The sequence below is a fragment of the Aythya ferina genome, assembly GCF_964211825.1.
Source record: "Aythya ferina genome assembly, chromosome: 1".
Classification (NCBI taxonomy): domain Eukaryota; kingdom Metazoa; phylum Chordata; class Aves; order Anseriformes; family Anatidae; genus Aythya; species Aythya ferina.
This window is the reverse complement of record NC_140296.1, coordinates 115182989-115303243: the sequence shown is the minus strand read 5'-3', so window position 1 is coordinate 115303243 and position 120255 is coordinate 115182989. Positions and strand designations below refer to the sequence as shown.

Below are 120255 nucleotides of genomic sequence, written 5' to 3'. Positions count from 1 at the left end.
GAGCTGGTGAATAAAGAAATACTCACCGATTTTAAATATATAGTATTGAAGCACCATCAATATCACAGCAGGCAGTACAACAAAACCAAGACCAACTTTATTGATAGTAATATTGCCACCTGCAAACAGTTGTATGAAAATTAGTAAAACAGAAATCTTTGGTTCGAAGAAAGCACAAAGCAATAAAAGTAAAACATAGGCATAATCAAATTTTCAGGGTCCCCCAAAACCCACTGAAGTTAAGCACCAGAATTCCTTCCCTAGCCTTTAGCAATCATGCAAGGCAGCAGTCTGTATCTCTCTATGACCATCTGAGAGCTACGAAGATCACTAGGGCACTGAAACACCTCTCTTATGGCTGAGAGAGCTGGGCCTGTTTAGCCTGGAGAAAAGAAGGCTGAGATGGGATCTATACTGGGTTTACGTGGCAAGGTTTTGGTAGCAGGGGGGCCGCAGAGGTGGCCTCTATGAGAAGAATTCAAAAGCTTCTCCACATCAGATCAGAGCCAGCTGCACAGAGCTGCAGCCCGTGGAGAGGAGCCCACGCAGGAGCAGGGGTCTTGGGCGAGCTGCCGCCCGTGGGAGACCCGTCCTGGAGCAGTTTGCTCCTGGGGAATGGATGAACCCTGTGGTACAGAGCTGTGTGGGAGCAGTGCTTGAAGAGCTGATGCCTGCAGACAGCCGCCGTAGGCTCGGTTCGGGAAAGACAGCAGCACATGGGAGGGACCCCATGTAGAGCAGGGGCAGGGAGGGACCGTGAAGGAGCAGCAGAGACAAAACAACAGGGACTGACCACATCGGCCATACCCCCATTCCCCTGTGTTTCTCAAGGAGAGGAGGTATAAGAGGGTAGAAGGGGGAACATATTTTTTGTTTCTCCCTGCTTTAGCTTGTTAGTAATAGGTAATAAATTTCATTAATCTCCCTATGCTGAGTCTGTTTTGCCCATGACAGTAACTGTTGAGTCATCTCCCTGTCCTTATCTCAATCCTTGAGCCCTTTCCATCATATTTTCTCCCCATTTCCCTTTGAGGAAGGGGAGCGAGAGAGCAGCTGTGGTAGAGTTCAGCTGCCTAGCAGGGTAAAACCAACATAAGATCTTATCAAGGTATATCAATATCCTAAGAGATGGCATCAAGATGATGGGGCCAGACTCTTTTTAGTGGTGTCCACTGACAGAACAAGCAGAAGTTCCATCTGAATATGAAGAAAAACTTCTTTACTGTGAGGTTGACAGAGCACTGGAACAGGTTGACCAGAGAGGCTTTGGAGTCTCCTTCTACAGAGGAATTCAAAACCCACCTTGACATGACGCTTTGCAGTGTGCTATAGGTGACCTTGCTTGAGCAGGGGGTCAGACTAGATGATCTCCAGGGGTCCCTTCCAACCTCAACCACTCCGTGATTCTGTGACATTCACAGAGCCACATCTGTTTTACTCTATAGTTTTATTCATTTTGAAATTAGTAGGTGGCAATTAACAGGTGGCACTAACTTCATATGACAATATCAAAGAGATTAACCTGTGCTCTCATTCCCTTAAACTAGGAAGGCAATTTTATTTCACTTACCTTGGACAAAAAGAACAACAGCTATAACAGCAAGCACTGTGAAGATGGCACATCCTACAGCAACGTACGTCTTATTCTTATGTACAGTTTCACATTTTAATGCTTAAAAATGAAACCAAGAGAAACAGAGAGGAAACCGATCAGACACACAGATTCTCTCACAAAAAAATCAACAGATACTATAACTAGGACTACTGTCCTAAACAAAAAATTGTAAATCTTAGGAGTTTGTTTCTAAGTACCAAGAGTTCATTTGCTTTCATTATTTGATATGGTCAATATGGCTTACTCATTTAAGTGAAACCTGCCATTGGTCTTCTAGTTAAACTCTTAATTCCACCTTCTATACTATTCAGGTTCAATGCTGTCAAAATAACTTGGGGACACGGTACAGGTTAATTCAAGGAGATTCATTACTGATATTTAAATTATACCACAGCAATTTTGTTACTAATTTGAATGTCAGACATGGATTTAAAAACCCTCTTCCTAATGACGCTGTTAGATGTACAACAGGGTGATTCTCCTGTCTCACTGGAATGCTTTGAGGTTAAGTAGATAGGAATGATCTGCATATGCTTAGATGCCATAAGACAAGACTAATTTTCAGAAAACTGCACTGTTAAAATAGCTGCTGTCTCAGCAACAGTTAATTCCACTGGAGGGTTTCAAACGAGCAGCACTTGAAGGATCTTGTAAAAGATGGAACAGTGCAAATATATCATCACAATAAACATCCATGTTTGTTTTGTTTCTGCTTTATGCACTGCTAAAATGAAGACACAAAAAAGGCAATGCTAGCTCCAAGCTTGAAAATCCATATACCAACAACCTTGGTATATGTCAAAGTTGGTAATCACTAGCAGAGAACAAATACAGTAAATAACTTCAAAAGGAATAACAAGGAGCACGTACAGAAATAACATCCTGCTTACAGGCATTGCATTAGCACAAAATGCCCCAACGTTACTAGGATACAATAAATACTTTAGAGGGCACACATGACTAAATCTTTCATAGTATTTTATCTATGGAAAGGTTACAGAATGCTCTCTCTTGTAATTAAAACTCTACCTTTAATTACGTTCACGTGGCTTAACAGCACAAGATCTACACTATATCCAATTCCTATAAGTTAATCCTGGTGAAAAACCAAACCAACCAACCCCCCCCCCCCCCCCCATATATTCCCAAGTGTCACACAGAAAAATCAAGCCATTTAAAAAATACATGTGTGTTACAAATGACTCTACAGGTATACCCTATCATCACTGGATTCACAGGTTTATTAAAATAGTGTAAACTAAAGGACAAAAAAGTAAGTACACCCACATTCAATGACTTAGAAGTAGCAGGATTACTTTTCCCCAGAGAAGTTATAGAGCTCATAATAATGTACAGAGATGCAATAAAATCCAAGTAGGCTCAACTTACTTCTGTAAAATGATAGTGCTTCTCCATGGATGTATTCATGGATATCCCAAGGCAATTATTACTTCGCTATCAAAATACTAAAAATATGCAAGTTCTGGTACAAATGCAAGGCAATGGCAGTTCCAGAACATTTCAGAACAAATTAGAGAGCCTTCAACCACTACAAATAATAATGAAAAAATCAGGAATCTAACACTATGGAAATAAAACCATAAAACAATATATGTATTAGTTTTCAACCTCTGACCACACGTGAGCCTTTCCTGATTCATAAAAAGGTTAAGAAAGCAAGTTATAACCATAGATAACTGAATACATATGTGATTACTATAAATCACCCTGAGTGTGATTTCCTTCCATTTTTTATGGACTTGACTCTAAGCAGAATTTATATCAAAGTCCAAAAATTAAAAAATGCTGAAAAATCTCAAAGATTGATATAACAAATTGCACCACATAGAACTATCGGAAAGACTAGGACACAAAGCACTCTCTATGCTGGATACATGTTGGACACCATTGTATGAAGAATGCCTGAAGAGGATGTCTGACACTGGTGAATGTATTGTCTCTGAAAACATTTAACAAAATCATTGATGCCAGTGTTGAATTACAATTCAGCCAGACTCAAGAAACTAATGTAGAATTTTACATGAAAAAGATAGCATGATCTTTCTCTAATGTTGATTTTGTGGCCAAAATGAAAAACGTTTTACTTTTCATCACCCACTAATGCCATGGTGAACCAACAGTGAACAAACGCTTCTTGATTTTAATCAAGGATAGTAGACGTTATCAATTATACCCTGCAAAACTTCCACACATGCAAAAAAGCTCATCATTTGCAACAAAACTGGGAGCAGAACCATTACCATACAGCAGACTAGCTCTGAACACAGGCCTTTTAGGCAACACATCATACCTTCTGTGATCTTACAGCTAAGTATGTTAACCTCAGAAAGCAACCCCTGGCCTCCACGCAAAGTAGAGCAGACTGGCCCAGATCCCAGTGCTTAGGGCTAGAACCCCACAACGAAGTGCCTCTATCCACATTACATGTTTTGCCAACAAGTGGCATGCTGAAGCCCCAAAACACAGATCTTACTGATCAGGTCTTGTGCTCAATGCCAAAAATGTGCGTTACATGCCCTTGAAAGAACATAAGACCCGCTGAAAAGCAAAATTGAAAATTACGCAGGGCAAAAGTTTAACTTGGTGTGCTTTTACTGACAATGCCTGCAAGTAAGAGAGCTTAGGAACTTTTCTGAGAACTGCAACCAAGTTAAATCTCTAATGGTGTTAGTTCATTTCAAAAGCAATCCCAGAAATGAACATAAATAATACATCGTGGATGATCAGGACAGAGTTCTAGAGAAACCCAAATGCTAAGTTGCTAGATAAAGCAGACATGCTGCCCTGCTGTATGTTATCTGAATCAGTTCTACCACACATCCTTTCATACATAAATACTGCCTTTCATCCTGCACAGATACTTTTACATAAGCAATTTTAGCACAAGTCAATAGTTGCAAAGAATTAGAGTCAATACTTACCAATAACACCTAACTGAGCCCAATAAAAAACAACAATTAAGAACAGCAACACTGAGACGACAACACTTTCCACAAAGTCAAACTGTCGCCCTACAGAATAAACAAAGAAAAATCATAGGAAGAAAAACGTGAGATTACTGGCATTTATTGCTCCTTTTAGGCTATCCCCTAGATTGGTCATTTAGCATTTAATAGCTAGCCTGTTATACATCTGAATTCTAGGAAAGCCATGACTTCTACCTATGTAATTTTCACTCCAATCTTGTGTGACAACCTGTTTTTTTTTCAGGTATTTCTACTTACTGTAACATTTTCAAACCGCAGGTCTTGATCTCCAGTACAGCAGATGTTGTGTTTATGCTGCTGTCTAGCAGCACAAGTTGTGGAATTCCAAACAGCACATTAGATCAGAAAAATGGTGAATTTAGGCTAATCAAGAAAGTAAGGCAAGATCTGATGCTTCCCCAGCTGTCCTACTCTATTCCCAACGGCTTTAATTCCCAAAGAAATACAGATACATGATAAGAAATTGAGGATCTAGCCCAAGTTTGACAGAAGCACCACTTTGTTAATTTTAGAAATCACACATTTTCCTTTGTCTTCCCACCATCATCCATTTATCTTATTTCCCTTGCAGTTTGGATGCCTTAGGCTGTTCAGTCACTTGTGCTGTAAGATCATACAAGCCACCTTCCAATGTACAATTCTGAAAACCTCTCCACTGAACTGGAAAATGGAGTTGTTTCTAGCATCTCTGCTCATAACATCATTTAGGCTCACACAGCAGAATCCACAGTCACATTTTCTTATACTTGCTTCCAAAGAAATTTCTGATCTTCATTTAGATGCATACTCCTTGCACTTGCCATATTTCAAAACTCTACCTGTGGCTCCAGAAACATGGAATTAAGTAGCAATGCCTCACAATTTCCAGTGCCAAGTAATACCTTGAGGACAGTCTGAAATTTGTGAATTCCACAGAGAGCACGTTTAAGAAAAGTGGAAATTAAAGACTTCCACTGTAGTTGATTGTTTTGGCTCAATTGTTCTATTATTAAAGACTGTCAATGAAGATTCATGTTTTTAAAGCGAAACGAATACCTAAGAGGAAGAAAAGCATTATTTTATGGTAAGAAAACACTTCTCCACATCAAATCCTTGCTTTCAGCTCTTCTCACAGTGCACAGTTGCCACTCTTTGGATAAACCAGCTCCTGCAGGCAAATCCCAGTGCCAGTGCTTGATGTAAAGAAATTAGCAATGACTCGAAAGCAGCTGCAAACAGAGACTGACAAGTAGCATAACTTTCTCCACAGCACTTCCAGGTGGTATTACCACATATTCTGCACACAAAGAAGCAGCCACAAGGCTTCGCATCTGCTAGGATTTCAGCAAGCAACTATGGTTGAGTCTCAGAGTCTAAAAGCACTTTGTGCGTGGAGAGGCTTGCAATATTGTTGGTATGCACAAGTACAAGAAGCAGCTGAACACATTTTCTTGCTAATACATTTCCCTTAATGCAGTGCTTCATAGAAATAAAGTAAACTCCTGGCTAGAAACATCAGTTTGAAAGCAAATATAGGGAAGCCAGCTCCAAATTAATAACAGACACTTCCAGATACTTTCCATAGGGGAAAAAATAAAATCTACACATCAAAAAAAACCACACTGTTATGGTTGCTTGCCTGTGAAGATACCGGGAAAAGGTGTGGCCAAAGACAAGAGCACAGGCATGAAAATCTTCTTCACTATACTACCTGCTTTCTAAAGAGAAAGCATGCATTGGCCAAGGGAAAATGGAGAACATTTGGCTTTTATAATACAGCCACTAGAAACAATTGCAACATACTAGGAGTGGCAGCATAAGTTCACCGCTCAGAAATGAGAGTGAAGACTTCAACAAGATTTCCGTTATTAACCAACCTTTTTCAAAACTCCTTTGCTACACTTCCTTCTCAAGAGTATCTAAAATGTTGAAGAACAAACACCAGAGGATTAAGCCAAAGCTCTTAAAACGAGAGCAAGCAACTGTTTTACCTTCAGATAAAACCTCAAGCACAAGACTAGATTTTGCATTTTTCAGCATATGCTCTGAAACGGAAGAGCAAGCTTGTAACAGCAATTTCTTTACCAACCACTTTTATTGTCTGGTGTTGGAGCTTTTTCCTCACCACAATTGACAACTAGAAAACAGAATTAGAAAATTTACATTAGTTTCCTGCTTTGTAGGTCTTTACAACTCTTTCAGAGTTCTAAGCAAATAGAAATGATTAAAAAAGGCAAAAAGAAAATAAAAATAAACAAATAAAGTTGCATCACAGGCAGTGTTTTAATACAAGATTACTGACCTTTCCTAAAAGGACAAAAACCTTCGTTTTTAAAGTCTTCTAAACAGAAGACCCAGTCTTCAATAAACCTTAACGCTGGCCCAGCTTATGTGCAAATGGGACTTGGTGTTCTCAGGTCCTAAAGCTTTACTTTCTCTTCTACTGCTCAACACTGAATAACAAAAGCAGCCCAAAAAGGCTAAGTGAGGGGAAGGCAATAACAGAGAATGAAAAAAAAAAAAAAAAAAAAAAAAAAAAGTTGCCTATTCTTCATCCTCTGTTTTTGCAGTGTTTTAAGAACTGAATGATTTTGTAGCATCCTCACTCTTTCAGTGGCTGTACCCCCCCTCTCTCAGCCTATTTCAGGAGTGCATTTGTTTTGCAGTGGATACAATTAACTCTATAATTAGACTGCGAATTACCAAGATGTTTGCATCAGGACACAAAGTAACATCTGCTTGGTATCCAGAAACAGCTTAATGACAAATGCAAAAACCGATAGCAAAATATGTCTTAGGACAATTCTCCAGCAGACCCGTGAGACTCCACGCGCAATGTATATGCAACGTGTTCAGCTCTGAGAAACCTTCCAGAAGCAAGGATCAAGTCTCCTGTGCCAAACAGATAAACAACAAATACACACACATTCAGTGAAACTGCAGCTTCTGCAGCACACTAGGCAGACTGCCCATGCATAGCACATACCATTATTCAACAGCTAAGGCACTACAGCACGTGAGCTGTGTCTGACAAGATAAGGTAAAATGTTTTGCTAGACATGAAATTCATCACTTAGTCCCCATTACTTCAGTCTAACATCGTCTGTCCAAAGATGCCATTTAATGCTGCACAACTGGAAGAAGTTATCACCTAGTAATAGCATTCTTAACCTCACAGAAAAACAGCATTTTAGATCAAGTTTTAGAGCTCTTATACAACATTTCTATTAGTTCCATCTGTAATTTTTTCAGTGCAGCTAAAGATTGGAAGACACAATTTGTCAAACAAAACATCTCTGCTGCCCTGTGATGCCTATATATGTCTCAGTAGTACAAACATATTAAGAATATGCATCAGTATGTAACACAATAACATAAAGGTGCTGAAAATAACACCAACTACATAACCTAAAAGATGTAAGAAAAAACAGACTTTATTTTATCAGACAAAGCCCCTTCAGCAATTGGTACAGAATAAAAAAATGTGTTCAGATCCTTCCCACAAAAACACGCCCTTCAACACAAAGTAACACAGAGCAACATTCAAGTTAGAAGGCCTGGATGCTACACGATGCTTGGCACGTTCCATTTCCTGTAGCAATACTGTCATATTCATCATTTTATTCTTTCCTGTAAGATCTCGCTTCCCTCTCCCAACAGGTTCTAAGACAAGCAGACAACTCACCTGTGACGGTTCTAAGATCAACTTTTGTTTCTCCTTCTCTGTTTAATTCTGTTACTTCACAGCTGTAATTTCCATCTTCTGCTTCCGAACTTTTGAGTTTTAGAGAGGCAGTGCCCTTAGATAAATCCTGCTGAGACAGCAAGTTAGCTGATGGAACCGTCTCATGCCTGTAAATACGCTGTTGTGCTCCATCAAAAGAAAAAAGTACTCTTCCTTGTTTTTTCCATGCAACAAACATGTTACTGTCATTGTGCTCCTTTAGATTAACCACGTGGCAAGGTAAAACGACAGTAGTATTACAGGCATCTCTTTCAACAAAATCTACTGGACTAAACACCAGCTGGGCAGAACCTAGAAAGAAAAAAATGAAAATTGATAAATTCAGAATTATTTCTTAATAATAAAAAAAAAAAAAAAAAAAAAAAAAAAAACAGAAGAAAAAAATAATTATAACACACAACTTAAGAAAACAAAAACTCTCCCTCAAAATCATAAGAAAGCATCCTGCTCCCAAGGGAGGAGCAAAAGAAGAAAAACATCCTTATTGTAATTCCATCATAGCCCTAGTATTCAGGCTTAGCCACTCCCACATGCATGTAACATAACACATACCACAAACAGTCATAAATAAAAAAAAATAGTAATAAGGCTTTGGGTTGCCATTTGGACACTTCCCCTGACAGGCCACACACAGAAAAACTGCCTTAAGGCTTGGCTTCTGCAAAGCATGTGCATAACATTGACCAGAAGCAGTGCCACTGATCAAGTTTTTCCTGCAGATCACCCAGTTGTCTAGGAGTAGAAGCACAGTGCCACCAGCTCCACACCAGCATCCATCACAGCTCGTTAAGGTCAGAGGGAAAAATTTCTACCTCTACTGAGAGAACAGAGGCAGAGCAGCTTAGTAAAATAAATAAATAAATAAATAAAAATAAAATAAAAAACAAGCTTATTACTTATTCCTTCTCATCTCTGAAGGTGGAGCCAAATGCCTGTAGATTTAGAACACTTTCATTTTCGTCTTCCTCCCCAATGAAGGAAGTGCACACAAAATTAACATATTCAAACAATCTTTTCTACAAAGCGTTTGAGTATGTAAAACAACGGGATTGAAAACGGAGAATTTGTAACAATGAACTCACTTCCTGTACTGTAAAGCACGGTGCTTAACGCATGAACGGTATTCAACGCGAGTAACGAAAAATCATCGCATGTTATGTTACTGCTGCTGCTTTTAAGCTCTTTTCCAACACCGCAGCACCGTTCCTACAGTGTACTCCTGACCACTGCTTAAGGAAGACATAAAGATTTTATCCGAAACAAAAACCCATTCTCCAGTTCCTGAGCACACCGACGCTCAGTAGCATCGGTGTGATGCTAAAATCACACCCAGAACCGGAAGAAAGAAGTCAATTCAACTAGCTCGACTGCAAAGTACAAAAAGGCTTTTATTTCCTCTGTTTTTCATCGTTTGTACAAAACGCTGGCCAGCAATCCTAGCAGCGGTGGCTCCCCACAGCCTCAGCGGGGACTTATTTGTGTGAGATACAGCCGGCAGGCGAGCAAAGGCCGGCGCTGCGTGCCGAGCCCACGCCACAGCCGCCGGGCAGCCCCGGGGACTTCCGAGCAACTGCTGGCAGCCGCGCCTGCAGCGGGCCGGCAGCGGGGCACGGCTCTGGCGATTAAGGCAGGACGGGGAAGGGAAAGCAAGCCGAGAGGAGAGCTGCGTCACCGGGACAGCCCTGGCGTGCGGGAGCAGCGGCCTTGGACCGAGTTTCAGTAGCCTCCTCCCGTGAAGCGGAGCTGTTTTATTTTCGAACACCGAGGCGTATAATTCACTCATTGACCAGGCGCCCCGCAGGAGGGCACTCTGCGGCAGGGGGAAGGTTTATTTTCAGTTTATTTGCCCGCCCCCGCCCAGCCCCGGCAGCACCCTCACCCCAGAGCACGGGAGCCCCGCAGGGCTCTCACAGGCGCACAACTCAAACCTGCGGCGCTTCCCCAGCCCCTCGGGACTCACCGTGGCGCAGGGCGCCGAGCAGCAGCAGCAGCAGGAGGAGGAGGAGCGGCGGGCAGGCGGCCGGCAGGCTCATGGCGGCGGGGAGCGGAGCGGAGCGGAGCCGAGCGGGGCTGCGCCTTCCTCCGCCGCTGGCCGCCGCAGCCGCCCGGGGGGGGGCGGGGCCGAGCCGCGCGGCGGGGGCAGCCTCTGCCGCCGCTGATTGGCCGCCCCGCCGCGGGGGGGGGCGCTCCGCCGCCGCTGATTGGCCTCCGGAGCGCGGGGGCGGGCGTTGCGCCGCCGCCGCGCGCCCCTAACGGTCGCCAACGGCCGGTTCCCCGCCCCCCTGTGGGGACGGGCAGAGCCCCGTGGGCGGGGGTGCGGGCGGCCGCCCCCGCGCTGCTCTCCCTCAGCGGCCGGGGCTCCTCTGCCAGCCCCCCGTGCAGTGCACGAAGCGGGGGGGCGGCTCCACACGCACAGATGTACACGCGTACACCGCTGTATGGTATCAGAGTCCCACAGCACAGCAGGGGCTGGGGCGGTGGGAGCCAGGGCAGAAACGAAATCCTCTGAGGAACGGGCGGTCCGTTAACGCCTCACGCGCCCTTACAACGTCTCCTTATCCCCAACAGCAGCGCTGAGCTGGGAGGTTCCTCCCTGCCCCTGCTGAGAGAAGATGCCCCCTTCCCCTTGCTGATCCTCGACGTGTCCCCCCATCCCCGTGAAGTGATGACCCGTGCCCTGCCCGCTGTGTGTTTTCTCCCCAGATCCCATGAAGCGCTCAGACAGCCTCCGGCACCCGGCTTGAGTAAAAAGCCCAGAGCCCCCGGAGCCATCAGACTGCAGGATGGCGAGAAGCAGCTGATCCCGCTCCTGCCGGAGGGACTCGGGTGATGTTCTCTGGAGCCAGAAGAAGCTGGCTCGAGTGGGAGCCAGGCACGGCTGTTAGAGCTCCTGCATCTGTGCCCGGACCAAGTGCCAGCATGCTGCGGGCCGCGGGCAGGTGCTGGGGCCAGAGAGGGCTCTGTGGTGAGCCACACAGCATGTCGCCTGTCAGAAAGCTGTGGGGAGGCTCTGCTCCTGCTGCAGAGAGCAGGAGGCTGCAGCTGCAGCACGCCTCTGTTGCTAAGGTAGCGCGTAAGGCACCCACGCTCGCCTCCGAGCTGAACAGCGCTCACTGGAAAGCTCATGCAGCCAGGAGTCTTGCGCGAGAGGGTGCTGCTTTGAGGCAGGTGCTGCCTCCTGTACTTCTGAGCGGGGTTTCACAAATCCCCCCAAAATAACTCTCCGTGCATGCAGTTTCCCTGGTTTTCTGGAGGGAGCTGTGCTCTGCCTGCTGCTGCTGAGAAAGGTCAGCGATGCCTCCCTGTGATGTGAATTTCAGGAAACTGGATTAGGCAGCATGAGGCGGTTCAGAGGCTCTGGATTCCCACTGAGAGAAATGTTAGGCAGTTCTGCTCTCCTTTCCAAGCTAGGTGTGCAAAGCAAACCCCACACACTCTAACAGCTTGCCACAGGAACATCTCGAAAGCTATGAAAAGCCAGCCCCACATCTGACTTGCAGAGTGGGCCCAAGTGCTCCTACAGCAATGGTTTATGCATTTTCAAAACTGTGCATGAGTCCCTCATTTACGACTTGCGAGGCACAGTTTTTCTCTTTAAATTAGGCAGCTATTTCAGTGCCATTACTAGGCACCGATCTGCCATTTTATACTGGTTTACAGCTCTTCGGAGTGCCATTGATCATCTGTTATCTGTGTGCAGCAAGTGAAGCTGCTACAGGCATGCAGCGCACACACAAACCAGAGCACAGGAGGCAGCGACGGGCCTAGCTGGCAGGGAAATTCTGAAGAGTGACATAAAAGCCTGTGTGCCTAAGGCAAAGGGTATCTGTGGATAGATTTGTCAAACTGGCTGTGAGAGCTGTCTCCCTCAGCAGTGGCCTGACCTCTGTGTTCATGGGCTCGCTCGACGTACGTGCTGCCCTGTGTCACAATGCTCACAGAAACCATCTGCATCTGGAAATCACAGCACTATAGTAACACTATAGGTAATACTTTGTTCTCCCAGCACCGCAAAGCAGTCACAAAGGAGGATGTTACCCCCTTTTTTTTTTTGATCTGGAAACCAAAGCATGCTGAGGTTAAATGAACTGACTAAAGTCGCATAATCAGCCAGTGGCAGGGCTGAGAATAGGCTCCGTATCATTTCCTCCAGGCCTAAGATCTAACTCAGAACCATCTTGGGGGCAGAGGCAGGCTACCAAAGGCTATACATCACAGCTCTACAGAACATGACATTTTTAGAACAAGCTTAGCCCTGAACTTATCATAGTTTGTCGACAAAAAAAAAAAAAGCAAAAAAAAAAAAGCAAAATTTTCTTATGAGATCCTGCCTGGGCAAGAGGGCAAAAAATGAATTAGAGCAACGTTTATAAATATTAATGGGCTTCTAAGCATTACAAGAGACCAAAGCCTGAATTAACTTTCAGGAACAGTTGCTGCACACCTAGTCAAAAATAAAGGAATGCTGTGAATAAGCACAAACCTTTCACAGTTGTTTGATATGCAGTCATTTTTCATCCATTTCAAAACAATTTTAGGGAAGCGGTGCTTCTTTCACGCCCCTCTTCCCTGGCTCTTACCCATACTTCTTACTGCATGCCCAAGGTGCGTGCGGTTCCCTTTGCAGAGCAGCGGCTTCACCTGTGGCAGACTGATGGCAACAGAGCAACTGTCTGCGGTGCTATCTGCAGCTGCCCTCTGCTGAAACAAGGCTCCCGGAGATGTGGGTCAGATTATGAGCGAGCTGATAGAAATTATATGTTATGGTATCTCGGTGGTGAACACGGTCTTCCACCCTAGGCGTTGTGACACATCCAAGAAAATTATGTAATGGCGAAACAACGTGTTGGATTCCAGGGAATGGTTACGTTGTGCCAAAACTGTAATTTTCTACTCTGTCCTCAAAGGCAGTTCCAGAAACCTTTCATTTCAGTCAGGATTTGCTCAGAGAGAGGGTCAGTTGTTCTAAGGTATTAGAGAAGGAAGGCTGACAGCTTTAAAGGTGTTTAAAGACCTAACTTCTGATGCAGTGTAAGTCGTAGTCCCTTCTGATTTCAGAGAGGATTAGGCTCTGAGGATCTTTAAATACCACGGCTCCATCACCTAAATATTCAAACCTGGCCTTAGCGGCTGTCATGAGTGTATGAGCAGGTCTCTGAGCACAGAACACGCATTGCCCACCACATTTTATTAGCAATGCTGTCGCTAAGCATGTTCAGCTAGTTGCAGCACAGAGCATATTCCACCCATACCGAGCACACCAGTCCCCCCCGGGGGGCAGTGGCCAGCCCACCCCATCTGCCATACAAGTTCTGCCACCTGCAAGTACAACTCGAGGGCACAAATAGTGCCGCTGCCTGCTCCTCTGTGGGACGTTCAGAGGGACGCTTGTGTCGCCCAACACTGCAGTGCCTGCAGGCTCTGCAGGCTGAGGGGACAGCTGAGATCTCCCAGATTCCCTTTGCAGGACACTGTGGTCTTGTGCTCTGTCCTCTCCCTCCTCCTCCCCATCCCCATCCCCGACCCAGTCTGCTGCCTTCTTTCAGAAAACCCATAGAAATATAATTATCATGGAGATGTCTGCCTCTGGCGATGTTTTTCTTTGGAAATAATTATAATTGGCTGTGGCAGTTAAAAACTTATCGGCGTAGACAGATGACAGACAGCGCAATCACATAAGCTTCCCTCTGAGAAAATGAAGCTAAAACCCATTTATCCTCCTAGCTGGGAACAAAGGGCTTTACTTTGAAGAGCCGGGCTGTGAAAACACGGTGAGAAGCGTGTTATGCTCACAGATTAAATTTGCGGTAGGTAACCGAGCACAAGGAATCCACCGGCAGCAGAACGGCACTGTAGTAATTCTAACAACACCACTCCTCTTATCTGAGGAATACCTAGCTAGGGACACTTCACTCTCTCCAGAGGCAGTGACGGGGGTCTCGAGAGGTTGAGTGGCTGGATGCCTTGCAGGCCTCAAGTGACTGCACAGCGGACAACATGAGAATGTAAGCACATCTCCACAGCATCTGCTGGGGCGGCGTGCACTGGGAGCCAAAGCCAGATGGAGTCACTTCTTCCTGAAGAGAGCCATTAACTGCACTCTCCTGGAGAGGAAAAATGCCGAATCCTAGCTGCATCTGAGTCACATCTTTTGTCTGACAGCTGACGTGGCGCCCCTCAAGGAGCCTGCGCCTGGCCCACTCTGCTTTGTGACCCTGCTGCCGAGGGAGAACTGGTGACTCGGTCAGAGTCACCCAGCCACCCTGCCCACCATCCAAATCCATTTTTTTTCCAAATGGTTTCAGTATCTGGCCTCTCTTATGGCTGAAGGGGCTTCTCATGGAGACCGGTTGGGAGAAGGGCAGGAGGGCTTCGCTCAGTGCCAATTTAAAACATTTAAACAACTCATGCCATTTCTGAGATATCCTTAAGAGAATGGAAGCTAAGTGAGAGCTGTTGTCCTGTAGAAGTTGTTGATTACTCAGTACGCGCAAGCAGATGATATCCTCAAATTCATCGAGACGTGCTTGGATCGAATGGTCTCTGCAGAGAGACAAAGGAAAGTATCGCCAGCTGGCAGGCAGTTGTTGTGTGGGGGAGGGCTGAGAAAGGGACAGAGCTGGGGGAAAGATAGAAAAGGACAGAGGAATACCAGAAACAGAAGTGCTTGAAATGATTTCTATAGCTCTAATTCCCAGGGTTACAAATAACACTCCAACAAACCCATAGTTGACATGCCTCACATGCAACCACACTGTTTTGCTTAGCCCAGTGCATGCACTGCTCTGACAAACTCTTCTGCCTTTGGATGAAATTCTGAATTGTTTCTACCTTTTTTTTTCTTTTTCTTTTTTTTTTTTTTTTTTAATAGCCTTCTTGGCTCTCACCAGCTTTGCCTGGTTAGATTTCCCCTTCAAGCTAAAAAAAGAAATTAGACTGATCTCTTTTGGCAGCTGTGAAATGGTTGCATATTGTGTATGTTTTCTTGATGAGCTTGCATGAAATGGATTTTGGTTTCCTTTTGATGGATATACCGCTTTTAGCACAATGTCCACACAAGATTAGCAAGTGCTTCATTTTTAGAGCAATTTTTATGTGCGTATAATGTCATGTATGCTATTTCTATACAGCGTTATGTACCATGAGCAAAGTTGCTTGAACAGGGAAATGGAACCGGTTGAGGAACATTTCCCCAGTGAATGCTCAATATGATTAGTGACGGTCTGGTTTTTGTCAAGGCTTCGGTTGATGACGAAAATTACGTGAGATTCAGGTTTTAATTCTCACCACTTCCCAGAGCCAGACTCAGGTGCTGCATGAAACCAGCTGTACTGGGTCTATTCTAAGAGCGATTTAGCCTGGTGTCCTAGTGCCTGCTCAGATATGGATGGCAGGGAAGAAGGTAAACATGTGTGGTAGTTCTCAGTTTCTCACTTCCTCTGCCTCCTGCCCCGTTTAGCTCAGACTCCCCGAGCTCATGGTTTCTGCTTATTTTAGAGCCCACAACAGAGAGAGAGAGAGGAGGTGCAGCTTTCGGTGAACACGACAGATATTACACTGAACAGCACCGTGGGTGAGTGTGATTGCTCTGTCTTCTTGGGTGGTTATGTGCATCAGCCTCAGTCTAGCCTGTGTTTCAGGGTAATGCTATTACACGAATAAAATCAATGAATGACAAAGGAGATGTTCTGTGGAAAAAGGGAAAAGGCCAAAATGAGTATAAAACAGGGTAATAATATCAGATGAGATCATTATTATTACAGTATCACAAAATAAAGAGGGCTGGCATTCTGCTATTCTCTTGTCCAATATTTCATTTAGCCATGAAGGGTTCATGCATGGGAGCAGGGGGAATCTATCCCTCATTAAATGAAAAGCTTTTGTGAGATTTATTTAAATTCATTTAATTGTTTCTCTGACAGGGCTTCTCAAAAGCAAATGCAAATGCAAGAAGCACCAAGTACTGAAATAAATAGCAGCATATTTTGTTTTTAGTTTAGATACTATGTGCTGTGGACCTGCCTGCTTGGTGAAACTCTTTAGTATTGGTAGGAGCCACTAAACTAATGGACAGCCACAGGCTGGCCATGCAGCCTGCAGCTGGACCACGAGCTGAAGCAGGTCTAACTGTGGTCTGCCAGCCAAAACATCCTACCTTTTGCTTTCTCTTTCTTTGAAGGGAACTGCTGAGCCAACTACATGCTTGTGCATCTGGGGGCAGGGCAGAGGGGGTCCAACAGGGTTAGTTTTCAGCCTGCCCTGCAAACTGCACATCCCCAGCTGTGCGTGGAGGCAGCGGCAGAAAGGTGCCGCTGAGGAAACAAACCTGGCAACCCAATCTATCCACAGCTTCCAGTTCCAGCAGCTTCAGCCAGCAGCAAAGCTGAACTCCCAGGACCGCAGGCAGAGTCAGTGCTGGCAGCTGACGATGAGACGCTGCCACCCCCAGCTTGGTGGGTCCGCCTCAGAGCCGTGGAGCCAGAGGCAGTCTGGGCAGCCTGGCCCAGGCCCAAGGCATGCAGGCGTATGGTTGGTCTGTGGTTCTGGGGCACGGTGCCAGGGAGGCAGGCAGGGCTCCAGCTGAAACCCAGCTCAAAGTCTACGATTGATAGCTTCAAAAGAAGCATTTCAGTCACAGCACGTGGGTGTTGTTCAAATTGCTCTCGGTTCCACGGGAGTATTTCCAACCAGCTCCTCATTACAGGGCTTCAGTTTGGAGGAGGGACAGTACGGAAACAAGGACAAAGTTACTTCCCGAATTTTGTGCAGCAACTTTAAACACAGGTTATGCCTCTCGTCAAGGAGCAGGTAGAGGATTCTCCAGCTAAATTTGATTTAAATATAACTGCCTTTAAACCTGGCATACCTGAAGAGGTAATTGTGAGTTTTTCCCTTTGACACCAAATATGAACTTGCAGACTGAAAAAATTGAAGTATCCAACAGAAATTCCACTAGAGTTATCATCAGTGAATTGCGAAACCTGTAACACAGCTTTTTTTAATTTCACTATTTCCTGAAAAAATGCTGAACATACAGCACTGAAAAATGAACTCCTCTTTATCTATTGAGTAACTGCAGATCAATGCAGTTAATGTCCAACGACGAGAGAAAAACAAACAAAAAAAACCCACAAGACAACAGAGAAAAATAGTGCCCTGAAAAGGGTTACAGTATGATTTTTTTCCCTTTCCCCTCAATCAGTAGCCAAACAAGGACAATTTTATCTGTTTGTAACTGTCACAAGCAAACTCTTGCTTGTACTCTTGCAACAGTTTACACTGCTCTTAACTGTTTCTTTGTGGCTGCAGCAGATACTGTAATAACTCCCTGCAACACAACTGGAACAGCTCCAGCCATTCAGAGACCACAACCTGAAAGAGCTCCTCTCAAATGAGGTCTATTAGAAAAACAGCATTATTCCAGCATATTCGGCTCACCAGACTTTGCCTTCCTCCTCCACCCTCCTCTTCCGTTCATAATTTCCTTTACTAGTGTATCTGTTTCTTGTCCTCCAGCTTTTTCTCTTATTTCCTTTGATGTCCTTCTTCTGGCCTTGGGGCACTGAAAGTAGCTGTAGTAAACTGAGCAGTGTTTGGGGTGGGTGTGTGGTGACAGGAGCACACACGAATGCTGGGGGGAACGTACAACTTCAGCTAACTTATGTTAACACTGTAACAAACTGTAATTTCACTGCAATCTGTTCTCCCCATCCCTTCCTTTAAGCACACAATTCCTTTTTCTTAAAAACCGTGCTTCCTTCTTGCTCTTTACTCTCATGGCAAATATACTTGCTCCAGTGCTTTTGCTTCCTTGCTGACTTCCTCCTCCACAATTCCAGCTCCTTTTTGCCCCTTTGCATCACAAAAGCAGCCTCATCCAGCTACTGCCGACTTCTCCCATGCTGCAGCTTTCTCGTTTCTTTTCTGAGATTGCTTTCTCCCTGTGTGCGAGTCCAACTGTTCCTCCTGACCACCTCCTGTCCTCCAAGCCCATCCTCCATGGGAGTGACTACGACCAGCACGTCCTTAACCCTGCCTTTCTTCCCTGCACACACTTGGCACAGTTTCAGGTGCCTTTGCTTTCCCTGTCCCATTTCCAGCTCCTTCCGAGGCAGAGGCACTGGATGTCCAGGCTGCTTCGAAGGGCTGGCCAAGGAGAGCGATGACATCCTTTGCCTGAGGCAACGTTTCACAGACACCCAAAGCCACTTCCTCCCAACCTGGTGCTGTGTACGCCCAGAAACACCATCTGGGGAAGAGGAAGGTGCCGCACCCATTCAGTGACACGAGTAATACAGCTGCCCTGCCTGGTCGCGCGGTGGGAATGGAGATCAGCAGGGAAGTTTACACACCACGGGTTCCTGAGTGTCCTGGTAAGCGTAATGTAAGCTCATCACTCAAAATAGCAATCACCACTTGAAAGATATGACTCATTTTGACAAGTTTGTCTGTTTTAACTGGATTTGTAGGGCTCTAATGACTCACTGTGAAAAGCTCCCTGGAACATCATCACTGCACAGTTTGTGAAAGGAAGGGAGGTCAGTGCCAGAATTAGCCCCAACTGGACCCTACCAGGACGCCACTTCCAGGAAGGCAGTGCTGAATGAAAGAGGACCCTGAGCGCTGGCAGCTGTCCTCTAGCACAGGGTGAAAAGCACCAAGAAGTGACTTCCAGTACTATCCTGACCAGCCACTGAAAACAGAAGCCTTCTTGTCTGCCTTTTGTTTTCCAATGGCCAATACGAACTGATAAGCACTGGCACCATTGTCTGGAATAAATGTGTTTGCAACCAGTAGAAGACTGATGTGTTGTAAACAACTATTGCATGGAGTAAAGCATACTCAATCACAGAAGTACAAGAAAGGACACTTTTGGAGCTAGCACACTTAACAACAGTGAAAAGGAAGTATCATCATTCTCTGGGATGAGATATGAAACAGAGTGTTGTAAAATTACTTGATACACCTTTATGATTGTTGCATTTTTGCTGTCATAGCAAAGTTCCATCTTCTGCTTGTCAGAGGGTCCCCACACTCTTACACACTAACATTTTGAATTTCAAGGAACTAAAACACAAATGCCACACTTCTTTTCAGATGCAGACCTATTCTGCTGGTGCAGAGCAAGTATGCTATTCTGTATGCTGTGGGTCCTCTTCATTGCTGCGGTCTTGAAGCTCTAGGTTGGGGTCACTCTGACAAAATCAGGAATGGCAAAATTGGATGTTCAGAGAGACTCCACTACTGCAAGGCCATAGGATAAAGGTCTAGGGTTTAAGGGAAATACTACATTGTTCTAAAGGCTTCGTAATACGGCTTTATCTTCTCCCATTTCTCTTATTCTTGCACGCTGGGACAACACATTGTTTTTTCACAAACAGAATGTTCCCTCCTCCTAGCCAAACCTCATGCTTATAAAGGTCAAGTTAACCTGCTTTGAAGCTCTGTGAATCATTACAGCTCTTCATGATGCAGGTAAGAATGAAGTTTCTCCACAGAAACAGGTGGTTCAAACACGAGGGGTTTTGAAAGTGGCAACACAGCAATGTCGCCTGCAGAGAAAGAAATAAGTAGGTCCATCCAGAGTTCTGAGGGCTTCGGGTATAAAGATTATTAAAAGAGACACAGTAAAGATGTTAAAAAGAAAAATAGTGACATAGGAAAAGTAATCCTTACTCAGATTGGGTAGCCTGCCCTCAGGAACAATTCAAGAGATGAAGCCTACCAGATGCCTTGAATTTGTAAGCAGCTTGTGTGGTTTTCATTTTCATCATTTTGTTTGATTCATTCTGGGCACAGAAGCTACTGCCTGGCTTTAGCACCACTTCCTCCTTTCCCCTTGTTACAATGGTCAACGAGACACTGAATTCTGATGAGCTGCTTTCAGCAGAATGGTGCCAAGCACCATGGTGTTCACCTCCCTGCTGTCTGTAGCTGTAGTATCACACCGGGTTTGTCCTGCAGTCTGTGAGAGCAGTCGGGTTTTCTTCATGCTCTGTAGAGAAGCTAAGGTATACGGCGGGATAGGTGGGTCCAGCTTCCTGCTTCTCATCTCCTCGTGTCACCCACAGGAAATGATGCCAGCAGGCCTCCCCTCCCAGCAGTGGCCACTTGCATGTGACACTTACAGAGGTGCACCAGGTACTTTCCACCCAGGTTAGCAGAAGCTCAGACAGATTAACTGCAGTTACATTCAGGTCATGCTGTCAAACTTTCCTTTGCAACTGTGTAAGCTGTGGCTGTCAGAATTTGAGACAAACTGCCAACATCGCAGAAGAATTTGAGAGTTAAACTGGAAGCAGTTCTCAGGAAAGACTTGCAAGCACAACTGTGCAAAAACAGCGTTCAAACCCACTCCTCTCTGTAACACTGCTATGTCAGCACAACTTTTAAATGTAGAACAAACACTAAAAGCATACATTTTCAGTGAAACTAGAAAAGTGTGATGGAAGTACACAATCCTTTGTTGATGGGCACAGGACAGAATCTGGTCCTGCCTTGCTCTTTTATGCTGTTTGAGGTTAATGAGAATTTGTTTTACCTCTGTTGTGTTTTTGGCCCTTGCCTATATGAGCAGTCACTAAAGGACTGCAGGAGACATTCTAGCTACAAAATACAGAATTTTCATCGTTAGGTGCTCGAAAGGAATCATGATCATTAGAAGAAAAAGCAGTGCACCTAAGAGAGGTAAGAGGCCAAGGACTAAGTAGAAGCAATAAAGGGAATGTGGCTAAGAGGAGGCATATCTTTTATACTTAAGCTAAGGTAATACAGAAGAGCTTTTCAAGTGAAGTTTTTTTCATTCTACTAGTTTAAATTTGTTACCTGCACGTCAATCCTACACACAACCAGAGAAAATCTAATTGTATACCTACAATTGTATATTCAATTGTCTATCTGTTCTAACACAGTTACTTGCAATCCTGTCTTCAATCAAGTTCTCACAAACTCACACGTAGTGTTAAGTACATTCTTATTAAAACAGAAATGTCACGGTACCGAAGTACTTCTTGCAATAAAACTCTCCAAACCTACTACACCTTTCTGCCACGCAGTGTTCTCAGAACAATAGGTTTTATTCTTTATTGCCAATATTAAACAGCTGAAGATGATGAAAAACCCTAAATATGTTTTACTAGAGCACATAATAAGGGCATTCTACAGAAAGCTGAAATGAAACGGCTGCTACACAAACTAATGCAAAATTAGTGACACTCTTAAAACCACAGAGTTTTCATTGTTTTTACCATTGTCTGATAGCATTTGTCAGACTCGGCAGAAATCCCTCTTGCCATCATGCTGAGAACTTGTGCACTTCCTATCACAAAGGAAATAATGACCAACAGATGCTGTAAAACCTCTTGGAACCTTCTCAACCATTCTTTGGCACTAGTTTCCTGCAAAATTCCACAATCGTCCTGTCCTTTCTGACTAATGGCTTGTTATCTTGCCCAAATGGATTTTTTAAAAGGAGATAAAATGCTCAAGGGCCAGCAATGCTGACAGAAGGATAGAGAAAACTCTCAAAAACCAGACCCGCCCTTCCCAAGATAGAGTGAGAAACTTCAGGCCAACAGCTAAAGCAAGAATAAGAAATTTTTGATGCAGGGGATGCCTACAATCTGCAACTTAATTCTTCGCGTTGCTGCTGAGTAATGCTAAGATATTGTTTGAAGTATTATCATCTTTTGAAAGCTACAGAAGCAAGAAAATATTTTGAATGAACAACCACAATTACTGAGTCATAAGAGAAATACTGCTAAAAATAATTATTCTGTACTTTTGACCTCAAAACATTCACCTTTGACAATTTTTACAACAGGCACCTAAGACACCAGTGACTAGTATGTCTCAGCTGCTTCCGGGATGGAGTACTGAAGTACAACCACTCTTAACTACTTAAGACCAGGAATGAAAAAGAACAGAGCAAAACTGTAGCCAATTTTCTAAGTGAAAGATTTGCATTACTCACACTGTTATTTGCTCTCAATGAAAAGCTATCAAACCCTGCTCCTGTCAGCCTTGCCTGGGAACAATTGTTTCCAGAGGGGCAGGGCTGTTACTAAGCATCCAAAAGTCAGACATTTCCAGCAACACCAAGCTCTTGAGTTAAATATCGGCCCGTATCTAGAAAATAACCATGGTAATGGTGTTTGCTGAAAGGAGGAAGTAGCACTCGAAAATATCTTGTGCAACCTCAAAGCCTGCTGTGGAAATTCCCCACCTATGAGTGGTATTCACCTAGAAAAGCTGGCACTGGTATCCTCTGTTTACTTAAGTTCACAGGCACTGAAGTCATAGGGCAGGCTTTTTTATATTGTTTTATTTCAAGCCATTGTCAGAAAACATCCATCCGCCTGAAAAAAACTAAATACATCAACGTTTAAGTGGAAAGCAGTGATGCTGCAGGAACAGGGATGGGGTATTCACAGTCATGTTTTTATGCTGCCAAAATCTACTGCTACTTTCCCAAAATGACAGGCAGGAGAACGTGCACCGCATGTGCGCATGCACGTGCAGCTGCACTGTGGAGGCACACTGCAGCACTGACATTCAGGGAGTGGGATGAGAGCCAGCATGAAAAGAAACAGCATCACGCTAATTTCTTCTTTTTAATTAACATTTGTCAAGTCTGGAGAGAAGCCCAGGCTGCAAAATTTGGATGCAAAATTCAAAGAGCTCTGAAACTGGAAATGTTCGCATACAGGCTCTCGATTTTGCCTAGTCCTCTTTATAGGTCACGCAGAGATCACTTATTTGCTCTTACTGTAACTCACAATTAGTAATACGCTTCGTGCTTTTTTTTCCATATGTCATAGCATACAGCAGACCTACATGCCAAAACAAAAGTGTTAATGTTTAATAGTAGGTGGACATTCATTTTCAAGAAAGAATTTTCCCTGAAGTTCGTCTACTTCATACAGGAAAAGAGGGGAAGTCTTCGGAGATACCAGATCTGGGTGTTGTTTGTACCAGGCAGTGGTTTCTCAAATTCATGTGAACTTCTGATTCACCTTCCTGCACAGCACTCACTGATGCAAGTTCAAGTGACTAATTGTGTCATTACTGAACTACTGAATGTTTAGCATGTAGTTGAAGAGCCTCTATTACACTCTTGCAACATCAATATTAAGTCATTAACGCCACGGAAGCTTCATTCTCTATGTGAGAATCAGATTAAGAGGTAAAAATCCAGCCCTTACTTTGCATTCTTTACCAGCACAGCACATATTATTCAGCACATCATGCTGTTCGCTGACATTAGAAGATAAGGGGATTGGAATATGAAATGCATGACCTTCCTACTTTAATACATATGACATTACTTTCAAACATCCCTAACAGCCTGCAAACAGCACCTTTAATATGGCCACAAGCACTATCCCAGTTCCTAAAGGGGTACTTGCATAAATTGCATTCTAGCCTAGAGATAAGAGAGCCCAGGAGATGGTGCACGCAGAGGAGTAAGACACCAAACCATACTATGAGGTTCAGAGGGATTTCAGAGCCACAGAAAGCCTAAGAAGCAAAACATGGCTGATGTTCCTTCTGGAGCTTTAGGGAGTACATGCAGGAGCATGTGAGCTGGCTCCAGATGAGCCTTCCTCAGCCACACGTTTCTGAGAGCCAAATCTCAGCTCTTGCTAGGGCCACATGCAAGACTGAACCCCTGCAGTTCTAGTGGCAAGGATAAAAAACCTGGTTTCTCAGACCAGATACAGGAAATGAAGCTCCTGTTCCTCCTCCATCTGCACTACGTACAGATCGATCTGCAGTTAGCTTCTGTCTGCCTTCTAGATGACATCTCACAGTGACGTGGTACTTTCATGCTGGTGTATTTGGAGGAATGCAGGCAGTAAAGGACCATGGAAGAAGAGAGCTCTACGTAAGAATTAACTCTTACGAGTAGTGCTTCTGCCCCCCAGATTCTTCAGATGAAGGACACTTTTATAGCTTCACAGAGCTTCACATGTATCCTTCTATCTTAAGGACACCTTCATTTAGTTGGTCTCCAGTTCTGACATTGCATTAGATACGAGCAGCGTATGAAATAATGTGAATCCAAGTGATTCAGTTTTAATGTGATTTCTGCTTCCTGCATTGATCCAGCAGTGGAATGATTATACATAGCTGCTTTTTGGGAACAGCCTTTCAGGCTGCCTACGATAGAGCCCATAGCTCTCATGCTTTTAAGGAAGGTGGTGCGGCTACTTGCTGGATCAGTCAAGTGCTTTCAAAGCAAGGTCAAGTGGTTTTTCTCTCTAAATGGGCAAATGCCATTCTCTGCCAGACAACAATCAAGGGCCTCCTATGACTCCTGAGACAACAACAGAAGTGGCCTGCTTAGATTAATGCAGTTTCAGACAGTACCATGAAAAATAATGTAGATTAATTGCACGCAATTAGCATATTATTTTAGAATTACTTTGGCATAAAGGAAGCTAGCTTTTCTTCTGGAGATTTTTCTACCACATTATGTTTTTTCTGGCCCTGCTTGTCTGATTCATCCCTCAATAGATTCACTTCTAATACTGGAAGAGGCTCAATTCACATAAGGGAAGGGCTTCTTCTATTAATTTTGTTTGTTGTATTACCATGAAGGAGGAGTTTCCGGGAAAAGTATTTACATAAACAGCATTTAAACAGAACAACGTTTGCAATCCAAAAACATCAGTATGCTTTGCAGGCGATGCAGAAGGGGATGGCTTTATCTTAAGCTGAAGTAAAAACACTGTTAAAGTAAATATTCAGTAGCAACACCACCTAACAAAGGGAACATGAATAATAACTTTTCTAATTTAAGCTGAATGTGGGAGGATATAGGTAGGCAGCAAGAGAAGTTGAAAACCGATTTCCAGTGTGATTCATAGAGATTTTCAACAGTTGCCTGCACAGGTAAATTATAATATTTGGCATTTACTTTTTACTTATTAAAATCTGATGGCTTTAGAGCTTTTTGTTTTTGCCAAATGAACTACTGAAGTACAAAAAAGTTAAGAAAATGGCTTAGGATGTTGCCTGAGTGAAGTGTCTTGACTTTCAGGCACAATACAGATCCACTGTTTCTGCAAAATAAAGCTCACCTGATAAATTTCCTTTAAGTGAGAGAACTGGATGTCAAATGAATGGAATTACCTATAGAAGTTAGGAGAGGAATTTAACAAAATTGGAATTGTGCTGACTTTGTCCCTGTCTTATGAACAATGGTAATTGGAAGGATGGACAAGTACTATAATAAGGTTCTCTCTCTACTTCGCATGCCTTCATTACTTATAACCTCTAGAATCACTCCCTACCTACACATTTGCTAAGACAAAGGAAACTCACTGTTGCCAGTACCTTTCAAATCCCTTCCTTGTACATTTTTCTTCTCATTACATATTACGCAACCAGATTTGGCAACATTTTTCCTTAACAGAGATCAAAATTGGATGCTCTGACACAAGAACAGTAATAAAAAACAATCCAAATGATGCCCATGGAGTTCTGCTACATACTGTAAATGAAAGTAGCGTTTCAGTCAATGTTAATAAATGTAAAAAAAAGAAGTGACTATGAAAAACAGCGATGACATATAAAAGAAAATTAGGAAGTCAACAATAATTTCTTAGTCTACAAAAACCATCCTTATCAGTCTGCTTAGAGGATCCATCCATCCTCACCCCCCAGAAAAGTTAAGAATAGGGTGGTTGTCCATTCACAAAGTTGTGTAGGGCTGTCCTAGGAGCATGCCAAAACCATTGCAACGTTAGCCTGGTGCTGCTGCCCTCCCTCCCACCTTTACTATTGACTAAATCCTGCTTTGCAGTTCTGTCAATCACGGCTGTATCAGTGAATTTACAGAAACAGAACATAAAGTCGCTTACATTATCCTAACATCAGGGTCACAGAATAAATTCAAATCTTTACTGTGAATCTAGTAAAAATGAATGTTGGCTCATTCAACTCAAAACAACCTGGGAACATGTATCCAACTAGTCACCTATGCAGAAACCATCCTGATTTGTTCTAATTGCAAATAATTACAAATACTCAGAATTTCAGAGAAATCTCACCAGAGCAACTCTTGAATGAAATACTACGTATCCACCCACCACAGAGCTAAGGAACAAAGCAACTCCATGAGCAGACCAAACTCGTGCAGGGCTGGGAACAGAATCCACGCTTCATGTGAATGTCAGATGCAGGAGACGCTGCTTCACACTAATTTTCACTCCAGTGCCAACAATTAAATACTTTCTACTAAGTGTAAGTAAATGGCAAGAACAGACATTTTAATTCTTTTCAAATCCCTTACAAGCAGTTTTCTTTCAGCACTGCAGAATATCAAGATTACAGGCTGTCAGTAACATTCTATAGATATTCACACTACATAACATTCTCCAATGAAGCAGAGAGACACGTGCGTTAATAAGAACTAATTAGTGTATTTGGAAGGGATCTGCAGTAAATCTTTACAGCACAAAACGAAACACGACTCCATGTTGAGTCCAAAGTGTTTATAACGTTACTTTTAAAAAGTGTGTGACAAACAGCTTGTTAAAAAGAAAGAAAAAAAAAAGAGAAAAGAAAAAGAAAGCCCCTCTTTCCCCCAAACTAAAGGAAAGCCACCAAAATCACCAAAAAGTAAATGGCAGAAAACTGTATTTTGGGCAAACCAACTGAACTCCAAACAACTTTAATAGGCACCTACTGTGGGTTCTGGAATCACTGTCGCATGCATATCTCTAGTCATATTGGATTTCTCTTTCAGCTTTGACTGGAGTAATGTGTGCTCCATTACACCAATTTGAATGTCCATCTGAATGGTTTCTTGCTTCAGTTTTGTTAAGGCCTGTTTAATCTTCACTAGAGGAGCTGTCCAAGAAAAGATAAATAGTGCAACTTTATGTCAGATGACTTAGCACAAAAGCATTATTTTCTATAATTCACTCCTTAAAATTGAAGAGTTGAATGAACAAAAGGGTGTTCTACTCTAAAGACTTGATTGTACTGATACATCATTTTTAACATGCAAGACACTTAAAAAAGGTAGAAATGACTGTAACGATTTTGCTGTCTTCTTGACAACTAAGATCTGTAAAAAGATGTGCATAAACATTAAGATAGGCTTGTCAGTGATGTGTTTTGCTCAGCTGAAAGCCTCATCCCTACAGCTGACTTGGGGTTTGGTAGAGAACTGAAGACACTTTTCGTAGGAGGTCGTTTTACCTTGGAAAAGCTATTAAAATGTTTTGTGCCCCATACATTACTTCTAACCCCTCACTTCCCACTAACATCACCCTATAGGTGCTGCTGCTGCATCTTACAGCTCCTTATAATTCTGGGCTCCGGAATTTATCCTGATCCTTGGCTATGCCATAATGCTGTTAAGGTGTTGAGAGGCAGCTGAGTAGCTCTTTTAGTGAAGCTCTTTGCAGTGAAGCAAGGGAGCACAAAATTTCCTTATACAGTAACACTTGCATCTACTTAAGTAAATTAGCTGTAGGGTTTACAGTCAAATACGGATTCAGCTTGCATATTTAGCACTACCAGAGTGTGCATCAATTTATTTTTGCATTCGTACCTGTTATATATTTGCAACAGAATGTATTTATCAGGAAAAATCACAAACCACCAAATTCCCAGATTGAGGCATACTAATTCACATAGGTACATTGCTTTAAATATTAAAAAAATCCAAACATCAAAGCACCGAAATGAACTTTCTCACTGATTCCAGCCAGCCTGAGCCAGAGAATCCAACAGCTACTGCCAGTAATGATTTGAGAGTAAAAGGGCTTTTACCTTCTATAGACTTATGCAACCTTTTCAAGGAGGGCTAGATGCCTAGGTTTTCTTCAACACCTTTCAAAATTTTAATATCAATATTTCAGACTAGTCAGTCATTTTGGTTACAGTGGTGTTTTTTTTTTTTTAATGGAAGACCAACCATGTATCTGTCACTGAGGAAATAGGTGGATGGTTTGAGATGGAAGCATACTTACCACCATCAGTCATACTGCTTCCTTTCTCTTCCGTTTCCTGCTTTACTTTCTCTAATACTTCTGTAATCTTAAATTAGAGATTTTTTCTTAATTAAACAAATTGATTTAAAAGTTAAAAGAGAAAACAAAAAAACTCTCTCCTGAATGTGTCAGTTACAAAAACAAAACTAATCTCTTAATTGTTGTATACAGAGGAACTTTTTTTTTCATTATTAAAATTTCAAGTAGCCTTTAAAAAAAAGTTGTAAATATTATTGCAGAAAGCAACAAGTTGACCAAGCTCTCAATAACATGGTGTTATTGAGTAGTGTTGCAGCATGATGGACGGACAATAAGAACTGTTATCCCCACAGAGCATGATTCACCAAATGACCACAAGAAATGCTCTTCTAAAAGTGACAGGACTTGGCAAGTGACAGCAGAAATCTGAGAAACATCTCTGCAGCAAAAGACGGTGCAGCAATCAAACCTGCTGGCACTGGCAATAGGTAGGTAAAATCCACGTATGAGGAATAAAATTACATTTCAGCACAGACTGTCAACCAGTTTGCCTTTGTAGATGACAAAAAAAAAAAAGCAACTACATGATTCAAAGTAGAGTCTAGGTAACAACCTACTATTTTTGCCTTTAATATAAAAATGGCCTTTCATTAATGTTTCAGTAAGCCTTTACATTAAGAAAAAGAAACATTGCTGCAATTTCATTGCATAGCTCCAATGGTACTGGTATTGCCAAGCGGGATGAGATTTGGTTGCATGCTTGAAAGCAGATCAGTTGTGCTATCTAATGTGTCTAGCTTAGCTCAGATATACATCACTGCATCTACATAGTTTAAAGGCTACCAATAGCATACTTTTCTTTAATAATCAGCTAGTATTTTTCAAAGCAGAAAAACATTACAAATCTGAAGTCAAGTTCCTTGAGAATCAAATAGAAAAAAGTTCTAATTCTGCAGATGCTGTGCACTAAGGATTTTTTGTTAGAAAACCCTCGTTAAATGCTGTGGTTACTTAAAAAAATCTCAACTCTATTTTACAATTTCCATCATATTCCTATGATGTGATCTACTTTATGTGACTATTACAGACACTTTAGTTATTTTAAAACAATAGAATCGTTTAAAAATCTGAATTGGACAGAGTGGAAATATTTTGAAGTCAGACAGTAAATCTAAATGGAAACTAGGAAACACTCAATGTGTTGAGGCAATTAGGAGTCTGGGGACTTTTTCTTTAAATTTGTAAGACTACTGATTAAAAGAAAAAGAGAAAATACAGTTTCAGGTATTAATATAATTTGATTGGTATTGAAAAGCTACTTTTTAGTCAAATATTGCATTTAGATGCTTGCTAGATGAAAATTTCAAATTGCTTTTGTCTATTTTTACTAAAAATTAGAGTTAAATTTTCCTTCTTTCAAAGACTTTATGGACATGACTTGATTAATCCTCACTATTTCTAGGAGACAGGTTATAAAATACACAATATTTCCTCTCTTTTACTATCTGGCAAAATAAAGAAAGCTCAGAACAGTTTGCCCAAATTCTCAAGTTAAAAATCAATGGCAGCAATCGTTTAAAATTTAGGGACTGAGCTAGACTGCTTTCACTAAAAACAGATTAACACAAGAACGTATCAGAAAGAACTCACTTCATAAAGCTGCAAACACTGAACGCCAACTCTCTGAATATTTTTTAAAACAAGCAAAAGAAACAATGTGAAGATATGTTTTACCTCAGAAAGTACTCTACTCCTTTCAGTTACTCCTCCACTTCCCTCCTGGTACTTCTCTCTAGCCTGGAAAGAAACATGTTTTTTGCTGCGATGACAAAGCTGAAGAAACACATGCATTCTAGATACTTTAGCTTCCAATAAATAAACTGGGTTTTTCAAACCTAAACAACAGAATCGTTAAAAAAAAAATCTGAACTTTATAGAGAGAGTGTCAAAACTTGCTTATGTGTGTCCCAATTCCTGATCTTATCCCACAGAGTTCCAATGACGTTTACAGCACTATGCATGCAAGGAAAGGTTTGAAACATCAGCCTATGTAATGACCAACATTCAAAAATACAAAGCTGCTTTTCATGTTTTAAGTAACAGCCCTGATACACACAGTAAGAAGTAGGTTTTCTGATCATTTACATGAGGAAACAAACAAAGGAAATTTGCCAGAACGCAGGCCAAACTGAGTCCTGAAATCCAGAACAGTTCTTTCTTAGCAATAAATTAGTCTTGAAGTTTCTTAAAGTTCAACAATGAGATAAACAGAAAGCACAGAGGTCATATCTTGTTAGTCTTATTTTAATGTTGTAACCACAAACAGAAGGGCTAGCCAAATGGCAGCTTATACAGGCTTCCTAACCAAAGAATCAAATATCTTCACAAACAGTAGACTATTGGCATAAGAACTAAATGAAGTAAACAAGTAATCAGAGTGCTTTATGTAAGTTAGCATGAGTAATCAATGTAAGAGATGAATGCTGAACCGAAACTGCAGTTTTTCCACTCATCACAGATGTCTGAACTTCACAGGGAAAGCAGAACTAGCAATTTACTAGCTGCTCAAAATTGGCAACAAATTTACATAATGTTCAGGCAAGAAAACATTTACTTTCCCTTGCAGAATACTTGAATAAAAATTGCTAATTTAGTTTAAAAAAATATATAATTTGACAGCCAATCAGCATCTCCCGTGCTTTATATCCAAAAGCAGAATTCACAGATAACTCCTCCAATTCTTTGCCTTCTCCCTCACTTAATAGCAAGTTAATACTAGAGAAGGCAACAACAATAGATCAGTGCGTTACCTCACTCAGCAAGGCTTGCGCTGAACGGTATTCTTGGACCAAATGCTCCAACTGATTGTTGATGTACTTTTCCCTGCTATTGATCTTTTCCAACGTTCTGCTGATTTCATTATGGAGTTTGTCCAGGTAGCCCTAGAAAATCATATTCTGTGGGTTGACGGTATACAGAAAATACCCAAGAAGTATTAAAACGGTGCTGTAATTAAGAAAGGATATGGAAGTCTATGAGTGAGAGATAAAAATAGTACAGAAATACTGTGTCTGGCCAATGAAGAAATATTCCTAATGTGTTTTTCTTTTTATTTTTTTTCCCCAGCTCTACAACACATATTTCAAGCTTTACTGCTTCCTTTAATCTTTTCCTACATTAATTACAAATATCAATGTTGGTAAGTTACTCTAGCAACAGTATTTAAAAGTGTTTTGTTTTTCATTAGCTGTTATTTTCAGATGGTATTATTCCATTCTTCCCTCTGTACTGAGGACATACTTATGCTAATGCATACATTAATGAAATCTCATATCCCTGTTAATCCTTATATATACAAATCTATTTCCCACAAGATCTTTTTCCCGTGCCTCTATTTCTAATCACCATTCTCATGTTTCCCTTTTCTGTTTCACAACTTTATCGCAATTAAAATGAAGAAATAAAAAACATGTATATAAAATGATAAAGAAAACAGCAGCGCAGACAGATTGGTGAAATGTTCTGCATATAAAAGACATACCCTAGTTTCTTTCAAAGAAGATTCAATTCCATCCTTATGCTGATGCATTTGATCTACATGGATCCTCCAATCCTAAAAAAAAGATGCCATAAAGTAAACCATAGATAAATACAGCTTTTACGTACTTCTGCTTACTGAACAAATGCTGGTATGCAAGGAAGGGTGAGTTCTCACATATACTACAACCGTGTATCCTTCTACCACTGCCACATTCATATCCAGATGCATTAGCTTAATGTGATGCAACGTATCAATCTCCTAAATATCCCAACATGACACTCAGATCCATAAATACTGACACCCTCAACGATACCACAGCAGCTATATTTTTAGAGTCTGTTTGATCTTCAGTGAGCTGTTTCTCCTAGAAACCACTATGGGCACAAGTGTTGAAAATATTGATTACAGATGTACTAGCTCAGCTTAGAGAACATGAATGCTTCAAATGTCCAACAATTACCAGTTCCAGACTATCTTCTACTCCTACTTAACCCTTACCGCTTTCATAAGAACAGAAAGAAATGAAGGAGGCAGAAATACCTGAACTTGGTTTTGATAGTGGGACAAAATTGGAATGGGGAAAATTATTTACAGCTGGTAGCTCAAAGGAAATGTACATGGACTTAGGTACGGAGAATGAGAGACGGTGCTATGTTAACTTGACAGATGGGAATCTTTTACTTAGAAATCAATTCCATTCCCCACCATTTATCACACATCTATGCTTATCAATGCAGAATTTTTATGCCTCCCAGACCCAGAGCACAGCTGCAGACTATGGATTGAAAATAAAGCAGAGTAGTAGCACTGCTGAATTATTGCTACTGCAGTATTGTATTTCCGAAGTCGGTTTAAAAAAAAAAAAAAAGATTTTCAAGCTTTTAAAGCTTTTTGGCACTGTACTGGTCTAGGTGTTAAGAAAACTGATGTTAACAAATTATGTTAACAAATCTTTATCACTTGAAATCAAACCCAAGGAGACTTTCTTGGAAAGTAGGTACTGTTAAGGGTATGCAAAAAAATGACCGCTTCAGTAAGATTATCTGATGAAGGACCTTGTCAAATAGGATGATAAGGAAAAATGGGAAGCAAACCAAAGAGACACAAGCCTGACTGACAAACAATAACAGAGACAATAACAAGAAACACACATCTTGCCAGTTACACTAATAGGTAAGGGCATAAGGAATGTGAGAATGCTGATTTCAGTAAGATCATCCAATCAAAGACCTTGTCAAAAGGGGATGATAAGGAAAAAGGGGAGGGAATAAAAAGCATACAGAGACACAGACCTTTCAGAGAAACAGTAAGGGAGACTGACAAGAAACAGACCTCATCTGTCACCGTAACCAATGAGCTATCAAGAAACTGCAGGCATCACTTCAAAGAAGGCACAACTGCACTTTGTAACTGAAAAGAATGCAAACCTAGGGATCCTGGGTATTAGGGGCAAGGGTCAGTGCAACTATGCAAACTGGTGAATGCAGTTTGTAGGGGAAGGGGATTGAGGAGGAACGCAGCAGAGAAGAGACAGAGATGCTGGCCATGTGTAAACCACTGCCTGTCAGTACACTTGTCTGACTGAGCCCTGTGCTCGATCACTGCAGCAAGTCCTACATTCTTATTAAACTCTTTTTTCATGGCCTTTCTGTGTAAAGTCACTCTCTGTTCCACGTGGGTTTGAGGGCTGCAAGGACTAAGTGCCAGCTGCTAGTGAGTGTGGATACAATGACAGCAACTGGAGTCAGACTGGGGGGGCGTGGGCACCCCATGGGCCCCTGGTGCTGGCAAGTGGTGTGAGTGGGGCTCTCGGTGCCAAGAGCTGGAGTGCCACAGCTCTCGGGGGCACATCTGTCTGGGCCCTGTGGCCTGTGTTCAGGCTGCCAGTTACTGGGGTGACCAGCAGGAGTACCTAGAGGGCCAGCAACTGGAGTCAGGCCAGGGCTGTAGGTGTCCCCTGGGCCTGCAGCTGGCGCAAGTTGGGTCTTGGTGCCAGCAACTGGAGCAGGTGAGGGTCTCCGCCACTGGGGCTGTTGGCCAGCAAGCATCAGGAGGCACTAGTGAGCAAGGAGAAGGGCAGTGAAACAGACAAGGTGGCCCAGGATCCAGGCAAGGGTATTAGTGAGAAGGACCATGCTGATAGGTGAGGGATTCATGGATGTCCAGAGAGCAGGGGGTATGTACTTCCGCTAGTAAACTTCAACCTTTATTAGCTGAAGAGAAGGAAGTGGGCTTGGCTGCCTATACTTAATGTTTTATGGGAGTCCTAGAGGTGCTGCTAAAGATAGCGCCTTCTTTATGGTAGTGTGTAGGTGGCCACGTCAACATCTTCTGTGTGTGTGTGTGTGTGTGTGCTTAACTTCACTGCTGGCTGAACCTGCAAGCAGGAAAACAGCAGCAGCCAGTCTGGATGGGAATGCCAAGGTCCCCCAGGCACACAGGGCTGGGCTGCAGGACATGAGCAAGAGGAATTCCCAGGCCTGGAGCTGCTGGAGGGTGTGACCACTTATGTCTCATAACAGGAACAAAAGAAATCATGGATTAAAACAGCTGCACACTTAAACATGTGCCATCCTTCAATCACAGGCAGTTCTGCCGACTTGAAATGGGGCTGTTCCCCTTGCACGTAATGACCAAAGGACTGGCGCTTCTGTCTCACCATCTCGGATGAGCACAGCTGAGCATCTGCAACAGCTGCTCAGCCCATGAGGTTCACTTGCTGGCTACAGTTGTGCTGCTGCCCACTATTCTCTTCAGGAACAAAACAAAGGTTACTAGAGAAAACGTGCTTACACTGGGTGTTGATGTTTAAGTTTGCAGCAGACTCAAGATTTTTTTTCTGCTCTGGTGACAACTGTTAGCTATTTGCCAAACTTTGCAGTATTAAAATAAAAACAACAGCAAATATACAACTGCCTACCTTCCACACCTTACAAGAATTCAAAATTAAGTTGTAGTTTCTGTTGCTGTCCAGTTAAACCATTAACCTCTCCTGGTACTATGGATATATGCACAGCTTACAAAACATAACGTGATGCTTTTCTTACAGAATGAAAAAAAGGCCAGATACTTCTTGTATTTCCGAAAGCATGAAAGTACAGAAGTTAGAAAAAGATAAATCCTGTTTTCATACTCATTTTGGTGTATTCCTTAAAGCCAAGGAATAGCGCGTTAAACTGGAAGCTAGCAAACCTCTTTTCCTATGTAAATGGCTTTTTTTTTTCCTAAGTAAATGGCTTTACTTTTCAATGTATAACTTTATTAAGCTTTAATTTCTTACTGTGAGACTCAAGAGTGTTGCTCTCTGTAACAGATGGGCTTGCCAAGGACTAGGGGAAGGTGGCTCAAACCAGGAAATTCTTCTAATTGAAGAATGCAGGGTAGCATAACACAGTGAGGCAATTTAACAGAGCGTTGAGAGCTTACTCTATTTTTGGCAAGACAGTTATCCTTCATTGAATTCTGAATCACTGCAGACTGCTCCCAACAATTCAACTAGTTGGGCCACTACAAATGAGCAATTTCAATACCGCACTGATCTATGCATGCTATATGAGCTCTTAGAAAGAATATTTGAGGCAATGCCAGGAATAAGTCCGAGGCTTGGATGTTTATGTGCCAAAGACAGATGTCTGCTTCTTAGATGCTCATCCCAGACTCCTTGGAATAGATTATGGAGAGAAATACACATTTTTCTCCATAGAGAGAAGAAATGATGAATTTCATCTCGAGGTAGCTATCTGGATAGGTAAGTAAAATCAACTGAAAAAGTACTCAATTTGTTTTGTTAAACATAAGGAAAGCTCTCGATCAGAGGTACAGACCTACTTGACCATAATTTAAAGTTCAGCAAGAGGAATTCCATGAAATCAACTTTTTAAGTGGTTGAAAAATTGAACAGTTGTAAAATAAGAAGCTTCTCAGCTGTCTTCCAGGGAGATGTTTTAAGAGCTGCTAGACTGAAGGTATAATTTTTCAGAAGTATTTAACCATTTCAGAAGTTTCCACTAAATAAATATACAGAAATAACATTGGAGAGTCCATTACTCCCAATTCTTGGCATGACAAAAGAAGAAAAAAAAAACACAACATAAATGGTAAGTCAACAATAGTGCTGATTCAAAGCACACTTTAATCCCCATGTGTACACACAAAACTCCCCTCTCACATACCTTATTGTCAGTCCTGACCGTAACTTTCAGCTGTGGAAGTACACGTTCCACTTCCAGATTCCATTCTGCTGCATCTGTCGTGGACTGTAAGATTTCTTCTTGTTTTGTAGAGTCATTAATGTCCTGCATAAAAATCACAAAGTTTATATACAAAACATAATCCTTATACACAGTGCCAACTGTTAAGAAATCATGTTACTATGGCTTACAGTTACAGAAAAACACACATATCCACTAGAACTAAAGATACAATTGAATTTTTAATGCCCTTCTTTGAACTCTTAAATATTAGGAATTAAAATAAATATACACTCTCATCATTTTTAGAATTCAAAAGAATAAACATTATAATGAATTCTAGAAAAAAGGAGAAAAATAACTACAATATATTTTAAAAACTAATGCCATCCTTTTTAAAAGTCTCTGAAAAAAATCTTGCAAATGTTTCTATCAACCTTGTAGTGATAACTGTTTAGAAATTGGATGCAGTTTTCTTTTAAAATAAGACAATTTATTTCGGTTGGAATGTTTTTTCAAGTTTGGACTAGGTATGTATTTTCGGACTTCAACCAAAATAAGTTGCTGCTAAAGCTGTGCAAATGTCCCAAAAGAGGAGTGACAAGTAACAACTTACTGATCTGTATGTTTGTGCCTTCAGAACATTCAGATCAATGAAATTTTCTTCATTGTCTGACTCTTCTTCCTTAAGAGAAGTTGCAAAGAGACATCAGTAAATAGTGTACAATCTTTCTTCAAAACTTTTTTTCGCAGGAGCACAGGCCAAGGAGTATTAAATTCAAAATTTCTGAACAAAACAAGACATGGAAAGTTTTTGATAACAGAGTTTGCATTTACTTAAAATCTTACAAGTACACAACATTTGGAACAAGCTAAAAGACAAAAGCTACCCCACATTTCTCTGGAGGTGCTACAGTATTTAAAAAATAAACCAACTAGCCAAAAAAAACGCTCAGCTCTGTTACAAGAAGCGGGCCATTATCAAGAACTTACAGTCACCTTAAAACCATTACGCTCTGTATAAAATTTTGCAGTAAAAAAATAAACCAACCCCCTCCCCCCAAAAAAAACAAAGCAGAACTAGACCGTTAGTACAGATTAGTTGCATAATGAAGCCATATTTTAAGTATGCAGAATACTGCATTTCATACTGAGACAATCAATTTGTTTCATTGCACATTACACCACACACTGAGCTGATAGTTTTAGAGAATTAAGTATTAAAGGCTCAAATTGCATTCATCAGTGACAATAATCAGCTTAAAGCCCATCATTGCACAAGGATGTTTTTCCTGTTTGTTATCCTCCACTCATATATACTGAACTTCACCTGCCATTTTATCATCCATGCATTTCACCCTCGTACAGTTCATCCTCCTACAGTTCTTCTCAGTCTGCTGTTGTCTTTTCCACCAAAGTTATATGTAATCATTCAACTTCCTTCTAGACAAATCTTGAGCACTGCAATAACACTGGTCTTAGTGTAGAACCTTTCATGACTCAAATAGTGAAAACCCGGGAGCTTATTCCTGTACCTTATATAGTCTTTGTCTACCAGTGACCACTTCCCCTATGTTAGTTTATTTTGGCACATTTGGCCCCTAGCCCCCTGAACACTTGCAAAGAATTAGTGGTGACTAGATTAGGAGTATCATTTGCTAAATGAACAATATGCATCTGTGCAATGTTTAGAATAACGTATTACAACACTACCAAAACAACAACAATAAAAAACCACTAATCATCAGAACTGAGGAACTAAATTGTAAAGATTGCCTTGGGCTAGCTACTACTTCTTTATCTAATTTCCCAAGATTTTCAGAACTAGGCTTGCCTCTGTCAGCCTTACCAATTTTATTCAGGAGAATCTAATCCAGAAGAACAACCAAGCAAACTCATCATTAGCATTTAACTACTGGAAATGCTGCTAAATTAAATTTTGGATACAAGTAATGCAACCAGGACATATCAACATATCGGCAGCAAAAACGGACTGGGAAAATGTTTACATCTTTATATAACTAATCCCTGTAGAACCATGAGGGGCTCCAAAAAGGAGCTACTTGCTTGGTATAAAACTAGCTCAGTGGTTTCACTAAAACAAAAACGATGAAGGGCTAATAGACCATGTTATATGTCAAAATTATGGACTAGAATACTACCTGCAAGTAAATCCAGAGGTTCTTTGAAGGGTTTAAGCTGTGCTTTGGTTAACTGTTTCCTCCCCACTTCCCCATATAAACAGCTTAGACCTTAACAAGACACAGGAACGAGTAGGCAGCTGACTGTTTTCATACTGAAAGCTCTTAGCCACCAGCTGACATTTCTGAGGCTTGTCAAATATGCAACATACAATGTCTCTGATTGTTCTTAGAATTATTCAAGAATTTTTTTTGGTCGGCTCCAAAGCTGACAAAAATGCAACCAGACAGCGATACCCACACCCTAATACTTGCATATTGTATGAAATTCAAGAAGGATGGAATTTTTGTCAACTAATAAAAATGATAAAAATAGCATAGTACTTAAGAAAACTGTAAGAAGAGAAGAAAAGCAAACTCTTCAACCGTTACAATCTTGTGGTCTATTGCGGTATATAAACTGGGACTGCAGTCAGAGCCATATGGTAACATTACTGACACTAACTTTAATGACCTTTAGTTTTTCCCAAGCACTTAAAAAATGTGGAAACAAAAATGGGACAGCTGTGGCATTTTTATCCAGTATTTCTGGACCTTATAACTCCATAAAATTGTCTTCCCTGCAGGTAACTCACTAACCAAGCAAGTGAGCATTTCTGGGATCACAGCTTTCAATATTTTGGTTCTGATCTAAATTAACTTTGTACAGAAACATCAGATATTGGAGAAATCAGATGTGAAATGAACTCCTTTTTTGTAATTTTCACTTTGAGCATCTTTATATAACTTCCCTCTCCTGAAAAGTCTTAAGTCAGCAGTAAAAAGACTCACTTTGAGAAGACTGACAGAGGCCTGTGAAAACGATGAAATCTTGTGATCACATTATACCAGTTTACAGACAGTGAGGCTCCAGCTCTCACAAGAATAATCCTCTGAGAAAGTCTATCAACAGGAAACAACTTCTGTTCAACATCCATCCAGCAGTAAGCACAAGAAACATATTTGAATTTACAGGCTTATTTTGTGGATTGTTTCATAAACGTGATGACATAGCTGCAATTATTATAGTTAAAAAGCAGGAATAAATAAAAACGTTGATTCTCAAGCATAGCCATCTTGCTGAAAAAAGGTACAGAGGCTTATTCTGCTGTCAAAAGTGATGAGGGGATATTAATATTTCATATATGGAATATATAGCGATGCCATGACCTTTCTTTTCAGAAACAATTCTGCAACCTTTATCTGCGTCTTCAACACTGTTTTTAAACAAATACTCAGTTTCCAGACGTTCTCTTCCATCTACCTTGTTCCCAAATCTTAAGATTAACTAAGTGCCAAAGATACTGTTTCCCATTTGCACTGAAATCTGAGTAACAATAGTGAGCACTTTATTAAGTACTGGGCAAATTTAAACCAAATATTAGCCAATTCTGTAGATGTGGATTGATTCAAGTTTCATTTAACATCAGCAGCAGCTTGTTTCAGTAGAAACCAAACAATTCTCAATCTATGTAATTCAATGGATTGTTAGATTCAACTTCAATTTATAATGATTTCAACGTACACAATAACAAATGCTCTGTCCTGAAGAGTAAACCACCTTACCTGAAAAGAAACAACCCTACAGAGAAGGTGATGATGCAGAACAGAAGACGAAGGAAAGAAGACACAGGAAAGAAAGGTGATGTAGAAAAGACTTCTTAAGGCCAAACAAAATGAACAGCAAGTAAAGATTTCCTCATGGTTGGCCAATACTTATATAACAAAAACCAAACAGGTAAACCTACCACGACATCCTCTTCCAGTTTATTAAGTGTTAATTCTGCATCATCTTCTGTTATTTCTTCTTCTTCTAGCTCTTCTGTTGGATATACTGGTCTGAAATAAGTTCAAAGAAGAGATGACCTTTTAAACACAATAAATTGGAAATACTTCTGTAAATTGCTCCCAAGCAAACAAAAAATTTCATGAGAAGTAAGGATTATGTGGAATATGACTAGACAGCGATTGTCTCACACATATAAACAAATGAAATTAATGCTCGCCCTTAAAAGTAATTTACCTTGGGCTGTCTTAACAGCGAGGGTTAGTTGTTATGCCAAGCAGTACAGTATATTCACAATGCCAAGATATCTGGGGGATTAAGCTGTCATTCATTTCCTCCTTTGGTCTAACTCCTTAAAATTCTAGTGCAAGTCCCCACAAACTCAATTCTGGCTTAAAGTGGAACTTGTGTACTAAATAACAGTAAAGTTTTTGGAGGTAGAAATTACTTTGCTATACCATTTCAAAACCCACCAGAGAGAGGGGATGAAATCAAGAGCATTTTTAAACAAGTTTTCATACACTTGAAATGATTTGTCATTTGAATTCCCTGAAGATTTCCTTTGGATTAAATACTCAAAATTACTGTAGTCTATTTTGTAAGCTGATTGCATTCTGTGTGTACCTCCAGCTGAAGAGATCAATAATCTATCTATTGATTGATAGGACCTAAACAGATGGATACTATTCAACCCAGCTGTCAGATTAACAAGCCATTACACACAGGACAGAGACAAAAAAGAGGAAATTAGTCAAATCTTTATTAATTAGCTAAGTCTACTAATGGCCCAAACTCACCCTTGCTGGTAAGAGACTAAATTGTATGAAACTGCATTAGGAACTACTTTGTCCAACTTCTGAATTCTGCGTCTCATAAAATATCAAGTAGAAGATTTCTGGTCAATATTCCATTTTCTGTGCCACCCTTTACAACTATTTACATTTGTTCCCTGAAAAATAATGCATAAGGGAGGATTCTTAAAATTACTGTACCTTTTCCAGCTAAAGCCACTGTATTTCAAGGCTTCGTCAGCTAAACAATCAAGAACATAACATACTTGCTCTCCATAACCTGCTTTTAATTTTGAGGGAGGAAAATCCACAGGCCTTCCCTAAAACAAAGAAACATGACATTTACTAATGGCTACCAAACCGGCAGAGTTTCCTCCCACAGAGGTTACTAGATTTTTACACTAAAACCAAGTGTCCATTGTGATCAGAATTTTACCAACGTTAATTCATATCCTTTCCCCATGGAGCCCCAGTCAGGCAACAGAAGGGAAAACAGAACAATTCAAGGGACAGATGCAGTGCAGAAGTCTTAAAGCACCTGGTAAGAAGATCCTCAATTGAGCAGAAGAGTCAGAAGCTGCATGGGAGTTAGACAATCAAGCACAAAAGTGACACCCTGGCAAGGTAACAACAGGTACGGAGGAACTCAGGTACCGAGACTTAACCAATGGCTTTTCAACTCTGCCTTGTTTACTCCAGAATTATTTAAAAATACTTTATTATTATTTACTGCTGTTTAACTCCTTAAGAGAATGGTGTTTTTAACATCATTCACAGCTGCACCACAGTAGAATCTTCCGTGAGATCATTCACTTTCCAACCAAAAAAAAAAACATAAACATGAGTGCAATTTAAACCATTTCCTTTAGCATGAATTATACCTTTGACTTAGGCAGCAGCAGGATCATAAGCACTGTGTAAGTTTTCAAGATAAAATCTTTGTAAATTATACTACTATAAACAAGCAGCATATGAGGCTTAACAAGAAATAATCCTGACTTAATACCCTGCACAGATTGCAGAACAAAACTAATTAGAACAACATATATAATAATGTAAGGCCACTTCTCATAGTGCCAAAGTATTAGCAAGCATATACAGACAGTATAAGCTTCTAATTAATATTGAACAAACACGCAGAAAGGGAAAATCTGTCCAGTCCTTGGGAACATAATCAGACAGGAGAGGAAATGTGTTATTACTGATATTTCTGAAAGTGATGCCTATGCTTGAAATGCACTTAGAAAAACAGCTTGTTCAACACTTACAAACGAACGTAGCTCTGAGAGTATGTTTGATATTACTGCGTTGGGGTCATCGTATTCTTGTGGCTGCTCGAAGGGATGTCCTGCTTTAGTGATCAGCCAAGCGGCAAGTGTGCAAAACATAAAGAACTGCTCACCAGGATTAGTGGGCAGTGCAAAGTAGTGCCTGTTTAAAAGGGAGGAAAACAGTAAATAAATATACTGCAAACTCCTGCAGCAACTATAGCATTCTAGGTCAGCACAGGCTAGGAAAACAGGTTCTTTAACTGACATCCTCAGAGAGTGAACGATTTGAACTACATTCAGGATCTCTAGTTTCACATATAACTGCAGTAGACTACATCTTCCACACGCAGCTTATCTGTTTCCCACTTCGAGCAAGTCTTAACCAATATTAGACTTCTAGGGAACCAAACTAAACCTGGGTACTCCTCTCCCCTGCTAGGATGCTTATGCAGCTTCAGTTAGACGCCAGCAAACGAGCATTTCCACATAAAGCCAAGTTACTTCTCTGATTTACCTGAACAGTCCAAAATTATGTTGAGCTCAATTCTGTTCCTATGGAATTTTAGGGAAGCAGAATCCATCCCACTGCCCCATAATATAATATAATAACACTGACAATTAAGAGTCAATAAACATATCCATTTAAATGTGATTTACATAATATAAACTACTGAAAAGCTCAAAAGAATCTAAAGTCAAAGATCTGACATTGCCAATAACTTGTAGGCTGTGAATAAGATAAAGTTTGTTCAGTCTCAGGCATTTCTCACAAGGCAAGTGATTTCGAGTGAAAGACAAAATATGAATTTCAAAAACAACCCCTGAATGTATCAGCAGAAGGGCACATGTCAGCAAAACAGCACACTTCAACAATTAAATTTAAATGATCTATTACTCAAGTTTTAGACCTGTGCCAATGACAAGGGAAGCCAGGGTGAATTCGTCTAATTTTTTATCTACTTTAGACCACACTGAAAAATGATTTAAAAGCGCATACTTCTTTCTGTCCGTTAAATGGAGTCTAGACCTATACTTAAAGAAAAGTGACCATACCTGAGACATGAATATGCCTCATTAAAAAGAGTTTTGTTTTGTTTTGTTTTCCACCAACTGACCACATGAAAACTTGAATGGCACTTCTGTGAGGATGGGAAAGCAACTTTACTGGAGCACCATTGCTTGATGTCCTGCTGAGTTGTGTCCTCATCTGCAACGCTGTACCAGAATAACCCCGCCGCCTGGGCCTTCCTTAACATCTCTTCCTGGCACTGGGAATACATCCAGTTCCTCTGGCTTCCTAACTCCCCAAATCTCTTCCCCTTCCTGCCTTCCTCAGCTAGTGGCTGGGCAAGAGGCTGGTGTACAGCTCGGATCAGGAGCATTCTTCTGAAGCGATTCTTCCACACACCCTCACCCACTGTCTTTTGGGTCACTTCGGGGAGCGAGGTAGACTAACTGGATCTGTTTTGGATCAAACTGAACGGAAAAACGCGGTCTACTGGCATACCTAATAATGAGCCCTGATAAGCATTTAGCCCATAAAAGGTCTGTTTTCCTTGCTCCACGTACACAGGCGGTCAGACAGCTGGCTAAAAGCAGCTTGAAACTACCGAGCTCATCCTCGGGCCTCTCCTTCAACACGGGCATTCGTGGGACTACGCTTCTCCCCGTACCCCACCGCTGCCTACAGAAAGACGCTGCCACCTCAGGCCCAGCTCCTCGCCGCCCGCCCCAACGCCGCCGGGCCGGGCCGCGACCTGGAGAGCGGGCGCATGTTGTGCCGCCGCAGCGCCTCCTCCTCCTCGCAGCCCAGCAGCTTCAGCTTGTCCCGCAGCTCCTCCATCAGCACGAAGGCCTGGTAGGCCGCGCCCGGGCCGCGCTCCGCCACCTCCTCCTCCCGCTCCCGCTCCGCCGCCATTTCGGAGCCCCCCCCCCGGCCGCCACCCGTAACCATGGCAACCGCGTCCACCATCCGGGGCGGGCAGAAGAAGATGGTGCCAGGAGCAGCTAGCGCCGCCCATTGGACGAGAGCCGGTAGCGGCAGCCAATCATGGAGGAAGGCGCGAACATTTAAATTAAGTAACTAATTCAATTTTCTGTGCGCGGCGAGAATTGTTTGCTCGCTGGTAAAACGTGACGTGCCCAGGTATGTCTAGTTCTCCTAAATGCATGCATTCTTGAAACGCGCTGTTATTATCCTGCTGTTAATATCATGTTATTATCGGAAATTATCATTTCTGTAGGAAATACATCCCCTGAAAATGGGGCTAGGAGTAACTCACGTTACTGCAATGATCTTGTTTCTACTTTCGCGTTGTCTGTATAAATTACTCCATACTGATCTTTCAAAGCAGACACTTTGCACGTAATTTCTTGATTGTGCCATTTAGATTCGTAACAATAAGCAAAACGTATTTCTTCAGTACTCTGCAGTGACTAACCATCACCATATGTATTCTTCTCTCCTGTAAGACCCCAGAGCTGCTGCCAAAAAGCAGGCTGTCCAGAGCCAACACTCTGCATGCTTCTGCAGAAAAAGTACTGATGTAGGAGCATATAAACCAATTACCAAACCCAGCTCAGGCTGTGTCCCGTCTAAGTTAAGAATGGTACCCATAGCTCTCCTCTCAGGAGAGAAGGAATAGAGGAAGACTTTTAGATTCTTTTCCAACTATATGAGTCATGATCACCATGTTGTCCTGTATTTTGAAGTAGTTCATGTGGATGGAGCAAGGACGTGGTCTGTCAGTTACAGTATGATTATTCTTGTGCTGCTCTGTATGTGAGCTTCTTCAGTTCATTGCCATTTAACTGGCAAATCAGCAAAGCTGATGGGAGAGCCTCCTCTGTGTTCCTACCCTACACTTTCTAGACTCTAGACACATTTTTCCAAGTTCAGCCAATGCACCTTTGATCAAGTAAAGACTTTATGCCTGCAGCATTTGTAAATTCAAAAAGACAAATGTTGCATTAATAAGAAAACTTTGTTGCAGTAACAAGGACTCTGTTTTAGGAAATGAAAAAATCTGGCTTGACAAGGGACATTTTACATCCTTTTGGAAAAGGCACTTGACCATTTTCCCTCAGTGTCCTATTAATGCATTTTGAAGATTATTTTTTCCTAGCCTTGTAATAACACTGAGGGTTAACACACGAAAAAATAAGAAGGTGAATTACATTGTAATGAGCGGCCCCCAACCATTATAAAATGTATAGTAAGGGCCAAAAATCTGGTCCCAACTTATTGCGAACTAAAAGCGTGATACAGGCCCTTATAAACTGTACAAAGATAACGACACAGTTAAGGCAAATCTTTTACCTGCATTTAAAAAGGTCATCTCCCCTCCTTTTACGCTGTCAGTTTGAAATTAATAAATCAACAAAGACATGAAGGGACATAAGACACCATCTCTTCTCCTCTGTTTACTTTCCATATGTGCTACAATTTGGGGTAGGGTTTAGTTCTCTTGCTTATGAAAAATCATGAAGATGACAACTCTTATTCTTTTTTTTTTTTTTTTTTTTTTTTTTACGGGGGAATTAATTCCAACATTATTTATTAACAGTTAAGAATCAGTTTGGGGTAAAACACTCCTGAAGCAGAAGAAGACAAAGATTGTGTCAGAAATGTCCATGGCCATTGAGTGTGTTAAGCACCTGCACTTCAGCTGCCCACGTTTCTGCCACACAGCTTGGCTGGTGGAATACATTGTGATACCACTCAGTGGTCAGTAGTTGTTAGCATTGAAAGTGGCTTGAAGTACATTGGGTGGGTTTGTGCTGAGATAGCTGAGGGAAAGTCACGCAGATTGCTCTGCCAGGGTTGCCAGATCTCCCTGCGCTGGAGAGGGCATCAAGCTTTCCAAGAAGGCAGCGGCAAACAGCTACAGCCAGGCACTTGCCACCAGCCCAACAAGGTTGTGTGACCTTGACCAAGAATGTCCATGCATCGTCACCAAGTGAATACAATCGGTTGTGAAAAATATTCATTTAAACTTCTGAAATTGAACATCAATAGCAATTGGATATTCTTTGTGTATTATTGACTTGCGCTGGGGCTGGGACAACATTCCCGGATGCCATCAGTGGTGGTGAGGCCATTTTGAGAAGTTCTGTCCTTCCTCTCAGTCACACAGTTGTGTACTTTTGTCCGTACAACAGCTTGGCCTCTTCCTGCATCATTGTGGGGGTGCTACAGCTGGGTTCTGAGCCCAATTAAATCCACTACACCTGCAGCGGGGCAGGATGGCTATGGGATAGGGCAAGAGGTAGCATCCTCTTGACATGTGGTAGCATCCAAGACGTGGTTTGGTGACTGAGCCATGGACCCCAAAGTGAAGGGCAAATCTTTTAGCTGCATTTAAAAATGCTGTCTCCCCTCCTTTTTCGTTGTCAGTTTGAGATTAATAAACCAACGAAGACATGAAGCGACAGAAGATACCATCTCTTCTCTGTTTGCTTTCCATATGTGCTACAACTTGGGGTAGGTTTTAATTATTTAGTTTATGAAAAAATAATAAAGATGGCAACTCTTATTCTTTTTTTTTTTTTTTGATGGGGGAATTAATTCTGACATTATTTATTAATGGTTAAGGATCAACTCGGCGGTGGTGAAGCCATTTTGAGAAGTTCTGTCCTTCCTGTCAGTCGCACGATTGCATGCTTTTGTCTGTACAACTGCTTGGCACTGCGTAAGGGTCACTGATCACCCAGATCATTGCCAGCCAGCTCTATGAACATATGAGTGAGGAACAAGCTGCAGCTTGAGGCTGGGGACTCTCACCCGGATTTGGTATCGGAGGTGGTGCTTTTGGAAAAGCACAGGAAACTCAGGTGGCTAAGGCAGAGGCATGCTGATGTAAATATACAGATGATTAATCAGGTTGCCCACTTAACCTGAGCTCAAAGCTCAGAGCCCTGCATTATAATACTGATCAAACTTAACGGAGAAAAGTGCAGCTGCCACCCTTGCTGTCCCAGAGATGTGTGCTACAGAAAATATTTGAGTCTGTGTTATTGAAACACATGGTGGGAGTGTTCTACCTGTTGGAGCCAAAGAATTTTTTGGGTCAGGGATAAGGAGGGGCAGAAAAATGCTTATAAACTAGATTTAATGTAATCCACTCATTTGTACTTACACGTTTCTACAGAAAAGGAAACAGTAACAGGGCTGTTTGCAAAGGATGTCATCCTTCCTTGTCCTTTTCCACCTGGTGATGATGAAGTAATTTACTGGAAGAAAGAAGAAAATGATGTACATAGCTACTACTATAGGAGGGATCATCTGGAAAGCCAACACCTGAATTACAGAAACAGAACTCAGGTTTTTAATGAGCATATTCCTCATGGAAATGCCTCTTTGAAACTTAGTAACCTGACCTTGACTGACAAAGGCCTTTACCTCTGCTATGTGGGAACACAACAAACTAAAACAGAAGTGGAAGTTGAGCTGCATGTGCAAGGTCAGTAAGATAACAAAAGTGCTTGGATGATGCTAGTAGAAACCGGATAACACCCACAGATTGTCTGACATGATTTCTTACATGGTATTGAAATCCTCCGGTGGAACAGAGCACCTCCTGGGCCTGTTGGTGTTCTCTTTGTCTCTGGAGAAATGTAACAAGTTAAAAAATCACAGTGCAGCATTGCTTCTGATAACCTACTGCACAGTGACTTCCAAAGGGCAGTTGGTGTACCTAAGTCATAAAACATCATACGGCTTTTTAGAACAGTATAGACCACAGCATTAACAATAAGTACTGCCATTCTTTCTCCTGAAACCACTTTAAATTTTGTTTTCTGTTGTGCTTATTCTCCCCAGTGTCATTTCAAAAGACCAATCACTTCAACTTGGAAAGGATTTGAAAATAATAGGACTGCTGTGTGTTTTTGTTTGTTTTAATCTAGTTGCCTCTTATTATGCACTGGAGTACCACAAGAACGACACAGAAAGGATGCTGACATGCTCTGCCTTTCTTACGTATCCAGAACCAAATATAACTTGGGTAATAGGCAATAAACCCATCCAAGAAACACGTCGTGAGGAAACCAGGGATGGCATTCTCTATTCTCTTCGAAGTCACCAGAGCATTATAACCACATCTGATCCTTACTCCTGTCATATTCATCTCCCTCAAGGGAGGTGGACTGCTGAATGGAGGATGAAAGGTAGGAATAAAGGGAAGCCTCTTCCTGCAACATTATGGAGTGCGATGGCTGGGTTCTGAGCCCAGTTAAATCCACTACACTGCAGAGGGGCAGCATGGGTATGGCATAATGCAAGAGGTTGCATCATCATCCTCTTAGAAACTCCTCAGTTACAATTACAAGCCAGCACAAGTCCAAGAAGTAGGGAAAGGAGGGGGTAGCTCACATTTCTGTAAGTTTGCTTTACTCTCAATGTTTTTTCTGTATCAGTTTCACATTTCAAGGGACGCATAATGATCAAACTTCACACTGTCAAAAACATAATGAACTCAGACAAAATATGTGGAAAGCGTTATATGAGGTAGTGATGTTTTTTGTTCTTGATGTGTATGTTTTTTTGTCTATTCTCCACCTTGTGCCAGAGTGTTCAGTACCATTCAATCCTTTCTTCTTACTTCTCTTGAAGTGCAGTCTTAAGTACCCAGGTGCAGCATGTGGGGTGCATGGGAGTGAAGAACAGCAGCACTGCTTATGTTTGGGCAAACTGCAGCTGATCTTGTTATTTAATGGAAAACCGAGATACGAAAATTACAGTCTCCATTTTGTCTCAAGCAATCCCAAGCATTCTCTGGAAATTCAGATACTGGTACTTTTCATTCCCTCACGTATCTTAGGAAGTATTTTTAATTGGATCAAGAGGAATGCAAGAGCAGTTCCCTTATTGGATATGCACGGCTGCCTCCATTGCTCAGATTTCTTCCTGAAGTGTACCCAGTACACACTCAGCTCTTAACCCACTGCATATGCTTCAGAACAAGGGTGGTGTTTTTAATTTACGTACCTTCTGACTCTGGAAGGTTTCAACTACGGTATCAGAGCAGGTAACAAGTGCACCAGAAATGTCTGTTCTGTTAATCTGCCTTTCCAAGTCACAAGTGGAAAAGGTACATTTCATTACAGCGTTGTTTAAATTCCCCTGCATCTGTCTGCTGTCTCGCTGAAACATTTTTGAGAATATATTGCTTTCCTGTTCCTTATATAATAGCAGCTCTGGGTACTGTTTCATTTTTCCTAATGGTTTTCAGCACCACACCTCTGCTTATTTGGATCCATGCACAGAAACCAAGTGTGGTTATACTATGTCAAAATAATATATTATACTTCCCTTCCAGCAGACTGCCAGCCACCATAGCCTCCTGTTTTTTCCCTTGCTTGTAGCAGATCTCTGCAGTTAAATAGATAGTTGTGCTATGATGTTAATTTGTCCCATACTAGTATTTTATTGGATCATTAGCTGTTAGTTCCACTTACCTGCCCATCACTAGGTCAAATCAGTTCTGTTAGTCAGTCCCTCATAGTCCCCCAGATTAGGTGAGAAATAGCAAAATGAAAATAAATTCAAGTTTAACAATTATATGTTGTTACTAATTAGATTTTTTTTTTTAAAATGTATATATGATCAGTTTGTATTTAAAAATCTTTAAATTCTTCTAGAAGAATACTGTGATGTTTGAATAGGATATCAAAACAATGGAGTATAATTTGAAATGTTTGTGTTGTACTAATTGGTGAAAAAACTAACCATCCTTGATAATATTTTCTAAACCAATTACAGTGTTTTGTAATTGTCTGTTTCAGACCAACTGGCAAAAGCAGAAGGAAGTAGCATTGCCATTCCTTGTGAATTCAGCAGTGACACTTTACACAGAGAGGGCATCAGTGTTGTCTGGATACTAAACAGAAATTCAGTGACCTCAGTCCTGGCTGCCTTCAATGGTACCTCTCACTCTTACCAGCCTCGAGTCCGGATTAACCAAAGTGACTTTTCACTGCTATTGAGTGATCTTACCACAAGTGACAGTGGAGAATATCTCTGTAACATGTCAACACCTCACTACACAAAACTCACTGTGAGAACTTTGGAAGTTGGTAAGTTGCTGCTCCTTCCCTATCAGAGGGTGGGGACAAATGAGGGGAGTACAGGGCCAGAGTCAACCAGAAATCTGTGAAATACTGAAAAACATTAAGACATATGTATTTAAAGACTTCTTTCTTTCTTCAAAGCACAGAGGGCTGTGCAGCTGAGAGCACAAAGAAACTTATGGACTCATATCCTAAATGCTGTGTTGGTAGCAAATACTCTCTTTAAAGGTGGGAGGGAGATGAAGGCATGCCCATAGAAGTGGTACAATTTTTATTCTGCAGAAGAAACCTTGTTGAGAAAAGCATGTAGTTGTTATTGTCAAAGCTTTAATTCTACACAGCAGGCCTTTTTTACACTTGGAAATATGTATGTTTGTATGTATGCCTTCCTTTTTACGAACTGTAGTAAACATCCAGCTGTGAAGTCTTAGTTACAGTTATTTCATTATCTCTGGTTTCAAGCAGACTTAGGATTAACTTCTCTATCTATTGAAAACTCTTACTTGAGGTTAAAAAAAAAATGACTCCAGCTTTTTAAAAACATAGTGTAAACAAATTACAGAGTTTTTCAAAAATAGCGTGCTGTTTGGGGTGGTGCCTCTTGAACTCTCCGTTCAAAGGGAATGGAAAAAAACAAAACCACATTCAAGCAGTAGCAAGTAGGCATCCATTAAATGCAATCAACTAAAAGACAGAGAACTAATATACGGCACCTCCATTATTGTTTTAAAAAAGAAGAAAGCTTGAGACAGTCTGCAGAATGTGAAACACAGAGGCAACATAGCAAAAATGGGACTAGAGTAAGTTATAACACCTGGATATTTGTCTTCCCTTCCTTCCCCACCACAGCTTGGTTTCTGTCTGAAACTATAGGGTGTTCTAAATGGCAGCGACTATACACATGGTATATATATGAAGGAGGGGAGTTAGTGTAAAGAAAACTGTTGAGTCAGACAAACATACCTCCTTGAAGCTCAAATTCCAGCATGTTCGTCCTTGCCCCGTAAACCTAAGTTTATGGCGGAGTGTAGAATTTTCCAAAAAAACTTTTTTGAACAAGATGCGGCAGTGGAAAGGAAACCTGAAATAGAAGAACTGTAGATGAACAAATGAGTCCTTCAAATGTGAGTGTTCTCATATTGATGAAAGGAGCTGAAACAATGCTGCCTAGAACCAGAGCCAACCTCGGCTAGATGGGCTTTTATGTCCTGTGGAATCTGTTGGTACCACCCACTTCTGCAAATCGGGAGTACGGTTAATGGCATTAAGCACTGTACCTGGAAGCAGCATTTACCCACCTGAGAACTTAGTTGATTATCAACAGGACTTGTATAAGAAGTTCTCAAATCATATTTAATGAGAAAACAGTTTTCTATCAGCACAGTTAAGTAAAGCAATTGGCTTTTACCCATTCACCCTTAATTCATTAAAGTATCCTTTTGAAATCTTCACTTATAGGATGGGTCATGTAACTTGACCATTGTATCAGTACCATTAACAATAAATGGAAATGTTCTCCCTTCATCATAGCTATGAGATTATAAGTAAGAGAAAAATCATAATTTTGATGTAAGTATCAAATAGCAATGAATAACAATGAATAATTGAATATAAAATATCACAGATTAATATTCACTATTATTCAATAAGTTTTTGAGTTCCTGTTTAACAGTTTGGAATTTGTATTTCCATAGAACATTCAGATACCTCTTGGATAACTGTGACAACAGTTGTAGTGGTGGTGATAGTACTGGCGGTGATAGGACTGGCAGCGATAGGGGTCTATCTTTGTCGCAAGGTATGTACAAACATTATGGTATTTACTTTTGAGCATACTATTAAGCTGAATTTCAGACCTTGAATGTTTGACCAAAACAGATTTGATTTTCATGGCATAAAGGATGCAAACAACACTGAAAAACTTAGAATAATGAACCTCAGCTTAAGTAAACTGCCCTATTTTTTTTTCTGTATTCTATGTCCAAAAAGCCCTCTTTAGTACATCTAGACAATAGTATTTTAGTTGTAACAATGCTAACATGCCCTTTCCTTGACCAAATTGCTCTCCTGCACTCTATAAAAAGATGAAAAAAATTGATTACCTGTCACAAATACTTGCTGATAGCTTGCTTTGAAAATAATTAAACATTTTTTGTAATTTTCTCTCACTTTTATTTAAGACAAACAAAACCAGTGAAGATCCCCAAACAATGGGCTGTACTAGCATTCATTTGGGCCCAAATTATCACTTCAGCTCTGTCCAACTTCAAAATTCAACGAAGCTTGTTTGTGTAAAGACATGCAAATTGCTTTGTTTGGGAGACTGCTGTGACCATATAGCCTCTAATCTCGTCTCTCTGTACATCTGTCCTATTTACTAGTGCTACCAAGTCAGAAGGACATATGGTTCTCCCCCTGATAGATTAATAGAACCAATACCTTTGAGATGAAGCTGTTTCATTTAAAGAACTTAAGCAAGATGAATATATATTGGGACCTGTTGAAACCTTCAACATATAATTGGAGAAAGCAGAATAATTTACAAGTTAACATTGCTCTGTTTATGTTTATGAAAACTAAATGGAAGAAACGGGAATGCTGCTGCCCTTTTATGTACATGTTTATTTCATTCAGCTGATGTTAAAATAGAAGATAGTGACTTACCTCTAACATGAGTATGTCTTGTTCTGTTCCTACTGGGGGGTTAGTTTTATGCATCAGTAGTTCTCATGGATGTTTTTGTTTTAAATAGAGAATCGGGATCACTACAAGATGCAAGGGATCAGGAGTGGTATAAGCACTTTGACATACCAAAAACACCTGTCTGCACAAACACAAAAACTACTGAGAATGCTGCTGAAATACAAGCTTGAGCAGAGGAGTTCCTTCGTCTTCCCTATTGAATTACACTAAGAACCAAGTGGAAATGCAATCATCTGAACAACAATAACAAACAAGTAAACTGACAAAGAACATATACAAGTCAATTGACATTTGTATATGAGGAGTCTGTGTGAAGAACCGGCATGCGAGTGTACTAAAAGGACGATGAAAAAGTGTCACACAAGGTTGAGTTTTGAGTGTCGGTGGACTTTGGGTTTGTTTTTGGACTATGAGGGGAAGAGAGGGCTTACTGTTTTGCACTTCGCTGAGTATTGTAATTCCAGTTCCATGACAACTCTTCCCTTTGTTTTCAGTTTTGACATTGAAATGTTTTAAAAGAATGCTATTTATGAGCCAGGGGCAGTCCTTATGGGATGAGTCCCTCAGCAGCATCTCTTAGGCCCCTTGAGCAGATGGAGAACAAAAATGCTTCCACTGATACTAGTGGAAGTTTCTGAACTGACCATTTGCATTAAAGTTAGTTTCTGCTGTCCTAAAAAAAAAAAGGTGTAGCCTTTGACTGGCAGGACAGCTAGAAGCTGGGCTATCCCAGCTTTTAGGGCTGTCCCCTACACAGGTTTAATCCAGAGTGCTTTAACAATCTGCACATGAAGGATGTGGGACTGTGAAACGTGACTGGATTTGCCCTTGGGTTTGATTTCATCATTTGCCCTTAGGTTTGATTTCATCTGCCAATTAGGATTTGTTCCAACATAATGAAGTGGGTTGTTGGCAGTGTGTAATCTTGTATTGATCCCTGGGGCTTGACAAAACAGAAATACATAGAAATGAATGTAATCCACTACAGAGTCTCTTTGGGTTTTCACTTGACATTTATTTCTGTAAGTGCTTTTTCTTTTTTTTTTTTTTTTTTTTCCCATACACCTGCTTTTGGTTATGCCTGATTATATGAAACATCTTCTCATATTTGTCAGCTTGGACTGCACTTACTCCTCTTCATGAACCTGAAATGCAATTGAGAGAGATAGTACACAACTGTTAAAATTAAACTGTTACATTTAAACTGCTAGAAATTAAAATTACATTGTTGAATTTGAACTCTTTAACAGTTTAATTAAAATTAAACTTTTAAAAACTGTTCAAGTTTTACAGGGGGGTTTAGAGTTCAAGTTTACATGTAAACGACAGAAGTTTCTGTTAACTAACGCTTCTGCTTCCTAGCATTGCCAGCTTGTGTCTGAAATACACTAACACTAAATGGATGTACCATATTGAATTTAGCCGTCATTTTGAGTCTTACTTCAGCTAAGAAGACAGGCTTCTTGTTCTTATGCTAAGATGTGCATCATCCCTTTGACAGCAGAGGATTTCTATAGAGCCCTCTTGCAATACATGATGTTGTTTGCTCTGAATGACACATCCTTTCAAAAGTATGAACATACTTTTGAACATACACAAACATGAATAGCCGTAGTAGAGAAGGTATTTTTAGGGCTACGCTATTAAAAAAAAAAAAAAAAAGTCTTTCCAATGCCTTTCTCTTCCTAAAGGAGTTGTTGTTCACTGATTTTTGGGACAGCATTCGTTATCTGAACAAGTGCCCACTTCTCTATGACTTCTGCAGTTATGAGGCAGAAGGAGGTGCTAGGAAAATACAGGGAATGAACTACAGTCTACAAAGTACAATAAATGATTCTCATGATTTACCTATTTTAGTGTCTGAGCCTTGGGAAATTAGGAGGTTTTTTTTGGGGGGGAAGGAGGAGGTGGAAAAAAATTGAAGAAAAACATGGAAATTTTTCCTCTTAAAGCCTACAAAACTTCATGTGAGTTTCAGTTGCAGTACTGCTTCCATCACGTGCAAATGCACGAGACCAGATGTTCATCTAGTTTTAATGTAGATGGTGGAGCTACAGGAATTAATTTCAACTAGAGGTGATTTTTTAGTCCAATATAAAAGCAGAAATTTCCTCCCACAGAATTGTGGATAAAGTAGAGAGAAGGGATCAAGTGGTATGGAAATAGCTAAATGATTACAGAAAGGTTTCTTTTATGTCACTTGACTGTGGAGCTGTACCCCCATTAAACTTACTTGCTATTAAGTATGGGAGTTTACATTACATTTGTAAATGAAATAGATAAAGCAATGACCCAGCTCCTCTTTCTGTCTTTCCTACAAATAGCAGCACCAGTCTTCCTTGCTGAGGTTGCCATCAGGCAAGCATAGACAAGCAAGGGTTTGCTTTCAGTTCCAGACCACGTTCCTAGGCACCTTTTAGTTTCATCTGTATTACTCTACTACCATTCCGATCAAGTGCAAAACACCACAAATATACTTCTAGTTACTAATTACTTCCCAGCATCCAAGTGACTAATGACTACTATTTTCATCAAGCTCTTCAATTCAATACAATTTTTGAAAGAGCACTCTTAAAGTATCTGGCAATCGGCTAGTGCAGTAATCCCCCGGCTTTATTACATAGGTAGAAACCTACATCAGACAGAGTGAGAGAGATGGAGCTTTTAAATATCCCATGTAAAAAGACAGTTTGGCAACTTCTGGATGCTGAGCGGAGAGGTTAAGTGACACCATCGAGAGAACAGAGATTTCATTTTGTATAAGCAACAAATTGCTGTCCTAAAGATTTACTGTAACATTAAAACAAAGGGTTGACTGAAACTAAAAAAAAAAGTTAGTAAACAACTATTTATTCTAGTCCATATTACTTGAGGAGATGCAACAAATCTTCCTGTATACATAGCATGTGCCATCGTCATTAACCTGTCACATTTGCTCCATATGGTAGAACCATACCTTTTTCATGCCAATATCTCTCGACTTGCTCCTCAGCTTATTAACTTGAGATTCAGCTATTTCAGCCCTTTCTTCAGCATCATCCAGATCATGTTGCTGTTTTCTGTACTTGGAAAGGTACAGATTGGCTTGTGCTTCCTGGTGAGAGAAAATAGTACAGCCGATTTCCTCCAGTCCACGTGAAGCAAAGCCTTCCATTTCAAGCAGGACAGAAGTGCTCAACATGAATAATCAACACTTCTATGGGAACCACTAGACTCTTGGAGGGATGAGGGTTTTTGTTTGTTTGAGGGTTTGTTGTTTGCAGTGGCACTCTTCATTTCAAGTGAACGGGGAGGATTTCAACGTGTCTCCTGGGGGACTAGCCAGAAGAAAAGGTCTTTCCTGTTCCTCCCCTTCCCTCCACCCCCTGCAAATTACACTCCAATCTTAAGATAAAATGGAATACCTTAATGTAATCAACACAAATGCTATATACTATGTATATAAATACATTTATAAATAAAGAGTTTGTATAAATACAAATAGTAATACACACAAATTCGGTACTTGTACTAAAAACTTTTGCCGATTAAAGATTGTGGTCATAGGGTAACGAATTTCTCAGAGGAAAAAAGGCCTAAATAGTCACTTACAGCTTCCTCTGCTTGGTGCTTGTAGCTCTTCACTTTTAGTTGTAGCTTATCAATCAGATCCTGCATCCGGGCCAGATTCTTCTTATCTTCTTCTGACTGTACCAAAACACCATCAGTTAGGTTAATAGTGTACAAAAGCATCTGTCAAATACTTATGGGTGACATATATATCATTTTACAAACACGTAGTTTAAAATATGAACCAGCCATATTGTGATCAACCTGTGTGTAGATGAGAAAAAAAAATCTGTAAGCTGAAGATTTGTGAGGGCCTGCTTGCTGAGGACTAAGAATAGCCTCCCTATTTATATGTATGTAAATATTGAGATACATACACACACATATACATGTATGCACACACATGTGTACACACAGAGTTCCTTGCTTGGCAGGTGAGGACCTCTCGTCATTATAGAGAGCGTCATTACTGAGTGAAACAGACCAATGGGCAGGCCTAAAATACGTGTAATTTGCATATTTTAAATTTTTGTTGGGGGCAGGCATTTCTGGCAAAATGATCCAGGTTTAAGCTGTCACAGTCCACAAACAGAAGGACCTGCTAATTCTGTGTGCCTGCGCTGCAGCACTGTCTTCTAAGAAAACAACCTCTGCACACACAAGTCAGAGTAAGACAACATGTAGGATGCTAAGTAATATCCTAAAGCAGATGGTTACGATTATCTGCTCAGGATTCATGTTGAAAGCAGGGGAAACAGTGCTCTGCGATGAAGACCTTTTCAAAAGGCAAGCAGCAACAGCAGCTGATAGTAAGCCTGCAGGAGGCTGAGACTACTACAGCAGTAGTAGTACTACACCCAGCAGTAGGTGACAGAGCCCTGGGACTGGGCAGCCCTATGCCGAGTGATGCACCAGAGTTAACTGACTCCTTATGGCTCTTTTTAGCAACACCAGCACAGCTGAGAGACATCTGAGCTCTTCCTTCTCTTGCAGTATGAATAGTCCTGTAAGCCTGCTCCATTTAGTACTGTGCTGAAACTGTCCAAATCCCAGCAATAGTAACCTAACACTGGTTACAATTCGTCAGGCAAGATGATGGTAGCACTAGGAAGATGTTCCTCCCATCCCTAAAGCTTCCTGCAATGAGAAAGCTCTGGGTAATGCCCTCCTTCATCCTTCACTGAAACACTGAAACAAATTCAGTCCCGGACAGGGAGAAAACATTTCTTTCCAGGGTGGTTACTACAGTCCTCGGCGTACCTGATAAGTCAGCTCTTTGATGCGCCTCTCAAACTTGCGGGCTCCTTTTTGGGCATCTGAATTGCGACGGAGTTCAGTCTCAAGTTCATTCTCCAGTTCACGAACCTGCAAAAAAGGAAAAAACCTTGCAATTATGCTACAAATATAAAGCAGAGGGTAACTTAGTTCACAGTTCAAGACATACTCATTTTCCTCAGCATCTTAATAGTGCTCAATGTGAGGAATAGATCAAAATGTAGACTTTTCATTCTATTTTTTCATAAATGTATTTAAGCTGTGCCAGCAGCCAAAGGACCCACTCAGAACTAGATGCTCTATATACACGTGCAAAGGCCAAGCAGAGGGTTTTCCTAGTTGTAGATGTCTTGCCTTTTTTTTTTTTTTTTTTTTTTTTTAATCAAGGGCTTGGTCACCTACTGTGCTACAACAGCTCACAGCTCACTATAACTGGATCTTGGAAGGGAAGGATGTGTCCAAGAGCTGCTCACCTGCATCTTTTGAACTTACCAGGCACCCCAAGGGCACCCACCCGCTCCCAAGTCTGTAAAGCAGCAGGTAGCAGTCCATAGTTTGATCACAAACTTACCCTGGATTCCAGTTTCTGGATCTGTTTCTTGCCACCTTTCAGGGCTATTTGTTCTGCCTCATCCAATCGTTTCTGGAGATCTTTAATGGTTTGTTCCATGTTCTTCTTCATTCTCTCTAAGTGAGCACTAGTATCTTGCTCTTTTTTAAGCTCCTCAGCCATCATTGCTGCCTGAAAAAACAACCAAACTTTACAACACTTCTGTCAGTCTGCTGAATTATGTCTCAGAAAATAGTGATAGAAGATCCATGTTGGATAATCCACTACTTGGCTCATTGGCTATACCTAATGCTGCCAAGAATAGATTGTGTATGTTTATCTCTCCTGGACAGAGAGAATGCTTTTTTTTTTTTTTTTTTTTTCTTTTTCCCCCCATATTCTAACACTGTGATTTAAGTCTTTGCTTGCTTGTATCCATGCTACACAATGTCCTCATTTATAATAGCTACAAGTAAACCTATGCCACTCACTGCAGGCATTTCACCCAGAACTTATTTAAAGTCTAATATTGGAATTTGATCTTGAATATTGCTTTGAAAGGTAGTGAATTTAAAAAAAATGGCAGACGAGTTTCCTGGCACAGCCATAGACAAAAGCTGCCTGAGCAGCTGTAACAGCACAGCAATTTCTGCAGTCTGTGCTGTGATAGGAAGCTCAGCTTCAGCATCTTACATATTCCCTGACCGTTCTCTAAGACTGGTAACAAGGGTGCCAATTAGCTCATGTCTGATCTGACATGTGTCCCTGCCTCCTAGAGCCATTTGCAGATTCTTGTATCCATCACTGAACATCCATCAGAAGACAGCAAGCACTGCAGTCCAGGCTGGAGCTGAATCAAGGACAGTCAGTGTCTTCTCTCTGGCAGGCAGTAACAGTACTGCCAGCTGAGAAGCAGTGAAGACCACGGTACAAGGATAGCTTCATCCAGGCACTCCAGACACAACTCACAGAAACATCCAGTTCTAGATTTTACTCTGTCTGCTGGTATGCTGTGATATGTCAGCCAAACTCTACGTTACTCCAGGTCTGTTGGAAAAGAAACTATACTAGTCCAAAAATGTCATCTTCCTGACAGGAAGAATGCACTCACTGTCTCTTCTTGGGAACTTCATCCTCATGTTTTTCTAATAGATGCCTCATTTTGGATTTGGGAATTGTACTCCTCACAGCAGATTCTATGCACACCTGGCGACCTGTTAGTGCTCGTTCTGTCTGAAGTATATAATATATATAATAAGTATATAATATATATAATAAGTATATATAGTCCAGGTATATAATCCACCCAATTCAAAGGTGACGTGACCTGAGACTTTGGGGATCAGTGGAATCTGCATTCTCAGGGAAAGTAAGAATAAAAAAAGATCAAGCAGAAGTATTTCCTTTCTCTTAACCTCTAGTCTGTTTACTTTTGTAGTTTCATCACCTGCCTCCAGATAACTGTGGAGCACTTCAGATATATCAGGTTTGTAACAGGTGCTTCGGAAATGCTGGGTTGTCCTAAGACAGTGTGGTACTGAAACAAACTGAGCAAGGAATGAGGCTACTTACATCTGTGATTGCTTTCTTAGCTTTTTCCTCTGCATTTCGGCACTCCTGGATTGATTCCTCCACTTCATTCTGCATCTGGGAAATGTCACCTTCCAGCTTCTTCTTCTGATTGATTAGGCTTGTGTTCTTTATAATGTTTTTCACAAAAGAAACAGTGGAAAATTAGGAAAAATGATTATTTGAGACATAACTTTTCTAAATACCATAGCACACAAAGGCTTAATGATTTTTGCAGCCCCTGGATTACACAGAGCAGTATTTAGGGAGGGAGGTCCACGTATGGGTTAAGGGTTGGCCTTTACTATGTCGCTTAGCTTCAGACTGAGGAAATATTACAAATACTTTCAATAACGTAAATATTCAAATTTCAATTCAGGCAAAATAATAAGCAAGAGGCTGAAACAGAAGCATGAATAAAGCAGTTCATCTTGGAAAAGTAATGATCCATTATCAGTTAGTCAATAAGGTGATTAAAACAAAAGTCCCACGTCAGACTGTTGAAGTATCACATGTGCTGAATATTACAAAATATTGCCAGCCTGTAGCTCATTTTCATCTCCTTCTGAATGTTGGTTGTTTGGTGAAGAGAAGATTGGGTTTTGCAGCAAAAGTGCTGGTGACTCAGGACATTTGCCTCCACAACCCTGTAAAAACAGCGGTGCCCATTGTGACCAAGTCCAAAGGGCTCTCTTAACGAAGACCTGATGTGGTAGAGCACGCTTTGCTGCTGTGCACAATGCACCTAGTGATCTTGAGGCATTGAAGTTTGCTTTGCTAAGTAATAACAGCACCTTGTGCAAACACTGCTGCTTTTCAAAGAAATACTTCCCTATCCCAGCCACAGCCTAATGAAAGCGGGAAGCTGGGTTTTTACAGCACCAAAGAAAGTAAGAAATAAAATTTATTCTTGTTATCTCCCATCCTTATATTTTCTGTGAACCGTTTAATGCAGTTGGTTGAGTCATCAGTTCCAGCTAACCTGACAGTAACGAGGTGGCATTCCTGCAGAGTGACTTATTTCCTCTACCATTTTCTACCTTGAAGGTGGGCAAGGAGTGTGTCTGCCTTATGACAGCAATGGACAAACAGTGTCAGTGCTTAACAGGCAAGGCTGTTTAACCCAGAAAAAGCCAACCTGAGTATGCAGCAGGTTCACACGTTCGGTGGCTTCCAGCAGCTCATGCTCTGCCAGCTTCCTTGCCCGTTCAGTCTGGTCCAGCAAAGCCCTCAGCTCATCCAGCTCCGACTGGAGAAGATTGTTCCTCCTGTCAGAGACTGCCAGCTGTTCCTTCAGGTCTTCATTCACATGCCCTGAGTCATCCAGCTGCACCTGAAGTTCCTATAACAAAGCAGACAGGTTTATACCAGTCCAAATGCATTTTGAGCCACTGTGCTTACATGAGAGGGCCACCTCTAGAAGTTCAGTGCTTCTTTATTCGAGAAAGGCTTCCTCCAGACCGTAATCTGAATAGCTTTTGTGGTATGTGATGCAAAGAGGGAAAAACCTGATCTGCAATCTGTCAGAACTAGTGCTTCTGCCCGAGGCAGAACCAGCTTCATAGCATGGGAGAGAGATGAGGCAGGCGATGACTTGAAAGGTCTCTTAGCAAGGCTCTTTAAACTACAACAACAAAAATTGCTTACGTCGAAGCACATTAGAAAGCTGAATATATACACACAATCTGTACTCTGGCTAACTAACACGCTCTCCACTTTTAAAGGCTTTGCAAGCTCACATGGAAATCAGATTTTCAGTACCTCATGCTGTAACTTTCTGCCCCAACGGGAAACTGTAGCCAGCAGGGGTTTTACACCTGGATCTCATCCCACTTGTATGCAAGTCTTGGAAGAGATCCACAGTTCAGTGTTCTCTCGTGTCAGAAGTGATCACTAAGGGCTTTTCCCGCATGTCCCTGAGAGTAGCTTCTCTTAATCACCATCACTGTTTTGCTGTGTGCTATGAAACCCGGCCTGGGACTGAGAGCTCTCAGAGTACCTTTATTTGTGTTTGCAGGACACGTGTTGACTTTGTTGCTTCTGCAGCATGCCTGTTGGCATGGCTGAGCTGGATTTCCATTTCATTGAGGTCCCCTTCCATCTTCTTCTTCAGCCGAATGGCCTCGTTTCTGCTCCGGGCTTCAGAATCAAGGGTGGACTGCAGTGAATCTATGGCGCGTTGCTGATTTCTCCTGGTATTGGAATAATGTAGAAGGGTCATTTAGAGTGAATGGACTCTGGGAAGTCCATTAATCTCTGGGAAGGAACACAGAACTACATGCAACAGTACTTCAACAGGTGTCTCGTTGCTAGAATCAGCAGTACATTCCTGAATGACATACATAGCATGGGTTTCTAGTGCCTCATTGCCATCTACCTGTCTGCTGTGTTTCACACCCTCAGATAACTCCTGATCTGCAATAACCTGTAATATTAATCTCCCTCATTTCCTTTGTCAATATTACAGCAAGGATTTCCCTTAAAGCTCTCGTGAGCTCAAGCAAGTACAGCTTTGAACCTAGCAAGAAGCATTTCAAGCTTAGCTGTCACTTACCAAGTTATTTACCAAATCATTTACTTGGTTACTTTACATCTCGGCCTCTTTATGAAGGCATTATGGAATGAAATTAATCAAACTGCTGGTAGGTAGCTATGTTCAAGCCAATCATTCTAGGCACCCTGTATATAGTAAATGACACTGGCGAGATCCAATTTATCACATCTTAAAGTAGATGTTGAAACGTACATTTCTTATGCTCAATTATGACAAGAGTATTGCAAGAATAGAAATCTGCATTACAGACATCTACAATTAGAAGAGATTGAGCCCACTGTAATTAACAGGCTGCTCCCCATGTGAAAGGCCATTTACTGTCTATGTAAGAGATGGCAAAACAGAGACATATGTACTATAATTTGGGGTAGGGCTTAGTTCTCTTGCTTATGAAAAATCATGAAGATGACAACTCTTATTCTTTTTTTTTTTTTTTTTTTTTTTTTTTTTGTTAGGGGAATTAATTCTGACATTATTTATTAACAGTTAAGAATCAGTTTGGGGTAAAACACTCCTGAAGCAGAAGAAGACAAAGATTGTGTCAGAAATGTCCATGGCCATTGAGTGTGTTAAGCACCTGCACTTCAGCTGCCCACGTTTCTGCCACACAGCTTGGCTGGTGGAATACATTGTGATACCACTCAGTGGTCAGTAGTTGTTAGCATTGAAAGTGGCTTGAAGTACATTGGGTGGGTTTGTGCTGAGATAGCTGAGGGAAAGTCATGCAGATTGCTCTGCCAGGGTTGCCAGATCTCCCTGCGCTGGAGAGGGCATCAAGCTTTCCAAGAAGGCAGCGGCAAACAGCTACAGCCAGGCACTTGCCACCAGCCCAACAAGGTTGTGTGACCTTGACCAAGAATGTCCATGCATCGTCACCAAGTGAATACAATCGGTTGTGAAAAATATTCATTTAAACTTCTGAAATTGAACATCAATAGCAATTGGATATTCTTTGTGTATTATTGACTTGCGCTGGGGCTGGGACAACATTCCCGGATGCCATCAGTGGTGGTGAGGCCATTTTGAGAAGTTCTGTCCTTCCTCTCAGTCACACAGTTGTGTACTTTTGTCCGTACAACAGCTTGGCCTCTTCCTGCATCATTGTGGGGGTGCTACAGCTGGGTTCTGAGCCCAATTAAATCCACTACACCTGCAGCGGGGCAGGATGGCTATGGGATAGGGCAAGAGGTAGCATCATCATCCTCTTTGAAACTCATCAGTTACAATTAGAAGCCAGCACATGTCCAAGAAGTGGGAACAGGAGGGGGTAGCTCATATTCCTGTAAGTTCGCTTTACTCCCAACACTTTTCCTCTATCAGTTTCACATTTCAAGGGTTGCATAATGATCAAACTTCATGCTCTGTCAAGAAAATAACAAACTCAGACAAGATAAATGGAAACCTTAGTGAACCCAGGGCTTATATGAGGGAGAAGAATACTTTTTTTCTTGGTGCGTATGTTTCTTTGCCTCTTCTCTACCTTTTGCCAGAGTTTTCAGTACCATTTGATCCTTTCTTTATACCTCTCTTAAAGAGCAATCTTAAGTACCCTGGTTCAATCTTAAATACCCAGATACCTGATCAGCCAAGCCAGCCTCCCGCCCCACCTGCTTGACCTCCGATATTTTACAATTGCCTTACCCTGTGCTTTTAGGAGGCAGTGCTAAAGATTGACCAGCACTGATGGACATCAATGCCGTCAGAAATCCCTCAAAAGGCCTGGGATAAGTCCCTCTGCAGCATCTCTTAGGCCTCTTGTGCAGCTGGAGAACAAAAATCCTTTGGATGATAATAATGAAAGTTTCTAAACTGACTGTGAAATTTAGTTTCTCCTGTCCTGAAAAAAATGGTGCAGCCTTTGACTGGTAGGACAGCTAGAAGCTGGGCAATTCCAGCTTTAATATGCCTCATTAAAAATAACATAATTTTTTTTTGCACCAACTGACCACATGAAAACTTGAATGGCACTTCTGTGAGGATGGGAAAGCAACTTTCCTGAAGCACCATTGCTTGATGTCCTGCTGAGTTGTGCCCTGTCTGAGCGCTGTCCTCATCCGCACCACTGTACCAGAATAACCCTGCCACCTGGGCCTTCCTTAACATCTCCAAATACTCTTCCTGGTAACAGCAATACACCAGTTCCTCTGGCTTCCGAACTCCCCAGATCTCTTCCCCTATCTGCCTTCCTCAGCTAGTGGCTGGGCAAGAGGCTGGTGTACAGCTCAGATCAGGAGCATTCTTCTGAAGCGATTCTTCCACACACCCTCACCCACTGTCTTTTGGGTCACTTCAGGGAGTGAGGTAGACTAACTGGATCTGTTTTGGATCAAACTGAATGGAAAAATGTGGTCTACTGGCATACCTAATAATGAGACCTGATAAGCATTTAGCCCATAAAAGGAGACCATAGTTAGTCCCTCAAGATACACATTGTGTGTACGCAGGATACTCAGAGCCAAGTGCTTCCCTTTGCAGACAGCACTCGCTCAGGTGGAGCAAGGTTTCCTTGCTCCACATACACAGGTGGTCAGACAGCTGGCTAAAAGCAACTTTTAGCTACTGAGTTCATCCTCAGGCCTCTCCTTCAACAAGAGCATTCTTTGGTCTCCACTCACGACGCTGCTGGCGGTGGGGAGGGGGCAGTCTCCGTTCACAATGATGGTGGCACATAAACCCTTAAACTCTTCCTAAACCCTTCCAAGCTGGGCCTGGCTAGGCAGCAGTGCAGGGGGAGGGCCAGTGCTGCACTCCCTCGTCAGCAAGCAGGGCTGCTTTCTTCTGCCTACTGCCTGAGTGGGCTGTAAGTTTTTTCATTGCATAAGGTTGTTCATTCCCTCAGGTCAAATATTTACCTGCTGCTTACCTGATTATGTAAGAGCAATATGAGTGGGGGCAGGCCAGGAGGAGGGAACAGCTTCTTGTACTTTCATTTGCGGGGCAGGAGTCAACCTGCAGGAGCGTTGCAAAAAGTGCAGATTACTTGAGCTGTCGGCCATGTATAGGTGTGGCTACGGAAGGAATAGGGAAAAGATTTTCACTTTTAGAGAAGAGAGCTGTATAATTCATTTTACTTACAAATATGTAAAAATCCTGCCTCCAAGAAACACCAGCCTTTATTGGAACAATTAGCTGGATGCTGAAGTTGTTGGGTACTCGTGAACTTAGAAGAGGTAACAAAAAATACATTCTTATAATACTTCTCTGTTGCTCTTAGTGTTATGAGCGGAGGTGGGGGGAAGGGACACAGGTTATATCCGAGAGGTAAAACTTGTGGGTCAGGTCTGCATCCTAAGGGAAACTTTGTGTGGTTGTAGTGTGGGAGCCTTCTGCCTTCAGGAGTACTTCTCGCCAACCAAGGCATGGGGTTAGGGCACTAGGCGTAGGGGGTGCATTGGGGGAAGGCAGAGAACTGCGACTATTTTCTACTACAGAAAATGTCTCCTGAAGATTCAGAGGGAAAATTCCAGAAAGTTAGAATCAGTATGGCTGGCACGGAGTTTTATCAATATGTGGAAGAGTTAAGATTTTTACACATGCAGTTGTGTTTGCTCACTGGCAAAACTTGACATGCTCAGGCATTTCTAGTTCTCCTAAATGCATACATTCTTGAAACGTGCTGTTATTAAGCTACCTTGAAAAGCAATTAATCAGAATCCTCTTACTAAGAAATAAATAATTTTGATTTAACAAGGCGAGGAGACTATTACAATATGTGTGTGGCTGCTCCCAAAGCAGTAAGAGGAAAGCTTGTTAAGTGGTAATTAATCACATGTCCCTTAGTGAGCATGCAGGTAAAATGCAAAGTTCAAATGTGGTGCAAGTCTATGCATGTGGTTTGGTGACTGAGCTGTGGACCCCAAAGTGAGGGGCAAATCTTTTAGCTGCATTTAAAAATGCTGTCTCCCCTCCTTTTTCGTTGTCAGTTTGAGATGAACCAACGAAGACATGAAGGGACGGAAGATACCATCTCTTCTCTGTTTGCTTTCCATATGTGCTACAACTTGGGGTAGGTTTTAATTATTTTGTTTATGAAAAAATGATAAAGATGACAACTCTTATTCTTTTTTTTTTTTTTTGATGGGGGAATTAATTCTGACATTATTTATTAATGGTTAAGGATCAACTCGGCGGTGGTGAAGCCATTTTGAGAAGTTCTGTCCTTCCTGTCAGTCGCACGATTGCATGCTTTTGTCTGTACAACTGCTTGGCACTGAGTAAGGGTCACTGATCACCCAGATCATTGCCAGCCAGCTCTATGAACATATGAGTGAGGAACAAGCTGCAGCTTGAGGCTGGGGACTCTCTCACCCGGATTTGGTATCAGAGGTGGTGCTTTTGGAAAAGCACAGGAAACTCAGGTGGCTAAGGCAGAGGCATGCTGAGTTCAAAGCTCAGAGCCCTGCATTATAATACTGATCAAACTTAACGGAGAAAAGCTGCCACCCCTGCTGTCCCAGAGATCTGTGCTACAGAAAATATTTGAGTCTGTGTTATTGAAACACATGGTGGGAGTGTTCTACCTGTTGGAGCCAAAGAATTTTTTGGGTCAGGGATAAGGAGGGGCAGAAAAATGCTTATAAACTAGATTTAATGTAATCCACTCATTTGTACTTACACGTTTCTACAGAGAAGGAAACAGTAACAGGGCTGTTTGCAAAGGATGTCATCCTTCCTTGTCCTTTTCCACCTGGTGATGATGAAGTAATTTACTGGAAGAAAGAAGAAAATGATGTACATAGCTACTACTACAGGAGGGATTATCTGGAAAGACAACACCCGAATTACAGAAACAGAACTCACCTTTTTCATGAGCATATTCCTCATGGAAATGCCTCCTTGAAACTTAGTAACCTGACCTTGACTGACGAGGGCCTTTACCTCTGCTATGTGGGAACACAACAAACTAAAACAGAAGTGGAAGTTGAGCTGCATGTGCAAGGTCAGTAAGATAACAAAAGTGCTTGGATGATGCTAGTAGAAACCGGATAACACCCACAGATTGTCTGACATGATTTCTTACATGGTATTGAAATCCTCCGGTGGAACAGAGCACCTCCTGGGCCTGTTGGTGTTCTCTTTGTCTCTGGAGAAATGTAACAAGTTAAAAAATCACAGTGCAGCATTGCTTCTGATAACCTACTGCACAGTGACTTCCAAAGGGCAGTTGGTGTACCTAAGTCATAAAACATCATACGGCTTTTTAGAACAGTATAGACCACAGCATTAACAATAAGTACTGCCATTCTTTCTCCTGAAACCACTTTAAATTTTGTTTTCTGTTGTGCTTATTCTCCCCAGTGTCATTTCAAAAGACCAATCACTTCAACTTGGAAAGGATTTGAAAATAATAGGACTGCTGTGTGTTTTTGTTTGTTTTAATCTAGTTGCCTCTTATTATGCACTGGAGTACCACAAGAACGACGCAGAAAGGATGCTGACATGCTCTGCCTTTCTTACGTATCCAGAACCAAATATAACTTGGGTAATAGGCAATAAACCCATCCAAGAAACACGTCGTGAGGAAACCAGGGATGGCATTCTCTATTCTCTTCAAAGTCACCAGAGCATTATAACCACATCTGATCCTTACTCCTGTCATATTCATCTCCCTCAAGGGAGGTGGACTGCTGAATGGAGGATGAAAGGTAGGAATAAAGGGAAGCCTCTTCCTGCAACATTATGGAGTGCGATGGCTGGGTTCTGAGCCCAGTTAAATCCACTACACTGCAGTGGGGCAGCATGGGTATGGCATAATGCAAGAGGTTGCATCATCATCCTCTTAGAAACTCCTCAGTTACAATTACAAGCCAGCACAAGTCCAAGAAGTAGGGAAAGGAGGGGGTAGCTCACATTTCTGTAAGTTTGCTTTACTCTCAATGTTTTTTCTGTATCAGTTTCACATTTCAAGGGACGCATAATGATCAAACTTCACACTGTCAAAAACATAATGAACTCAGACAAAATATGTGGAAAGCGTTATATGAGGTAGTGATGTTTTTTGTTCTTGATGTGTATGTTTTTTTGTCTATTCTCCACCTTGTGCCAGAGTGTTCAGTACCATTCAATCCTTTCTTCTTACTTCTCTTGAAGTGCAGTCTTAAGTACCCAGGTGCAGCATGTGGGGTGCATGGGAGTGAAGAACAGCAGCACTGCTTATGTTTGGGCAAACTGCAGCTGATCTTGTTATTTAATGGAAAACCGAGATACGAAAATTACAGTCTCCATTTTGTCTCAAGCAATCCCAAGCATTCTCTGGAAATTCAGATACTGGTACTTTTCATTCCCTCACGTATCTTAGGAAGTATTTTTAATTGGATCAAGAGGAATGCAAGAGCAGTTCCCTTATTGGATATGCACGGCTGCCTCCATTGCTCAGATTTCTTCCTGAAGTGTACCCAGTACACACTCAGCTCTTAACCCACTGCATATGCTTCAGAACAAGGGTGGTGTTTTTAATTTACGTACCTTCTGACTCTGGAAGGTTTCAACTACGGTATCAGAGCAGGTAACAAGTGCACCAGAAATGTCTGTTCTGTTAATCTGCCTTTCCAAGTCACAAGTGGAAAAGGTACATTTCATTACAGCGTTGTTTAAATTCCCCTGCATCTGTCTGCTGTCTCGCTGAAACATTTTTGAGAATATATTGCTTTCCTGTTCCTTATATAATAGCAGCTCTGGGTACTGTTTCATTTTTCCTAATGGTTTTCAGCACCACACCTCTGCTTATTTGGATCCATGCACAGAAACCAAGTGTGGTTATACTATGTCAAAATAATATATTATACTTCCCTTCCAGCAGACTGCCAGCCACCATAGCCTCCTGTTTTTTCCCTTGCTTGTAGCAGATCTCTGCAGTTAAATAGATAGTTGTGCTATGATGTTAATTTGTCCCATACTAGTATTTTATTGGATCATTAGCTGTTAGTTCCACTTACCTGCCCATCACTAGGTCAAATCAGTTCTGTTAGTCAGTCCCTCATAGTCCCCCAGATTAGGTGAGAAATAGCAAAATGAAAATAAATTCAAGTTTAACAATTATATGTTGTTACTAATTAGATTTTTTTTTTAAAATGTATATATGATCAGTTTGTATTTAAAAATCTTTAAATTCTTCTAGAAGAATACTGTGATGTTTGAATAGGATATCAAAACAATGGAGTATAATTTGAAATGTTTGTGTTGTACTAATTGGTGAAAAAACTAACCATCCTTGATAATATTTTCTAAACCAATTACAGTGTTTTGTAATTGTCTGTTTCAGACCAACTGGCAAAAGCAGAAGGAAGTAGCATTGCCATTCCTTGTGAATTCAGCAGTGACACTTTACACAGAGAGGGCATCAGTGTTGTCTGGATACTAAACAGAAATTCAGTGACCTCAGTCCTGGCTGCCTTCAATGGTACCTCTCACTCTTACCAGCCTCGAGTCCGGATTAACCAAAGTGACTTTTCACTGCTATTGAGTGATCTTACCACAAGTGACAGTGGAGAATATCTCTGTAACATGTCAACACCTCACTACACAAAACTCACTGTGAGAACTTTGGAAGTTGGTAAGTTGCTGCTCCTTCCCTATCAGAGGGTGGGGACAAATGAGGGGAGTACAGGGCCAGAGTCAACCAGAAATCTGTGAAATACTGAAAAACATTAAGACATATGTATTTAAAGACTTCTTTCTTTCTTCAAAGCACAGAGGGCTGTGCAGCTGAGAGCACAAAGAAACTTATGGACTCATATCCTAAATGCTGTGTTGGTAGCAAATACTCTCTTTAAAGGTGGGAGGGAGATGAAGGCATGCCCATAGAAGTGGTACAATTTTTATTCTGCAGAAGAAACCTTGTTGAGAAAAGCATGTAGTTGTTATTGTCAAAGCTTTAATTCTACACAGCAGGCCTTTTTTACACTTGGAAATATGTATGTTTGTATGTATGCCTTCCTTTTTACGAACTGTAGTAAACATCCAGCTGTGAAGTCTTAGTTACAGTTATTTCATTATCTCTGGTTTCAAGCAGACTTAGGATTAACTTCTCTATCTATTGAAAACTCTTACTTGAGGTTAAAAAAAAAATGACTCCAGCTTTTTAAAAACATAGTGTAAACAAATTACAGAGTTTTTCAAAAATAGCGTGCTGTTTGGGGTGGTGCCTCTTGAACTCTCCGTTCAAAGGGAATGGAAAAAAACAAAACCACATTCAAGCAGTAGCAAGTAGGCATCCATTAAATGCAATCAACTAAAAGACAGAGAACTAATATACGGCACCTCCATTATTGTTTTAAAAAAGAAGAAAGCTTGAGACAGTCTGCAGAATGTGAAACACAGAGGCAACATAGCAAAAATGGGACTAGAGTAAGTTATAACACCTGGATATTTGTCTTCCCTTCCTTCCCCACCACAGCTTGGTTTCTGTCTGAAACTATAGGGTGTTCTAAATGGCAGCGACTATACACATGGTATATATATGAAGGAGGGGAGTTAGTGTAAAGAAAACTGTTGAGTCAGACAAACATACCTCCTTGAAGCTCAAATTCCAGCATGTTCGTCCTTGTCCCGTAAACCTAAGTTTATGGCGGAGTGTAGAATTTTCCAAAAAAACTTTTTTGAACAAGATGCGGCAGTGGAAAGGAAACCTGAAATAGAAGAACTGTAGATGAACAAATGAGTCCTTCAAATGTGAGTGTTCTCATATTGATGAAAGGAGCTGAAACAATGCTGCCTAGAACCAGAGCCAACCTCGGCTAGATGGGCTTTTATGTCCTGTGGAATCTGTTGGTACCACCCACTTCTGCAAATCGGGAGTACGGTTAATGGCATTAAGCACTGTACCTGGAAGCAGCATTTACCCACCTGAGAACTTAGTTGATTATCAACAGGACTTGTATAAGAAGTTCTCAAATCATATTTAATGAGAAAACAGTTTTCTATCAGCACAGTTAAGTAAAGCAATTGGCTTTTACCCATTCACCCTTAATTCATTAAAGTATCCTTTTGAAATCTTCACTTATAGGATGGGTCATGTAACTTGACCATTGTATCAGTACCATTAACAATAAATGGAAATGTTCTCCCTTCATCATAGCTATGAGATTATAAGTAAGAGAAAAATCATAATTTTGATGTAAGTATCAAATAGCAATGAATAACAATGAATAATTGAATATAAAATATCACAGATTAATATTCACTATTATTCAATAAGTTTTTGAGTTCCTGTTTAACAGTTTGGAATTTGTATTTCCATAGAACATTCAGATACCTCTTGGATAACTGTGACAACAGTTGTAGTGGTGGTGATAGTACTGGCGGTGATAGGACTGGCAGCGATAGGGGTCTATCTTTGTCGCAAGGTATGTACAAACATTATGGTATTTACTTTTGAGCATACTATTAAGCTGAATTTCAGACCTTGAATGTTTGACCAAAACAGATTTGATTTTCATGGCATAAAGGATGCAAACAACACTGAAAAACTTAGAATAATGAACCTCAGCTTAAGTAAACTGCCCTATTTTTTTTTCTGTATTCTATGTCCAAAAAGCCCTCTTTAGTACATCTAGACAATAGTATTTTAGTTGTAACAATGCTAACATGCCCTTTCCTTGACCAAATTGCTCTCCTGCACTCTATAAAAAGATGAAAAAAATTGATTACCTGTCACAAATACTTGCTGATAGCTTGCTTTGAAAATAATTAAACATTTTTTGTAATTTTCTCTCACTTTTATTTAAGACAAACAAAACCAGTGAAGATCCCCAAACAATGGGCTGTACTAGCATTCATTTGGGCCCAAATTATCACTTCAGCTCTGTCCAACTTCAAAATTCAACGAAGCTTGTTTGTGTAAAGACATGCAAATTGCTTTGTTTGGGAGACTGCTGTGACCATATAGCCTCTAATCTCGTCTCTCTGTACATCTGTCCTATTTACTAGTGCTACCAAGTCAGAAGGACATATGGTTCTCCCCCTGATAGATTAATAGAACCAATACCTTTGAGATGAAGCTGTTTCATTTAAAGAACTTAAGCAAGATGAATATATATTGGGACCTGTTGAAACCTTCAACATATAATTGGAGAAAGCAGAATAATTTACAAGTTAACATTGCTCTGTTTATGTTTATGAAAACTAAATGGAAGAAACGGGAATGCTGCTGCCCTTTTATGTACATGTTTATTTCATTCAGCTGATGTTAAAATAGAAGATAGTGACTTACCTCTAACATGAGTATGTCTTGTTCTGTTCCTACTGGGGGGTTAGTTTTATGCATCAGTAGTTCTCATGGATGTTTTTGTTTTAAATAGAGAATCGGGATCACTACAAGATGCAAGGGATCAGGAGTGGTATAAGCACTTTGACATACCAAAAACACCTGTCTGCACAAACACAAAAACTACTGAGAATGCTGCTGAAATACAAGCTTGAGCAGAGGAGTTCCTTCGTCTTCCCTATTGAATTACACTAAGAACCAAGTGGAAATGCAATCATCTGAACAACAATAACAAACAAGTAAACTGACAAAGAACATATACAAGTCAATTGACATTTGTATATGAGGAGTCTGTGTGAAGAACCGGCATGCGAGTGTACTAAAAGGACGATGAAAAAGTGTCACACAAGGTTGAGTTTTGAGTGTCGGTGGACTTTGGGTTTGTTTTTGGACTATGAGGGGAAGAGAGGGCTTACTGTTTTGCACTTCGCTGAGTATTGTAATTCCAGTTCCATGACAACTCTTCCCTTTGTTTTCAGTTTTGACATTGAAATGTTTTAAAAGAATGCTATTTATGAGCCAGGGGCAGTCCTTATGGGATGAGTCCCTCAGCAGCATCTCTTAGGCCCCTTGAGCAGATGGAGAACAAAAATGCTTCCACTGATACTAGTGGAAGTTTCTGAACTGACCATTTGCATTAAAGTTAGTTTCTGCTGTCCTAAAAAAAAAAAGGTGTAGCCTTTGACTGGCAGGACAGCTAGAAGCTGGGCTATCCCAGCTTTTAGGGCTGTCCCCTACACAGGTTTAATCCAGAGTGCTTTAACAATCTGCACATGAAGGATGTGGGACTGTGAAACGTGACTGGATTTGCCCTTGGGTTTGATTTCATCATTTGCCCTTAGGTTTGATTTCATCTGCCAATTAGGATTTGTTCCAACATAATGAAGTGGGTTGTTGGCAGTGTGTAATCTTGTATTGATCCCTGGGGCTTGACAAAACAGAAATACATAGAAATGAATGTAATCCACTACAGAGTCTCTTTGGGTTTTCACTTGACATTTATTTCTGTAAGTGCTTTTTCTTTTTTTTTTTTTTTTTTTTCCCATACACCTGCTTTTGGTTATGCCTGATTATATGAAACATCTTCTCATATTTGTCAGCTTGGACTGCACTTACTCCTCTTCATGAACCTGAAATGCAATTGAGAGAGATAGTACACAACTGTTAAAATTAAACTGTTACATTTAAACTGCTAGAAATTAAAATTACATTGTTGAATTTGAACTCTTTAACAGTTTAATTAAAATTAAACTTTTAAAAACTGTTCAAGTTTTACAGGGGGGTTTAGAGTTCAAGTTTACATGTAAACGACAGAAGTTTCTGTTAACTAACGCTTCTGCTTCCTAGCATTGCCAGCTTGTGTCTGAAATACACTAACACTAAATGGATGTACCATATTGAATTTAGCCGTCATTTTGAGTCTTACTTCAGCTAAGAAGACAGGCTTCTTGTTCTTATGCTAAGATGTGCATCATCCCTTTGACAGCAGAGGATTTCTATAGAGCCCTCTTGCAATACATGATGTTGTTTGCTCTGAATGACACATCCTTTCAAAAGTATGAACATACTTTTGAACATACACAAACATGAATAGCCGTAGTAGAGAAGGTATTTTTAGGGCTACGCTATTAAAAAAAAAAAAAAAAAGTCTTTCCAATGCCTTTCTCTTCCTAAAGGAGTTGTTGTTCACTGATTTTTGGGACAGCATTCGTTATCTGAACAAGTGCCCACTTCTCTATGACTTCTGCAGTTATGAGGCAGAAGGAGGTGCTAGGAAAATACAGGGAATGAACTACAGTCTACAAAGTACAATAAATGATTCTCATGATTTACCTATTTTAGTGTCTGAGCCTTGGGAAATTAGGAGGTTTTTTTTGGGGGGGAAGGAGGAGGTGGAAAAAAATTGAAGAAAAACATGGAAATTTTTCCTCTTAAAGCCTACAAAACTTCATGTGAGTTTCAGTTGCAGTACTGCTTCCATCACGTGCAAATGCACGAGACCAGATGTTCATCTAGTTTTAATGTAGATGGTGGAGCTACAGGAATTAATTTCAACTAGAGGTGATTTTTTAGTCCAATATAAAAGCAGAAATTTCCTCCCACAGAATTGTGGATAAAGTAGAGAGAAGGGATCAAGTGGTATGGAAATAGCTAAATGATTACAGAAAGGTTTCTTTTATGTCACTTGACTGTGGAGCTGTACCCCCATTAAACTTACTTGCTATTAAGTATGGGAGTTTACATTACATTTGTAAATGAAATAGATAAAGCAATGACCCAGCTCCTCTTTCTGTCTTTCCTACAAATAGCAGCACCAGTCTTCCTTGCTGAGGTTGCCATCAGGCAAGCATAGACAAGCAAGGGTTTGCTTTCAGTTCCAGACCACGTTCCTAGGCACCTTTTAGTTTCATCTGTATTACTCTACTACCATTCCGATCAAGTGCAAAACACCACAAATATACTTCTAGTTACTAATTACTTCCCAGCATCCAAGTGACTAATGACTACTATTTTCATCAAGCTCTTCAATTCAATACAATTTTTGAAAGAGCACTCTTAAAGTATCTGGCAATCGGCTAGTGCAGTAATCCCCCGGCTTTATTACATAGGTAGAAACCTACATCAGACAGAGTGAGAGAGATGGAGCTTTTAAATATCCCATGTAAAAAGACAGTTTGGCAACTTCTGGATGCTGAGCGGAGAGGTTAAGTGACACCATCGAGAGAACAGAGATTTCATTTTGTATAAGCAACAAATTGCTGTCCTAAAGATTTACTGTAACATTAAAACAAAGGGTTGACTGAAACTAAAAAAAAAAGTTAGTAAACAACTATTTATTCTAGTCCATATTACTTGAGGAGATGCAACAAATCTTCCTGTATACATAGCATGTGCCATCGTCATTAACCTGTCACATTTGCTCCATATGGTAGAACCATACCTTTTTCATGCCAATATCTCTCGACTTGCTCCTCAGCTTATTAACTTGAGATTCAGCTATTTCAGCCCTTTCTTCAGCATCATCCAGATCATGTTGCTGTTTTCTGTACTTGGAAAGGTACAGATTGGCTTGTGCTTCCTGGTGAGAGAAAATAGTACAGCCGATTTCCTCCAGTCCACGTGAAGCAAAGCCTTCCATTTCAAGCAGGACAGAAGTGCTCAACATGAATAATCAACACTTCTATGGGAACCACTAGACTCTTGGAGGGATGAGGGTTTTTGTTTGTTTGAGGGTTTGTTGTTTGCAGTGGCACTCTTCATTTCAAGTGAACGGGGAGGATTTCAACGTGTCTCCTGGGGGACTAGCCAGAAGAAAAGGTCTTTCCTGTTCCTCCCCTTCCCTCCACCCCCTGCAAATTACACTCCAATCTTAAGATAAAATGGAATACCTTAATGTAATCAACACAAATGCTATATACTATGTATATAAATACATTTATAAATAAAGAGTTTGTATAAATACAAATAGTAATACACACAAATTCGGTACTTGTACTAAAAACTTTTGCCGATTAAAGATTGTGGTCATAGGGTAACGAATTTCTCAGAGGAAAAAAGGCCTAAATAGTCACTTACAGCTTCCTCTGCTTGGTGCTTGTAGCTCTTCACTTTTAGTTGTAGCTTATCAATCAGATCCTGCATCCGGGCCAGATTCTTCTTATCTTCTTCTGACTGTACCAAAACACCATCAGTTAGGTTAATAGTGTACAAAAGCATCTGTCAAATACTTATGGGTGACATATATATCATTTTACAAACACGTAGTTTAAAATATGAACCAGCCATATTGTGATCAACCTGTGTGTAGATGAGAAAAAAAAATCTGTAAGCTGAAGATTTGTGAGGGCCTGCTTGCTGAGGACTAAGAATAGCCTCCCTATTTATATGTATGTAAATATTGAGATACATACACACACATATACATGTATGCACACACATGTGTACACACAGAGTTCCTTGCTTGGCAGGTGAGGACCTCTCGTCATTATAGAGAGCGTCATTACTGAGTGAAACAGACCAATGGGCAGGCCTAAAATACGTGTAATTTGCATATTTTAAATTTTTGTTGGGGGCAGGCATTTCTGGCAAAATGATCCAGGTTTAAGCTGTCACAGTCCACAAACAGAAGGACCTGCTAATTCTGTGTGCCTGCGCTGCAGCACTGTCTTCTAAGAAAACAACCTCTGCACACACAAGTCAGAGTAAGACAACATGTAGGATGCTAAGTAATATCCTAAAGCAGATGGTTACGATTATCTGCTCAGGATTCATGTTGAAAGCAGGGGAAACAGTGCTCTGCGATGAAGACCTTTTCAAAAGGCAAGCAGCAACAGCAGCTGATAGTAAGCCTGCAGGAGGCTGAGACTACTACAGCAGTAGTAGTACTACACCCAGCAGTAGGTGACAGAGCCCTGGGACTGGGCAGCCCTATGCCGAGTGATGCACCAGAGTTAACTGACTCCTTATGGCTCTTTTTAGCAACACCAGCACAGCTGAGAGACATCTGAGCTCTTCCTTCTCTTGCAGTATGAATAGTCCTGTAAGCCTGCTCCATTTAGTACTGTGCTGAAACTGTCCAAATCCCAGCAATAGTAACCTAACACTGGTTACAATTCGTCAGGCAAGATGATGGTAGCACTAGGAAGATGTTCCTCCCATCCCTAAAGCTTCCTGCAATGAGAAAGCTCTGGGTAATGCCCTCCTTCATCCTTCACTGAAACACTGAAACAAATTCAGTCCCGGACAGGGAGAAAACATTTCTTTCCAGGGTGGTTACTACAGTCCTCGGCGTACCTGATAAGTCAGCTCTTTGATGCGCCTCTCAAACTTGCGGGCTCCTTTTTGGGCATCTGAATTGCGACGGAGTTCAGTCTCAAGTTCATTCTCCAGTTCACGAACCTGCAAAAAAGGAAAAAACCTTGCAATTATGCTACAAATATAAAGCAGAGGGTAACTTAGTTCACAGTTCAAGACATACTCATTTTCCTCAGCATCTTAATAGTGCTCAATGTGAGGAATAGATCAAAATGTAGACTTTTCATTCTATTTTTTCATAAATGTATTTAAGCTGTGCCAGCAGCCAAAGGACCCACTCAGAACTAGATGCTCTATATACACGTGCAAAGGCCAAGCAGAGGGTTTTCCTAGTTGTAGATGTCTTGCCTTTTTTTTTTTTTTTTTTTTTTTTTAATCAAGGGCTTGGTCACCTACTGTGCTACAACAGCTCACAGCTCACTATAACTGGATCTTGGAAGGGAAGGATGTGTCCAAGAGCTGCTCACCTGCATCTTTTGAACTTACCAGGCACCCCAAGGGCACCCACCCGCTCCCAAGTCTGTAAAGCAGCAGGTAGCAGTCCATAGTTTGATCACAAACTTACCCTGGATTCCAGTTTCTGGATCTGTTTCTTGCCACCTTTCAGGGCTATTTGTTCTGCCTCATCCAATCGTTTCTGGAGATCTTTAATGGTTTGTTCCATGTTCTTCTTCATTCTCTCTAAGTGAGCACTAGTATCTTGCTCTTTTTTAAGCTCCTCAGCCATCATTGCTGCCTGAAAAAACAACCAAACTTTACAACACTTCTGTCAGTCTGCTGAATTATGTCTCAGAAAATAGTGATAGAAGATCCATGTTGGATAATCCACTACTTGGCTCATTGGCTATACCTAATGCTGCCAAGAATAGATTGTGTATGTTTATCTCTCCTGGACAGAGAGAATGCTTTTTTTTTTTTTTTTTTTTTCTTTTTCCCCCCATATTCTAACACTGTGATTTAAGTCTTTGCTTGCTTGTATCCATGCTACACAATGTCCTCATTTATAATAGCTACAAGTAAACCTATGCCACTCACTGCAGGCATTTCACCCAGAACTTATTTAAAGTCTAATATTGGAATTTGATCTTGAATATTGCTTTGAAAGGTAGTGAATTTAAAAAAAATGGCAGACGAGTTTCCTGGCACAGCCATAGACAAAAGCTGCCTGAGCAGCTGTAACAGCACAGCAATTTCTGCAGTCTGTGCTGTGATAGGAAGCTCAGCTTCAGCATCTTACATATTCCCTGACCGTTCTCTAAGACTGGTAACAAGGGTGCCAATTAGCTCATGTCTGATCTGACATGTGTCCCTGCCTCCTAGAGCCATTTGCAGATTCTTGTATCCATCACTGAACATCCATCAGAAGACAGCAAGCACTGCAGTCCAGGCTGGAGCTGAATCAAGGACAGTCAGTGTCTTCTCTCTGGCAGGCAGTAACAGTACTGCCAGCTGAGAAGCAGTGAAGACCACGGTACAAGGATAGCTTCATCCAGGCACTCCAGACACAACTCACAGAAACATCCAGTTCTAGATTTTACTCTGTCTGCTGGTATGCTGTGATATGTCAGCCAAACTCTACGTTACTCCAGGTCTGTTGGAAAAGAAACTATACTAGTCCAAAAATGTCATCTTCCTGACAGGAAGAATGCACTCACTGTCTCTTCTTGGGAACTTCATCCTCATGTTTTTCTAATAGATGCCTCATTTTGGATTTGGGAATTGTACTCCTCACAGCAGATTCTATGCACACCTGGCGACCTGTTAGTGCTCGTTCTGTCTGAAGTATATAATATATATAATAAGTATATAATATATATAATAAGTATATATAGTCCAGGTATATAATCCACCCAATTCAAAGGTGACGTGACCTGAGACTTTGGGGATCAGTGGAATCTGCATTCTCAGGGAAAGTAAGAATAAAAAAAGATCAAGCAGAAGTATTTCCTTTCTCTTAACCTCTAGTCTGTTTACTTTTGTAGTTTCATCACCTGCCTCCAGATAACTGTGGAGCACTTCAGATATATCAGGTTTGTAACAGGTGCTTCGGAAATGCTGGGTTGTCCTAAGACAGTGTGGTACTGAAACAAACTGAGCAAGGAATGAGGCTACTTACATCTGTGATTGCTTTCTTAGCTTTTTCCTCTGCATTTCGGCACTCCTGGATTGATTCCTCCACTTCATTCTGCATCTGGGAAATGTCACCTTCCAGCTTCTTCTTCTGATTGATTAGGCTTGTGTTCTTTATAATGTTTTTCACAAAAGAAACAGTGGAAAATTAGGAAAAATGATTATTTGAGACATAACTTTTCTAAATACCATAGCACACAAAGGCTTAATGATTTTTGCAGCCCCTGGATTACACAGAGCAGTATTTAGGGAGGGAGGTCCACGTATGGGTTAAGGGTTGGCCTTTACTATGTCGCTTAGCTTCAGACTGAGGAAATATTACAAATACTTTCAATAACGTAAATATTCAAATTTCAATTCAGGCAAAATAATAAGCAAGAGGCTGAAACAGAAGCATGAATAAAGCAGTTCATCTTGGAAAAGTAATGATCCATTATCAGTTAGTCAATAAGGTGATTAAAACAAAAGTCCCACGTCAGACTGTTGAAGTATCACATGTGCTGAATATTACAAAATATTGCCAGCCTGTAGCTCATTTTCATCTCCTTCTGAATGTTGGTTGTTTGGTGAAGAGAAGATTGGGTTTTGCAGCAAAAGTGCTGGTGACTCAGGACATTTGCCTCCACAACCCTGTAAAAACAGCGGTGCCCATTGTGACCAAGTCCAAAGGGCTCTCTTAACGAAGACCTGATGTGGTAGAGCACGCTTTGCTGCTGTGCACAATGCACCTAGTGATCTTGAGGCATTGAAGTTTGCTTTGCTAAGTAATAACAGCACCTTGTGCAAACACTGCTGCTTTTCAAAGAAATACTTCCCTATCCCAGCCACAGCCTAATGAAAGCGGGAAGCTGGGTTTTTACAGCACCAAAGAAAGTAAGAAATAAAATTTATTCTTGTTATCTCCCATCCTTATATTTTCTGTGAACCGTTTAATGCAGTTGGTTGAGTCATCAGTTCCAGCTAACCTGACAGTAACGAGGTGGCATTCCTGCAGAGTGACTTATTTCCTCTACCATTTTCTACCTTGAAGGTGGGCAAGGAGTGTGTCTGCCTTATGACAGCAATGGACAAACAGTGTCAGTGCTTAACAGGCAAGGCTGTTTAACCCAGAAAAAGCCAACCTGAGTATGCAGCAGGTTCACACGTTCGGTGGCTTCCAGCAGCTCATGCTCTGCCAGCTTCCTTGCCCGTTCAGTCTGGTCCAGCAAAGCCCTCAGCTCATCCAGCTCCGACTGGAGAAGATTGTTCCTCCTGTCAGAGACTGCCAGCTGTTCCTTCAGGTCTTCATTCACATGCCCTGAGTCATCCAGCTGCACCTGAAGTTCCTATAACAAAGCAGACAGGTTTATACCAGTCCAAATGCATTTTGAGCCACTGTGCTTACATGAGAGGGCCACCTCTAGAAGTTCAGTGCTTCTTTATTCGAGAAAGGCTTCCTCCAGACCGTAATCTGAATAGCTTTTGTGGTATGTGATGCAAAGAGGGAAAAACCTGATCTGCAATCTGTCAGAACTAGTGCTTCTGCCCGAGGCAGAACCAGCTTCATAGCATGGGAGAGAGATGAGGCAGGCGATGACTTGAAAGGTCTCTTAGCAAGGCTCTTTAAACTACAACAACAAAAATTGCTTACGTCGAAGCACATTAGAAAGCTGAATATATACACACAATCTGTACTCTGGCTAACTAACACGCTCTCCACTTTTAAAGGCTTTGCAAGCTCACATGGAAATCAGATTTTCAGTACCTCATGCTGTAACTTTCTGCCCCAACGGGAAACTGTAGCCAGCAGGGGTTTTACACCTGGATCTCATCCCACTTGTATGCAAGTCTTGGAAGAGATCCACAGTTCAGTGTTCTCTCGTGTCAGAAGTGATCACTAAGGGCTTTTCCCGCATGTCCCTGAGAGTAGCTTCTCTTAATCACCATCACCGTTTTGCTGTGTGCTATGAAACCCGGCCTGGGACTGAGAGCTCTCAGAGTACCTTTATTTGTGTTTGCAGGACACGTGTTGACTTTGTTGCTTCTGCAGCATGCCTGTTGGCATGGCTGAGCTGGATTTCCATTTCATTGAGGTCCCCTTCCATCTTCTTCTTCAGCCGAATGGCCTCGTTTCTGCTCCGGGCTTCAGAATCAAGGGTGGACTGCAGTGAATCTATGGCGCGTTGCTGATTTCTCCTGGTATTGGAATAATGTAGAAGGGTCATTTAGAGTGAATGGACTCTGGGAAGTCCATTAATCTCTGGGAAGGAACACAGAACTACATGCAACAGTACTTCAACAGGTGTCTCGTTGCTAGAATCAGCAGTACATTCCTGAATGACATACATAGCATGGGTTTCTAGTGCCTCATTGCCATCTACCTGTCTGCTGTGTTTCACACCCTCAGATAACTCCTGATCTGCAATAACCTATAATATTAATCTCCCTCATTTCCTTTGTCAATATTACAGCAAGGATTTCCCTTAAAGCTCTCGTGAGCTCAAGCAAGTACAGCTTTGAACCTAGCAAGAAGCATTTCAAGCTTAGCTGTCACTTACCAAGTTATTTACCAAATCATTTACTTGGTTACTTTACATCTCGGCCTCTTTATGAAGGCATTATGGAATGAAATTAATCAAACTGCTGGTAGGTAGCTATGTTCAAGCCAATCATTCTAGGCACCCTGTATATAGTAAATGACACTGGCGAGATCCAATTTATCACATCTTAAAGTAGATGTTGAAACGTACATTTCTTATGCTCAATTATGACAAGAGTATTGCAAGAATAGAAATCTGCATTACAGACATCTACAATTAGAAGAGATTGAGCCCACTGTAATTAACAGGCTGCTCCCCATGTGAAAGGCCATTTACTGTCTATGTAAGAGATGGCAAAACAGAGACTGGTGCATTATTTTCCTCTAACAATCTCAACAGAGAGGCTTAGAAAACAACAACAACAAAAAAAACCCTGCAATTCTAGGCTCTGAGTCCGGTAGTACAGGTTTTGCCTTCCTGCAACCAGAAAGAAACTCAAAACACCAAATATGACTCACACAGTGAATTTTCTTCTCACTGCCAGCCGAGCTTTTCTGATTGCATAGGATTTCTGGGAAATCACCAAGTCAACAAGGAAAACCTTGAGGGTGTTATTGCTTAGGCAAGACACTGAACTGTGCCCTGCATTCCCAGGAGACACCACAGCTTGCCTGCTGAGCACTCTAAGCAGTCTAGAAGCAAAACATGCATGCGGCTGAGGCAGAAACACTAATTAGAATAGCCTGTTGGGATTTCTGTAATCCAGACATCTGCAGGACATCAGAAAATAGCACCAAAATCTTGTTTGTTTTTCTGAAGCAATTAACATGTTAATGCTTGTATCTGTTCTAGCCAAAGTGGACCTTTGGCCTCCCCTTTCCCTGGCCTTTACACTTCTAGCAAATAATGATGTGTTTCTTGGACTAATAACACTACAGCACGAAGTGGTTCAAGACCAGAGTTTCCTGAAGGACTGCACACACATTGCTAAAAATCTGACCCAGGATCAGTGTAACTCTGCAGACTAGAGATTGTGCTGCAGGGAGGAGGGGAGCGACAAAAGACATCATCCCTCTGCCATCTAATTGCTTTCCGTTTTTCCTGTTCATCCCTTTCACCTGCAAACTCCTTTCCTTCTATATTGACACTTCCTGTACCTCTGCAAGTCTCAGGGGTTACCCAAATGATGTACAGGTAACTGCAAGCTCCTCACATCCTCCCACAATCGGTGTAGCCACGACTGCATAAATTGACTGAATGCAGAGGTAAAGATTGCCTTTAGCCAACACCAGTTTGAGCACCACTGATTTTGCCTGTGGTTCCCCCCTTGGGAGGCACTCATCCTAGGGGATGGGAAGGAGGCAGCAGACTAGCTAGATGTGCTTGGCTCCATGCTGTAAACATGTAGGGTTTGCAGCTCATGGTCGTGTCCATGACTTTGGCTGTGCCAGCCAGCTGTTTACTGGTTACTTTGTGATGTGTCTGACGGGCTTACGTGTACACTGGCAGAACCTGGACTGACAGGAATATCTGAAGCAAGGAGAGGTAGTAGGTAGGACTAGTAAAGTAAAGAAAGGTAGTAGGATTACCCTGTGGCAAATAACCAGAGCTGCCTTCGTTCCTGATAGTGAGTATCAGCTTTTGCTGGTGTGTTTACCTGTGTTTTGTTTGACTGGCTTGGGTCTTGAGAATATTTCTGACCTTTTGAGATTTTCCCCTTAAAAATAAGAATTTAAAAATTATTTGTCTCTACACGGTACCTCATATTTTCCATTTCTTCATCCTTTTCTGTAAGTTTCCTTTCAAAATCAGCCTTAAGCTGAGAAAGTTCAAGCTGAAAACGAAGGGTCTTACTTTCTTCATGTTCCAAAGCTCCCTGAAACAGAAAACACCAAGACCTTGCAATTGCACCAATGATCCCTTCATGCTTTTCTCACTGCTCCCAGTAGCACAATTCCTTCCCTGCCCCTCTCTCTAAGCAAGGACATGAGCAAAACAACACATTTATCTGCCTTCTAATGCAAGCTGGCAGCTGGAAAATTGAGCAGCAAGCTCCTCAGAGTACAAATTGTCAAATAGTCCATGGCTCACAAAAAGATACATTATGCCTTGCCTGTATGGTTTTGATACCAACAAATGCATTCCCCTGGCACCCCAATACAGACACTCTCTGGAAATTCATGGGCTTGCAAGCAATAAGGAGAGGCTAAAGCCAGACTGGTGTTGGAAAGTTGAAGGGGTCCACACTCCTTCCAGCTCATAAGGACTTCTCCAAATCATAGAGTGTTGAAAGCCTCCCAGGTATACAATCTTGTTATGCCAAATGACTTTAAGGAAAGAAATAGCAGACATCAGCTCTGTATGAAAATACAAAACTACTCTGTCCCCTTTTTCCAGTTAACATGAAGGAAGCTGTGGAACAAGGCGGGTTTATCCCAACATCTTTGTTCTTACATCATCTCTCATGTATGGAGGTCAAAAACTGCACTGAGAGCAGCCTGCAGTTATCTAACAGGGCCTCAGACTCCCAGGTCTTGCCATTGCAACACAGTGCTGCTCTCAAACAGGGAAGGAAAGCAGAAGGAACACCACATATTTTGGAAATGCTCTCAGAAGGGTAAAATTGCACTGGCTTAGCTGTGTTTCCCTTAAGAGATGATGGAAACAGAATGGGGTTTCTGATGGCAAAGCTGTTCAAAATCCTTGCTAATCCGTGGACACCGTGCAGCAGCTGCAGGTCACTCAGATGCAGGTTTCATGCCAAGGAACCACCCCACGTTAACAGCACACAGAAGTACCACATTACCAGTGGTGACTGCCAGAAACTCAAACTCACAAGGGAGGGAGGAAGTCAGCATTACGCCATTGCTTTCACAATTAAAATGAGATACATCATCACTTTACTTTCATTAGCCAATAATTTCACTGAGCTTTAGGAAGCCATTCCACACGGTTCAGGAAAGTAAAGTATGCCCCTGAGATCCCCCAAGAACTGGATGTATTCTTTGGTGTGAGAAAAGCTCAGTGGCAGAGCATGTAATCACTCTTCACATCTCAGAGCTGTGGAAGCGAGATGTGCTATTTCCTCTGCTCTTATCACCAGACCTGCTTGGTTGGCTGTGAAATCCCTGCAAACTGTAAAGCGTCCTGTAACAGACAAAAGAAGTTGCACGATATTTGAGGTATTAACAGATCCCTGTCACTGCATGATGTTTACTTTAGCATACGCTATGCAGAGAACAATTCAAATGAAATGCAGCCCTCACTAACAATCCTGTGCTGTGTTGCTTCTAGCCAGCAACACCTACACCCCTTCCTAGCTCTGCCATGCACCAAACTTCCAAAAAACCTGACAACCCGTCTTTCTAAGTGAATCGTCAGGATCGTCAGCCGGCCTGTTCCATGTTGTTGGTTTGTTTCTGGAAACAGGGATGGGGTGTCCCTCTTGGTACATGTATACTTGTCACTATATAAATGAACACAGTGATGTTAAGTGTCTATTAAACTCCTGTGGGAGACAAAGATTTTCTAGATGGCCTGTTTTCATCTCATATCTGAGCCTGGTACCACTTCTGTTTTTGTTTATTTGTTTGTTTGTTTTTTGTTTGTTTTGTTTGTTTGTTTTGTTCTGTTTTTTGTTTCTGCAGGCAGCAGTATCTAACACACTAAGACCTTAGAGTATTTCAAGTTATCAGGAGGTTTGTTTTCTTATGCTCAAAGACGGGAAGTGGTGAATTTGCTGATTGAAATCTAGACACTAGAAGTATCTGATAAAATATTGTAAAGCCATGGTTCCCAGCAATTTCTATTTCCTGAAAGACTGGAATATTCCATGCTAGACTGTCAGAACATGGGCAGAGGATATCTGAGCTTTCTGAAAGAAAAGAAAAAACAACCACAGAAAAACCTACAACACACCTCCTTTGACATGGCCTCCATTTGATGATCTTAGAGGTGAAATCTCCAAAAGTCACCAGTCACTTTTGAAAGCTATGGCTAGGAAATCCCAGGGGAACTGGGTGCAAGGAAGTTACACTTGCTATCAACACATTCACAGTGTTGCTGACAGAATCAAAAAGGAAGGAGTTTCATGACAAAGGCACCCTTTCCTCTTGCTTTGAGCTCTCTTTCCTTACCTCTGCTTCTTCCAGAGCCAGCTGAACTTCTGACTTTTCTTGTTCAACCTGTTTCTTGATTTTTTCTATTTCGTGAAGGCTCTTGTTTCCTTCACTAATCTGGTTGGTCAGATCAGAAATCTCCTCTGAAACAAGAAAAAGGTCGGAGGCATTTATTTTCAGTCTGCGTGTCCCAGACATAACGCAACTCAGGGAGTGAGAATACAGGATCTGTGCCTCAGACTACTACTTCAAAGGCTCATCAGACACCTTGGGTTACAAGGTGTACATCAGACATCTTGGGTTCAGCTTCCTTTTACAGCAGCTGTTTTTACCCAATTTACTTGAAGGCACAGACTTTGTCATAAATGCTTTTTGAAGTGGTTTAGTTTTATCTGTGATTGGCAGGCTAGCAACATCGTGCTCTGCTCTAGGAGCTATCTAGGCTTCATCTGTTGCACCTTTGCTATCTTTCTTGTTCCTGAGACTGGCACCTCTGCCAGTGGTGGGCTCACTTCCCCTGCCCCTCACACTGATAGGAATGATGAGAAAAGCACTGGGGACAACTAGAAATTTTCTTTCAGTGACGTGAAGTTCTCCATTGGTTTATCAAGTGTGGATTGTACTGTCAGTAAAAAGCTACAGACTTTTAAGAGCATTTCTTCTCCTTTGTAATGAGGATTATCATTCTAAACAAAACTGTAGGCAACATTAGATTACACAGACCTAATCAATCCTCCGGCCACACCATTTTCTACACTCAAACCCCCTATTGCCAGCATCAGTCAGTATCTTTAAACACACCTGAAAGCTATTCCCAAGGACGTGAGAAATGCCTTTCCCTACAACTGTCCTCCCTGCTGTGGCACTCACACCAGGCATGGGGCCTGAATGAAACCTACCTTGGAGATTCTTGTTTTCCCGTTTCAGTGTCTCCAGGTGGTCCAGTGTCTCTTCATAGGCATTCTTCAGCTTGAAGAGCTCGGTGCTGAGGCTACGGGCCTCCTTTTGAGAAGCCTCCAGCTCAGCCTGTGACTCTTCGTACTTTTGCTTCCAGTCATTGATGATCTTGTCAAACCCACGCTGCTTCTTGTCCAGGGAGGCAGCTGCTGAATTGGCCTTTTCCAGGTCGATCATCATGTCTTCCAGCTCATTCTGCAGCCTGTGCTTTGTCTTTTCCAGAGAAGAGCACTTGGCATTGGCAGCCTCAATTGCTTCCTCAGCTTCTTGCAGGCGGGCAGCAAGTTTCTTCCTGCCAGGTGGGGAGAGACAGTAAAATGACTGAGTAACCACTGCCATGCTATCCAGAAAAAAACTGATGCCAAATCAGCATCTCAGTAATTCAGTTTCCAAAAGGAAAGTGTGAAGGAAAAATAAATAGAAATCAAGCCTCTAGAGAGAAGGGTCTATGACAGGCAAAGAATAGCATCTAAATTGTGAATGCTGAGAAGCGGCAGATAATTTTGTGCATGCGTGTATATGTGTGCGAATGTTTGAAATTGAACTTTTGACCTCTCAAACAGAAGCCTGCCATTATTTGCTAGCTGTAACCAGGTAAGTGCTGATTGTAAATTTTGATAAAACCTGGTCTAAGTCGAAGTTTCACATACTGAATTCTATAACTAAAAGAGATGACCACTGATAAGGATTGGTTCATGCCTTGGGGCTTTTGTTCATAGACTAGACTGGGAAAATAGGGTTTGGTAGTCACAGCAGCAAGAAGAGGTCCTGGAAATAAAGGAAGGGTCCCCAAAAGAATACAACAAAGATGCCACATGGAGAAAATGTACTGGAAGTGGGGGAAGATCCTGCATATTGGAGACATGCAGATGCTACAGTCCTCCCAGCTGAGGGGCAGATGAAACCCATAGTACCCACTTACTTGGCATCTTCCAGCTCCTCAGTTCTCTGTATGGCATCAGTCTCATACTTTGTTCTCCACTGTGCCACTTCTGCATTTCCCTTAGAGAGAGCCCGCTGCAGCTCCGCCTTGGCTTCTTGCTCCTCCTCATACTGCTCCCGCAAGAGATCACAGTCATGCCTGGCTGCTTGCAGGGCATGAGCCAGGGCATTTTTGGACTGCAGAAATAGAAAGGTCAAAGCATTGGACGGGTACCTACTGAAAAACCCAAATAAACATACTCTAGAAATTCAAATGGAGACAGAAGTCTGTTTCTTTTTTGCCTCTGGCCTTGACAGTCCTGATCAAGTCAAGAAATACTAGAGGTCATCCCTACTGATGACATTCTGGGCAAACCATCAAAATGGAGGATACCTCTGGAGAAACAGAAAAATTTTTAAGATGCAAGATTTAAGATTTTGGGTATACTATTAGATAAGTTTCATTTGCCAGTTATGGGCACCAGATATTTTCCAAAACTCTTCTCCTTTGACTTACTTGTGTCAGGGGCAGGAACATATATCCTTAAAATTACCAGGAAGTATTCTCACTCCTATGTGTCATTTCAGCTTTTATCCAGGGTACAAACAAGCACGAGTAGTTTTTCCCTTTCCAACTCAATGAATGGGACAACATCAAAGCATTACCTTAGTTTCCTCTTCTAGCTGTCTCCTAAGTTCTTCAATCTGCTGGGTAAATGATGTTTTTCCCCGGGACAGCTGACTTATCAGTGACTCCTTCTCTTCAAGCTGTCTTACAAATTCACCTGTCACAGAATTTGACCAAGAAAGGGTAAAAACAGGAAGTGACACACTCCTAGCCAGAGCCAAAAATCAAAGTCTGACTTGTCCAATTCTGCAGAGGAAAAGAACTAACAATGATTGTGGCTAACCTTTTGTGAAGTGTCTTTCGAACTTGTAACCACCAAGATACTTCACTTTCTTCTCTCTTTTTCTTTTTTTTTTTTTTTTTAGTTATTATTTGTAGTGCCATTACTTTGATTCATGATTGTTAGTTCATCTCATGGATCAGGCTAGATTGATTCTTACTTTCACATGCAATTGTAGCTGGTTTTGCTTACATATTTTCTTCACTATTTTGCTTTTCTACAGACTGCTTTTCAGTTGGCTCCAAAGTATCCTAATGTCCTCACAACTGCCAGCATACAGAACAGGGAGATACATAAGGAAAACTATTTATCATGAGAAGGGCACCATTACAGGGTGGAAATTGCAGCCTTATAGGAGTACATAGAACTAACAAGATAACTGACAGAAAATGAAATACATGTGTCTTTGAAAATACATGGAAAGTTAATATAGCAGAACAGTGATAACTGATGAGGATGATGAGATTAAATGGTTCTCTAGTTAAAAACATAGCATACACTTGGAGGATATGTCTGAGTGGATCCAAGTATCTTTTAGGTTGCAATGCCTGAGGTTATGCTGAGGAAGGCAGTATCCACACAGACAACAACAGTGCACCAACTTCCTCATCTTCCCTCTAGCTTTGCAGGATAGATGCACATGTCATTGTTTATGAAACTGGATATTTAGCCAACATATCCATTTCAGCTCATGAGGTGGTAGCACAGCATGCTGGTACCTACAGTTATAGCTTAGTTTTAAAAGCCAGTCCAAGGCAGGGTCTCTTCTATCAAGCTTATGCAAATACTGAAGACAGGAAAATTGGAAGATACAAAGCTACAGCTCCATTCAGCAGTCCTAATCCAACCAGTTCCAGTACAAGTGCTACTGCACAATACTCCTCTCTAATGTAGCCGCCTGATATACTGAATCCCAGTATCTGGGCTGAACACTCATGTGCCACACATACCATTCTCACTCTGGAGCTTTGCCTTCTGAGTAGTGAGGTCGTTCATGAGGCGAGTCATTTCATCCAGCTTAGTTTTTGTCTCATTCAGATGATCTTCATAAGTGCGACAAAGTTTTTCTGCATTTGCCTAAGCAGGAAAAAGCAGGAAGCAGGAGAAAAGACACACAAAGCTGTAGCTTCCAAGTAACTATTTGGAAGCTGTAGCCTTCCAAATCTGTGTGTGTGTGTGTGTATATGCATCCCTTTCAGAGAAATGTCAGATAACAAAGACCCAAATATCACTTTCAGCAGCAGCATACAAGGAGCAATAAGGCAGAGGTTAAGGCTTGAATAAAGAATTTGGGATTTGGCTCAGATATAAGAGTGACCAAGAAGAAATGATCCTGCTCATCATCATGAATGTGTAGTTAATGTTTTTCAAGATACAGTTCATGAACAGCAAAGGTTACAGAGGGACAAATGACATCCCTTGTTCTTAGCGAACTTCTCATAAGTATCTCTTAAAGCTCTTCAATAAAACAGATCAAAGTCTTGCCACTGTTTTGAAGACAGGGACACTGGAACTGAAAGAGGAAAACCTGCTTTGGCATCTTGGAGGACAGCAGCAAAGCAGGAAATAGGAGCCCTGTGTCTGCAGCCCCAGTCAGGGCTCTCCCCACCAGACCATACCACATTCATTTTCCCTTAACTGCATTCTGAAATAACGCACCAGAGTAAAAAGACTTTGCAAGACCTTCAAAAGCAATCACATGCCTATGAAGTTCAGTCATAAGCCTCATCATAATTGCTAGATGGGAATATCACCTCCAATGAAAACTGCTTTACTGATTCTATTTAATTGCCATTTATCATAAATTGAGGCTGATGACAGCCTTCTAACACTCAGAATAATGAAATCTCTTTTTTTCAGTTGCACAGAAAGGACTCTTTAGAGTGCCCTGAAAGCTACCGAGCTCAGGAAGCAAAATGGGAACTCATCCATAGAAGGTCAAAATAGAGAACTGTCACAAAGCTTTTGTTTTATGCTCCTTGTTAACATGACTCAAAACAGTGAGCCAGGAACAGGATCTGGGGGTACTGTGCTTGGGATGGGAATCTAACCTTGGATGGCATCACACCAGTTATCATCAGCCTGGTGGAGCACAATTAAAGTGACACAGTTTTGTGCTCTGAAATATATGATTAACCAATATGTCTGGGATGGGGGATGCACTATATATTAGACAGGTCCTCTCAATTGCTGTCTCATCTCTAAGGTAAGGAGGGTTATACCACCAGCTGAGGAAAGTGTGATACTATGCGCACATGCACCACCATATCGCAAGAAACCACTTTGTGAAACACCCCAGTCCTACCAGGTGTCCTAGGAAACCTTCAGACCAGCCTTGGCTACGCATGACCAGTGTAGGTTTGAAAAGCCTCAAGATGCTTACTTTTCCCTTCACCATCTGCTCCATGTTGGATGACAGATCATCCACCTCCATCTTCAGCTCACTTTTCTCCTTTTCCAGTTTCTGCTTGACCCGCTGGAGGTTGTCCAGTTGTTCCCCCATCTCAGCCACACTGTCTGCATGCTTCTTCCTCAGAGTGGCAGCCGTGGCTTCATAATGCAGCGTGGCCTCCTCAAGGTCCCGACGCAGCTTCAGGAACTCAGCCTCACGTTTCTTGTTCATCTCCAGCTGGGCAGCAGTGGCTCCCCCAGCCTCCTCAAGTCGCTCACTTAATTCCTCCAGTTCTCGGGCCAAATCTGATCTCTGCTTTTCCACCTTGGCTCGAGCAGCTCTCTCTGCTTCCAATTCCTCTTCCAGTTCTTCTATACGAGCCTATCAAAAAGACAGGAGTGCCTTTGGGTTACCCTCCATGATGATTCCTATCAGGGAAACTTGAGGCACCTTGCAAATACTTAAGCCTTCTGACAGCCCACACTTCACAACAGAGATGCAAGCAGGGCAGTTAAGGACTTCCCAAGTTGTGCCAATAAATTGGATCTTGAGCTAGAGTAAGGATGATGAGTTACATCTTTCTCATAGTAGATTGCTCTACAAGCTCTACAGTTTGCTATACAAGATTTAGTTCAAGACACTGAAGTACACTGACCTTGTATTCTGTCATGTACTTTACAGTTAGGTCAAGTACAGCAGTGTGAGTTTTTTTTATAGTAGGAGGGAGGTATAGCAATTAATTGCAGTTGAAAGGGAATTTGAAGAGTTCTCTTTACTTCCACTGTAAGAGTGAGGATTTTGAATATAGCAGTGAGCCAAACTGCATGTATAATGAGTACTCATTGGGGGTAATCTTTATCAAAAAACAGTTGTTTTGATGAACATATGCTTCACATTCAAGTTACCTGAATGTTCTTTATTTATAAAACATCAGAGCTGATATTTTGGGTCAAGACATTTAATTTGGACTGTGCTGGTTGCCTTTGGCCTTCTAATTTCTGTTGAAAATTTTCTGAGCATTTGAGCCCTTATCCTAAATTTCAAATCCATGGCTATTCACTGCTGAATCCTCCACAGCATCCCCACAACCATCCTCAGGTTCACTGTTCAGAGCTTAAAACACATTACCAAAACCTTTCTGTCTATCCTGAAACCACTAGCATTCTGTAGTCATAAGTCCTGATACTGGGAAAGAACCACTATGGAGAGAGCATTGTAAGGGGAAAAGGTATTAATATGGGCTGCTACAGAGTTACAGCACTTGCTGTCTCAAAGCTGAGCTGCAGCTTGCTGTGAAAATCTCTGCAAAGCATTTCAGTAAGGCATAAAAATCACAGACTCGCTGAATGGTTTGGGTTGGCAAGGACCGTAAAGATCACCTAGTTTCAACCCCTTGCCACAGGCAGGGACACCTTCCAGTAGACCAGGTTGCCCAGGGCCTCATCCAGCCTGGCCTTGGAGAGACTCATCCTAAGATAGATGAGAAAGAACCACACTGACCTGAAGCTCCTTGATCTTCTTCTGCAGCTGCATTACTATAGCTTGCTCATCTTCTATCTTGGAATTCAGCTGGCTCATTTCAAATTCTTTCCTGCCAAGGAAAGGAAAATCCTACTGTGACAGTTTTCCCCATAATTCAAATAAAGTTAGGCTTATGCAATTTTTAGAGTTGTTCAATAAAACTCCTAATGCATCTAAAAATGAAAACAATCATGTATTGCCATGTGCATGAAAACACATCCTTCTCTGAGCAGTTGTTTCCAAGTCAAGACTCTGCAATAACTTGTGAAATTACATTTCTTGTTCTTTTGGTCATACAAAGTAGTATTATTTTCTTACTCAATGAAAAAAATATCCCTAACCAAACCAGGTCTTTCAACAGTACTGTCATAGTTACTTAGAATGGACAACTTTTTAGAGGCTTCCTTCAGTTTTATCTGCTAATATGATGATAAGGGTAATCATCTATAATGTTTCAGGCATACTGTATGCGAGTAACAATGATATTCCCCTCCCTCCTTGGTTATACACTTTCTGTCATGGAAATTCTAGTTAGCCACCATCAGAGCAGAATGACACACCCGAAGTCTCTAAATGGCAGTAGTAACTGTGTTGCTTTACTTTGTATAAAAGAAATAGTCTCTTACTTCTTCAGCTTTTCTTCCATCTGCAACTTATCATTCTCCAAGTCCATGACACTCTCTTGGGTCAGCTTCAAATCCCCTTCTAGTTTGCGTTTTGCCCTTTCCAGGTCCATCCTCACCTTCTTCTCTTGTTCAAGTGAGCCCTCAAGCTTTAGGTACAATGTCACTTATTAAATATATTCAACACAGATTGTTTCCAACAGTCATTTGCATGCTAAACCCATCTTTGTGCAGAGCTCTAGCAAGAGTTGAATCAGAAGTACTTAAGTATAAGCATCTGATCTTATGTTTTCTTGGTTTCTAGCAGCCAGTAGACAAATGGGATAAATAAACATAGCGTAAGGATTAGTCCATGCTTTACGTTTGTGTGAGCATTATAGTTCTCTTGGTAGCAAAGCTCTGCTTGACTGCATGCCAGTTACAATGCAAATGCACACTGAGTGTGGATTTTCCCTTCTACTGTATTCCTTTCAGAGGTGTGGCTACACAGTAAAGTATTTATAGTGTTGCTGTAATTTTACTTTTTGCAAGGTGCAACAAGGACTGCATTTATAAATCCTTGATTGTTTCTGAAAGAACAGGAATACATTGCAAAGCTCTGTGACATTTCAGACACATGAAAATTGTTAAGTGGTAGACAAAACAAGCCTTCAGAAAAGTGAAGGCAGAGCCAGCTTACATCATCCACTTGCTGTTCCAGTTTCACTTTAGCTTTGCTCAGTGTGTTGACTTTGTCCTCCTCTGCTTGTAGGTCATCCAGAACTTGCTGGTGAGCTTCCTGCAAAGACTTCTTCTCCTTAGTAAGTTTGCTGATATTCTCATCAAGAGTTGCCATTTCCTCTGTCAGATTTTTGACCTGTGGAAGAGAGGACGGTTAATTTATAAGACTCTTAAGCAAGGGATTATCACAACCAGGCTCAGATGACTGTCTATACTGAATTTGTATGGAGGAAGACAGTGGGAAGAAAGGGATGTCTTCCCCTGACTCCTTGTGGGGTTTTGAATGAAATTGTCATCAAGGGAGCCAGTATGTGCCAATTCTTGTTATGGACATTTTTATTTCAAATACATTCAGTTTTTTTTTTTTTCAGTGTCACTCTCACTGTGACAAAATCCAGCTCCTGGTTCTTTCTGGGAGAATTAAGAGATGAGTTTTACATTTGCAGGCCCTCAGAGGAAGAGCTGGAAGAACTCATGGTTTCAGCAGAAAATTGTTTGCTTAAACACACCAAAACTAGACGTAATTCTTTAGCAGTGTTGGAGCAAAACCCACTTCTGAAAAAGAGAAACTAAGGCTCAGACTTAACACTTTTTCCCTCATAAGTCTGAATGGCTCTGTATATATTGACCCTTTAGTGTGGCCTTTGTAACAGGCAGTGTAAAGTTGTCAAGTACACCGGTAGCTCTTGTGAAAAAGGTTATCCTTGCCTGACCTCTTCTGAAAACATGACAAAGTTCTAAAGGTACCTTATTTTCAGTAGCATGTTTCTCTTTCTCAACTTTTGCAAGAGTTATTTCAAGATCATCAATATCTTTCTTGAGCTCAGAGCACTCATCTTCCAATTTTCTCTTCTTGGAAGTCAGCTCAGAATTCATCTCTTCCTCATCCTCAACCCGCTCCGTCAGCTCTTTGACTTTGGCCTCCAGCTGAATCTTGGATTTAATCAACAAGTCGCATCGTTCCTCAGCATCTGCCAGAGTGTCTTGCTCCTGGTGAGAAAGGAAGAGGACAAGTGGTCATTGCCTCAGTTATCACCTATTCTGTATTCACAGAGACTGACCCAATGTTACAGAGCAGTTTCTATCTGCTCTAAATTTTTGGCAAGACTCTGACAAGACCAACAACTTATTTTAGTTGAATCACACTAACACACTGGTCTGTAAGCTTTTGAACTTGAAAGTACATCTAATGAACATACAAATATACATCCCTACTCACAGCTTGGAGCTGTAGAAGCAAGTCATTTTTTTCCTGAACTAAAGAGACTTGCTTTTCTTCAAGTTCTTTTCTCCTGGCTTCAGATTTTTCCAGAGCCTCCTTCAGTTTCAAGAACTCTTCCTTCATATTGGCCATCTCTTTTTCAGTTTCTGCAGACTTCAGAAGAGGTTTAATCTTAAAGAAAAGCTTCATCCAGGGCCAATTCTTTACAGCCATAAATGCACGGATATTCCACTGAATTACAAGAAGGGCATCCCTGTTTTAGGAAGAAAACACAATCCCCTAATGGTTATCCTGAATTGAGAAAATTATAATTCCTCCCCCCCACACACACACACACACAATTCCCAGTTAGTTTTATGGCTCTGCTCCCAGTAATACTGGGAACTTATTCCAGGTCCTAACATATGCAAGATACTTTCTCCACAGTTCTTGATTTTCAGAGATGTGAAAAATTTTCCAAATCTGATTTTTGTCAGAGCTGCGGGCAGCAATATACAGTCGTTATTATTGTTATCAGACATGTAAGTTAAACCTTTAATTCAGGACTAGCTATAGCTTTAGGAACTGTAAAAAGGCCTCCACTCAACATATATTTAAATGGCAATGACTATTATATGCTAAGATTGAAAGGGGTGACTTCATACCTGCGCTCCACTATCTTCTGGAACTCAATACGCATCAGTCTGCCACGTGCCCTTGCTTGGATCATCGTTAAGATCTTTGCAAGTCTCTCATCCCTCATTTCTTCTAGATGGCCCAACAGACCAGCCTTGAAGAACACCTGGTACATGCACAGATGACATTTGACCATAGTGAACGTATTTTTTCCAGAGTACACCAACAATTACACAGACTTTGTTTTAATTGTTCAGAAGAATGGTAGCTATATTGGCACATTTATAAAGCAAAAGAAAATAGAGGGCTAAATACTACCTGCATCAGGAACTGCATTGCACAGTTCCACAACTGCTTTAAAACTGGCTCTCATCTCCCCAGTTTTGAATAGGCCAAACCATTTTTTCATCACCCTACACAGTATCTGTTGGATGTAGCAGGTTCAAAGCAGGTCAGCTGAACCTCAACTCCCAGTTCTCAGGTCTCTGCTGAATGGGATTATGTCATAATTGCAAATGGCTTCATTTAAAAAGCTGTAGCTGATCTTGCAGTCCATATATGCTTGAGCTTATCTATGCTATAGTAAACTACTGTTATATTGATAGGCATGGAGCATCAGCTGCTCTTCTGTTTGCTTGCTGTGTTGCTGTTTGTGGGAGCTTAAGCTGGAGAAATAAAATTTCCCTAGCATACCTTAAAAGTTATTATAGGTTTGCTGCCATATTGCTGGTTTCTTGTATTATCAATTTTTCATTAACTGGCACCACCAGAGATTGTATAATATTCTATTCTGACAATCAGATCCATCCTTTCTCTCTAAATATTAATTGATAATCTCTTCTGGTTACCTTGGTGTGTCCAAAACGATATTGGTTATGGTCAATATCTAAAGATGCCAGCAGTTTTTCAGCAGCTTTTCTGCTATCGACAAACTTATCCTCTGGGATTGCACCCGGATTCAGAATGCGGTACCTGTTAACAACAGATAAGCAATGAATAGGACTGGCAAAAAAATGACCTAGACTAATTTCCTACTTTTCATCTACAGGCACCAGGCAAAAGTAGAATTCTGCCTTCTATGTTCAAGCAAACTAGATAGAAAATAAACTTGAATCAAATAAAATACCTCAAATAAAAATGACAGGACATGCATTGCTTATTTTGGCTGATAGGATAAGGACAGGAGACAACACAGCTCTGTCATTACCTTTGTTTAAAGTCTGCGTAAAGCACCCTGTTTGGGAAACCCTTACGGCAAATGCGGATACCTTCCAGGACACCATTACACCGGAGCTGGTGCAAGACAAGGAAAGCATCCATTTCACCTACGGGGGAAAAACAAAAGAGAATGTTTCCATATGGCTTAATCTTCATTTCACAGTGGGAAATGAAAAATGGGAGGTGTCATCTGAGACAGCAACACCATGGGAAAAAGTGAATAACACAGGTCATACAGAAATATGTTCTGGAGGCTTGTAAGTACCGGAATGACAGTGTTTGAGTATACTAAAATTTTAAGACAGCTGTGCTTTTCTTACCTGGTGTTTTGGATTCATTGGGGATAATGCATCGTACAAAGTGAGGGGCTGTAGATTTTAGGTTAGTCATCAGCTTATTCAAATTTTCCTGGAACAGACATGACAAAACACAATTAGCTTTAATGGTCTTGTGGAATTCCAATCGCTTATTTCTCTAGTTTGTTAGTTAAGTTTATTAAGGTCATCTACGTAGTTCCTAGTAAGATTATAAACTTAAAAATCATTAAAAAGAAATGATTTCAAATAAATCAAACTAGAAATTAACTTCTTTATAGGAATCCACATCAGTTTTAGCAAAATCTTAAGAAGATTTGTGTTTTACTTACAGCCCCAGAACTGTCAGATGCAACATGAATAGCCAGCAAGATGCAATATCATCCCGCAGAACATTTTTGCATTTTTTTCTCTTACACTATCTACAAGGCATACTCTTCATGTAATGGTACATGAAAATGGAAGATCCTCAATAAAACATGTTACATTGATGACTACCTTCATTAACACATCACTGATGTTAAACCCTGGTTTTTCATCAAATATTATGGTGACACTAACCATCAGGACTCTCTCTTCACACTGTACTGTCTGATGACAGTTTTCACACCATCCTGTTTAACCAGTGACTTCATACCTTCCGCTAGGAGTACTAAGTTCCTTTCACCTGAAGAGACTGATTTGAACTGCATTTTTGCCTAGTCACTTCACCCTTCCCATCTGTGCCTTGTAAAAGCTAGGCTTTTGTCCTCGTGGCCAAACATTTTCCCTTTATTAATCTTAGACATCTTTCAGGCAGGCAGCAACCTAGCTCAGAAGAAGCCAAGCATTCAGTGCCTGCCAGTGATCTCCAGGCTCTAGGGAAGGTGTTTTGTCTAGTATGCAGAAAATAGAGAAGATTAGAGGTGAAATATAATGTAATCAGGGCAGGCTGTTAAAGCTGAAAATTTCTCCTGTGCGAGTCAGGATGATAAATGAGACAACCTGAGCCAGCTCCTTCGCAGCTCCTTGTGCTCTGGAAAATGGGCCTCTATTATTGGACTATTAAATTGCTGTCTGCAAATACATCCTTCAGATATCTTTACATTTCTTCAGCTGGCAAGATATGTCTCTCTGTTTCCTGTGATTTCACTTCATGAGGAGTAACATCTAACAAAATAAAATACATGTCTAAGGGGAAACCCCTATCAACTTCCCCACCTGAAGCTAGCTTACATTACGTCTTCCTCAATATAACGCATAAAAAAAGCCAAAAAAAACACAACCAAACCAAAAACCCACAAGAAAACAAAAACACACTAATGGTAAATTACAAGCCCATTTTTTCCCCAGAGATGATCCTGATGTCAGCTTCCACCAGGAATGCATTCCAGTGAGGGAATTACACAGGAAAAAAGAGGTTATACTCCGCTCCTTTCAACAACTTTTGTTTTCTACAATTGCTCTTATCCTAGGATCCCATTAGAAGCAGTAACAAAGCAGGGAGTAGCAAATGACTTGTAATCAGTTCCAGTTCCAAAGACTTGCATGAAGCTACAAGCCATGAAATAAATGATACTTGCTAAAGTAGAATTAAAAATGATTTACCTCCTGCATGCTCAAATAAAAGAAAACATCACAGCCCCTCACACATACAGTTTTAATAACTTTGACAGGGTCAATAACCTAGGCTTGGAATCAAATTCTGATATCGGATTTCAGTTTCCTTTGTCCATTATAGTCATTAACATCCTTCTTCAAAGCATTGTCTCAACACTAACCATCAGGTGTGGTGATGTAAACAAACCTTGTGTAATGAGGACACAGTTTGAAAAGAAGCACCTTTCTTCCGTTTCTTTTCTCCACCCTGGTCAGCTAAGGAAAAAAGAAAAAAAGAGTAAAAATCACACCATGTATCTCAGTAAGGGGTGCAGGCTGTGGCACGGGAAACAGACAAACCATAGATGACTTGATGGCTGTGATCATTCAAATATTATACAAAAAAACCTTCTGAATGTCGAGTGTTATATATCACAAGTTTGCAGCTTACTGTCCACATTCAGGATTTTTGTCAAAGACCATTGCTTTCTGCATTGCATTTTCATTTCAGATCTGGACAGCATCACTTGTTACACAGAAAGTCCATAAATATGAATAAGGCAGAAAAAATAACTTTAACAACACAGAGTAGCTTGTATTTCACTAAAATGCCTAGGGTGAGATGACACAGAAAGAGAAAAAGCTAAAGAAAGAAATGCTTAGGCAGAATTTGTACTGCTCATTGTACTGTGCAGACCTGATTCTCATGTCAGCTAATGAGACACTGAACTCATGCAAGTTACATTTGGCCAGAATAAATAGAAATAAATATTTATTTTGTAATTTTAGATACAGTAGCTTGGCATCCCCTGAATTTTGCTTAAAGCTTCAGAGTTGAAATCTCTTGAAGAAATGATAATTTTTGACATGACCTTTATGAAGTTTCACAACTCATGAGCAAAGCATGACCCAAAAATATACAGAAATTTCTGAATTTCTACAGTTTGTAAATACTGGACCATTAGATCATTTCCAGGAGGTCTGACATTCTGTCACCTGACAACAGTCAATGTAAAAGGTGAGGTGAACAGTACAATCTGTTTGATGCAATTATTGAATCCTCTCCCCCTTCTGAAAGGGACACTGCTAAGACTGGAAGAGGCTAATCTGGGCAGGCTGTTCTTTTCTCCTGACACTGAAGAAAAGCAAGGTAGCATTCTGACAGACAGGACTATCCACAGGCAAGTAGGCAGCTAGTAACTTGCAAGAATTTGCTAATGGCATGATTTTTGTTATTTATATTCAGCTCCATCTCTTAACACATTATGAAGTCTGCATTCTGCTTGCTTTCTCAGCAAGTGTCTTATGATTCACGACAACATCTTCCACGGGAATGAGGTTACTAATAAGTAGGCTGTAAGTGATTGCAACTTCAGGACATAAGAACGACATCTTTGTAAAGAATGCCAGTTTATTTACTTAGCATCCTTTCTCTGGATGCTTGCTACTTGTCTTCTCTCAACTAAAACAGTTCTGTATAATGCATATAGCTTAAATGCATCCTCAGATGTACATTAGTCTATCAGTCTTTTCAAAAACAGACAAAAAGGAAAAAAGAAACCCACGTCAACAGCAGCAACCAGAAAGGAAGATGTATTTGTAAAATCTTCTGCTACTTTGGCAAAAGAGGAACAGTGTTCAGTCACATTCATTATCTTCTTGCCACTAATCCAACAAAATATTTCAAGATTCTCTCTTAAATATTGAACTTCTTATTTAATCCAGGATGGCTAGCAAGGAGGACTACAGCACAGGGAACAAGAGCTGTTCTTGTTGACAGGCATTTATGTACAAAATGTTTTGTGAAACACTTGCCTGCATAACTGAACACTTGCATGCTCAAACACCCACTGGAGTGTTCACAACACAGATTTTCTTGCCAAAATTGCTTAGAGGTATTATGCATTCAAACTAGCTGAGTTAATGGCCTACTTAGGATAACATGGCAGACTCCTACAGATGCTGTGTGCATCTAAATAACTAGTCACTGCCTCATTTAGCATTGAGTCGACTGCAATTTATAGTTGTTTCTTAAATTCATTTCCAAGCACACGCCCCAGAAATGAACAAAAACTCATGTGAGTTGATTCTGCTTACCACTGTCAGCACCAACGTAGCTTTCAAACAGGCTTGCCAGGAGTTTGTTGGATGATTTTTGGAAAATCCCTACTACGGTTTCATTAAGCGGGTCTTTGTTCTTCTCAAGCCATCCAATGATGTTGTAGGGAACCTACAGCAAGGTGTTGAAAACATAAACCAGAGGTTGCAAATGCTCTCCGTCAAAGTAGTCCCTTAAGGCTTGGCTCGAAGCTAATGACCTTTTGCAAAATGCTGTTCTCAGAGCAGGACCAGCCACCCAGTTTTTCCATCACTTTCCATCCAATTCTCTGCTTCTTAATTGCCCGACCTCTCTTCCTAACAATTACCATCTGAATCCCACACACTCTTTCCAAACTTGTTGGTCTCTATATCTTCTGAACTCCATGTGGCTGGCTGTAAATACACCACATGCCATCAGTGTCCCAGGAACCCTCCTTATAACAGCTGAACTATAAAACACACAGGTAATAATTTCACTTCACAACAGTATACTACGCTCAAATAATTAAGATTTTCTGACAGAAATGTAGTGATTGAAAAACTAACTCCTGGACTTTGCCACGTCTCTCTGTTTAGTGAAAAAATACATTCTGTTAATAGTACCATTTGGAAATGAAAATTCTCATTTTCTTTGCTGAATACATTAACATCTACAGATAAAGAGCAAGATGAGCATTACTTCTCATAATAAAAGCAAAGGCAGCTTACAGTTCAATCATACTTGAAAATAAACTCAAACCAGTACTAGGTAGGTTCCAGCTCTGCTGTACTGACACTTCTTATCAATGCTAGTTTGATAATAAAATATTTCTTATGTCCCTCTCAAATTCTTTCTGCCCATCTAGTCTGAAAATGCAGCTTTGAAATCGTGTATGTTTTGACTCAAGTGTCACAACATTGGATTGTATTCCTTTACCCCATCATCATCAGACCTGTTAACTAAACCTTCACAGCAAAATCAATGACACTTCCCTTTGGCTGTATTGACACACCGGTCCCAACATGAGTAATAAGTGATATAAAATCTGTTCTTTTAAACCTTCCTGAAGTTAGGCAGAGATTACTTAGTTCATTTGTACAGGAAAACAAGATGGAAAGTTAGATGCTGCTGCTATTTAACCACTAACCTGAATCTGATTACAGGACAAGTGAAAAAAATAAGGCTTATTTTTAGCAATACCACTGTTAGCCCTCCTCAGTTCACTTCCTTTATTTGTGTAGCCAAGAACCAGATGTCCTGAAGCCTGGTGGCATCTTATTGCGTTGCAATGTTTATGCAGAGAGAGCAGGCATTTGCTCTTAACTCCTTCCCATCTTCACCCTTCCCACCCTCCCTTCCTCACTGTGTGCTACAGTTTAATCCCCCCTCCACACATACACACCTGGAAGACCACTAATATAAGGTCTACTTGCAAACAGAGGAACTTACTGCACCAGCATAATGAAGAAGTTCAAAGTGAGCTTCATATTTCCTTTTCTTATCAGGCCTGGGCTTCTGCAAGTTAGGTGACTTGCCAAGATGATTGTCATAAAGTTTGGCTTTGAACGTCATATCTGTTGCTTTTGGGAACATGCATTCCTCTTCAAGGATTGACAGGATTCCCAATGGCTGTTGATTAAAAAGGTCACAGAATCATAGAATACTTTGGGTTATAAAGAACATTAGGGATCACCTAATTGCCATTGGCAGGGACACCTCCCACTAGACCAGGTTGCCCAAATCTCCACCCATCCTAGCCTCAAACGCTTCCAGAGATGGGGTATCCACAGCTTCGCTGGGCTACGTGTTCTAGTGCCTCATCACCCTCATAGTAAAGAATTTCTTCCTTATATCTAATCCAAATCTACCTTCTTTTAGTTTAAAGCCATTTCCCATTGTCCTATTACCACTCTGATAAAAATTCTGTCTCCAGATCTTTCTTGGAAAATGTTTAGTCTGCCTACAGCAGCTGTGCAGCCTTTAAGTTTGATCTGATGGAAGTTTAAGCTTGCAAAATTTCTTCCCATTCTGAGGATGAAATCTTTGACTATTCTGTTAAAATTGTAACCACACCTTTCGCTATTCAGTATGACACTTCTGCCTTAGGAGGCTTTCTGATGGCTTCCAGAAATTGTTTGGTTTAGACAATTGGACCAACTCACATTTTATTGCTCATCTTTCAGAACAAGATAGACTAACTTCCTAGGAGTTGACAGGACAGATTTGTTGTGAGATGAGGGTGAAATGCACAGACATCCTAACCCTGGAGAAGAAAGTGATCAAGTACAAGAGCACTTAATAATCTGGCTATTTCTGCTGTTCCAAGTGTCCTACTAATGCAAGACTCAAAATTTCATTTTTTCTCAGAGATCAGCAGGGTTAAATACTATGTCAGAAGAGATGGCATAAAGAGATATAGCAAGATTCAGCTGCCCTGACAAGGCTACATTATGTTCATGAGGAAGGGAAAAGGAAAGGCATATCCTATGCTGGGGAAGCTGTGGGAGGGAAGCATGGCTTCAGGCTAGGGAGAGCCTGAAGGACTTTGCACATGAACATGTAATGTAAGAAACAAGACATCATGGGGAGAGAGATGCTGACATTAAGCATATGTGGAACAAAGTAAACTGTTGAACAGTAGGAGAAAAGTGAAGTAAAAAACAAGTACAACTTGTGGCTGCTGTTGGCTCTTCAAGGCAAACTTACTGAAATAAAGTTAAATAGAAAGAAATGGCACAAATATTGATTTTTCTTTGATTCCATAATGCATATGGTGAGAAATCTGTCTTGCTGTTTATCCTGCTCTATTGACTGGGATTTGAGGGTAACTCCAAAGGAACATCATGAATTAAAACAATTCATTAAATATACCTTAGCACTCCTGTACGTACCTTCTCAATTAGATCGATACAAGCCTGCAGGTCCATGCCAAAATCAATGAATACCCACTCAATGCCTTCCTTTTTATATTCTTCTTGCTCCAGGACAAACATGTGATGATTGAAAAACTGTTGCAGTTTCTCATTAGTGTAATTGATGCAGAGTTGCTCAAAGCTGTTGAACTGCAGGAGTTAAAAGGAGATGCATTTGTACATAGTTCTCTATGTCATGGGTTTAGTGGAAAAGCAAGAGGGAAGCTATCTACATTTACAGCCTTCTAAACAGTAACAAGTTGAGAAACTACTGAGCATTACACTGAAGGCAAAGGAGGGGGAGTTCAATAGTAGGCTGCTGGCTGCCTTGCGTGCTGTTCTCTGGAGCGTGAGGATGCCCAGATTTGTTCAGGTCTCTCAGTTAGAATGCACACCAGTTTTCCTCAGCAGCATGCCATCCAAGTCCTCTAGAGCAGAGCCAGTGCAGTCTTTACTCTGCTTAATACAGAGAGCAAATCATAGCAGCATCAGCATTAAGCACATACCCTTAGGAATGGCTTCTGAGAAACAGAAGTTGTGAAATATTTTATGTTGCAGACATTTTTTATGGTGATAATAAAAAAAAAAAAATGAAGAAGTGCTGCATCATATAAAAGGCACTTTCTCTCAAAGAGAAAAAGTGGCTACAGTGGGCACACCATCCTAAAATTCAGCCCAAACAATATGAGATGTTGTCTCTGCAAAAGACCCTCTTCCTGCCCAGGAACTATGAGCATTTCCAGCTGTGTTGAATACTGAGCATTGTCTGCATCTATTCATGGCAAAACCTTGTAAAGTCATATATGCTGTTTGCTCTACAGCTTTCTTGCCTTTTGGCTTTGTGTCCATTTAGAAGAAAATACCCATCCCAAGAAGTATTGTTAAGTAACTTCTGTGTCCTTCCCCAGGTCCTCACACATGAATACTCACATCAAAGATTTCAAAGCCAGCAATGTCCAGCACTCCAATGAAGAACTGTCTGGGTAGCTTAGTGTCCAATGTCTTGTTGATACGGACCACCAGCCACTTGAACATTCGATCATACACTGCCTTGGATAAGGCCCCAACAGCATACAAAACCTAAAATACACATTTCAAAATGCCACTACATACAACAGAATTCACTGTGGAACACAAGAATTTCAGTACATTAGTCTTTTAAAATTCCTACTTACAGTTTAAATATCACAATTTTTCTTATAATCGCTGAGGTAATTACTAGTTAATACAACACACAGCTTCTTCCATTATCTATGCTGACTTTTCCTCAAACCATTGCTATACATATTTCAGTCACATATGTACAAACATGTACATAAAGTGTTAGTAAAGTTCCTCTTTGGAAAGAGCTGGATGGCAAGTAGCAAAAGGCTTCATCCCTTGTACCGCTGTGGAGTTCAGTACCACAAAGCTCAAAGGCCTGATGTTAGCCATGATAACCAGAACTGTAGGCACAGGGGATGTCTGTGCTTAAGCTACTCCTTGACGTTTGTTTCAAATTTTGAAGGATGCTATGTCACAAGCAGGATGTTGGAAAGGAAATGTCTGTGCCTTTTCTTTAGTGTACCAAGTGCATGACTACACTAGTAAGGTAGAGCTCTCTCCAACAGTTCTCCAGTTACTGAGCCTGTGCCATAGCCTGCCTTCAGACAACAATTTTCATTTTAACCACAATGCTGAAGTACCTTCTAGAATACTATACAGCCTGCAGCAGTGCTAACCCAAGGACATTTGTTTCCTAAATTAAAAGGTACCTTTACGTGGATATTGCCTTTAGCTGATTGAGGTCACACAGAATTTAGAATTACATGAATAATAAATGAATGTATAAATAATCCACAGATCATCTCCTCTAGGTAACTATTCTCATCCAGAATTAGATACCAAGTCCCATGTGCTTTTACTGCACCTCATTTCCTTGAGTGGCTGCTACTAACATGTTTGTAAAACAATCCCAAAGGCCACTATCCTCTTGTCAATCTTTTTACCAGTATCCTGCTCTTTCATCATCTATTCCCCCATGTTTGGGGATATAAAATGAGAACAGTTACTAGAGGATCCACTGTTCAAACAACACGCACGCACGTTAATATTGCTAGCAAAAGCCTCTCTGGGATGTTACAGAAGGCCCCAGGCTTGTGGAACAGGTATCCAAATACTGTGACAGTTTCTCCTTACCTGTTCAACACTTTGACCTTTAGTCACATACTCATTTCCAACTTTCACTCTAGGGTGCAATAAACCCTTAACCAAATCAGAGGAGTTGATTCCCATCAGGTAGGCAGCTTTGTCAGCACCTGATTGGGAGAAAACAAGGTTTTAGCTGGCTCTGAACTTCTACGTGAAAACATACCTAGCCAAGTTCTTAGTTCATCTACATACAAAGAGAAACTAGATAAAGAACTTTCTTTTAAAATTATTCATCTTGGGTGTGCTTATGCTCAGTTCTGTGGTGGAGAAGGTCAGCTAGAAACACACTTGACAAACTCTTCAGATATAAGAAGAGATTTTCAGAATGGATACAGGCAGTTGAAATAGTACTATTTCACGTGCTAGAGGAAGCAAAGAAGAAAGCCTGAGGAAATAAAATTTAAAGCTAAAGCAACAACTTTTTACAACCATTTTGTTCAAATGGTCAAAAAAAAGGGAGTTTCATTGTGTTGCTCTGACTGTGTCTATTCACTCTCTACTAAGTGAGGTTGCTTGGCAGTGTACGAATCACTGCTAGAAATGAAGTGCAGCACTCTTGGCTGAATAGCAGCTATACTGCACAAGATCAAATTAAACAGGCTCCACCTTCCTCAGCACAGGGTTTGATAATGTGCCAGACTTTTGAAGGTAAGGAGTAACATTAAATGTTTTTCTTACTTTCAGTGCCATCAGCCTCTGCCTGCTCTTCTCTGGGTCGTTGTTTGAATTTCATGTTTCCAAAGTGCATGATGGCTCCTGTGAGTTTGTAGGCACCAGACTTTTCATCTGGCACAAATCCCAAGATGTCCATGGCTTGCTGTGAAAAGCAAAAAAATGGGTATTTTATTGCTTGCCTCTTCAATATTAATGTCATTTTACAGCCCCACAATCTACCCTTGCACAGGAGGGTGTTATTAACCTGCCAAGGGGCATTATCTCAAAGCAGCCACTGGAACACCCTGATGACCCAGCAACGGCTGGGAAGCAAGGGAAGAGATCCCATTATTTAGTGTTTTATGTATCAAAATTATAAGAACATTGAGCCCATGGGCATTACATGGACCAGATTCAAAAGCACAATATTTTACCGGGCCTCATGATTCATGGTTTGAATACAATTGAGACCCATTCCAGTTTCCATTTTATTCTAGCAGTTTCAGTGACAGAAGTTTGGCTCCTGGCCAGCACCTTTCCTCCTCACATGCACCTAATCAATGAGGCAAAAAGTTAAATCAATACAGGCTTACATCTGTTGCCATCAATTCTTCTCCATCATCCAAGTTGTCCACTGTAACTACTCCTTGTGAGCAGAAGTGGTAGTCATATGGATTGGTGGAGACCAGTAACATATCTGTAAAAGAATTGCCAAGGTCAAAATCCATTCCAATCCAAATTCCATCCATTCAGGAAATCCACCCAAAAATGGAGACTGAAGGGATCAAATCTGACATACATTTGTCTTTACACAAATGTGTAAAATGTGTTTCAAGTGCAGGGCAGCAACCAACTCTTTCATTTTACTGTTCCAGTCTGAAGACCAAGATTTAGAGAAAGAGTAAATAAAAATAATACGAGTAAATAAAAATATAAAAATAATAAGAGTAAATAAAAATAATATGAATAATATGCACACACTTCTATTAAACATGTTTTGCATTATACTGAGGTCATCATTTCCTATATAGCCCTATTTTCTGCTTTGCATGGCTGTAGGGGGTAAGAACACTATTTAGTTACAGGGAAAAAATATTTGAGTAGGATTCAAGATAGGGACAACTGGGATGGTTCCCTCTTTTATGACAGACCTGAAAAAAATGAGTTTCAGGATTCTTTGGAAAAGTCTCTTGTATCTTAATGAACAAAAGCCTAAACACAGCTTTTTATTTCTCTCCTCTTTCCTTTCTCCTCACATCAAAAGTCAAAATTACAGAGTTATTTTCTAGAAAGCTAGAAGGCTTCAATACTTCATGGAGAGTCCTACTTCCTTGAATTCACAGGAAGTTTCACCTGGATTCAGCAGACCAAGCTTTGACCAAGCTAGATGTCAATGTTTTATTTACACACACGCACACAGAATAGCCTGAGTTGGAAGGGACCCACAAGGATCATCAGGTCCAACTCCTGGCTCCACACAGGACCACCCCAAAATCAGAGTTTGCGTCTCAAAGCAAACAAAGGAGGCCTCATGAGGCCTCCCCTCAGCCTGCTCTTCTTGGGTCTGAACAAACCAAGGGCCCTCAGACACTCCTCATACTGTCTTGCCCTCTAGACCTTTCACTGTCTTTGTAACCTTCCTTTGGAAGCTAATAATTTTATGTCCTTGTAATGTTGTGGCTCCCAAAACCGCACACAGTACTCGAGGTGAGGTCTCACCAGTACAGAGTAGAGCAGAAGTACATATCTAAGTGTGTGTGTAAATATATATATATATTTTTTTTTTTTGTCTGTTATTATGTATATATAAAGTCATATTCTCTATGTCTACACGTTACTTTGCTATGTAATCACTATCTTATGCGATCACTTATAAATATACACATAATACATATATTTATCTATATTTAGAGAACTATGTATTGATGTACAAAGATGTACATTTCTTGTCTACAAAGCAAAGCCACCATTGGTTTCAGACTCTTTAAGAGCCTGTAAACATGCCCCTCCTGGCCAGAAAGGTGAATGCTGTTTGTGGAATATACAGACAGTTTATGAGAAGGACCATATTTTCCCAGCACAGGGATTCACAGAGGAATCTCAGTCCAATGCTTCCTTGAAATCTTTCCCATAATTGTCATTAGACCACATAAAAGTTAAGAGGGTTAGGGACTTGACCACACACTGTCAGGATAAGACTTCAAAACAGATTATGATTGCTACAGCTTAACGGGAGTTCAGCATAGCAACAGAGTGACTCTTCAATGTGTTTTATAGAATATGTTTCTTAGAGCACAAATAAAAGTCAGCTAGCCACATCACTTTAATGATTAGTGAAGGCTCTATTTAAAGCATTAGGATATAGGAGCAAGGAGACCTCATCTGCTCTCTGCTCTTCTCCAGCAGTCTAGGGGACTGCCTTCAGCCAGGGGAAACTTGACAGGGGAGATCGCCAAGCAGCCGTGCATATTCTCCTTTTCTATGAGTTGTGCTAGGATACTATGCCCATTTGGGACAGGAAGAGGGAAATAGTTTTTCTTCATGGATATATAAGCAAATCTCCTCACACACACACAGAAAAAAAAAAATCATTATCAAAGTTTTATTGCCATAAATGCTTTTAAAGGCATAGATTTTTTCCAGATGTTTTGAGAGCTTGAATTACACAGATTCAACATGATGGTTTTTGGCTTTATAATGCTACATTTTAGAAGTCACATCCAAACCTAATTCCTTTATTCTAATACCTAAAATCACATCACTTTATTGGGTACTTGCATCAGTGAAAGAGACTTTCTGAACACATCTTTGCTCCCTACCCCCCTCTTTAGCTGCTTCAGAGAAAGGCTGGTTCTTAAAGGTTGTGTATCCATTAAACACTTACCTAGTAACTCTGGTTTCTTTCCTGACAGGATTTGGTAGAAGATGTGATAGTCTCTTTCACCTGGTTGCTGGAAAATCACTCGGGATTTCTCCAGTAAATCTGGTTTCACAAAAAAAAATTCAGTGAGTAAGGTTCTCCAAGTTTTCAGATGAGGAATTGTACTTTTAATTACTTTAAAAAGAAAAAAAAAAAAAAAAAAAAAAAAAGAAATTGCTGCTTACAAATCTCAATATCAGCAGATGACAGTTTGCCTGTGGTTCCAAAGTGGATTCGGATAAATTTACCCTAAACCCCAGAGAAAAATATTCTAATTAGTGCATACAGTATACAGAGAGGAAAACTTGAAGGCGATCATTTGGTTCAAAGAATCAGTTTATGCTAACTACTTGGCTTTGCACAGGCTCATTTTCAATGAGAAATACCAAACAATGATATAACAGTTTCCTAAGCAGCCTGAGTCTGTATCTACAGCTCTTTAATCAGCTTGTGGGGAAAGGATAACTGTGTACTATTATACCAGGCTGAGATATGGGAAAGCATGTGGCTTCCAGTTTCATATTACAGCTTTACAGGAATGTGGGACTCAAAGTAATAATCCAATAAACCTGAACATGAGACACAGATGTCTGCGTCCATGCATGTGTGTGTAGTGACTCCCTCTCATTTGTAGTCCTGACTTATAATTTACAGGTCTAATGAAAACAGAGAGAGAGGCCCAAGCTCATGACAGAACTAAGAAACAAGAGAAACAAGCAGGGACAGCTTATTGAGACAAAAAAAAAAAAAAAAAAAAAAAAAAAAAAAAAAAAAAGTAGATAGTGTTGGTCAAAAGCAGAACTGCTCTCTATATGGGTCTGCAGAAGAAGATGCGGGAGGGAGCAGGGATTGTGGTACATCTCTGACACTTCATGATCAAGTAGAGGTATTGTAGAGAGGGTGGATGACTTGGGCTGGTGGAAAACGGTAGGACAATAAGGCTATGCAGCAGAAGCAGTCTTGGGGAGAATTTGCCATTGCTGTTTAAAATTACGTGATGTGAAGGGCTTCAAAAAGTGAGGCTTTTCTTGGTTCCTTCTCATGGAATTGTTTAAACAACTATTCAAGGTGGATCAATCTCTCTTTTTTCCTCATTAACCCCTCCAATAGTTTTTCCTAGACAGATCCTACTTTGTTATTCCTTCCTTGTGAAGAAGCCCAACCATTTTAGTGGACAAAATGAGAAGCAATTTATGAAATAATTATTACAGAGATGTTACCAAGTGGCATTGTTAATGACGATATTATTATGCTGCATTACAGACTTACAAAACGTGACGAGTTGTCATTTCTCAGGGTTTTGGCATTTCCAAAAGCTTCTAGGGCTGGGTTTGCTTGAATGATTTGGTCCTCCAAGGTTCCCTAGAAATCAAGGTTGCAGTACTATTGAGAAACCTACAGGCCACAAACTCATACGGTAACTCTAACTCAGGCATGCGTTCACTCATAGAGAGAAGCCTCCCAAGGAAAACAGCTTAGCTCCACCCGAGGGGTGGCACAGCATGGAGTGGTGTAACAGCAGAATTGACAGCCAACTAGGAATGCTTAAAATGCCTCAAATGTTCAGTGGCTCTCTGCTGTTTTGCTTTGTAGATTTGATAATTTATGCCATCTGCATGCAGATGAAATCACCATATCTTTCCATGTACTGAGAAGTCGCTGGGGACATCCAAGTGCATGTGTGTAGGAGAGGGGCTACTGAAGACAGTGACAAGCACTGCAGTGAAATGCATTAATTTTTAAAGCACTCAGAGCTTTTAGTGTCTAGAATTTTTGGAAACAAGAAAAGCGTTAACCACCACTTGCACAAACTTCAGTTTGTTAAAGAAAACTACAACTGCCTTGGCTTTGGGGAACACTTCAATAGGGGAACCACGCAAAGCAAGATGCTGAGGTTCATGAAATGGAATGACAGAGCTGAGTGCCGTCTTCACATGGAAAAGGTAAAAAAAAAAAAAAAAAAAAAAAAAAAAAAAAAAAAAAAAAAAACCAAAGCTGAATACTTACCCCAGTTTTGGTAGCTGGTTGCTGTCAAAAGACAGAAAAAAAAAGTGAGTACTTACTAAAAGGACATCACAGGATCACAGGATATAAACATTAGCAAGGTTAGACATCTAGTTGGGGCCCACATACTAGCAGGAATTTCTGAAATCTTATTTTGCATTCACCACACATCACAAAATAGCCAAGTGCTGCTCCTACCCAGCTCATTATTTTAACTCCCTACTCCAAGCATATGCCTGGTTTTACTCCAGAGGTGTTCCAGAAGGAACCACAAGATTAACAAACCAAACAGAGAAAACAGGCAAGTACCAAATGGTAAGGATAAAAGAATGTAAATGCAAACAGGAAAGTTTTAGACAATCAGATTGTGCTGCACGTGAATTCTTGGATTATTAGAAACAAGGGCTGAAATGTTGAAGATAAAATGTGACCTCAGCTGAGAAGTTACATGGACAAAGTCTTCCAGCTGCAATATCTGTTATTTGCACATTTTTTTTCATGCCAGATTTCTGATGCCATTATGAGCATCAATGTCATTGCACATACAAGGCTGACTCTGGACCACTCAGTCATTTCCTAAGAGAACTTTGCAGACTTCAGATGAATGCATATTATATTTTGGGAACATGAGGTGAGCAAACAGAATCTGAGGCTGGCTGAAGTCTTAGCTTTATACATAAAGGACATAGGAATCAATTTGCCACAAAAGAGCGTTGAACCGTGAAGTGCAATGAAGTGTAGTGAATAAACTCATAGCAACACAGAATAAAAAGCAACATGAATGCAGTATTCACTGTAACCTTAGCACTTAAAAGCAGAATAGCACTTAACCAAAAGGAAATATAGAGAAGTTGATTTAAAAACCTTTTGTCAAAACATTCCTATTTTAGAGGACAAAAAGGCTTTTCAACAAAACAGACATTTTGATCAAAGCTATGCTTTTGAAGACTGTTTTCCATGTGAAAAGAAATCTTTTTTTTTTTTTTTTAATCTTCATGATCTTCCCAGCATTTGACCAGTTTTAACACATTAAGAAACATTTAACACGTGACAACTAAAACTCTTAGAAAAAAATATCAGCAACCAGCAGTAGTTCAGAAACAGGAGGGGTTTTGCTGCTCTGCCTGCAGCATGGCAAATTTGGAAGAGCACTGCCTTCCTACCTTCAGGACTACATGGTTTCAGTAATGCCATTTAGATGCATCAATAACTTTTCCCAACAATTTCTTATCTTAACCATGCCCATTGAGGTCTAGCACATAGTCCAGCACTCAGGATGCAGACTTGAAATGTTGTGCACAACAAATATCTTGGAAGCTTGAAATGAAAGAGCTGCTGGCAGACTTACGTTCTTTTTACCAGGTTCACCCAAGGCTGCCACTGTGGCAAAGTACTGGATGACACGTTTTGTGTTGACAGTCTTGCCAGCTCCGGATTCTCCGCTAGGGGAAGAAGGAAGGTAACATTAGAGTCGCCCAATCAGCTCTAACCCATTCTTTTGCCCGCCCATCCTGTCAGCTCCATGCCCTGCACAGGCTATTCTTACAGTCACTGACTGATTTCTGCAGCCTGTTTTTGGGTCATTCCAAGGAAAATCATGTCATATTAACTGAATGACGAGCTGAATGCCTACAACAACAGCAACTATTTCTTCATGTGACTGCATTCAGAAATCTAATGCAAACCCACACTACTTTGAGTTTCCTTTAAGTCTTAATAGAAAGGTTTATTAAAAATGTCCAGACTCAGGATCCAACTCTATACAGCTAATGAGTTAAAAAGCGTACATGAGAACTGCAGTATTTTGCCAGCATCATCCAGCAGAATATGTGAACTGTGTAGAGAGAGACCTAGCTCTCCACCTTTCATGCTTGACAGTAAATGTGCCTCCTCTTTTCTTGGTCATATTCCTTCCTGTGGATGAGTCTATTCAACATTCTTGACTATGTTTTGTAACAAGAACAACATTTTGAAGAAAATCTTCTGTGTCCGGAGAGGGCAGACACAGCAAGGACAACCCTGGAAGAAGCTTCTCTAACTGCCTGTTGAGTTGTTTTCATGCCTACTTGGAAAGGACACCAAATGCAGATCAGAAACGGGCCAGCCTCCATCAAACTCTCAGCTATTCCTTTCCAATGGGGCTCAAGGCAGCCATCAGGTGGCTAAATTGCCAATTATTTCACTTGGATCAAGTTCCAGGCAATATAGCTGAGCTTTTAAGGGTCAACTTGTATTTCAATGGGATTTTCAAGGAGACTTTTCAATAGTCTTTTTCTTTTTTTTCCCTTTGAAGTTTTTTTCTGCAGCAAAAGAGTCTTGAATCAGCCAAAAGAGAAGCACTTACGTGATCAGCATAGACTGATTCTCCCGATCTGTGGAGGAGGAAAAAAAAAAAAGAATTGAAGCAAACTTAGTTGGCTGTAGAAATTGCTTGTTATCATTTCAAATCAGAACCAACTATTCTAGAACCAGTCCTGAATGGACAGGAGAGAAACACAGGAAGTAGCAGTGGAAAGGTAAAAATAAGCATTATTAGTCCAACCTCCAGCATTGCCAGTTTTTCCTGTACCCTGAAGCCTCCTCTCATGTTTTGTTCAAGTCAGTACTAAAGACCTGCAAGTCATGCACATTCCCCTACGTCTAGGAAACAAACAACAAAAATAAAGTAATTTGCTGTCAGCAAAATGTTGCTTTACTTACTCCCGTGTAGGTCTCTGCTCATGTCTGACTCCTCTGCCCTGCATTATTGCACCAACCTGAGCAATTCTACTACTTGTTCTTGGGCCATTCATCACTGTATGTATGTACGCTTTTTTGGTGAGCCATGCTGCTGAAATCAAGTTTTATAGTTTCCCTACTGTTAACGGCCTGAGCAGAAGTAAACATTTATAAGAACGTTTTGCAATCAATATATTATTAAACTAGTTCAGCAAATGCTAACTAGAAGCAGATTCTAGGAACCACTGGGCCTGAATCCCTCTTTTCTGTTTTAATTCCAGACATCCTGATGAGATACATATTGGGCAGCGTGGCTATATTTCACTCTCATCTGATAAAAGAGCATCTTTCTGCAGACACGTCTCTGCCCCAGCACCTTTTGTCCCCTTGCAGCAATGGTGCTTGCCATTTTATGAAAACCAGGCGACAGCAGCGTGTGACCACACCAAGTCTCTCTGGGATTTATCCTGCAGCCTCACAGGACCCGGTGTAAGCACATCACTGCTGCCCTCTGCTGACAAACTCTTTTTCCAGTGATTGGAGGGCTTGGGCGAGATTCTATAGAAAAATAGCAGAGCTTGCTGCTGCACAGTAGGCGCTCAGACCCCACGTGCAGTCAGCGCGTTGCTGATCCACAGCAGGTTCTTGCCAACAATGTGCACGCAGCATCCTCCATAGCTGCCCTTCATTAACTTCTGAATGTTTGCATCTGATGAGCATCTGAATGAGCTGTTACCAGAACTAGCACAGGGACAGGCAGGGCAAAAAACACAATAATTAAAAAAAAATTACTGATGCAGACTCCCAAGCCCCTGTTGCTTGTTGAGTATCTGCACATTTGGTGCACACTGCAAATACTCTCACAAATGGCCATCTGGTATCAATCATGTCTGCTAAATAAAGCAAAACTAAATTTAAAAGCAAGGAGCGCCACTTACTACGCAGCATGTCGTGGTATGCGTTATCAGCGATGGAGAAGATGTGAGGAGGAGCCTCTGAGCGCCTCTTGCCTTTGTAGGCAGCGACAACCTCCGGCTTATAGACAGGCAACCATTTGTAGGGGTTTATAGTCACGCAGAATAAGCCTGAGTAGGTCTAGAGGGAAACACAAGACAAGGGTGGAAAAAAAAACTTTCAAGGAATAAGAAAGAAAACCTGAGTTAACCCAGCAGGAACTCATGTTGCCAGCTTTTGATCTGACTTTGAATTCTGGTCAAAATTGTAGCCTTTGATCTGAATTCCTAGAGCTACTGGTTTGCTACTGGACTTCCCATTAGCTATCAATGGTACCAATATGACAGATATTAAGCAGTTTTCCAAAGGGGGAAAATTATTTTCAAGATGACAGCCAGAGAGAAACAGCCCCTCCAGATGAACAGAGGAGCAGCAAGGAGACCTCTGTCTGATTTTCTGCCTGGCCACCCATTAAAAGCTGTTTCCTCTTGAAAACAATGATTATGAAAAGGAGAAAAAAAAAAAAAAAAAGTCAGAGCTTTTCTGTTTGAACTCTGTTCTTAGGAAGAGAAATCTGGGAGAAAAAATCTCCCATTACTAACTTGATGTGAACACCCTGGGGCAAATTTCAGTTGGATGTTCAAAGAGAAAATAACTTTGTCATACTATTCCCCAAAGCTTTTTCAGCTTTAGGAGAAATGTAGTTGGCAAATAAATAAATAAATAAAATCTACCTTCATAGTCACTCCGTGGGCTCTCTTTATCAATTAGCTGGGGCCTGACGGTTCTGAGGAAGAATGAGTTTCAGGTTGTAACACTGGGGGATTAGCATTAGCTGATAACTTTTCAGGTACTTAGTCTGGGTCAACGCAGAAAACTTTTCAGAACCCAGATATTATATGGGCACAAGCACTACGTTCATATAGATTAATGAGTTCAATGAGATAATGATTGCAGGTGTCTTTCCCTAAAATAGGATTAGGACCTGCTCCAGAATGGCCTTGGCATGAGTCTTCAGTACTAATTATCTAAGCAGAAAAACAACCAAACAAACAAGCTGTAAATGGATTAAGCAAGATGATGAAATTTCATTTTCTAACTATAATGATCTACAAGACTATAAGCTATGTTTTACGCTGTACATGTTTATACAGGGGTTATTAAATAAATACAGAAGCTATATAACAATCAGAATTTAAATTGGATTCACTCCTCTGATGTAAACCGAAAACCTGAATAAGGATTGGCTAGAAAAATCTATCGATTCTCCTGACTGACTTCAGACACAATTGGATGTAGCAAGCTGAGGGCAAAAGTTTGGCCTCATGAAACTAGATGCCACTGAAACTTATTCTGGCGATAACAGAAATTATGTTAATGATGTTACAGGGAAGATACAGAGCAAGGAAAAAGGCCAGAGCAAAACAAGACAGATGTCAACACTGAAAATGAAGCGAATAAAATTACTGAACTAAAGATAGAACGGCTTCTAGTTAAAACAAGTTATATGTGTGCTCTAAAAGCTTGAGGCATTGTTTCTTAACAAGGAAATCTCCATAGCTGGTAATGACATGGATTAGCATTAGAAGTGGAAAAATAAACTAGGTCTTCCCAAGGTCTTGACTGCTGAAAATATGTCCCACGACACCTCTTTCCTAGACAAGCAAGGAAAAACAGAGATAGACACAATCTTATTCACTTTTGTCTGTATTCAGTCAAAATTACTGCAAGGAACTTTCCTTTTTCCTACTGAAAAAAATGAGTGAGACCCTCAGTTTTATAACATATCCAAGTTGTAAACTGAATATGAAGATCACATGCTCGAATATCACAGCATTTGAAATGCGTATTTCCAGAGAGACAAAGTAGTGACCCTTACATAAATCATCCAGTTGCTGTAGCGCTTCCTCAGGTTGTACAACACAGATGCCTCATTCAGATGGGTCAGCATAGCCATGTCCTCAATCATGTCAAATTTGGGAGGGTTCATGGACTGCACGTCGTCTTCTTTTATAGTCATGGTCTGCAAAGACAGACAGAGTACAGCACCACTGGAAGACACTGAGATTTTCTATCACTTTGCACACCTTAGAGGAGAACATGTTTTTCCCTGTAGAGGGAGATTCTTTGGCTCAACGTCGTCTATGTATGTGATGCCATTTATTTTCACAGACACTGAAAGAATGAGGGAAGCCTGAGATGGAACAAATAAGAAGAGTGGTGGTGTGGCTGTGGAGCCATGGGAATTCACTGTCAGCATAGGGTTTTACCTCCCACCTCCTTATTTCTCCCTCTGGGGTCCAAACCTGGACTGGTTGGCCGCATACCTCTGTTCACAGTGCTGTGCACATACTGATGCTCCTTCAGGCACCAGCAAATTCCTATTTTTCCCTTGGTTGTTTCTCATTTGCCATCAGTTACCGAGGCTTCTTGTTCACAGCCTATTTCATGGATGATATGAACCAGGCAGCAGAGCTTAAACTGAGCCAGGTATGTTCTGGGACTTGCTGCTCAGCCCTCATTCATCATGGGTCATACAAAAATGCTATCATACCCGTCCATCTGTTGTCTCGACGGTCACTTTGCCACCACTGGTTTCTGTAATTTCAGCTTCAACATAAGCTTTCTTTTCATCGGGAACCCAACATTTCTTCTTCCCTGTGAAATTAAGGAGACAGAGGGTTCACAGTCTCGAGTCAAATAACAACGCCGAGTCCTACTAAGTGAGATTGCTAGGGTTAGTTAAACCCCTGGGATCACAGCAGATCGGCAGTGCTGCGGGAGCTGAGTGCCAAAACAGAAGGTTCAGAGCTTCCAAATGTTGTCTCTCCTTTGAAACTACCACTTGGCTTCCCTAGATCCTCCCAGCACAAGGTGTCATAATATTTCACGAACACTGGCGAAGCCTCAGCCTTCACGGGAAATCCACAGTCATCATCACCAGCGTGCAGATGGAGGAACTGAGATCCAAGCCCAAATGAAACCATTTGCTAAAAAGCCACAGAGTATTGCTATCTGAATGAGGAATTCAGCCCATATTATTTGCCTGCCAGCTATCAGATTTAACCTTGTTCCTGCACACTCCTTTGAAGTCTGTCTTGAAAAACAGTAATATTAATAACTCACACTGAGTTATGTATGCTGCTTCTTAGAAGTTTGGATTAGCCATGCTGGACTTCAGATGACTTGTTTTAGCAACTACTCTGAACAGCATACAGCTGTGGTTATTTGTGATCTTACTCTTACTACTACACCTCAGAGCTCACAAAACCATTTCATGAAAAATAACTTATGGAAAGTTAAAACCTAGCACTGGGCTGTCAATAAAGCATACAAATCAAGCAGAGGTACACGTACAACAGGGACATTTAGTCAGGTCACAGAATTTCTTACATTACAGCAACATCAGCGTGCAACATTTTTCTCCCAAATGGACAAAGCAGCAATCTCTCTTTTAGCAGTGCAGTGCAAGTATGTCTTGCTTCTAAATCTAGCTAATTACTTAGTATGAGTTGATAGATTGCTTCCCTTCAGCACTGCCTTAGGGCTCTCTGTAGCTTTGCAAGATAGAGAAGATTATTCAAACTTGGTTGAACCAGCCATCTCATCAGCAGCAGCAGCAACAGGGGTTTGCATCCTGCTTTGCTCTGCACTCCCCCAGCTACATTATGGATGTAACCCTTACTGGGTTAACAGGCCAACACCAGCATAAAAAAATGGTGCTGCAACTCACCATCGAAGGCCACAGTTTGTGCCATCATCAGCTCCTTCTCGCTCTTTCGTAGGAAGGGAGCAGCCTCCCCGAATTCCGACATGTCCATCATCTTGGCAAGGTTTCAAGGTGTCACAGCTCAAGGAGGAGAAAGGCAGGGAACCGCTCTAACAAAAAGGAGGAAAAAGTTGCATTTCTTGGACCATGTGATGCAATATGAAACACTCAGCAGAACGCGGCAGGTGGCTGATTAAAGTGACGACTAATTTGAAACAGAAATATCTAATGGAGATTTTGGGCTTTACTGAACCCTTCGCTAAACCCTTGCCTGTCTCAGTTTATTTAAAGCCAGACAGATCCTTTGTGGTTCAAAACCCCGACACAGGTCACAGTTATCTCCATGGGAGAATGCAGTCTCCTCTTTATAGCATGAATGGTGCTTAGGAACAGCAGATAAAAGAGACCACTTCAGCCTGTGACTTTGAAAACCATTTAGCAGTGGCTCTGCCTCCTACCAACTCATCTGGAGTGGGCTGCATGCCCTCCAGTACTGGGGCACATCCTCCGGGGCCCTGCCACGCATCCTCTCTGGCAGGCACTGTCTTGAAACCGCAGAACAAGAATTCCCTGCTGCGAGCTATTGCAGAGGCATGCTTTACACCCCCTTGCGAGGCTCCAGAGAGGCATGCCCATGCTCCTGCCGCAGAAAACTGGAGCTGGAGATGGTGCCGTGCCCACAGTGCTTGCCTCCAATGGTGCCAGACAGCCTGGCAAAAACCCAGGACTCATCCGTCTCGGGTACGGCAGAAGGCAAACGTGCCTGCAATACTGGCACTAAGGCTTTGTTGATTTCCACATTGATCTGAGTTTATTAGTCCAGCTTAATACCTACAACACTTGTTTTCTCAAATG

General features: G+C 41.1%; 4 protein-coding genes across 11 annotated transcripts in view; all 4 read right to left on the bottom strand.

Moving 5' to 3' along the window:
* Positions 1-10452, bottom strand: part of CD47 (CD47 molecule) — a 20635-nt gene extending 10183 nt beyond the window's left edge. For 4 of the 6 annotated variants that reach the window (XM_084506739.1, XM_084506738.1, XM_084506742.1 and 1 more), the window contains exons 1-6: positions 10308-10452; positions 8288-8638; positions 6692-6739; positions 4558-4647; positions 1571-1672; positions 27-119 (exon numbers count right to left, since the gene is read on the bottom strand). In XM_084506739.1, the coding sequence (XP_084362865.1) occupies positions 27-119; positions 1571-1672; positions 4558-4647; positions 6692-6739; positions 8288-8638; positions 10308-10380 (757 nt within the window). In that variant the 5' untranslated portion in view covers positions 10381-10452. The remainder of the gene's footprint in view (positions 1-26; positions 120-1570; positions 1673-4557; positions 4648-6691; positions 6740-8287; positions 8639-10307) is intronic. The other 2 variants (XM_084506741.1, XM_084506743.1) reach the window with 1 other exon arrangement.
* A 16380-nt stretch (positions 10453-26832) lies between these two features.
* On the bottom strand, positions 26833-44027 carry IFT57 (intraflagellar transport 57). 3 transcript variants are annotated; one of them, XM_084536568.1, is made up of 11 exons: positions 43852-44027; positions 42092-42254; positions 41025-41143; positions 39995-40085; positions 36683-36751; positions 36049-36171; positions 31877-31948; positions 31146-31277; positions 30070-30132; positions 28336-28402; positions 26833-27205 (listed from the first exon to the last, which is right to left on the bottom strand). In XM_084536568.1, exons 1-11 carry the CDS (start codon positions 44010-44012, stop codon positions 27027-27029), a joined length of 1239 nt encoding a protein of 412 aa, XP_084392694.1. In that variant the 5' UTR covers positions 44013-44027; the 3' UTR covers positions 26833-27026. The 3 variants fall into 3 exon arrangements, with proteins under 3 accessions (XP_084392694.1, XP_084392695.1, XP_084392693.1); XM_084536569.1 differs by lacking the exon at positions 43852-44027 and adding an exon at positions 43602-43818; XM_084536567.1 differs by lacking the exon at positions 43852-44027 and adding an exon at positions 43148-43575.
* Positions 44028-53861: 9834 nt separating this feature from the next.
* Positions 53862-67073, bottom strand: LOC311445023 (myosin heavy chain, cardiac muscle isoform-like). Its single transcript, XM_084536619.1, has 10 exons — positions 66980-67073; positions 65228-65372; positions 61810-62002; positions 60949-61152; positions 59814-59939; positions 58263-58433; positions 57677-57781; positions 56459-56554; positions 55824-55961; positions 53862-54012 (listed from the first exon to the last, which is right to left on the bottom strand). Exons 3-10 carry the CDS (start codon positions 61909-61911, stop codon positions 53995-53997), a joined length of 960 nt encoding a protein of 319 aa, XP_084392745.1. The 5' UTR covers positions 61912-62002; positions 65228-65372; positions 66980-67073; the 3' UTR covers positions 53862-53994.
* A 6534-nt stretch (positions 67074-73607) lies between these two features.
* LOC311444995 (myosin-7-like) lies at positions 73608-119510 on the bottom strand. The gene is made up of 42 exons (XM_084536558.1): positions 119365-119510; positions 118186-118289; positions 117511-117654; positions 115616-115772; positions 114304-114331; positions 113308-113401; positions 111963-111983; positions 111225-111317; positions 110141-110204; positions 109920-110018; positions 107629-107732; positions 107060-107198; positions 106370-106488; positions 105122-105271; positions 104171-104341; positions 102729-102908; positions 101297-101429; positions 99408-99475; positions 97628-97715; positions 97297-97414; positions 96938-97061; positions 96119-96255; positions 95472-95727; positions 95000-95242; positions 94212-94388; positions 93536-93681; positions 92889-92979; positions 91380-91769; positions 89947-90073; positions 88755-88873; positions 88090-88286; positions 87110-87459; positions 86229-86353; positions 83853-83968; positions 81556-81748; positions 80695-80898; positions 79560-79685; positions 78009-78179; positions 77423-77527; positions 76205-76300; positions 75570-75707; positions 73608-73758 (listed from the first exon to the last, which is right to left on the bottom strand). The coding sequence occupies exons 1-42, from the start codon at positions 119453-119455 to the stop codon at positions 73741-73743; spliced, it is 5814 nt and encodes a 1937-aa protein (XP_084392684.1). The 5' UTR covers positions 119456-119510; the 3' UTR covers positions 73608-73740.
* Positions 119511-120255: the final 745 nt, after the last annotated feature.

Bases quoted from the DNA above. Each gene is read 5' to 3' on its own strand.
- LOC311445023 (XM_084536619.1), bottom strand. From the start codon at position 61,911: ATGGAAGGGGACCTCAATGAAATGGAAATCCAGCTCAGCCATGCCAAC. The intron at 59,940-60,948 runs GTTGGCTTTTTC...AACATTATAAAG, and splicing joins TGAACCTGCTGCATACTCAG to AACACAAGCCTAATCAATCA. The intron at 56,555-57,676 runs GTACGCCGAGGA...GTTTTGGTACAG, and splicing joins TCAAAGAGCTGACTTATCAG to TCAGAAGAAGATAAGAAGAA.
- IFT57 (XM_084536567.1), bottom strand. From the start codon at position 43,476: ATGCTCCTGATCCGAGCTGTACACCAGCCTCTTGCCCAGCCACTAGCT. The intron at 31,949-36,048 runs GTATGTGAGAGG...TCTTTTTTTTAG, and splicing joins CGGTCAGGACTGACAATAAG to GATTGGAGGATCCATGTAGA. The intron at 31,278-31,876 runs GTATGTCTTTTA...ATGATTTTCTAG, and splicing joins CTTCTTTGAAAGAAACTAGG to GGCTACCTGGACAAACTCCA.
- LOC311444995 (XM_084536558.1), bottom strand. From the start codon at position 119,455: ATGATGGACATGTCGGAATTCGGGGAGGCTGCTCCCTTCCTACGAAAG. The intron at 107,733-109,919 runs GTAAGTGTTTAA...ATTCTTTTACAG, and splicing joins AAAGAAACCAGAGTTACTAG to ATATGTTACTGGTCTCCACC. The intron at 107,199-107,628 runs GTAAGCCTGTAT...TGCTTTTCACAG, and splicing joins AAGAATTGATGGCAACAGAT to CAAGCCATGGACATCTTGGG.